Source organism: Agelaius phoeniceus, chromosome 4, assembly GCF_051311805.1.
Source record: "Agelaius phoeniceus isolate bAgePho1 chromosome 4, bAgePho1.hap1, whole genome shotgun sequence".
In the NCBI taxonomy this organism is placed as follows: Eukaryota; Metazoa; Chordata; class Aves; order Passeriformes; family Icteridae; genus Agelaius; species Agelaius phoeniceus.
Genome location: NC_135268.1, coordinates 30459775 through 30561483, shown reverse-complemented (window position 1 = coordinate 30561483; position 101709 = coordinate 30459775). Strand labels below are relative to the sequence as shown.

Below are 101709 nucleotides of genomic sequence, written 5' to 3'. Positions count from 1 at the left end.
CCCCCCCCCCCCGAACCGCTTGGGTGACACGAACCCTGTCCAAGCTGTCTTTGGCCCCCATGTGCCTTATAAATCCCTGGGTTTTCCCAGCCTCCTGGGTGTCCCATAGCCCCCTGGGGTGTCTCTACCCTCTCCTGTGCCCTCTCCCCTTTCTTGGGTGTCCCACAACTCCCACAGGTGCCCCACAACCACCACCACCCTCCCAGCCCAAGGCCCATCAATCTCCTGGATGTGCACCTAGTCCTCTCCCCAGTGTCCTGACCCTTTGGGTGTCACATTGCTTTCCTGGATAGCCCATAACTCTCACAGGGTTTCCCAACCTCCCACGTGCCTTACGACCCCCCTGGGTACCCCAAATTTCCCCATGTCTGCCCCATAAACTGTCCCATAAGACGCCCCATCTCCCACACGCCTCTGACCCCACCTGTGACCTCTCTGGGGCTGAGGCTGCTCCCCCTTGGGGCCCCCACAGGACCAAGCCCCAGCTGGAGCCACACAGAGCCCTGAGCCACCATCCCACACACACTGAACACAACACACACGCACACAATGCACATGAAACCTGCACTGGGCACACAGTGTGCAGCCACACTCACAACACAAAGCATACAACACTCACAGCCCTGCTCCTAGCACAGCACACTGCATTAGCACACACAGGACACACATACAGAAGTTGTGTCCCTGAGTCTCAATGGGATTTCACAATTTCAGTTGGTGTTCATCACCTCTTGTCCTTCATTCTCCCTGTCAGTACTTAAAAGCTCCCCCTGTCTGAGCCTTCTCTTCTCCAGGCTGAACAGTCCCTGCTCTCTCCCTGCTTCTGCTCTGATCAGACATGCTCCAGTCCCTTCATCATCATCAATTCGTTGCTGTACTCTCTCCACTATGTCCCTGGCTCTCATGTACTCAGTCCACCACTGGATCCAGGACTCCAGGTGTGTCCCAGTGGTGCTGAGCAGAGGAGCAGGATCACCTCCCTGCACATGCTGGCATCACTCTGCCTAATGCAGCCCAGTAGGCTGGGGGACCCCTTTGCTCTGGTCCTGTTGCTGTGGGAGCCCTGAGAAGTCCCATGGCACTGCTGACATCCAGGAGGTGTGCTGCTACAAAAAGTCAGCCCAAATACATCCAGAAGGTGTTGCTGTGGAGGAAAAGGAGTGCAGGAAGTGGTGGTCTTCCCAATCCTTTTCCTCTCTCCCCAAGATAGCTCTTGCTTATGTGCCTCAAGAAACTCAGGGGCTCCTTTCCTGAAATTCAGGTGAAAGGCATTTTGAGGGCCATCCATGGACTGGTGAGCTCCACCAGTGAGGGGAGCCCTTCTCTGTGCACTGGGAAGGAATTTCAAAGGTATTTAGAGTATTTCTGGACCAGCAACTTAGAGCAGACTCATTTCTCCACCTTGCTCACTCCTAGCCATGGGAGGAACTGACTGGCTCAGGAGGGAATACCCAGGGTCTCTGCAAGAACAAGGGTTTGATCTCTGCTTCTTGCTACCTTGGTTCTTCAGGATTCGGAGGAGGATTCCACCTCTCCACTTGTTCTCTGGTAGCTGAGATCATCCTGGCAGTGATAGAGAAAAATATCATCACTGAGATTTACCCCCCAAGCTTTGCACTACAGGCTCTGAAGTGCATGGGAGAGGTGGCACCCATCCTGGGGACACAGCTCTGAGCTGCAGTCCCAAAACAGCAATGCCATTTCTGGGATGCCCAGCATGCTGCAGCTACCTGAGTCTGCTGGAAAGTCTGGATGATTCCTGGCATCTCCCATTTGATGGCAGGGCAGCTCCACCACTTCAGCACATCCCATTCCATTACTGCACTGTTGGTTCACTCCTCTGCTGTGTTTTCTCTTAAGACGCAGCTGTGTTTCTTCAGCATATGTTTGTGTATGTTCTTTGTGAAGGCTAAAGGGAAAAAATAGCCACAAAGGAATCAGGATATCCAGAGGGTGTTGTGGCCTTTGCCACAAGCAGCAGTGGGCCATTTACAGGCAGTGGTCAGCAAATTTGTAATAGCAGCAAGCAGCAAAAAAACAGGGACTGACTGGTGCCTGAAAATAAAGGAAGGAATTTTGAAATATTATGTTTTAATAAATCAGTGCATTTATTTCCTAATTAGTTCCTCATTTAGGTACTTTCATGTCCTGCCTAACACAGTCAAACGTAAAGTTGTGAGGTTTGTGGTTGATTCTGTTTTGTAACACAGAAACTGATCATCTCTGCTTTGTGGGTGGGAGTTAAGCAACTTTCCTAAGGTCACAGAACAGTCTGAGAGAGGAAGTCAGTTCAGACCTCCTCAGCCCTATTTAACAGCCTCCCTTCCCATTTATGTACTTTTTTTTTTTTTTCTGAAGACGAAAAATGTGACCAAAAATGTTTCAAGAACAGCACTATATGCCTAAAACTTGTCTCTGAGTCATATCTGCTTGACTTTCATGCCCAGCCTTTGCTTTGACAGTGGTCAGCCTGCTCTGCTCACTCACTCTATTGTCAAACAATTAATTCCTTCACCAGAAACTGGCTGTTGCTTGTTTAGCACAGGGAAATGAAACAAATAATGCTGAATCACTCACTTCATTATGGCTCACAAGCTTCCACTGCCCAGCCTTTGATGATATAAGATGAGAGGCATGAGCAGTGTGTCAATATTTCCAGTGCTACTGTGGAAATTTGTTCCTGCTCCTTGAAAATCAAGGGCATTTTTTTCAGAACCATAGCAGAGAATTGCTTAAGCAGGCACTGCAAAGACCTTCAGAAGTATTTACTCAGCAAAGTCATGTATCAGCTCCATGGGTTGGGCAGAATGAGTCCTGTGAACCCAGGCTGTTGCTGCATGCCATGCATGCCAAAATTGACATGGAAAAAGCTTCTTTCCAGTGTATCTATTGCTTCCTCTTAAAATACACCCTGCACAAATACAGAAAAATACAAGACAGTTCCTGTGAGGCGCATTCACCTTTCTTGTGTGCTTGGACCACTGGGAAAGGGGCTGCCAGGCTGCCTGGGGGCAGCACAAGACTAGAAAACAGCCCTTTCCCCCTCCAGCAGTACCTCTGAGATCCTGGGTCCGTGCTGCTCCTCCAGTCGCTGCTCCTCAGCACTGTCCCTCTGGCACACACACCTCCAGCTGAGCTCCCAGTCAGACACATCCTGCAATCCTCCTTCCCCCTGACTGGGGGACAGACTTGGCACCCAGGGTGCAGGGTCATCTGCGTCCCCTGCCACACAGGGAATGATCCATCCCCTCCACCATCCTGGCAGAGGTTCCTGGGCATGGGGACAAGAATGCCTGCTAGGAAAAGGGGAGCTGCTGCTCATGGCATGGTGGGGACAGCAAAGACAAGGAGTGCATAAGCCAGCAAAGTCCTCAAACTCAGCTGTGGCACTCAGCTGAGACTTAGGTGTCACTTTCCCCACAACAGCTACACATCAGAAATCCTAATGCACTTCTCCAGTTCAAGCATTGGTGCTAAGACCTAAAACCTAGGCTGGAGAAGAAGCATGAGCTACAAAGGGAAAGTACCAGGAAAACCAGGAGCTAAGAATTTCTGTTCATATGCGACCAAGAGGCCATCCACCCAATCTAAAAAAAATATAGCTGAAAAATACTGTTGTTGACCTCTTGGCCTCTGGTCTGCTGGGAATGCTGCTGCAAGGTGCCAAGACAAACACCAGAACCAGACTCAAGTGCTCAAACTCAAGGTAAAGAGTTTTGATCAAGTTAACATCCCACACCATGCAGGCCCTGTGCCAATACTGTAACACTGCTTGTCACTAAATTGAAACTCGGCATGCAAAATGGATCCAGTCTCATGTTTTGTGGGCTGGTTGAATGTGTGGCTACCACTTGAGCCCACTGAGTACACAGCTAAAGGTTTGCAAGCCACTTGCCTTACAAATTATCTCCCCCTTGCCAGCACAACATGGATCTGTCATGGCCAGTCCCTGTCTCTTTCAGTGCTTTCCTGCAGAGCTGCCACCAACTTCTTCCCCACATTCATGCTTAGAAACTGAGTCATCTCTTCATCTTATCTCAGAAAAACATGCTGGGCTCCTTCAGACAGGTTCTCCAGCTCTTTCATCACTCTGCTGGCCCATGTGAGACCACATGCAGCAAGTCAGAGCCAGACCTTTCAGAACCAGCCAGTGTGTTGTGCCCGGGATGATCCATGGGATGGACAGTGGTTCCCAAGCCAGAAAGCTCCTGCTACCTGTACCAGAGGGAAGTGGACCCAAAAGTCAGATGCAAGAAAGCCAGTGTATAAAAAATTCCCAGCAGTCACAGTTGGAGCCATCCCACATTCTTCCAGCAGGCAGGGACGTGCACAGCCTCCTCCCTAAGGGGATCAGGGGAAATTAATTGCAAATGGGTGCCCAGCCAAGGAACTATCCCCTCCCATCAGCAGCAACCACAGCCAAACAGATTTAAAAAAAGAAAGATCCAGGTGAGAAGCCTGGAAAGGATTCACAGAAAGTACACAAAGTGTCAAGAAAACCTGGGGAATTAAAATTCCCCAGAAGACCAGGCTGTGTCTGAAGGTGAATCAAGGCTGGAGGAAGATGCTCATAAATGCCTCCCTCTTAGAGCTGGGAAGCTTAGCTAGTGACATCCTGTCTCAGTTAAGCTGATGCTGGGCTCTCTCCAAATGTCCCAAATTTACCGCTTCTCCAAGGGCTGCAGAACTGATGTCAGGAGCAGGGCACTCATCTCTGCCTCATGTTGGGGTGGAAAAGTAAAAGAAGCTTGCAACTGGTGAAAAATCTTTTTTTTTCCTCAGCAACACTGCCTCTCTCCCAAACTGAGTGCCTGCTCTATGTCTGGATGGAGGGAAAGGGGCTGAAGGGAGCCAAGCCAGTTTCTCCACCTTTCATTGTGCTGCTCCTGCCTCCATCTGTTGGAGAAACATGCTTGCAGTGCACCTAGCCCTATGCATTTCTAATTCAAACACCAGCAGCAATAAGACCCTGCCAGCCTGCAGTGGCCCAGCCTTTCACATGCCAGCTCATCTCACGATAAAGGAGTTAAATAAATGTTAGACAGAAGGGACAGGTGAATTACCAGGCAAAGGGAGGGAGCTGAAGGGATGTGGAAAGCAAAGCAACCTGGCCCTGGCTTTCCCCCCAAGGCCTTGGAGGTGAATTGGGGATTTTCCATTTCATTAGCTTTACAAGGGGTAATTCCCAGCATCATTCTCATGAACAGACCCCACCCTGAGCTCCCTCTCACCCCTTCCCATCCAACAGTGGTGCTCCACTACAGCTGCACCACTACGCAGGAAAGCCAGGCTGTATTAGTATCTAATTTAGTAACAGGCAGCTGATCCTGAACTGCCCACAGAGAAAAAAAGACCTGATACACAGAAACAAGCAGTAATTTTTGTTTTGAAAGGGAAAAGCAAAATGGATGCCAAAACTCCCAAAAGATGTGAATTTGAAAACTCCAGGCTCTCCCTTGCAAAGGAGCATTATGTGAACTACCCTTGCTCCTGAAGAGAATCAGCCACCCGCTCATCCCTGCTACCCACTCTAGAGTGTGGTGTTGTTCCCAGGCAAAAAGGCTCTGATGCTTTGGGAGAGGTGGGGATCACAGGACTGTCCCATAGGCCCAGAAATCAACTCAGTACAGTGAACTCATTAGAAACATGCACACATGCAGGCAGGAGTTTATTAGTCCACATTTACCATACCAAAAAACCAAAAATCCCCCAAAATAGGGGCAGGTTCCCAGTTCTGCCTGCTCACAAACTAACAGTGCTGGGGATACTAAACATGCCGTGTGCACTCTGACTGCAGTGCAGGCCAGGAGCTGAACATGCATTCGCAGCTGAGCTTCAAACCTCTCCCGTATGAAAGGGCTGTCTACCTTTAGCCACAAGGCAGTCAGGAGCCCTCAGCTGCCTCCGAGACACAGCCAAGGTCAGAGCAGCTGCAGCAGTTTTAATGTGTGCAAGAGGGAGGCTGGCTCAGCAGATGCTAAGTACTGGCAGCACAGCCAGTCCTCCAGTTCAACGCTCCGCTCCGTGTCCACGGCCCTCTCTGCAAACTTCATCATGAGCAGGGCACGCTTCATGTCCACCCAGTTCTGCAGCACCTGGCGCAGGGCGTCCTCGTGGCTCAGGGGCTGCTCCATGAGGTCTTTTCGGGGCCCCCAAAGCAGACACTGCAGCATCCGCTTGGCCTCGGTGATACGCACGCGCTTGATGGGATCTGCTTCCAGTAGTAGGTGGGCCAGCTGCTGGAGTCCCCGGGAGTAGATGGACAGGCTGGGCAGAGCAGGGAGGTCCTCAGGGCTGTACTCCTGCTCTCTGAGGTGCACCTTCTCCTCAAAGGGGTTGGGCTGGTGCAGCAGTTCATAGATGAGAATACCAGTCTGAAACTCATCAAACTTCTTGTACTGAGAAGCCGACACAATCTCCGGGGCCAGCCGGGCCTGGCTCTTCTTCAGCTTGGAGTCTCCAGTTCCAGTCTTCTGTTTAGCTTTCAAAAAATTGCTGATGATGAGGCGGGGCAAGTGTTTGTCATCTTTGGCTTTCACACAGCTCATGGGGGGCTTGCAGGGCACGAGCAGGAGGTTCTCCAGGCACAGGTCACGATGGATGATGCCATGCTCTTTGAGATGCTCCAAGCCGTTGCAGAGCTGGAGGAGCAGGAAGCAAACGCGGCGTTCATACAGCTCCGGCTTGGCTTGGTGCAGCATCACCGAGTCCCTCACGAAGTCGGCGGTGGTCTGGCTCGGCACCTCACGGGTGATGACCACCACGCAGTCGTGCTCGCTGGCACTGCGGGAGGGATGGAAGCCATCTCCAGACATGCTTTTCCCCACATCCGAGGCCAGCAGCATGCTGGAGGGGACGGAGGCCACAAAATGCCCACAGTCCTGCTGGATGTTGAAGTGAACTGGCACTGCAGGGCTGCAGTAGGAAGCAGCTACCTTGGACTCCTGGGTTTTACAAATCTGTGAAAAGACACCAAAAGAAAAGTCTCATCAGCCAGTGACAGAGACAGGGCAGAGACCAGAAGCTGAGAGGTGGGATGCTAAGCTGTGATTTGCAGATGCTCCAGAAGACAACAGGAGAAGCAAGATGTGCATTGAATCCTTAAGCACTTTAAATTATCTCCTAATCTGAGGATTGTTTTTGTCCTGCAACAGCCCAACCTTAGCCACCAGCTGTGTGGGTTGCATTTCTGGGCACGCTTCCTTTGCCAGGAACTGGAGGAAAGGAGGACAGTAGTCCTACCATGAATAACTTCTGAAGATTTTGTTTCACTGCCAACAGAAGCAACATATCTTTTACATCACAGATATCATTGAGATAAACTCCTCCAACCCAAGAGACATTCCTGAAGGGAGAAAAGCAAAGCTTGTGGCAGAAGACATGCTGTCTCCATCTCTGGAGATAGTTAACACTCCTGGATGAGGCCCCATTCAATGTGAGGTGACTGTGAACAATAGTGCTGTTCGTGGTGAGGGGGGGACAGAAGCCTCCAGCACTTTCTTCCCACCTAATCCTTCTCTGGTCCCAAGCCCTGGAGCCACTTTCACATCCTCCTCAACCATTCCACTTCTGTGTATCAGCAACTGCTCTCAAGCCCCTGATCAATGGCTGAGGGAAAACAGCAATAAGCTGTACTCCTCAGCACAAACAAAAAAACCCACCAAAGAGAAAATGGGAGCTTACAACAGGCCTAGAAAGAAGTCAAAGTGCAGCAAACTCTAGGGAGAAAAATGCATTTTATAATCTGGATTCTCTTTAACCTACATGACTTCTATCATCATTTTCTTCCCTATTTTAGCTTTATACTGCATTAGAGACTCAAAGCCAGGCTTATTATAAGAGTATCCATTAGCTTATGGGGCCTTCTGGCATTTCTATTGTACTTTTTTCCCCTTTATTTAGTGATGTGTTTATATGTCATCCACAGGAGTAAGCAACAGGCTGAAACTCAGCATAAAAGGTTTGAAAGCCTGGAGCGTGCCAGTGCCAGTCACAGCATGTGTGCAAAACCCGACGAGAAATCAATTTTGCCTCCCAGTTAAAGTATTCACAAGAATAGAGAGGAGCTGAAGAAAAGGGCTGCTTTTGTATTCCTCTAGCAAGGGTTTGAATCCAGGCATTTACAGATAATTCACTCAGATGAGACAGAACTGTAGAGATGGGGCATTTCAAATCCCTGTTGTCCTCTCTTTTCTAAACAAAAATACCCTGCCCTGGCTTATTTGTGGAAAGACGAGCTATGGAGAGACAGGCAGAATGCAGATGAATGCAGTGGGACCCAGGGTGACGCAGGAGGTCCCCAAATGCAGAGCAGGCCTTCCAGCCCTCTGGCTAACAAACCTGCTTGTTCCTCCTCCCAAAGGAAAGTCATGTAAGGCATAGGAAAAGGGGGGGAATTCCTGGCAAGAGAGAAGTCTCTGGAAGAATAACTACAGCCAGACGAATACAGGGAAATCTTCCCCATCCAGCCATTCTTCTTGATTTTGGCTGCACCAGAGGCATCCTCCCTGCTGAAAGCTCCAAGTAGGAGCCTGGACTGGCTTAGTCACACACCTCTAGTGGAGAAAGAAGCCAAGGCATGGAGCAGATCTTGGCTTAATTCCTCTAAAGCCATTTCCAAACTGTTTTATACATAGTCATGTCTGTCTGTGCACAGCTCAGACTCTGGCTTTTTTCTCAATAGGCTCCTTGGCTCAAGTCTGATCCTCTGCCCATTTTGAGCTCTCCAAGTCTAATATTAACTACAGGTCTATGATCTCTTTCATGTCAAAAAATCTATACCAGGAGCCAGGAGGGGCTCAGCCAATTGAATTGTTTCACAATTATTCGTTCCCTACTCTGGCTGCCAAAGGGATGGTGGCACACAGGAATCGTATCTATGCACATGGATAAACACACACACAACATCACTATGCTGGCACAGAGCATGGCCTTGTTGCAGTGGCGTTGACTTTGTTAAACTGCTCTGCAGTGTACCTAGGGCACAGAGTAAGCCCACTTCACACACAGGGACACAAGTGCAGTCCTGTCAGGAGGCTGAAATGTGCTGTCTCTGCCTTGGCAGGAATTCATGCACTGCAGCCACAGAGCTGAGTTACTGAACCCCACCTAGCACAGTAGGCAAAAGCAAAGCTGTGGGTGTGCCACAGGGAACTGCAGATTGAAAAGGAGCACAACAGTTCTTAGGCTTCAGGAAGAAAGTTGTGATAGATTTAGGTGTAACACACAAGAAAAGCTGTGGCTCTGAGTGCTGGACTAAGGGTATTGGTGCAAGATCTCATCTAATTCGATTCTGGTTACTTACAGACCCCCTGTTGGGTTGGCTGTACTTCCTTTAGGATATGAACTGGCTTTTAAGCTACCACTTAACTAGAACATCCCTTAGGGATGTATTAAAACATTCTAAAACAACCCTTAGAGTTCACAATGGTGGGAAGTATTCAGCAGAGATTTTTTTTTCCTTCTTTAATGCATCTCTGACAGTGCTTTTTTGGGAATTACTTTAGGCTTTGAAAACAACCTGAGGAATAAGCAGCAGCGAGATGTCCCCACTGTTAAGTCAGAAGGGAAATTAAAATCTCTGTATTCAAGTAGTAACATTGATGAAGAACCCAAAATCCACAGGATGTCCATGGAACTGGTTGGATAAGCTTACTTATCCAGGTTTCAAAGAGCTGAACTATTGCACCTCAAGTTTCCATTTCAAAACATGTATTCCATGGAGTTACAGGAAAATATTTCAGACCTGACCTTACACAGCGTGTCTGGGTCAGCCTCGCATTGTTTAATTGGGATCTGCAATATCTTATTGTCTGTAGTTTCAAGATCATATAAGCACTCAGTATCTGGGTCAGAGCTTCCACTTAAAAGGCAGGCAGAGGCAAAAACGCTGTCTTTTGAGCAGCCTTTCATCAGTTTGTGTCATCAGAGGCGAATGCCTCTGAGTTTACAGCAGAGTATTTGCACAAAGATGTTTCCAGAGAGAGAAAATGGTTGGGTTTCAGATCCCTTCAGCAATAAGCTAAATCTGACTGGCATTTGTTACAATGAAAACTCCTTCTCCAAATTAACCTTTGCAAGCAGTAAAGGGAAAGGGGCAATTTTGGAAGGGGTTTTGCTTGCCTAACTTCACCTGTGAGAAATACAAGCAGAGAAAATAAGTCACTGTATGAGACGCCATGTGCTGCTAGTGCACACATCTCCACCTAGAAGATGGAGATAGGCCTGTACACCTCCTGGCTGTGGACTTACCTTCACAGCATAGGTCGTAGAAGGGTCCTTGGAGCAAGTGGCACAGTAATAAATGGCGTCCCCCGAGTCACAGCAGGGCTTGTTGCACGTCAGCTTGAAGAGGGACCAGTTGTTCTCGCTGAAGTGCAGCTCGTTCTTCTGCTCCCGCATGAAGCAGTCCTCGCACTTGGCGACCAGGCGGCGCAGGGACTCAGCGTACAGCGCCCCCAGCTTGCTGTACACCCCCTCCTTGCTGTCCATGTTGCTCAGGAGGTTGTGGAGGCTGGAGGCCGAGGACACCTGGCTGGACACGCTGAGCTGTGAGGAGGAGAGGGACTGGAGGGTTCTGCTGGGCCCGCAAGCCCCTGTGCTCTTGGCAGTGCTGGAGCCCCAGTAGCTGTTTCCTTTGGAGCTCTTCTCCAGGGACTCGGAGGAGGAGAAGGCACCAGGGCAGCCCCACAGGCGGGCTGGGTGGATGAAGGGAGGCTCCTCTCGGAGGCACATATTGCTCTCAGAATGGCTGACATTCAGCCTGGGGTTGGCAGCACCAGTTGCTTTGCCCGAAGATGCCTGTCCCCCAAAAAAGCCATCGGGAGAAGACACAGTTCTGATCACTGTCTTCTTCTGGGGCAGAGGGGGTGGGCAGCTGGGAGCAGAGGAGGGACCATCCTCAGTGGAGACAGAAAGGAAAGGGACAGAGGGAAACACTTGGCTCTCAGCTGGAGGAGGCGAGTGGTTCGGCTCAGATGAGTGTCCTAGGAGATAGCAACACACAAGAAGATGCCGTGAGTGGGCCTTGCAGGCTGAGAGCACAGGTTCTTCTCCATATCCCTGCCACCCCCAGGGCCCTGGCTGGGAAGAAAAGCAGCAAGCCAAGTTACATCTGAATCCAGTCCACAGTCTTCAGCTATTCACAACTGCAAAGTTTCACTGGAGGGGTTAGGGATTTAATCCAGTTTAATAGAGCAGGTTTGCAAAGCAGGCTGCAACCAGCCATCCAGAGAAATGCGCTTCCCCACCCTTGAAACCACTCCCCTATGAACTGCATATACAGTAGTAAAAAGGTAGTAGAGGGTAAATATTTAAGCCGTGATGTCATCCATTGGGAGGTAAGAATGAAGCACTTGATACAAGGACAATTTTTTAACACAGCCTCTCTCACCTGGGAGCTGCCACCCAGTGCTTCAGCAGCAGGGCATGATAAGGAGAGAGTGACTCATGGCACACAGCTCCAGCCCTCTGGCTGTACGGGAGCACTCCAAGCACATCGAACCTTTCTCTCTGCTTCACACTGGCGAAGGGTTGCTGAGCAAGCCTGGGATTTTAGCAATTTCCATTTTGCTGAAAAAAATCTGGCCTTCCCCCCACGGCCTGTTTCCCAGCTTATTTTTTGCTCAGAGGGCAGGCTGGCCCCACTACCCCAAGCAGCTCCACATGCCAAGTGCACATGGATTGGGTTGGGATGGCTGGCTCATTTGGGGCAGCCATAGGAGCTGCTTTCCTACCTGAGCCAGAATGGAGATGCGTAATACATTTACATGCCATGAAAGAAGTGGGACATTTAAAAAAAGGACAGAAAGGTGATCTGACATTGAAATAAAGAGCAATAATTTCAGGTCATAGAGAAAGAACACATGAGGAGTAGAGGGGAAATTAAAAGAAGAGAGACAATAATTCAAGGGAATTTGTCTATGCCACTTGAATGAGAAACGGGACTCTGCTAACAACTCATATGCAAGTGTAAACCTTGAAAGGTGGGGTTTTGCTCCAAGCCAATAGCAAATAGTTTAGCAGACAGCAGGATCTATTGCTTTCTTTAAATCCATCTTCCAAAGCTGCAGAGTGGTAGCAGACAATCCTTCCTCCTCACAAAGCTGTTGCTGAGGGTTCAGCTGCCAGCAGGCACTTCCTCATAGCAGCTTTCTGCCTGCTCCAGAGGAATGCCCTGGGGCACTTTCCGTGTCAGCCCGCAGAAGGCACTTGTCTCCTCATAGCCCAAGTGACTCACCAGCAATCACGAACAAGCTCCAAGTGCAGGAGCTCAGGTCCCTGAGCTCCCAGCCTGTCCTGGCGTGTCACTTGCAGGTTTGCACCAGCTGTGCTAGAGCAGCAATCCCTGTTAGCTGCTCCACCACCTGAGACCACATGAGGTGAGGGCAGATCCCCTGGTTCTCAGCTACCAGTGGATGCTGGCACCACCTGGCCCTATCCCTCCTCACCAGACTGTGGTAGCACTGGTCAATTCCCATTTGTCTCCTCCAGTGCCAAGGCCCTCTGTGTGCACCTCCCGTAATCTATCCAATCACACAAACATCACTGAGAGATACCTCAGGAATGAGCAGCACTGATTTCAGCTTCTGCAGGTTTGTCTCCCATGCAAAGCTGTTTCAACAGCCCATTTCTGTGCTCAGAAACAGCTCTGTAGAAAACATGAATCAGCACACGTCTCTTTTGCCCTAGTGCCTGGGTGCTAAGCTATCTGACTCCTGTTGGACCCTTGCCCCAGGTGTGTGCCTGCATTGTACACCCAGTTGCCCAGCAAGTGACTGGTCTCCAGTTTCAGCTAAGAAATACCTGCCTTAACAATTGAGATTCATGTCCCAAGCTTTAGAGAAAACCCACATCATACTCTAATGGGTCCACAGGAAAGATTCTATTAAAACCCTGTCAAAAGCCACAGGCAGGGATCATTCAGCATGGCACCTCATGCCACTTCCATCCACTGGGCTTTAACAGAGGATAGAGCCAAGAGAAATTCTTCAGTGTGCAGTCCATGAGTACCTCACCAGAGGCATCTCTGCCAGGACGTGCAGCTGAATCCCTGTTTCAAGAGACAAGATTTACTTGAGAGAGTCTTAGGAAACAAACGTCAGCACTGGAATCTTTGGCAACCGGTGCACATGCCTAGCCACAAATGCCAAACTGCTCTTAAGTTTTTTTTATATGCTCCTGGGCTCTGCCCCAAGCAGAGGGTAATGAATTAACCTCTTTCACAACTCTCCTAACAGTGCTCTGCACCTTCAGCATGGAGGCCTTCTGCGTGTCAAGGGCTTAAAAGCTCCCCTCCACTTCATATTTTAACATCTGACATAGCCAATTAATTTGAGCTCACCTCACTCAGTGACTGACTGCACAGCTTCTTGCTTGCATCAGCAAGACAAGCTGCATTTGAGTGTTCATTTAAAAACTCATCTTCCCCATGATGAGTTTAAACAGTTGCTTCTGTTAGTGAAGGCAGAGAAATCCTCTTGTTCCTATCATTTTTGACAGCAAAATGCTTCTGTGCCTAGCAAGTAAAGATCCAACACATGTGAGTTTTTCTTACCCCTGTACAATTTCCTGGCAAGGTCTCACTCTCAGACTCCCAAGTTAGTGGTGGAAAAACGGAGTTTCCAGAGCTCTGGCTCTTAATTTTATTGCTGCACATTGTTGCTCTTGGAAAGACAGAACTTCCACTACATGAAGGCTGCTCTTGCTAAGGAAATACTTTCTGAGCTGCTGAACACGTTAGTGCATGTCTAAGTTACACACTGATGAAAAAAAGTGACTTCATAGTAAGTATTTTTTAATCTCAGTTAAACGAGTGCAGGCAGATTTTTCCCCTTAAGAAATAACTGGGAACACAATGAGAGGGAGAGATCATGTCTAGCACAAAACTCCTTCTGGTACTCCTCAAATCTATGTAGGACTTTCTATAGCAGGGCTTCTTGTGACAATGTGAAATGCATGAAGCACAATCAGGATTGTTTCTATATGGAGATTTTATCTAGACAAGAGGAGATCTACAGGGTGAATGATATTGGCACGTGCTGAATGAAAAAGTCTGTGATGTTGGTCTGACTCTGCCACATTCATCTAGAGTGCATTAAGAGGCAGAAGGGTAGGAGAAGTGGGAAGATGAAGAGTCACTGGGGGAGCTGGGGGCTGGACCCTCATGACCCCTGCCCCGAGGATGCTGTCCCATGGGCAGTGGGTCCCAGGTACAATGCCACCTCTCCCACAGGCAGTGGTCACTTACTGCCATCGCTGCCGGTCTGCGTGTCCGAGTCGAGGCTGTCGCTGGAGCCGGCCGTGAAGCTGACGTGGGCACTCCTGAAGGGTGGGCTGAGGCTCTCTGCAGAGCTGTTGCTGACTCTCTCCAACTCAGTGTTACTTGGGTTCATTTTCAGAGCGTGCCTAGAGAGAGTGAAAGAGAAGTCAGGAGACAGATGGCAAAAGGATATCCTGCCTGCACTTTTGCATGGAGATTCAAGCTGAGAGCAGCCTTAGTTTGGTCTCTGCCTATCCACACACTGCACCTATTCCACACCTATTCCTCCTCCAAGCAACCTGGGCGCAGTGCCGGCCAGAGCCGTGCTGGCTGCTGCCCTGGCTGTGCTGTGCTCAGCGTGGCTGAAGGCAGATGCAGAGAGAGCCCCGTTTTTTTTATTATCACACCAAACTACCTCATTCCTGTGCACTTTTCTTCTTTCTCCAGTACCTGGGGAATTGCATCCCACAGACTCTGAGCAGGTTATAGGCTTGCAGTCCCCAAGCCAAACTAGCTGTACTTGATCAGAGAGGGAAAGCCAGTGAGCCAAGAGCATTCAGCTGAAGTCTGCACCTCCTTCACCTAGAACATGTGAGGTCCTGGACCACATCCTATTTTGGCCACTGCCGCTCAGAAGTGGGGACCCACCAGTGTTTGCCTTCAACAAAGTTCTCAAGGGAAGGAAGTAGCATCACTGCTGCCATTTTACAGAAGGCAAGTTGAGGCTGGGTGTGTGAACCCCATTCCTGCATGACAGAGGCAGGAGGTAGCAGAAGAGTCCATCCTCTCCAACCATGCATCACAGTTAACAGCCAACACCTTATAAAAGAAGAACCATTTCTGCAGAAAACATAAGTTTGCCAAACTCAGAACCTACCAAACAGTTTTTAATGTAAGACCTGCAGTTTTCCATGCAGCTTCCACCTAAAAAATAAATAAACTAACCATAAACTGGGCTTATAACCTGCTAGGTCATGGTTTCAGTGACCAGTTTAGGCAAGCAGGATTTTTTGCTAAGATAAACAATTTCCCCTGCATTTTCTTCATGTTTCTGCCTTGGAAAACAACAGAAACTGTTGAAATCAGGCAGCACAGAAGAACATAAACACTCTTAGCATCAGTACAGTTCCCACTCCGTCAGCCAGAACACAAAGGTTATCAGCCCACATTTTTTAAGCAAAACTGCCAATCTGCTGATAAAATTCAACACATTGATTAAGAATGTAAAAAGGTTAGGAGCAGACTTGTACAGAAGTAAAAGGACTTCCACCAGCTATCTTGCTGGAAGGTATCCGGTGTTTCCTAATCAGATGGCTGAATGGCTGCTGAGAAAGACAAACAAAGACATGCACGACCGTTTTCTTGTGGCACCCTGGTCACATGCATGGGACCCCTCCTCATCCAAAACTCCCAAGCACAGCAGACACAGACTTTTATTTGAAGATTGAGAAATGTTTCATTCCCAATCCAGACAAAGCACTTACTCTTGTGTCCACACCACCACATGGAGAGCAGAGTGTATGAGAAGCCCGGAAGAAACTTCTGCCAGACTTCCTCATTTGCCTGAGCAGCCTTGGTCTAAAAATACTCAAGGGCTGATGAAAATAAGGCTGTAAAAACCAGTTCAGGTATGCTTCAGGAGAGACATTGATCTTCCACCAGTGATGAATTTATCACAGCAAGTCTCTTGGGGACAATTTACAAAACTTCACAATGAACCACACAGGTCACAGTTTAAAAAATGAGAGAGGGAGAAAGAGAGAAAGAGAGACAGACAGAGAGTTTAAGGGGTTTAGGTCTGTTATGGCTAATGCTGTTGAAAGCAACGAACTGCACTTAAATATTTTTTTTTTTTTTACTATAAAGATGCAGCTTTATCCTATAACTTTCTCCGATGTTTAACATTAAGTAATTTGGGTGGAAAAAACACAAGGGTGCACACCCATGCCAGTACACTGTCTGACCCAGCAAGAATCAAAGAGGCATTTGAATCCATCAGAAAAAAGATTTAGCAAAATATCTGGTCTTGATTCACATAGATGAGATGCTTTCTAACACATTCCTTCCCCCAGCCCCCCCGAAACCTTGGTGCATTTCTGTTTCTTTCCCATCACTAAACACAAACTCACGGAGCTGCCTTACCATTCCCGCACTCAGGGAGAGAGGAGACTTTGCTCGGCGCGGTCCAAGGTCCGCCGTGCCCAGCCACACCTATTCCTCCTCCAAGCAACCTGGGCGCAGCGCCGGCCAGAGCCGTGCTGGCTGCTGCCCTGGCTGTGCTGTGCTCAGCGTGGCTGAAGGCAGATGCAGAGAGAGCCCCGTTTCCTCCCCGCACCGCCGTGACTGATGCAAAGCGCAGTTCCTGAATAGGCGCACCGAAATAGAAATTGTTTGCCGCTTAAACGACATCCTGCTCTTGTTTCAGATGTTACAGCCTGGCCAGCTAATACCTCTGGAATTACCTCTGCCCCACATCTCCCTCTTTTCCTATGAGCAGCTTGTGCAGGGTGCAGCCTGCACAATCAAATACCGCCCACTCCACCGAAGAATTACTACCAAAAACTTGCTAGGGTCAAACTCTCCCATTTCAGTAAAATTCCACCCCAAGAGCTGAACAGCTCATTGCTGCAACAGCCTGTGGGAGCCTGATTTACTGCTACCCTAAACATCCCCTGCTTTGCTAGTATTCCTTCCACCTCACCTGAGCGCAAGGGCACAGGTGGCTATTTTCTGTCTTGCCCTTTTCACTAAAGGATATTGGAAATCATCAAAGGGTGTTGGAAATAAAGAGCACAACCCATCTTAAACCCAAAGAAAACACTGGGTTTGTGCCCTGCACCACTGACTTGTAAACATCTGTGGGCTACACTCCTCTTCAGAAAAATGTAACAGTAGTTAATTTACATCAATTTAAAAATGCCTGCTCAGCACCTAAAACATAACCAGCAACTTCAGGAGCAGCACCAGAGCTGTCATTGTGTGCCTGTGCATAAAGAACAGATCACCAGAGTCAGCTCTCCCAATCTAATAACCTAAACCCACAGGATTTCACAGATTTTCAGCTCTCCAACTATTCTGGTAGCTTAAAATACACTTCAATTACTCAACATCCTCTATGCAATAGCCTGGCATATTCAGGCAACCCTTCCAATTCCCTATTTCCAAGCTTTCCCATCATGAACAATTTCATCCAGCTGACTTTCCACATGATTCTCACAGTCCTGCCTAAAACAATTCAAGATTGAAAAGAGTGGTCTTGTAAAAAAAGCACACCAAAACAAAACAACAAACCCATAGTCTGGAGTTCCCTTAACACTGAAAAGGGACCTGGCTCGTTTCCCTTGTCTCAGGTTGCACCTCTGGCCAGGGTTTGCTTCATCTTTCCTGTATCTCAGTTTGACCAGTAGCCATGTGTATAAATTCACATTTCTCCACAGATTAGGGTCCCACCTAATGCTGCTGCATCACCAACTGCATGCTTTGCACTTCTCAGAGAGACAGTGGAGATGGGCCCCAAAGCATGGCTCCCCTAACTGCAGAAGACCCACATGCCTTGGGATATTGCCCCAGGAATCCCTGGACTTTGGACATACCTTCCTCTTGAATTTCCTGACTGAGATTTGACACGGAGATCTGGTTACTTCCCACAAGTGCAACGGGCAGGTTTTGAGAGCAGGAGGCCCCTCAGACAGAAAAGCTGCCAGGCTCCTGCTGGCTCCCTTCCCACAGCCATCCCACGGGCAGCCTGTTGGCAGCACGGGAGGATGTGCAAGGCACCTCTGCCCTGCACAGAGCCACTGTCACTCTGCAGTGCCATCACAGGGGTCTCCCAGCCTTGCTGTGCCAGCAGGAGGAGGACACTCCTCCTCAGCACAGATGACAGGACTGAACAGATAACAGAGAAGCTGAGCTTTATAAATCATGTGACAGAGCAACGAGGAGAGGAGAACAGAGAACACACAGAGATCACCACACAGCAAACTGCACTCCAGGAGGTGTTTGGTGATAATGTCAACAAGACACCCCCTCCCAGTATAAAATAATGGAACTAATGCACAGAAGAGAGAAAAGCCAGACTTGCATTACAGCATCAAACACAACATATGGCTAGGCATAATTATTACACAAGAGGAAGCACCATTGTACCATATGCTTGTCTATCATGAAACGTGAATAATTATATCTTCCTCCTCTTGCCACTTGCTGTTTCTTCCAGCATCTTCCCCTGGTTGCAGAGGGAAATTAAAACCCAGCATACAGGAGCTTACAACATTTGAAGCTTAGATTTGTAGTTATCCTTCTGCTATCAGCTGGCAAATGTTGAGAAACCAAAACTGAGGTAAGGAAAAGAAAGGATTTTGAAGAACTCCTAGCTTTGTTCAGAGCGATACGCTGCTCCTCCCTGTACTAGAGGGTTTTTATGTAGCCAAGATTAAGTTGAAACAAGGGTTTGGAGTCTGGAGATGCACATGAAAATTCAGATAGGATACAGAATTAAGATGGTAGGTGAGTCAAAAATTCAATCACTGCATACTCTAATGTGGTAAAGAAGGTAAAGAATCTAATTTCCATTTTCAACCTGTGCTTTAAGTGGTAAGACAGGAAACACACAGAAGAGTGAATGACTTGAATTTTAAAAGAAACAAACTCCTAAAAGATAAGCTGATAGATGACAACGTTTTAAGCCAGTGTGTTTTGTCACTGGGGTACACCCTGACACTGAGCTCCAAGGAGAAATGGGTGCCTCAGGAACAGTAAGAAAAGAGGAATATCCTGCCTCAGATACAGCTGCTGCTCCGTCACAGACTGATTCCTGGCAAGAAAATACAGCACAACCCCACCAGCCAGCACCACCTCCCCAGCAAGGAACAAACCTGGCTCTTTTCCTGGCGATCCCATTCCCAACACCTGGCTCCTCTCCTGTGATCCAATTCCCAGCATTGCAGCTTTTCTGTAACACTCCTGCGCTCTGCTCCCTCCGGCAGCAAGCAGCACCGGAACAGGCAATCCTGGCACTCCTCAGGCTCTTTCTCCCTGGCTGTGTTCAGCAGTGACAGGTGTGGGGAAGTGCTGTGCTGCACCTTTGCTACCCCATGCCAGCGCACTCAGCAAATTTCAGAAGCTTTCTTTTGCCTTTTGAAGGTGGCACTAATTGTGATGAAAGCGGCTCAAGATGCAAAACAGCATCACTGTTTTCTTTCTTTAAGAGGCACACGAAATAAATTAGCCATCAAGGTTCTGGAGGCTAGAAGAAACCACGAGGATTATTTAAGCCTGATCCTCTGCATAAGAGAGACATAAATTTCAGCAAAGATTCATTCCTTGTGCCAAGAAACCGAAGGCCATACTAGTGCATTTTACACCAAAGAGCCTTTAAATCATCACTGCACGTACATGTCCTGAGGATCCTATTTTCCCTGGTGAGCTCCTTCCCTAGTCAACTACCTTCCCAGCTTTTGGAAGAAGATCAGCCACCATCTTCCCTTTTCAGCCTTTTCCCCCTTGTAATTATACTTATTTATCATTCTGTTTCTTATCTTTCTTATTTCTTATCTGTTATTCTAGACCAAGCAAACATCAAATATCTATTATCTTTCAAACAAGCAGAAAAAGAGGATTGTACGAAGAAACAGTTGCAAGAGATCCAGAATAGCTTTATATAGGACCAAAAGCAGGCACATATTAATTATTTTCCTTTTCTTGTGACAACTTTTAAACCCCCCTGAAATTGCTCCTTCTGCCATCCTAAGAGACAACTTACTTCCAAACCAGAGCTTCCTCAGTCTCTGGAAGGAATGAACCCTTTAAAAAAATTTTCCCTTTTAATTGTTAAAGCCAAGATGAACAAAACAAGATCTACAGACTCACTTTTTCTTTCTCTGCTTTATAACTATTCAAACACACATGCAAGTTTTCCTTAAAATAAGCCATTGATTTTCATTGGGAAAGTCAAACAGGCAAACTTAATTTTTCAGCATGAAATCAAATGCCTTGCTGCAGCTTGAGATCTAGAAGGAAAAAGGACAGTTGCATGCCTTTCCTGCAGCTGAGATGAACCCTGATCTGCTAAGCCCCCAGTCCAAAGCCTGTGCCACAACCAGGTCTACACTGGCTTCACCTCCATCCTCCAAAGGAGTTTTTGCAGCTGAGCCACCAGGGAATGTCCTGGGCTGAGGTGCTCTGTGTGGGGAGTACATAAGCCTAACAGAAGAATCAGTGGCTCTTCCATCAGGGACAATGTTCATAGGCTGCCTGGCACTGGGAGAGCCTGGATGTGCCTCAGAATCATCTTTGTGATTCTGGTTCTTCAGGTATTTGGCTGCAGCCCAGGATGAACAGAGGGGATGTTCCTCTAGCACCAGGCCATGGCCTGAAGCTGCAACAACACCCAGGGTGACACAATGCCACCATGGTGATTTTAGCAGCTGTGCATGCAGCTATCCCTCCCACCACCCTGGCTCCTGCATTGACACGCTCACAGCAGCCCCTGCTTTGCTTGAGACTAAAACCAAGCACCCTCAAAGCAAAGAAACAAAGCAGGGCTTGCAAAACCTGAGTCTGATCAGATCATTCCTTACTGCTCCTCAGCTGGCTGGGCTCCCTGGGCTCCAGCTTCCATAGCTGGAGGCAGGACTAAGCTCTTTTGAGTAAGGTGCCCCAGGGCTCAGCTACAGGCATCAAGGCCCTGGGGAGACAAATACCTGTAGCACAACCTGCCCTGCAGCCACAGGGGGTAACCAACACCTACCTCAACCACCTGGCGAGTTTGCAGCTCTGCCAGAGATCCCAGTCATGGATGCCACGTGTTCCCTCACCTCAGTTTCCCTGCCTGCTTTCACACAGGCTTTCTAGCACACAGATGCTTTCATCAGGATGACTCAACAGCAATTGTTAGAACTGGCACAGCCCAATTGCATCAGGAGCATGAAATAGCCCCTCAAAGGGGCAGAAAATGCTCCACACTCCTCTAGTGTCATAACACCACACAGAGGACAAGAGCAAATATATCTGTGTGCTCATTTGCTTGTGGATCTTTTGTTTCCTCTGACTCCAGCAGGCATGTGGCATCACAGCAGGAAGCCCAGCATTAAGGAGAACTAAAGCCACTTGTTCATCTCTTCCCTTCCCTTGAGAAACCTCATTTGTTCACCTCTTGGCCAATTTAAAACACTAGTTCCCTGGGTTAGCCAATCCCACAACATGTGGAAAATTCACAGTCTCAACCTGTAAGTCAGTGATGCCTACACATAAGCTTGACCATGGACCCCAAGGCCAAGTTCTCCTCCAAACACCCATCCCTTCTTCTCTTGACTTTTAAATCAAGGAGCTGGAGTCAAATCAGTTTGAATCTGTTTGAACTGCAATGCACAGTTTCAGGTAGCAAAACTGCCACACACAATAAAGCAAATATGGGACACCTGCAAAAGGAGAAAGTCCTTCCCTGGTATATTCAGACAACATAATTAATGGAGAGAAAAACACATTTTCTTCCCCCATTTGACCTTTGTTTTATTTATTTTTTCCCTTTTTTCCCCTTTTTTTTTTTTGGTTATTTTTTTGTTTGGTGATGCACACAGCTGCAGATACTAAATGCACACTAAGTATTGTAAGCCCGAGGTTTTTTTTAATTGCTTAGTAGGGCTATTTCCTTCCCAGATGAACAGCTCTCCCTCCCTCACTCACTTTTGTTTGGGGCCTGCAGTAGCCCTGCCTGCAAACCTGACTTGCAGGAAAGCGGAGAGGAGAAGGTTGCCTGAAGCCAGGTGGCTCCCACACATAACAAGCCCACGTCGGGCAAGCTCCAATTACCTGCTTGCAGGCAAGGAGCCCTCCCTGGGAAACTGCAGCTTTGAGAGTTCACCTTGAAAGCAGAAAGTCATTAGAGCCAAACTGAAAATGTTGATTTTGGAGGTCCTTGTTATTAGCATCAAGAAAAGTTGCCCAGTCCCACCTACAAGAGAAGATTGCAACCAGGTTTTCTATGCTATTCAACATAAAAGGAACTGCCAAGATAGAATGAAGCTGACCTGGGAAACACCAGCCATCCCAAGCACAGACCTTTTTCTCACTTGAATATTGGGACTTAAGGCCATATCTTGCAGCCCTGGAGGGCTTTTACAAGTGCACGTGACATTCAGACCAAGACTTGCAAAGATCAGACAGCTTTTCAGAGTAAAAAGACAAATAGCTTTTCAGCTGTGCAGTCACTCCCCATGCTCCTGAAAGCCCACCTTTGAACAGAAAAGGAGGAAAAAAGAATGGGAAGCACCTCCCAGTCAATGAACTCCTGCAGCAACGCTCCCAATTGCAAAGGGTTAACAGACCACCATGCACACACTCACGGGGCTGTACCTAGACTGCTTTTTCGGCGGCGGTGGCGGCGGTGCAAACTCCACACCATTGCTCTTGTCTTTAGGGAAATCAAAGGAGAAAGAAGAAGATTTGATCATTCCAGTCTGGCTCTCCAGTATCGGGCAGTCATCCACAAAGTCGGCACCAGCTCTTCCACTCTCAGCTCCTCCTGTCCATGGGTGGTTTGAGACCTCCTGCTCCTCCTCCTGCTCCTCCTCCTCCTCTATTCGGCCCTGCTTGGTCCATGTTGGGTTATAGTATTTCTGCCTCCTGTCATAGGATGAGCCTGCCAGGCCTCTACTGGACTCCTCCACAGATACCCCATTCCCATGAGTGCAGGGGGAAGGGGTCACCCCAAAGGCACCTGTATCAGTACAGCTCCTTGGCAGCAGCTGAGCACCAGCTCCATCATGGCTGTTGTCATCACCAAACCTTCCCACGTGGGAGCTGACTGGGGGCACACGGCTCCCCTCACTGCCTGGCTGGCTGTTTTTGGACATCTTTGGGGGGATGGCTGGACTCTCAGTAAGTGAGGTCTTGACAGGAGCTGCCAGATGAAATCTTGTGCTGTTTTCACATCCAGATGCTTGAAAAATCTGTCCAGACTCAATAGCAGGTGATGAAGTCCCAAAATCAGGGTGGGAAGTGGGGCTGATACATGGCCACTGCACTCCTACTGCTGAGTCAGGGCTGCTGAGGAATATTGTCTTGTGATCATCCTCAGTGTGTGCTGTCATTATAGTTATCTTTGCTGCCACCTGGCCAGTGGAGTCCTGGTGCTCCTTCTCACCTCCCACAGCCCAGCCACCATCCCTCCACAACCCATCAGCTTTCTCCTTGGCAGCGCCGTGGGCCAGCTTCTCTGCTTTTACCTGGCTGCCAACAGCCTTCAGCTGTGCCTTCCTCCTCTTGGTGCTCTCAGCATAGATGGGATCACCATGGGCTGGCTCGGTGAGGCGAGGGCGCTGTGGCTCCACCAGAGCCTGCTGAGGGATGCTTGAGCCCTCAGTGACAGATGGCTCCCCAGGGAGAGGTAACTCCTCATCCTCCTGGGACAAAGCAAGGGCAGCCGCCTTGCAGCTCCCCGTAGCCTCAGGGAGGGTGGCAGGCTCAGTGTGGAGAGCCAGGTTTTTCCTGTCTGAACACAGGGCATAGGGAAGAGGATCACTCTGGTCTTTTGTGATGCAGAAGGCCACGTTCACAGCTCTGTGCTCCTCTTCCCTGAACTTGACTGCCCGGCCACTTGGCCTTGGAATCTCGGGAGCATCCCGCTGCCTCCACCCGCTGGGAGTGTGACTCTCCTTCTCACACTGTGCAGCCTTTTCCTCTGTGCAACAGGGCTCCCATGGGACAGGGTGCTCTTTGTGACAGTTTGTGATTGAACAGTACTCGCCCCCTTCGCTTTCCAAGACAGAGGAGATGTGACCACAGTCATGCCCTGAAGGGAGTGCCGCTCCTTCTCTGGCTTGGGAAGAAGTGTTTCTGCTGGAATTAGTGGTGCTTCTGTCCCCCAAGGCAGATGGATTAGGGCAGGGGACCTGATGAGGCAGGGCAAACTTGTCTTTAGCTCTGTCCTCCTGCTTGCCCACCTCACCCACAAGTACCAGGCTGTGGATGGAGACGTTTCTCTCCACTCGACTCTCCAGGCCACGCAGACCCACCATGGAGTAGCTGGGAGGACAGCAAGACAAGCAGTCGCTGGGCTGGTTGTGAAGGAAAGGTTTTCTCACACCACCATTGCCAAAATTGTCAAGGCAGATGCGCTGTGCATCTCCTGATTTCAGCAGGAGTTGCTTGCCGGAAATCACACCCCAACTGGCCTGCGTGGGTCAAAGAGACAAATTCCTTGTCAGAACATGCATATGCAAAAGGAAAGACAAATAAAATGTAAGCAAACCCACAAACTGCAAAAACAAAAGCCCAGCTCTGCAGAACAGCACTCTGGAATTCACCATCAATTTTGCTGTGCTCACCTCACCACTAATTTCCACAAAGCTTTCCAGGTAAAACTACACTTGTCGTATTTTGTGGACGATTTGTAATCCTTGCATTACCAACAATGGCAATGCACTGGAATAAGACATTCTCCTTTCTCTTCCTATGGGTTTGCTGCCAGAAACATGTCCAACCTGTCATCCTGTCTGTGAATCACTGTGCAATTAAAGATTCAGAGGGCGAAGGAATATTTGCGCCTCTCTCTGCTTATTTTCATTTCACACTGCTCCAGAGTGTGTGACTCCAGAACACAGACACAGACTATCATGGGTTATCCTGGGATAGCAGCCTAGCCATGCTCAGAAGTAGGGACTGGGGGGGCACAGATCAAACACCACCAACAATGGCAGGTCCCACTCGTGTGCCCTTCACCCCTTAGGGGAAAAGAAAGGGACAGCAGTGAGAGGCTAAGAGAGCTGGTGAGCCCTGACTGTGCTCTGGGGCATGGGGAAATAGGAGCACACCTATGCCACAGGCAGTGGGGAAGCAGCCTGTGCGTCACTCTGCTGAGGCACTGCTGGTATCAACTGGTCAGGGTGAGGAGCTGCACCCACAGGGCATTACTGCTCTGGCAAAGATTGGTAGGAAGGAGTAGGAAGGCAGGGCACTTTCTTCCTCACCCACAAAGACCACGGATCCAGTCAGCACTGACTGCAACCAGACAAGACATCTTTTCAGTAAAACTACCCACAAAAATAACCCGCATCCTCATTTTAAAACCGGAAGTTCCTAAACAAACAATGTATTTTTAAGCTCCTCTGCACATGGCTTGTGAGCAACAGCTCGTTCAGCTTCACCCAAAGATACACTGAGAAACCAATATATGCCTTAAAATCCTGAGTCAAGACCAGAAGGAAAAACAAAGGGAAGGAAGCGTTTGTAACAGATATTCCTAGCACTCTGAGGATAGGTAAGTAACGGGAAGTCATGCTTTGACTGGATTAATCATTACCTGTGACAGATCTGCATTCATATTCACATCCGCCCACGCGTCAGAAACATCCGAGTTTATCATTGTTGGCTTCACAGCAATTGTTGGCTTTGAGAAGGGGGAAGTAGTTATACCTTCGTCTTCCAACACGAGGCTCTCGGGCTTGGTCCTAGCTCCATCCGGGAGCACGCCACAAGCTCCCACGTCTGGGGGTGTTTGCAGCCGATGGGAACTCTTCGGGTTGAAGCAGTTTTTGCAGGAGCCGGGCTTCCAAACGTGTTCCACAAAGTCACTGCACGCAGACATCTTCAAATCCTCGTGGGTCAGACTGAGAGCCCACTGCATCTTCTGCACTGCCCTCCACTGTTCATTTTGCATTTGCTCCCGAGCCACTCGAAAGGATCACCTAGTCATCTGGAAAAGCACAACACTGTCTGATTAGCTTGATTATGCCCTCAGACTGGAAGATTTTTAATAGGATGGGTGATAATTACACTTACTCTGCATTCATCACAAAGGCATATTGTTTACAAGGCTTTTTTCACAGCTTAGCTAAAGCCCACACAATCACTTGAAAAGTCTCAACTTCTAAGCATAGCTCCGTAATAGAGAAGACATCAAGAGAGCAGCATTCCTATGTGATTTAATTCCCTGCTTAATCAGCATGTAAAACCAGCCTCATGCAAGGTTTAGATCAAGGGTAAAGAAAAGGGGTCTTGGAAATAGCTGTTCACAGCCCCACAAGCAGAGCCAGTCAGGAAAAATTTCTTCTCCAAAGTGGCATCCTCTGGAAAATAAAAAGGCCTGGAGACACAAGGACCAGAATCAGAGACTGTGTAACCAAGGGGACCAGCAACAACCTTCCTTCACCCAGAAGCACCACTGTGATTACTGCCGTGGTACACAAAGGCTTCTCTCCCACCCAGTGAAAGGCAATCAGCAGGGCTGGGGCTGGCACTGATTTGAGCAAGTGTCTGGCAGAATGCTCTTATCTCGTTTGCCAAGAGCCACAAATAACAGTGTCAGCTCGCTGAAACGATTCATTGTCTGCAAGGGGAGAAACGTTTTGCTCTTGGATTACTTACAGACAAGGATTCCTTCCCATCTTCCTTCCCCAGGAGGGAAATGCCCCAGGAACAAGACATTCCTGCTGCATTCCTGTGTCCCTGTCCCTGCCACCCCCCTCCCGGCCAGGTCTGATTGCACTCTAGCCAGTAGAACTAAACCTGGAACTAAGAACTTTGGAGATACTTCCAAGGAGGACTCCCGCAAAGCCCAGCGGATTGGGAAAGAAGATCAAACAGAGAATGCAGCCGGCTGCTGAGGGTGTCAGGACACACAATTTCTCCACGTGGCTACAGAGCCTTCCTCATCTAACCAAGTTTAGGTCATCATCCCCTGGCCAACTGATCCCCAGGCAAACTGAGGTCCCTTTCCTGAGGGTCTCCAAGTGAACAGGCACTTTTACACTCCAATCCTGGAGGCACATGAACGAAATTTACCAGTCTGATCCTTAAGCACTTCCTCCACATAGGCATAGTGGAACACCACCAGAGCTATGGACACTTTTGCAATTGCATGCACCCCTAAACCAGCTTGCACTGCAGTAAAGATTCTTGCCTCTGGGCACAGAGATGCCCTGTCCAGCCCCTCTAACAGCCACCCACACTACATGGCATAAAGAAAGACAACTAATAAGAGCCTGGGTGGGACAAAGTGAAGGGGAAAAGAGCCACTGACCCACAAGCATCTCCGAATTCAAGTGGCACCTATGGGAAGGGTGTCTTTGATCGGCTAAACCATTAGCACCTGCAGACTTCTGTCTGGCAGGCAAATAAATTAGGATCTGCTTCTTGAAAAAGCAGGGAAAAAAGGGAATATCACTGGGATTCAGATTGCCGTGTGTCTCTTTTTAGGGAAGACACTGTTTAAGACAGGCTTTTTCATGGACTTCATTGAGTCTGAATTAACCAAAGGGCAGCGAATCACTCTCAGGCATATTCCATCACCTTCAATGAGGTTAATGGTATTTGCAGGGAAAACAGCTTTAAAAATATATTATCCTTTGTTTCCTTTTAGATCTAGCACGCAATGTCCAGCATCACCCGAAGTTGAACAAGTGTCCTGATGAGAGCCAGCAAATTAAAAAGAAAAATCAGAGGGAGGGAAGCAGGCACCGAAGCCAGAAAAAACTCTTCACTTCTGGTTTAATATTCGGCGCTGCCAAATGCCTGTTAAAGACCAGGGTTTCCCTGTCTCCAGCCGTCATTTCTCGCTGCCCAGATCCCGGGGCGGGCCCGTGTCCGCACGCCGGCTGGGCACCAGGGATCCACCCGCACCAACCCACGCGGCGCCGCGCGGGGAAACAGCCCGGGATCGGCGAGAGATAAGGGACCGAAAGCCAGGACCTGGGTCTGTCCCCGGGCAAGCCGAAAGCCAGGACCAGGGTCTGAGGCATTCCCGAAGCCCCCGCGCGTCCCGGGGCACCGGCGAGGACCCGATGTACCGGCTACCTGTTCCCTAGGATAGAGGTTCCGGGCTGCGGCGCAAGGATGCTCCGGCGCAAAGAAAAGCCCCAAGCCCCCAGCCCAAGGAGCTCTGGCTGCCAGACGGACCCTCCGGGAGCCGGGCGCCAACCAGGACCGGGAAAAGTTTACCGGGCAGAGCCCGCCGGGGCTCCCGGGGTGGGCGGCGATGCCGGTCGGGACCGGAGCGCGCCCCGAGCCGGCTACAGACCCCCGAGCCGGCTACAGACCCCCACCCCGGCCCTCCGCTCGCATGCTCGGTGGGCAGCGGCACAGCCCCACCGCCGCGGGCAGCCCCGCCCCGGCCCCGAGTGGCGGCGCCGGGGTCCCTCCCAGCCCGGCTTTGTCCCGGGAGGCGGAGGCCCGGTGCCCGCCCCGGCAGCAGCTCCCCGCTCACCAGGCTCCCGCGGCGGCGGCCAGCTCCGCTCGGCTCCGCGCCGCGCCCGCCACGGCCGCCGCCGCCACCGGAGAGTGGCGAGCGGGGCCCCGCGTGGGCCGGGGGGCAGCGGCCGCCCCGCCCCGTCCCGCCCCGGTCCCGCCCCTCGGGCACGGCGTGGGCACGGCCCGGGCGGGAGCGGCGCCCCCCGCGCCTCCCCGCTCCGCACAAAGCGCTCTGCCCGCGCCCCGGCAGGCGTACGCGGCTCGCAGCCGCATCCCCATCCCCGCTGCACCCCCGCCCCGGCAGCGCTCCCGCAGACCGGCTCTGCCTCAGGGACATCCCGGCGGGCATCCGCCCCCGGGCCATGCAGACACCCACACACCCAGCAGCCCCGCGCCGATCCCATAGGGTCCTACCACGAACCCACCTCGCACCCCCGACACCAGCCTTGAAGACGGTAATGATCCAGCTGGAGGGCACTGGGAGCCAGAGAGTTCAGAGGGTTCACTCATCTTCACCCATCAGCTTTCCAGACAACGACATGGTGAAGTTCGTCTCGAAGGGATGCCGTGGAAGGGAGAGAAGTTTGCCGTAACTGAAATCAGGATTTGACCTCACTGTGCAAAAACTGCAGACAGCATCTCAGGAAAATATCGAACCTCTGCTGGTGTGGGAGACTGGGCTTCATTAAAAGGGAACAGGATGAGATTTTGTTCACTGTAGTGTCTGAGCTATGCTTTAGGGCAGGCTGGAAAAGGAGTCGTCTTCACTTACCCTGGTACTTGTTCTGTGGTGTGTAGTTTTGAGCATCTAAATTCTTCAAAACTAGGGAAAACCAAAACAGTTCTCCCCCTGCCCTAGTCAGGGCCTTAGTTCAGTTCCTTGCTTAAGTCACCGCTCCTTAGTGCAACAAAGCATTCCTAGTCTCATACATAATAGTGGATTAAAAAGGCAAATAGGCTTGCATAATGGAGAATCCCAGCCCCAAATAACAAAACAGAAACTGGAGATATGCACAGCACTTATAGAAAAAAAAAATCTTTCTCAGGAACCAAACATCCCAGTAAATTCTTCCCCTTCAGGGAATTTTGGCAGTAGCACAGTTTGCAAACATCCTGGCTGGCTGGTCTTTTGCAGTTGTGGCTGTCTGCTCATGTTCTCTCTCTCCTTTTTTGATCAGTTATTAAAACAGTCCAGAGACCCCAGAACTCCTCCACTTAATTTGCTGTATTGCCATGAAGACATCTGCTTAACAATCTCCCGCTTCTTCTTTCAAGCAAACCACTCAAAGTCAATTTGCTGCATCTTTTTGTGTGTGGGATCCCAGTGCCAGCACACCTAGTTGTTTGAGTAAATTATCTCTCAGAAATGCCTCACCATGACAGAAACCTCTCCTAGCACAGATCAGCTCATCTGTGGGAGGGGGAAATGAGCTGGGAAAACAAATGGCCCAAATTTCTGACATTTTCTCTATTTTAGAAAGTTTGGAGGAAAGAACCCAGCTCTAACTAGCACAGATGAGGTTGTGGCTGCATGGCTGGGTAATCCTGGAGGGTGGTAAACTTCTTCAAATTCAAGTATCTGAATTTCATACCTGAAACTTTAAAATAGGCCTCCACTCTTTTCAAAAGAGCACTATAATTTTCACAGCCAGCCTTCTTAGTGAAGAGTCTAGGACAGCTTTAAGAAGAAAAACCAGATTTAAAATTCATGCTATGTTCACACTGGAACAGCACTGAAGTGAGTGAATTCTCCTGAGATGTTTACCCCAAGTAGGAAATCTTTTCCCATGCCAGAAGCCTTGGGATTATAGGATAATTAAAGGTTCTTTTTTCTAATGAAGTCAGCCTGTTAATGCCCAGAGATTCCAGTAGAAAATTGAACAACCTCTAGTTTTTATAAAACAATTATTCCGTAAGGTCTGAGACCAAGTGTGATGGATTTTACGTGTCTGTAAGGCCACGTGGTTTCCTCAGTACAGTATTCATCATTGTCCAGTTTTGGTATTTTCTCAATGTCCAAGAGAACTGGCAGAAAAGAAGCCCTTTCAAGTGGAAAGCAGTACACAATGCCTGCTAAGACATGACTACATATCCTAGCCAGCCATATGTCTCCCAATGTATTGTTTTCCAGAACACTGTCACACAACGAGGCACATGGCTCAGAGCAGCCCTGACAGCACAAAGGGAAACTTTAGGATGACTGGAGCTTCAAGTGCCATCCCTCACTGGCAGAAGGGAGACAGGCCATCACTGAGTCTTGCTTTCAAAGAGTCATCTGTAAGAGTAACCCCTTGGGAGCAGGCAGGCAAAGAGCACAAACCCACAATGAGTGTCTCTGTGGGGAGACAAAAGAAGCAAAGCCCTCTGGAGATGGGTTCAGTATCACTCATGACCAGCAAAGTTGCCCAGTTACCAAGATTGCTGGTGCCAGTAGTGTTTTTTACTCCAAGAGACTTAAAAATACCCAGCAACTGGAAAATGGTGATACCTTTTATCAGTTATGGTCTCCGCTGTGTGGTTGAACAAATCTGAGTTTCCACTTGTGGTGCACAGATCTCTTCCTGGCCATGGTCCCTGATGTGCTGGGGTGTCTGCCCATCCCTGCCAGGACTCCAGCCTTGCCCATGGTGTCACAGCTGGTAGATCTTGTGTGTGTGGAAGAGGTGGCACTGTCTGTGCTGCCACCAGTTTGCCTGTTCATATGCAGCAAGAAAAAGGCACCTGTGATGGAGGCAGGGGCAACCAGTGCCAGCACCTACTGCCTGTGGGGTGAAAGGGCCAAGGGGCACCCTCCAGCAGGCTCTGGGGATGTTAGTGCCCGGTGCCAGTCAGAAGTTGCCTGAGTCCATGTGCACATCTCTGGAAGCTGCCTCTCCATGCACCACAGACCCTTTGCCTACTCCAGAGGTTGGTGACTGTTTCTGTGCCCTTTTTCTCCCCCAGTCCAGGAAGAGCAGATTAAAAGCACCAGCCATAAAGAATGAAGGATGTGGTCTCTTAGCCGCCCTCCATGGGAGTTACCCTCACTGCTAACATCTGGAGGCCAAAAGCATGAACTCTGTAGGACCTGTCTAGCTTATAGGGCTGGAGGGAAGGCCTAAATTGCTAACCCAACCCCGTGTGCAGGCAGCAGCTCCCCATCCCACCCTGGCTTCCGTGACAATCTGCAGATCAGAATGCCAGCCAGCGACAGGCACTGCTATTCCTTAGCTCGGGGCACTGTGTCAAAGGGGGAGCTTGGTTCTCCATACCCAAGAGCTACAGTGGCTGTTAAGAAATCATGGGATAATAGCCCTTTTGATGGATGCCCGGCTTGTGCTGTTGGGATGCAGCGGTTGTGGTGGAGCTGGGAAGGGGGAGGGAGCAGAGAGGCATATGACAGTGCTGGTAACAAGTGAGCTTTGTATGCTGTGGCCAGGGACTCCCACAGCTGCTCCAGTCCCCACTCTCTCTTGAGGTAGTTTGGGTGGGAGAAGAAGCTACAAAAGTTCAAGCAAATGAGGATGACATAGATAAGATTTTAATGACTCAGTCCCTGCTTCTCTTTAAGACATGAAACTGTAGCAGAGCACCTCCTCCTTCCATTCAAGCAAGGTCTCTAGAGGCTTCTCTGGGCTGGTGGTCTGTCTGTTGCAGTTCCTCCTGGACAGGGAATGCCCTCAAGTGGGTCTGTTCAGCTTGTTTCCTTTCCCTGTGTAGCTGGTGAATACTTGGAGCCCATGCTGGCCAGGGGCCTCATCTGCTTCTTGCCATAACTCAAAGGGTCTTGGTGATGCTGATGTAGAGTCTGGTGGTAATCTGGAGCACACTCTTGGAAAAGGGCAGGGCAGGTCATTGCCTCCAAATTATCCTGTCCCAGCAATCCTTGCAAGAAAAGGAACAAACCTGGGGGTGGGCACCATGACAGAGAGAGGACCATGGGAGCACACAGCATTTGACTCTCATTTACTCTGGTCCTACATCACCTGTCATCACTTGATGACAATGTCTTCTTTCTTATGATGCATATTCTCTGTGGATTGGGAGATAGTGATTATGGCAGTTGGCTACAGATTGCCAAGCAAAAAATCTCCCTCCTCCCCCAGCCGCCCCCCACCACCCCCCCCAAAAAAAAAAGGCAGAAAAACCCCACTCCGAAACTCCAAAACTACACACACTTTGTCACGGTAATCCCTGTCCCAATGGGAGACAAGCACAAACTCCCAGTCAGCGTGTGTGGTTGCTCTTAGTAAGCTTTGGACAGCTGGGGGATTTGGGGATGGGATTAGCTAATACAATTCAGGCTCAATTAGCAAAGGAAACATGGAGATTCCAGCTCCCATCGGGACAGATCTGGGCAGGATCCCTCCAGAGGGTTAATCACAGAGCAGCTCGTGCTTCATTCACAAATAACCAAGCTGCCTGCGTGTGCCATCCCACTTACGGCTGAGCTGCCGTTGGAGTGGGAATGCTTGCCATTGCCAAACACCCCCTTAGCCCTTGGACCCGGCTAAAACCCGCTTTCCTGCCCATGGGCTGGGAGAGGGAAGGACTAACCGCAGCGGGGAGGGAGAGCAGGCATGCACGCAGGTGCAGAGAGCTGGCAGCCAAACAAAGGGAGATCGCAGGAGCAGATAGGGGCGCTTGCAGGATACAGTCACGGCTTTCTGCGAGCAAGACCAAAGACAAGAGGAGGGGGGCAAAAGAGACGTTTCTCGTTGATGAGAAGATGCCGAGATGCACCAGCAATCGGATGCCAGCGCTGTGTTTAAAACTGGGACCCCTGGGCAGGGCTTTTGTTGTCGGAAATGCTCTTTACTTGGGCTGCTGGGAGAAGCAGCAGGCTCACTAGGCTGCTGGGGCAGTTATCAGGACAGACTTCCAAGCATCCCTAAGCACCTTGGGATGAGGCAGGGCCCACACCTCTAAACAGCTTAGTGAGCACCAGCTTGCAGACTTCCCCTGGCATGAGTCCCCTTGAAAAGCTGAACCAAATCCTCATGGATGCCTGCTGAGCATCCCCAGCCTCAGCTGGTTCCTCATTTCCAAAAGCTGCCCTCAAATCTGTCATCCTCGGGGTGTTTTAAAGACACATGGCTCCTCAAGAGCTGAGACACGGACTCCCTCACCAGACAGGCCTCTGCTTGCAGAGCTGGTGAACCGGTTCCCAGGGTGCGAGTTGCATGGGCACGCTCTCCCAGGCATGGATGGGTTTTGCACAGCCCTGCTGGAGACTGGCTGCTAAACACAGGCTTTCTGTGGAAAGCACATGGACTTGGAAAGGATGGGGGGAGGCCCCAAAGCACTTGGTGCTCTGGGAAAGGTTGCTCCTGAAGACTGGGCTGATGACTGGCAAAGGGCAAGATGTTAAATGATTTTTCAGATCAGTTTTCAGTCAATTCTTGACTCTGAAGACAGGAGTCAGGAATCAGACCAAAGAAGGGTGATGAGGGACAGGGCTTGAGCCAGGCAAAGCAACCGACCCAGGAGATGGAGTGAACCAGGCTTGCTTTCCCAGCCTTCCTTGGAGAGAGTAGCAAATGTTTCACAGACTAAGGTAATAGTCCTTGACCAGTGCCAGGCAAACACAAAAAAATGTCTAACAGCTCCCCAGGTGTCAACTTGGGAAATAAACCCATCGGCCCCTTCTCAGTTCAGTATCTGGGACTCTCACAGAAGAAGCAGCAGGCCCTGGCACCGTGGAGCAGCTTTGTGGGAGACAGCAAACACCACCTGCCCTCATGTCAGAGTACTCCAGGGTCTGACACTCCCATCACAGCCAGAAAACATAGCTAGGTCGGGAATAGCCATTGGCATGAGCAGACACACAGGCACGAGGCACTGCAGGAGCGCACACCGCTGATTTCTGCCTCTCTCCAATGAGACTGGCTTTTTTCCTTACTCCTCAGCAGTGTTTGGTGTTTGCAGGCACTGGGAAACATTTGCTCCTTGCACTCTTTCCAATGGAGCGTGGGAAAAGCTCTCACCCTAAGCAAAAAAAAAAACCATGGGAATTTGCTTTCAAGTCTATTCTTCTCACTCTCTTTCTCTCCAAGTGAAAAGCCCTGAGCTGGCTTTTTTTCTTTGCAAGGCAAGTTTTCTGGCCAAGGCAAACTGGTGTTTGTCTCTCATGCTGTCAGCAGAGTGACAGGCGTCAGTATGATGAGGGGCAGTGGCAAATCAAGCAGGACAGAGGGAGTGGCAGCAGACTGTGTGCATCTTCTTTCTGCTCCCCCGCCTCCATTTTTAGATAAGGCAGACAGCACATTTCAGTTTCAGCAGAAAGAAATAGTACATATTTTGAGGGGCTTTTTATTCCCAGGGGATATATAGAGCCCTTGGTTTGATGCTTGGCTCACTGAGACAGGCAAAGAAGAATGGAAATTTAGCTTTGAAAAAAATAAAACAGAGGCTTCCCCCTCTGCTTCCTAGATCGGGAGTGAATAGGTAGTGAGCAGAAATAGAAAAGCATCCTCCCCTGTCAGGAGCTGGACCAAGGTTTCGTCCATCCTTGATCCAGCTGCCATGTGATGGATCTGCCCTGTCAAGGCAGACCCTGTGCCAGCACCTGACCCACAGAGGCAGCAAGTGCTGTCAGCCCTGTGTGCCCACATCTCCAGAGGGCTGGCATGGAAACACACACTAGCCCAGCTGCTCACTCCTTGCAGTACCCCAGCCTCCAGAACGCTGGAAGGAGGCACTTCCCACCCCACCAGCAAATGTCTGACTCCTCTTCTGGCTTCTCCACCTGCCCAGGAGGCCTGGCTATGTGAGTCTGCAGGAGGGCAAGTGCCTTCAGGCAGCCTATTTGCAACGAGGCTGGGATGGTGCAGGGAGTCAGGGAATTTTCAGGCAAGAGGAAGAGGCAAAGACATGCACTTCCTTGCCTTGGGGACTGGAAAACACCTTCTCCAGAAAACAAGGCTGAAGGACCCAGCAGGCATCTGCAGAATTCGGGAGACCATGTCAAACCTGAAGAAAACTAAGCCTGATTGCATCCCGGGGCAGGCCATCACTGCAGGAAATATGCTCCCTGTGCCCAGGGATGCTGCTGGGAGGGGAATAAAGGCACCCTGACCTCTTGCCTCCCCACACAGCCCTCTCTCCACTATTACAGGGCAACCCTGGGGAACACCAAAAGGACATCTGTAAACCCTGATACGACCCAAGAGACCCACTCTATACCTGTGTAAAAGAGTGAGGAATACCCTTTATACCCTGAGGTTCAAGGCAGACCTCTTAGTCTTTCAAACTCTATCCTGAAAGTAACCTGATGCCCCCAGCTATTTTTCTTGTGTGAAACTCCCTCCGCAAGAGGTGCCTTAGGTGAGCAGCTGCAGAGACAGCCAGATCCCAGAGGAGGTGTTTGCTTTCTCCATCTTCCACACTCACACACCCTCTTTTTAATTGTTTGCACATCAAGAAACGACTTGCCGACTTGCCGTATTGCAGCCTCCCAAAGGGAGGCAGGCAGGCATTGAACTCGTAACCTGAAACTGCCTCTCAGGGAGACAGCCAGCACCCACCTCCCTCTGTTCCCACGTCCTCTCCCCTGCTCATCCCCGCCTGAGCAGCAGCCATGTCCTCCCCTCGCTCTGTTCAGCTCTTCAGCAGCTACACCCTTCACTGATAATGAGCACAGAGAAAGAAAGCACAGAGCTGCCATTCAGGGCCTTTCTCAGACACCAAAACATCTCTGTGCATTAATAATCCCTTTCAAAAGCCCCTTCCTTGCACACATCCCACCCTCCCCCTCTAGCCCCCGATGCTTTTCAGGAGCGACTGTGATTCATGTGAGGTGCGAAACAGCACGGTAAAATTTTAATACAGCCTGAACATGATGTGAGAGCGTTCAAATGCCTTTTAAGCAGCCTGCCTGTTTCCAGCAACTGCTTTGAAGGCAAGATTGCTTCAGCGCTGTGTGAAGAGCTTCAAAGAGAATATTTGGGACTGATTTTGACATGACTCAGAGAAGGCAGGAAGCCTTCTAACACAGTTCCCTCAAAGGATGAGCACCAGCAGAAGAACGTGCAGGCTCTCACCATCCCTCCCTGCTGGGGGTTGGCCCAGCTGGACCATGTGGGAAGGCCTGGGAGGACCAGAGCTTTGTGTACCTATAGGACACCCACCGGGTACTGTGACCATGTCCCCATCTCCACAGACTGCCCCAGGAGACATTTCCCTGACCACTGGTTTTCTTGCATGCTAATAGCCCTGGGGCCAATGGTCTGCCCCCAGCTGTGACCCCAAGGATTGGAAAGCAGGGGAGATTTCTCCATGCCCCTGGGTAAGCGTGACGATAGGAAAAGTATGAAAATAAGGCAAAACAGTTGGATGAGTCCAAACAGAGAGAGATGCTGATAATACCCAAGGACGCCTCTACAGCCAGGAAACAAAAGGAAAACAAAAACGGTGTGCCAGAAGGTGGGAATAGGAGGTGAGTGAACACGAGGCAACAGCAGAAGAGGGTAATTCCCAGAAGAGGCTTTGGAAACTTCCATGAGCCAGGAAACATTTCTCAGCTTCCCTGCTGTTCAGTGTTCCTTGGGTTCCTGGGCTTCTCCAGACCTGCAAACAGCAAAGTACTGCTGTCCTGTAAGGAAATGCTCTGGCCCTGGAGACTGTCATACTCAGCCTGGAGACACCAAGGCCAAAGCAAGAGGCTGAGCTCCCCATCTCCAGGTGTCCTGCCAGCTGGTGTCCAGCTGGCAGCTCCTGGTGATCTTGAATTGTCCCTGCCTCCACACCACAAGCAGAACATCAACCAAAACCACTTTGTCCAAGGTAGGGGGGGGGAGATCTGTGTTGGCACTGAAGAACTCCCAGAGCTCCTTGCCACACCATCCATTCCCATTTACATAACAAACGAGCCCCACTAGTACATGTCACCCAGGGTTGCATCTGTGCTGACACATCCTGAGTGTTTGTGGTTACTGAGAGAGGAGCAGCTGGAGCACTTGGCCCGGCTGCTAGGGAACAAGTGCAGAGAATATCCCACCCTAGGCTGCACCTAGCCTGGGAAATCCCCAAAGGGGACTTTTTTAGAGGAAAATCAGTGGATTTCAGAGCTAAACTTCATTTGGCAGAGATTTGTCAGACATGTCTCCTAGGACATTTTCAAAATGGAGCTCTCCAAGTCAACTGAGAAGTGACTAAGGCATGTGTATCAATCGTATCAACCTTTGACCAGAGTTTGCTCTGAGAGGGAACAGAAGCACCATCTCACCTGCAGCAGGTGAGATTAATGCAGTCATCAACCACTTAGCCTTCAGCAAGACTGGACCAACCCTAGAAACACATCAACAAAGTGCCTGGGCCGAGGATGAATCTTCTTATGCCCAGTTTGTGCTCTTATGGCTGCAGGAAGGTGCAAGACAGAGATCTGTCTGTTTTCTGGAAGTCTGCTGCTCCTAAAAGTTTGCAGTCAGTCGTACTTCACAGGAAAATGGAGACAATGGAATGCAAACTGTTTTCGGTGCAGTTTAAGCAAACAGCGAAACTCAATTAGCTCAATTAGCTAATGGACACACTGAGTGTCGGCTGACACACCCAGGAGCATGGGCACGGCTGCAAGGAAACGTCAGCGCGTCTGTGTGCTCAAAGCCACCGTCTGAACCAGGAGCGACAGGGAGAGAAAGCAGTCAGCAGCCCTGGGAGGGAGTGGCACATGGTGTGGCTCAACAAAGGGTGGTGTGACAGGAGGGGATCGCAAAATCACCCACCAGGCTTCAGCAAGGAGCTGTGGCACCACTGTGGAGAAATCCCCCACAGCCTCTCCAGGAACTCTCTAACATACCTATACACTCATGTGTGCAGGATGGGGAATCTGAGATGTGTGTGCTGCTTCAGGGCTGCAGTTCTGTGGGAGGATAAATCCCATGACTAGAGTGTGGCAGCAGAGGGATACAGGCTTTTAGGAAGGACAGAATGGGCAGATGAGGACAGGGAGCCTGGGAGGAATATGGGAACATTGTTTGAGTATCTGTGTCCAAATTCAATTCCAGTTGGACTTTAGCCTTTCTAACTCCAGATGGTGAGGTGGGTTGAAAACAGGGTGAATGGCCTAACCCAGAAGGTGTCACCTGAGGGTAGGAAGTCTTGTTGGATGCTATTCAGTGTCAAGACTGGGTCCGATCCTGTCCAATATCCTCATTGATGATACGGATAATGGGGCAGACTGTGTCCCCTGCAAGTTTACTGGTGACAGGAAACTGGGAGGAGTGGCTGCCGTTCAGAGGGACAGGCTGGGGAAATGGATTGACAGCAAATGAGCTTCAATGACTTCATGAAGTTCAACGAAGAGAAGTGGAAAGTAAATGCATCTGGAAAGAAACAATGCCAGGCATCAGTACACCCCGTGGACCACCCATTTGGATGGCAGCTTGTCAGAAAGGGCCTCAGGGACCTGGTGGACACCAAGTTGACCATGAGCCAGCAGTGCACCCTCACAGCAAAGGCTAACAGTGTCCTGGACTGCACTGGGAGGAATGCTGCCAGCAGGTGGAGGGAGGTAATCCTTGCCTCTGCTCAGCACTGGTGAGGCCACTCTGGGTGTATTGTTTCTGATCTGGGCTCCACATTACAAGAGAGACATGGCATGAAGATGATGAAGGGACTGGAACATTTTCCCTGTCAGGAAAGATTGTGAGAAATTGAGTTGTTCAGACTGGAGAAGGGGAGACTCAGTTGGGATCTTATTCATCTATGTAAATACCCAAAGGGAGGGGACAAAGAAGGTGAAACCAGGCTCCTTTCCGTGGTGCCTGGTGACAGGACTGGAGACAGTGGGCACAACTGAGGAGGTTCTGTCTGAACACCAGGAAATACTTTTTTATTGTGAGAATGACTAATCACCAGCACTGATTGCCCAGAGAAGTTGCACAGACTCCATCTAAATTCTCATACAAGATGGAGGCTGACAATCTGGAAGGCAGCTTTGTTATAAGGATGATTGAGCACTGGCACAGTTGTCCAGAGAGAGGCTGTGGAATTTCCATCCTTGAAGGTATTCCAAAGCTGACTGGACATTGCCCTGGACAGCCTACTCTAGGTGCCTGTGCTTGACAAAGGCAATTGGACTAGGTGACCTCCAGATGTCCCTCCCACCTCCACCCATTCTGTGATGGAGTGAAGCAATAACCCCTCACAGGAGGACACACTTATGCCACAGGACTAAGCCAGCTGACAGCCACAAAGGGGAGGGACAATACCCACATGAGGTGACAGAGTGAACTGGTTGAAATGTTGCCCACCTGCAAAAAAACCACTTGAGACCTGAGGTCTGTAATGCCTTACAGGCTTCCTGGCACAGAGGGTGTGATTGCTAAGGATACAGTCCAAGGGAACATAGAGGTACAAGAAGGTACAGCAGTACTGAACAGATCTTCCCCCTGAAACACAGACAGGATTCCTAAGTGGTTATGCTACAAACCAAGATGAAATCTTCCTATTTCTTGGAACAGAACCATTTGATAGTACTGTTGTGCCTCATCTAGGGCCCAGAATAACATTCCTACCCAAGAATACCCACGGTGCATAAAGCCCATAGAATTATAGAATTGTTTAGGTTGAAAAAGACCTTTAAGATCATCAAGTCCCAGGGGCTGTGTTTACTGAGATAAAATCTGAGTTCTCAAGAGTAGCATCAGACAAACCCAGCCCCCCTTGGTATTTTATCACTGGACAATGATTTATGGAGCAGTCTAGGAGCCAATCCAGCCAAGGTAGAAGAAAAAGCAGCATCAGAACTGGATCCTGTTTGGCTTTGCAGCTGTATCTGACATCAAGTTGAACATCTCTCTGAAAGGTCAGCCCTGCTAAGACAAGCCTGCTGGCACATTATTGCACTAGAGGCACCAGCCATCAAGTGGAATTCTCTGTCTGGTGTTATAGCAAAAAAACTCAGAACCAAAAGGAACCTCTACCATTGAAAAAAAAAATTCTAAAGACAAGCATCAGGGATGAGTACCAGTCTCTTCCTGAGTGGAAAGGAAATCCTTGGTCTCCCTGTGAGATGTGCAGCTGCTGACCTTGTCTTCTAGCTATGTGGGCCTGTGTCCCTCACTGAGATGGCAAAAATGTGACCGGGAGTGGCTGCATATATTGTGGGTAAAAAATTTTCAGAGCAGCTGAGAGTTGGAATTTGTGCTATGAGTAAGATGAGCTCCTACAGAATGAGTTAGCAGATGTTTTAGGTGATTCATTGTCTTCTGATAACTGCCCAGTTCCGGAGGCATTGCTGGTATGTGAAAACAAGGTAGGTCTGGGTGAATCAGAGGGCTGAGGGAAGAGTACTGGTGGTAGTTAGCAAACACATGCACAAGTTTATTCAGGGACCAAGCTGTAAACTGCCATATTTTCCAAGGTCTGCAGTGAACTTGGAAAAAAATGGGTCTTCTTTGCTGTCTGACTTGGGGTGTGCCTTGGGAGCAAGGCCATTACTCCATCCTCCAAAGGCAGGCACTAAAAGCTAGAAGAGCCACACTGAGCCATCCTTGCATGATACCTTCTGCCCACCCTCGAAAAACATGCCCAGTGAGTCCTCTGTGCCAGGTAGCACTGGTGCTGCCTGGATAATCCTGGGTGTCTCCAAAAGATGGGACTACCTTTTCTTTTGTCTCTTGCTGACCTCCAGGACACATCTCCAGATTTTTTGGCCATTATTTCTCCACCAAGCACCTAAACTACAATAATTTGTTTGCATTCACAATTGCCATATTTCACATCTTGAGTACCCACAGGCTACTTTGGAGAGGACAGATGAAGGGTCTGTAGGATGAAGAAGAACTTAGTGCCAGCTTATACCTACATTGCCACTGGCTTCCCCCTTTAAACCAAAGAGTCTGCATTTGTCACAGAACTAAAAGGAGCAGAAAACACAGAGGACACTTTTCAATGCAGCTCAGTGGCCTTGCATATGCCCCAGAGCAAACTTTGTAATTATACCTTATCCTAATTACTGCTGCAGTAGCAAAGACAATAGAGCAATGGAACAGGCACCAGCTCCCAGGGCATCCAGGCAGTCCAGGCCATGGGAAAAGTTGGAAGCATTCCCAGCCCTACTACTAAATCCCAAATTGTGGTGCTCAGGAAGCTCAGCAACAAGGTTGCAAGTTCAGACATTTCAGTAAGGCTATTCCAAATGCAATGACAGGCCTGAGGGAGGAATGCAAGGTCAGCTCTCCTGCATGTGCTGCGTTGCCATCGTACCTATGAGTAACATGGGGCTGCCTTGCAGAAAGAGAGGGCTGCGGTGTCCAAGTGCAGTGCAGATGTGCTCCTGATGTGAGAGAATAACCCAGCTTTGGTATGGATTGAATATTTTCTTTTGCAGACCCATGGCAGCACCGTCTGGAAGAGCCCTCCCCAGTTTCTGGTCCAGCGTGCCTCTAGGAGCAAGACTGTTCCCAATGCTGGAGCAATCCAGGTGGTTTTGTCTAACCAACGCTACCAAACCCCCAAAGGTGACAGGCCAGCTCTGCTCTGAGGAGCTGTCCCAGGGCTGCCTCTCCTCTTAGAGGAGATTTTTTTTTTCCTAAAATCCCAGTGCCACAGTAGTAATTACTTGCAACCAGCTTTTTATAAAAGGGGAGGGAGAGGGGGAAAACAGAGCAGAGGAAAGATCTCAGAATTAGCAAAGCTCATACATTTGCAGGTGGCCTTAGACTGAACCAGTTAGCTCTGTGTTGGCTTCCAGTGAGGAGACAGCTTATGTGATGGACATGAGAAACAACACTGGGAAAGTGCAGAGGAAGGACCAAGAGGTGGGTGAGAACGTCACTCTTATTCATTTGAGGAAAGCACATGGAAGAAACTGATGGCTCTGCTGCCTTTTGTGCATTTAGCTTCCACATAAAAGCTGAATCTAGAGGTGACTATCTCACTGAAGAGATCCATTACCCTCCACAAACCACCAAGATAAAATGATGACTGCAGTCTCTCTCTTAGGCACCTACAGCCAAACTCCTGCCCCAGCATTCAGCCTTAATGATGAAGAGAAAGGAGTTGGGAAATGAGGCAAGATTGTGAAAGAAGAGGTTCCTGAATTTTCAGCCAGTTGAAATGTGTATGAGCTACAGCAACACTCATTATCAGAGGAGGAGCTGTCTCCAGTTCCCAAGCCATGCTCTCCAAGACCTTCTGGAGTGGAAACAAGGAAATGGCACAGAATGAGCACAGCATCCTGTTTAAAAGGCTTGAAGTCAAGTTATAGATCCATAATTCAGTGTCTAGAAAATTGAGCTACACAAAGGATTAGTTCAGAGGCACCAAGGGGCTAGTATGAGGACTGAGAAGGGAATAATGCAATTTCTTAAGAACTATTTTATACCAAACCATTTAAATTTTCTCTCTCAAAGATCTGGCAGATAAAGGGTAAGCAGCAGATGTGAAAATTTTGACCTCCATAAAGGACTTTGTGTTATCCCATTCAGACTTCTTGTCAGAAAGGGAAATACCATCTAGATGAAAGATGGATGTAAAATTAGAGCAAATAAAGCACCTTTACAAGAGCTATTCCTGGCTTACAGTCAGACTAGAAAGAAATATACAAAAAGGAACCGCAGGAAAATGGTCCTGGCTTTTATACTATTCACTGCTTCCATACTGTGGGTTAGAAATCACAATACACTGTCTTAGAAATATTGTGGAAAATGTTAAAGAAAACAAAGCCAGAGCAATGCCAGAAAGTAAACCCATCAGATGACCTTAAAGACCTGGCAAAGACAGGATTTGACATGATCCAGATGAAATTCAATTCAAGTCAGGTATAAAACACTTTGAAATTGGATCAGTCCACCCCACGGAGAGAGTGGGATGTGGGATCTGCTGGTAGGAAGGCTCTGGGTTGAGGGGCCGAGGTATGACAAGGCCAAATACTGGGTCCTACATGTTGGCCACAACAGACTTTGGCCTCTTCAGGGATCTGCTTTGTAGAGGCCTGAAGGGAAGAGGGGCAGAAAGATGACTAGTATTAAAGGATGACCGCCTGCAAGCTCCAGAGCAATGCATCCCAACGAAGAGGAAGACTGGCAAAAATGCCAGTGAATGAGCAAGGAGCCCCTGGACAAACTCAAACTCAAACCCTCCTGTAGGGAGGCTACAGAGAGTGGCAGCAAGGCCAAGCAGCCTGGGAGGAATACAGATAAATTGCAGCCAGGGATCAGATTAGGAATTGCCCACCCTGACAGAATTAAACCTGACCAGGGTGTCAAGGGCAACAAGAAGAGCTTGTATAGGTGCATCAGTAATAAAAGGGAGAATGGGAGACTTGATTACCCAGGACATAAAGAAGGTTGAGGTACTCAATGATTTTTTTGCCTCAGTCTTCACTGCCAAGTGCTCCAGCCACACCAGCCAACTTGCAAAAGTCAAAGGCAGGGATTGGGAGAATGAGGAACTACTTGCTGTAGGAGAAATGGCTTGAGAACATCTCAGAAACCTGAATTTGCACAAATCTGTGGGACCTGATGAGATACATCTGTGGGTGCAAAGGGACATGGCAGAAGAAGTGGCTAAGCCTCTATCCATCATATTTGAGAAGTCATGGCAGTCTGGTGAAGCACCCACTGACTGAGAATGGGGAAGCATTTTTTAAAAATGGAAATAAGAAAGACACAGGTAACTACAAGCTCTCAGTGCCACCTTGGTGCCTGGCAAGTTCATGAAGCAGATCCTCCTGGAAACTATGCTAAGGGACATAGAAAATAATAAGGTAATTGGTCACAGTCAACATGGCTTCAGTAAGGGCAAATTATGCCTGACAAATTTGGTGGCCTTCTGTGAGAGCGTTACAGTGTTGGTGGCTAAGGGAAGAGCAACTGACATAGTCTACTCAGACTTGTGCAAAGCATTTGACACTGTCCCACAAAACATAATTGTCTCTAAACTGGAGAGATGTGGATTTGGCAGATGGACAACTCAGTGGACAAGGAATTGGCTGTGTGGTGGCACTAAAAGAGCTGTGGTCATCTGTTCAATGTCCAAGTGGAGGCCAGTGACAAGTGGTGTTAGGTGGTCTCAGCTGGGACCAGAGCTGTTCAATGCCTTTGTCAGTGACAGGGACAGGGGGATCAGGTGCATTCTCAGCAAGTTCACAGATGACAACAAGCTGTGTGGTGTGACCAACATGCTGCAGGGCAGGGATGCCATCCAGAGAGACCTGGGCAGGCTTGAGATGTTCAACAAGGCTAAGTGTAAGATCCTGCAGTTGGGTTGGAGCAATCCCAACCAAAAATACAGGCTGGGTAGAGAATAGATTGAGAGCAGCACAGAGGAGAAAAGCTTGGGGATTTTGGTAGACAAAAAGCTGAACATGATCTTCAATGTGCCCTTGCAGCTCAGAAAGCCAACTTGTCCTGGGCTGCATTTGAAGCAGCGTGGGCAGCAGGGGAAGGGAGGGGATTCTGTGCCTCTACTCCACTTTAGTGAGACCCTACCTGTCTCAGGTTGCTGTTGTTAATTGCTGCCCCGAGATGTGTGGGATGTCTCTGTTTTGGCCTGTGTGGCTGAAGAACGAGTCTGGATTCTTCACTTTTCGGTCTTGAGGTTGTTTATTAATTCTTATCTATAAAATTTTCTTTCTGCCCAGTGGAGGTCTGCTCAGCAGGGCAGCCACAGGCACTCTGACCGCCCCCGAGGCGGTGTTGTCCTTTTATACTACAAACTACGTATAACATATTTACATTTAATTCCCAATACCTATCACCTATGTTAGACAGTGTACTTCTACTCTAAACCAATCCCAAAGTGCCAACATCACTGCAGAAAATCAAGAAGAAGAAGAAGAAGAAGAAGAAGAAAGGCTAGACATGCCCAAGTTCCTCCACCTTGTCCCCATAACCTCCATACCAAAAATCCTAAAATCTACATTTTCACCCTGTGATAATTTTATTATTATACTATTCAAAGTTCTGTGACTTTCAGGTCCTCATACAAAGCTGGTAACTTGCTCCAGGGGTCATAATCAAATCCCCAGGTGTTTTGGGCTGCATGCCAGGGTCTCCGAGCCCCCTGGTGGGGTCCTTGGCAACTCTGGACATCTGCAGGGATGTACTGAGTTCCAACATACCTGGAGTGCTGCATCCTGCTCTGGGACCTCCAGCATGAGAGGGACACAGGCCTGTTGGAGCAAGTCCAGAGGAGGTCCAGAGGAGGGCTGGAGCATCTCTCCTACAAAGACAGGTTAAGAGAGCTGGGGTTGCTCAGCCTGGAGAAGAGAAAACTCTGGGGAGAGCTTACATCAGCTTCCAGTATCTAAAGGGGCCTACAGGAGAGCTGGAGAGGAATATTTTACGGGAGAATGTAGTGGTAGAACAAGGGTTAATGATTTTACACTGAAAGAGTGTAGGTTTAGATTAGATATTAGGAAGAAATTCTTTACAGGGAAGGGGTCACAGCACCAAGCCTGCCAGAGTTCAAGAAGTGTTTAGACAATGCTCTCAGGCATATGGTGTGATTCTTGAGGTTGTCTTGTGCAGGGGCAGTAGCTGAACTGGATAATCCTTGTGGTTGCCTTTCAACTCAGGATATTCTATGATTCTATACTGTGAGGGTGGTGAGTCATTGGAGCAGTTTGCCCAGAGAATTTGTGAATGCTTCATCCCTGAAAGTGTTGAAGGCTAGATTAGATGGGGTTTTGGGCAACCTGGTCTGGTGTCCTTGCCCATGGTGGGGGAGGTTGCAAGTAGATGATCTTGAAGGTTTCTCCCAACCCAAAACATTCCGTAACTCAATGAAATAACACAGGAGCAAGATGCAGCTCTCTCTCCATGCAGAATTATTAGAACGAATTCCCATATACTAGAAGTTGCACAATTTCTCAGCCTCCAGAACAGGCACAGGGCACAGCTGTCTCCTACCCAGGGCTTTCTCAAGGGGAAAGGTTTAAGCAGGTCTTTTCCACTGTGGCCTTGGCCATATGTCCAGTGGTTTGACCCACAAAGCTGACCAAACTCCCAGCAAATGCGTAAAGGCACATGTATAAGCCATCTGCACTTTGGTTTCAGGTGTTTCAGCCCAATGGGAGATCAAAGTCCTTGCAGATGAGTCACATTTACAGTGTAATGGGATGAACCTCCATCATGGAGCACTGCTTTTGCCTTGCCAGTTGCAACATGCTGTGCACCCACGAGCATTAGCTTTGCCCTTTAGCTTGCAAGATCTGTAGCCCAGGAACTGGACAAACATGCAGTTTCCACAGCCAGACACAGCTTTAACTGCTCTCTTACTCCTGTCTGAAAAGGGCTGCACCTCCAAAACCTAGCACAAGGGCTTCATGTCTAAACTACTCCCAACCACTTCAGGACTGAGTCAGACAAAAATAGATACAGCTGCAAAAATGCTTTTTGTATCATTCTCGGAACTGAAAGCAGCACTGGGCAATCTGGCAAGTCCAAGTGCAGCAGTTTAGAAAGTGAGCAAGGTTAACGGATGAGTGAATACCTGGGGGGCATCTAATAAGGCTTTCAACAGCTCATTCCCAGGATCCAGTCTGAATAGTGCTCAGACTCACAGCTGGGCTGCAGAAAGAGAGCAGGAACAGCCTCAGTGCTCACTGATGGATTTACTGTTCCCTGCAGGCGTTACTGGATGCTGACCCCAAACTGCAGCTCCCTCACACCGAATTTTGAGCAGGGGGAACAGCCAAAACTGCAATGGCCACAGGCCTGGGTATATTAAGCCACTGCTGGGTCACAGTCCTGGAGTGAGACCTGCCAGTATGGGTGCTTGCAAGCCCTTCAATGCCCAACACATCCCTCTCTCAGATAACCCCTCTGGAGTGCATCCTCAGGGCTGCTGTTACCACTATGGCCAGCCTGGAAGGGGGGCAGGTCAACGGGCAAGTGGAAAGCTGATAAATCTGCTCGTGGAAGTGCCAGCACAAAGGCTGGATAGCTGGGGCATGGAGCTGCCTGCTGGGTGCTGGGGCATGAAGCTGCCTGCTGGGAGCTCTGGGGAGCACACACAGATCTCTCTTCCACATTCAACCAGCCAGGGGGATCACAGAGCCTGTCCTGCCTGGGGCTCATCCTTGGCCTCCCAGCAGGCACAAAGACAGCAGTGTGTGTGTCCAGGGAGGAAGCTGGGAGCTGGGCTGGGAGAAGCCCATTGCAACTGCAGCTGTTAGCACAATGCAGAGCGTGTTCCAATTGCAATCACATGCTGCAGGGGCCATGGCTTGAGAGCAAGGAGAATCTTTAGTTTGCACTCCTAGAAATGGCCCCATGTGAAATGCTAGAGGAAAAAGTAGCAAAATTGAATGGTCAGAACAAAATAATTCAACCTGGACACCTGGCTAAGGAAATTTTCCTTTGGGATGGAGACTGAGGAGAGGCTTAGACAGCCAGGTCTAATGCTAAAAAGCACAGCATGGACTGTTTGAGCCATCGTGCTTTGATCCCAGCCTGCAGGGATTTAGGGTTTAAACTGAAAGGTAAACACAGATGGATAGTGGAGCTATACAAGTGTCTAGACCAGAGGAAATTGCAGCCCCCTAAGTGCAGGTCCTGCCTGCACGGGCACTGTTCTCAGCCAGTTCCCATCTCCTACATCAGGCAAGACACAGGTGACTGCCACACTCTGCAAAGTGTATTCTCCTCAGGTGAGAGAGAGGATAAATGATACACAGCCAGGGTCAGCTATTGTGCCTACTGGCTACCTGCCATCACAGAGCAACCCAGGGTGGCACAGTGCATGTCCACAGACCTGGCAGCCTTGTGGCTTGGTGTCCAGCATGGGCCAAGCCCACTTCAAGCCCAAGAAGGAATCAGGTACAGTGTAACTTGCAGGACACGCAGGCACTGTGGTGGTATGGGGGCATCTTGCCATATGTGACACAGGCAAAGCCCCAGGGTCAGTGGGATGTAAACAGGAATTACCAGCTGCAGGCTCCTGCTAAACAGCCCTGGCCCCAACTGTTCCTCACACAGCAAACAGGATGGTGAGAGATCCTGCTGCTGCTGAGGAAGGGAGTTGGAATAACCTCCTTGAAAAGGACCCTCCTGTCCCCAAGTCTCAGTGCCAACAATGGAGGGGCAGTGCTAACTTTGTTCAGGGAAGCTCTTCTCTCCAGAGCCACATTTTGAAAGCTCAGTTGGGCCTAGAAGTCTGATCAGACTACGAATCACATAGGAAGCTGTGGAGATTGTTGTGTGTGTGTGTTCTTTGGCCATTTCTGGCATCAGGCAAACCCTGCTCAGCTGGTGTGACAATGGGGTAATCCAAAAGCTTCGGGTCCTATCCACACTGACCTCACACTGTCACCTAAGAGACACCAGTACTTGTCCAGTCGGGGTGCCATCACCACTAGTGGCTGGAAGCAGACAGCTAGAGAGGCAGGGAAGAGATTGAACACAGGAATATTGCCCTGAATTCATTCCCAGCCTTCAGTGATGCAGGCTATCTGAGGCTGGAAGAAGCAACTCAACACTAAATACCTCATCATGGAATTTTAAAAAAAAAATTCTTCCTTGGAATCAAGTTCTGACTATCCTGCCCTAGAACTTTTCCAGGTCCAATTAGCTCAAGGCCTTCTGCTGCTCTTCCAATTTACAACGGGTATTAAAAAATAGTAATAAAATGCAAGCCAAGTCAACCAGGCCTGGATAAAGTTTCCATCATGTTCTTAAAGAGATGACTGTGACAGCGTAGGAAAAAACTAAGTCACAGCCTTGGAGAAGTAGGAAACACCAAGTAAGGTGGCTTTTCCCACTCAGTAGCTAGGGCAATGTGGGAAGGAAGGCAGTTTCAGCCAGACCATTTTATCTCTGAGGCCAGATGGCTTTAAATGCTTCCCCAGAGCTTGGAAAGGGCCAGGCACTTCTTTGAATTTCTTTTCATACCACCTCATTAGAAAGTAAAAGAGAAGAAATGAACAATCTATAACTTTATGGCAACGGGAAACAGCTCTGTTAATCCCATTTCCTTCCCCAGGCTTACTCAGGGCAGGTCATCCAGCATCAGGGCCACATCACCTAATCTGCTTATCATTGTCCCACAGCCAGGAGCCTGGGCATCAGCCCAAAGGGCAGAATGCATCCTCCTGGGCATTATTAATAAATTGGAAAGGCACAGGTTTTTAAACCTGCCCTGGTGCATAATTGTGATATTCCTGGGATCCAGCTTCTGCTGCAGCTGCAGATTCAAGGATTGGCCACCTCCCAGACTCAAGCCTGCATGAGCAAGGGAAAGAGGGGCACAGCACTGCTGGAGGAACAGATAAGAGAAAAAGAAAGGTGCTGCAAGAGAGGGATTCTAGGGCTGGCATTGCAAAGCCTAGGGTGGGCATTACCCTCTAGGTTTCTTAGCCTTTCTGGGTAGAATGTGGGCAAATCCAACAAAATGGAGAACTCCTCCCTTTCCATCAGGGTTGGCACACGCCTACCCACACTTCTGGGATGGGCAGATAAGTCCTGGCCAGCCATGCAGGACTCAGGGCTTGCTATCACCTGCTCACAGCTTGGCTTGGATGGTCCATGGGCAACCACTGCTACACCTGACAGCACTGCCACCAAGCTGTGATTTGTCACCTTGGTAAAAGCCTCCTGAGCAGGCAGGAGGCAAAGGGCACTGATAGGCACTCATCCATGGCACTGTGCCACCCAGCTTGCTTCCAGCCCTTTCCCTCTGCCCCCCTCTCCTCCAGGAGCACTACATTTCACAGCCAACCTCCACTTGGTGTCCAGATGGAAAGGTGTCCAGACACAGCTCACAAGGGAGTCAGGACTATAAGGTTTCAGGCTTGCAGCACCTGTTCCTGTGTGGGGATCCCATGGCAGAAGGCAGACTCAAGAAACACATCAGGCCAGCAGCATTTGGTGTGTTGGTTGGACCCACAGCTCCCAGGGCAGTAGTGAGTGCCTTGGCACAGAGTCAGTGGCTGGAGTAGGGTAAAAGTTACCAAAGTTAATTGAACAGGAAAGGAATCAGTAACCCCTGGCTTAGTTTCCCAGATGAGGAGTGCCAAGTTTTAGCAAGCTACTGGCTACATACCACAAAGCCAGGTGTTCCTGTTCTGGAGCTATGCTCATCTGGCTGCTCTGTAGATGTGGCTGGAGACATGAGCCTTTGGCTGAGTCCAACCCACCCCTGCCTTCCAGCTGGACTAAGATCCAGTGTTCAACAACTTCAAAATCCCTCCCCAAAATGATCTGGCACCCAGAGAGCTGAAGGGCTTCAGGACTTCGGGAAATAGCTGTGGGACGGAGGAGTGGGGAAGGGAGCCGGGGGCAGCTGGTCCAGCACAGCCCCACGCAGCCCTCTGGACCGAAGGCCTTCCTTCCTCCCTCCCTCCAAGGCCAGGAACCAGCAGCGCAAAGATGCCGTGGGGCACACACAGAGCCAGCCTTCCAGCTCAGCCGGCGTTGCTCATCCCAAATCCATCCACAGAGGATGCTGCCCTCTCCTGGGCTCAGTGTGACTGGCAGAAACTCAGGGAAATTTGGCGAGGCCCAGGACGAGTGCTTTTTGGGGCTCAAAATCCCACACTGGCGTTCTCAAATGTGGTGATTTCCCGTACCTGTCTCAGTGGACATCCCAGGGACTCTTCCTGCCCAGAGCCAGGCTGCTGCGGGTGCCCTCTGAGGGCAGCGTGGGACGGGAGGAGCAGGGCCCAGCCCAGCAGCTCTCCCTGAAGGACAGGGAGATGGGGAGGTTTCTTGGGCCAGTTACCAAATGTGAGATCTACCAGCATTTCATCCTAATTATTTTAATTAATTAGTTAGCTAATTTGATAGCAAAATAAGCTGGCATGCAGGTAAAGAAGGGAGCTGTAACAGGGTCCTACGCCGCCCCAGCAGCCCGGGCACGGCCCCCATCCCGCCACCTGCGAGGGGACAGCGGGGGCCGGAGATGCGGCGCTCCCGGTGGGCTCCCGCAGCCCTGGAAGGCGCTGTTCCCGCGGGCTCCGGCAGTCCTGGAAGGCGCTGTCCCCCTGGAAGGCGCTGTCCCCGCCGCAGGTGCCGGCCAGCCCGGGCCGGGCCCCGCCCGCCGGCGCCGCCTCCTGTCCGCACCTCTCCAAGCCCGGCCCGGGCTGGGACGGCTCCGCGGGCTGCCCGCCTCAGGGGCTCCGGCACGGCCTCAGGGGCTCCGGCACGGCCTCAGGGGCTCCGGCACGGCCTCAGGGGCTCCGGCACGGCCTCAGGGGCTCCGGCACGGCCTCAGGGGCTCCGGCACGGCCGCGGGACCCCCGCCCTGCCCGCACCGGTGCCACAGCTCCTGTCCTGCGTGCCCCGGAGCTCCCGCGGACCTCGGGCGAGCGGGAGCCCTCCGGAGCCCGCTTCACCCACGTCCCCAGCATGAGGACGCCGGCGGAGATGATCGTGGGGCTGGTGCTGTGCCCCTGCGGGCTCCTGCTGACACTCACGGGCACGCTGGCACCCAGCTGGAGGCAGGTGAGCCTCGTACCTGACCAGCCCATGGACGTCGTTTGGGAGCAGGGCATCTGGGACATATGCAGGGAGCGGCAGAGCACCCACGACCGCCTCTGCGGGCAGGCTGACGGGCTGGGCTACTTTGAGCAGGTGCCCGTGCGGGTGGCCCAAGGGCTGATGCCCTCCTCGCTGGTGGTCACCCTGGTGGGCTTGGTGGTGGCTGCGCTGGGTGTTCGCTGCTGGCAGCTGGAGCCCCGGCACCTGGTGGCCGGCATGGCAGGGCTGGTGCTGCTCCTCTCCGGGCTGATGAGCCTCGTGCCCAGCTCCTGGTACACCCAGGAGCTGTGGGCACTGCCTGCCCCGCCTGGCAGCACGCTGACCGTAGGCTACAGCTTGGTGCTGAGCTATCTGGGAAGCTGTCTGGAAATCCTGGGGGGGCTGGCCCTCACCCTCAGCTTCCATCACTGCTGCAAGGAGCGCAGAGCTCCCAAATTGCCCCCCACCACTGTGACAGAGGCTGAGTCGGGCTCCAGTAGAGGTTACAACAATCCCTGGGACGTGCTGGAGGATGAGAAAGATGGACAGCGCTGGGGGAGAAGCCCACCTTGTGATTCTGACTTGTAGTCCCAGCACTGGAACAGCAGTTTCGTCCCTGACATCAAGAGCAGTGCTGGCCCCTGCCCCTACCAAGCCATGCCCTTCTCCTGGGGCCCCTCTGAAGCCCCCTGGGTTCTCTCTTGCTGGAAACAAGACCAAGGACCTGTTCTGAATATTTGCAACTTCCTCAAAAGACTGCTGTGCTCCAGGATCTACAACTGTGCCAAAGCCATGCTGGATTTGGAACCAGAGGTGGCTCCAGTCCCTCTGTGCTGCTTTTACCTCATCTTCCTGTACCATGCACAACAGCTTGGGCAGAGACAGCTTTGGTGCTCCCATGTAAGCAACATACAGGTCAGAAGTGTGTAACCTTCAGAGCTGGCAGTAGGGGAGGGGAGCACCTGTCTCACATCTCTGCCCAGCTCTGGACTGTGCAAAAAGCAAAATAAATTCAAAGCAATGCGTTTGTACTGTGGGATGGTTATGGGCTTTCTGCCAGGCAGGTTGGGCTGAGAGCCAGCAGGCATGGCACACCCAGCTTCCCTGTTTTGCCTGAAGCAGGGAGGAAAGGTCTGTAGAAGGGCACAGCTAGCTTTTATAGCACTTTCCCAAAGGACTTTCCCCCCCATGGTCAAAATCATCTCTTGAAGAGGTTTCTCCTTCCTGGAGCACAGCCACTTCAGGGTGGAGTGGGGAGGGTGGGGGAAGGAAGATCACAGAAAAAAAATAGCATTTTATTTCCCCTTTCAAAATTAGCTTGGTGTGAGGTGGTAAAACTGGTCTCACTGGTTTGTAAGGGACACTCAGGAGGTCAGAACTCCACTATAAAATCCTTCTCAGCCCCCTGCATAACAAGGTAAGAGCCAAGCCAGCTTCCTGCAGAGTTATTTGGCCAGATTCTTACTCCAGGTGAGCCCAAGGCACCCTGGTCAGCAAGGTAAGCCTTGCTGCAGAGGGACAGTACTCAAGGGACATTCTCAGAGAGTGTGTTGGACTTGGAGACTTCCTGATAAACCTCCCAAACGTTTTTGTCTGCATTCTTACGTTCCCTAGGTCTTAGAAATCTACAAAGAGCAAACCAACCTCCCCTCCCCAGCCCAGACACAAACCACAACGGCACAAGAGACACTGCACAACGTTCCTTTATGAAATTACGGTGTTGATGTGAGATGGTCCTTTCCTCAGCAGGGCTGGCAGCTCCTGCAGAAATCACAGATAGGTGTATCAGGGGTCTGACCCAACCTCTCTAAGCCCACCCCACACCTTAGCACAGGGGTCCAGCCACAGGCAGAGTGGGACGGCCCTGTCAGACTCTAGGCACTATTGGTATTGCCCCTCTCCTTCAGCAGGAGGGCAGAGCTTGCTTCAGGAGTGGGCATCATGCCAGCACTGGGCCCTGGGGCACTGCAGGGTGGCAGTGGGGTCCTTAGGGCCTGCTCCAGATGCAACTTACCTCTTTCCCTTCATAAGCTTCATTGACAAATGTATCACTCTTGGGGGGAAGCTCTTCCTCCTCCTCATCCTCTTCCTCTGGATCACTTTCACGGTGGTACAGGGTCAGCACCCGAGTGGAAGCAGTGCTCGAGGTCCTGGAGAGGGAAAAATGTACACCAAGAATGGCACGGCCAACTCCTGGAGATGGGGCAGATCCCAAAGTCCTACCACAACCCCTGGTAACAGCCTGCTGGGGTGATTGCAGCTTTCCATATAACCCAGGAGTGCATCAGGACTCCACACTGTCCCTGGGCAGAGACCCTGTCTCTCTCTATTCCCAGCTGCACCGGCCCAGTGCAGCCCCAGAGCTCACCTCCTCCGCCTGTCCCGCCTCCGCATGTAGGCCAGGGCCCCCACAGCAGCAGCAGCCAGCAGCAGGAGCACAGCTACCCCCAGCACAATGGGTCCTGCCAGGGGCTGCACCTCGGCCTCCTCGCAGTAGTCGCCACGATAGCCCAGGGCGCAGTGGCACGTCACGCGGCCAGCCTCGATGGCACAGTCCCCGCGCAGGTTGCACGTCTCACTGCTGCAGGGCACAGCCCCCAGCACCTCCTCCGTGCTGGGGGGCACCACGAAGGGCTCTCCATGCTCCTGGGGGCCAGGGGCTGCAGATAGGCTGGGGCGGGGCTGCCGAGGCTGGGGTGCAGCTATGGATGAGACTGGTTCCTGTTCTACGTGGGACATTCCTGATGGTGCCACTGCAGGGACCTGCGTCCCCACCTTCACTGAGGCGCCTGGAGGGATGGGCATGGATCAGCAGAGACTCAGGTAAGACCCCTTGCCAAACTGGGCGAGCCTGGGCAGGCTGTCCCATGCCCAGGACCTTGGCACAGCCCAGCTGTGGGTGGGCACTCACAGTCAGACTCATCGGAGCCGTCGGCACAGTCGGGGTGCCCATCACAGACCTGCTCTCTGGAGATGCAGCTCTGGAGGTCGGGGCAGGCCTGCAGCAGGGCGGGGCAAGGCGGTGCCAGCGCACACGCTGCTCCGTGCACCAGGTGGTACCCAGGAGAGCAGCGGCACTGCCTCCCTGCAGGGTTGGGCAGGCAGAGCTGGGCACAGCCCCCATTGCTCTTTGCACAGCCATTGGTGCCTGCCAAAACAGCGCTGGTTAGCATGGCCACCGCAAGGCACAGCTGAACCCCGCAGATGCCCTGGGCTAGGGCAGTCCCAGACCCACCTTCCTGTGAGAACTGGCTGTAAATCCTCATGGCTACCAGCTCCTGCTCCATCGGGAACCACCAGTTCTCAGCCTGCTCCAGCCGGCTGTGCCAGATCTTGCTGGAGCCTGGGGACACATGGGGTCAGCACTGCTCCACCTCCTCCCACAAGGGTGCCTGAGCTGGGAGGTGAGGGGTCCCCTAGCTTCCCCTTGACTCCACAGAGGGGGGGCAAGCCTGTACCCCCACGTGTCCTAGTGCAGTAGGAGGAGCTGGGCAAAGCACAGCAGACAGACCTACCATTGGTTGAGGTTGTGCTCCAGAGCAGAAAGCCTTCTCCTACAGCAAAGAGTGAGAGACCATGCAGCCCTTCCCGCACCAGCCGGAAGCGGGATCCATCCAGCTCAACACTGCTGATGGTTCCTCTCTCTGCAAGGTACAGGTGGAGAGGCTTCAGTGTGGCAACAGAGAGGGCTCCGGGCTGCCCCTCAGGGCTGTGCCAGGCTGTGCTTTGCAGACTGAGTGCCTGTACCACTGCTACCGCCCCGCAGTGCGCCGGCTCAGTCCTCACTCACCGTGGTCTGCCCAGTACAGCCTGGTGCCAGCACCCCCAAAGGCAAGGCCAGTGGGAGCCCGGGCTCTCCTCCAGACCGCTCTGCGGCCAGTGCCGTCCATGGCTGCACACTCCACCACGGCGCCATGCCCATGGCTGCCAGCTGCTGTGACAAAGCACATGGTGGAAGCACGAGGACACAGTGCCAGCCAGGCAGCACCCTGCAGCCCCTCGCTGAGTAGTGCCAGGACCCACCGCCCCCTGGGAGCTGCCACGTGGATGGTGGGTGGCTGCCCCCCAATCCAGTAAAGGTTCCCACTCAGCCAGTCCAAGGCCAGGGATGTCACCGTGCCCTCCACAGCTACTGCCTTCTTCCAGGACAGCCGTCCCCAGTCCTTCAGGCGCAGCAGTCCAATGGAATTGCCTCCCACTTCTGCAAAGTACAAACTCTTGTCTTTCACTGCATAGTCAACAGCTGTCAGGCGGCTCACCTTGGCCAAAGGCAGGGCCCGGTGTGGGGGAAGCCCTTGGGATCCAGCTGATGTGGGCAGGTCCTTCAGGTAGACCTAGAGGAAGGAGGCAGCACTAGGATGTGGACCCCTCTTCCTGACAGTGGTAAGAACAGCAGCCCCCAGGGCTGGCTCCAGAGGGCGGTACCTGTGCCACAGCTGCAGGTGAGACCAGGAGGGCAAAGGCCGAATCACGGATGGGCAGGCAGGTGGTCTCGTTGGCGGCCAGCATCAGCCCAGTGGGGCAGCGGCACTGCCCCGTGTGCCTGGTGCTCAGCAGGCACAGGTGGGAGCAGCCACGCGCCTCACACGGGTTGGGGGCCGCAGGGCGCAGGGCTGGGTGCATCACCTGTGGGACAGTGGGCTCAGCCTCAGCTCCATCAGCACCTGCCAGCAGAGCTGAGCATGACTGACAGCACACTATGCTCCCAGGGCCCACACACAGCCCAGCTCAGGGCAGGATGGTGAGGCAGAGATGGTCCCAGGGGACCAGAGACCCTTGACCAGAGACTGCTGCTCAAAGATCACTGGGATGGGGGTACAGCTTCCAGTGCCTCTTCGCTCAGAGGACAGCAGTACTGTGCAGGATGGGAGATCAGCAGAGCTGGCACAGCAGGGCTTGGGTTTCCCCAAGAAGGTACCTGGAGGCCATGGGGCTGCCCATGCCGTTTGAGCAGCACAGTCCTGTTCTTGCCGCTGGCCTTGTCCACCTGCTGCACGGACCATGTCTTCCTCTCCGACCAGTAGAGCTGCCCCTCACACACAGCTGCTGCAAAGGGGCTCCGGACCCAGCGCAGCTTCAGGACCTGTCAGAGAGGCACCTGTCAGTGCCCATCCCGGTGCCCATCAGAGCCCCACCACCAGTGCCCCACCCCACCTTCACACTGCTGCCATCCAGACGTGCAGAACCAACACTGCCCAGCTTCTCATCCAGCCAGAAGATCCTCTGGGTGGGGAAGTCGAGGGCCAGTGCTGTGGGCCAGCCCAGTCCCTGGGCCAGCAGCACGTGCCGCCAACTCCCATCCATGCTGGCCTCCATCAGCCGTGAGTGGCTCCCCACCTCTGACCAGTACATCAGCCTAGTGGGAAGGCAGGAATGAGCCTATGGACCTGACACAGCATCAACCCAGCACCAAGGCAGCCCAGAAAAGCAGCCTGGAGCTTCCCATCTCATCATGGGTGCATTGAGAGCTCCATGCAGGGCAGGGGCAGGTATCTGGGCTCTTTCTTCTCTCCCCACAGCAACAAGGTGAGGCCATCCTCCCTCTTCCCCAGCCTCTCATCTGCCTCCACAGAGGAAAATGGGGCAGGGCAGGGATGGTAAGGAGGTCCTCATGTCCTCTTGTCCCAGACTTACCCTGCCAGAGGCTGGAGCACCAGGGAGTGAGGCTGGTCCAGGTCTCCATCCATCACCACAGTGTACTCTGGTATCCCTTGCCAGGCAGCCCCCAAGCGAGTAGCCAGAATCTGCCCTGCTACCCCATCTGTCCAGTACAGGTTTCTCCCAAGCCAGTCCACTGCTATACAGTCTGATCTCACACCTGAAATGCATTCAAGAGGCAGCAACTGCGTACGGTGACAACTGCACAGCCCTTTGGCATAATGCTCCCAGCCCAAATCCCTCCATCCCAGAAGCTCTGGCTCCTCCCAACCTTGCTCCCACTAGTGCTTCTCCACATAAGGGATCACAGCTTGGCACCCCTCTGCAACCTGGAGACTGCACAGTGGGGGAGGCCAGCCCTGCTAACCCCATGTTGTCACAGCCTACCTTTCACCAATGTGCCTTTCTTTCCCGAGCTGAGGTCCTGCCAGCGGATGCTCTCTGTGGCCAGGTCCATCCAGAAGACTTTCCTCTCCACCAAGTCATAGTCGAGTGAGAAGACAACACGATCCTTGTCAGTGGCCAGCACCACCTCCTCATGGCCACTCCGCAGGCCATAGGACAGCACCACGGACTGCACAGCCACCAGCAGCTTGGGCTCTGGTCCTGGGGTAACACAGAGCCACACGGACCCTGCTCAGCACTAATGGTCCCATGGTCCCAGCACATGCAGGCAAGGGACACAGCACTCACAGGCATTGGAGCTTGCTGGGACTCAGCCCATTCACAGGACTACGAGGTTTCCCATGGGCAGCAGACACAGGAGGACAAGTATCCACCAGCCCTCAGTGTATCTTAGAGGGTCAGGGCCAGCCTCAGCACTGCTTGGCCACCCCAGGACTTACCAGTGAGTTTGCAGGTGTGGCCATCGGGCTCCAGCAGGTAGCCAGGGAGACAGCCACAGCTGTAGGACCCTGGAGCATTGAGGCATGTCTGGCTGCAGGCTCCCTTGCCCCACTCCGTGCACTCATCTATGTCCATGCAGGACAGACCATCCGCAGCAAGGCGATAGCCCGGGCCACACCAGCACCGCTGGGGGGAAAGGAACCATCAGCTGCCCACCCTGGGGACATGAGGCTCCCTTCTGCAGCTGGAGCAGGGCATCATGGTATGACAAGCCCCTGCCCCAGGGCTGCTGGCACTCACAGGGCCCTGGGGTGAGGGGTAGCAGAGGTGAGTACAGGACCGCTGGCAGGGCACAGAGCAGTTCCCACCCTCGTCTGAGCCATCCGCGCAGTCCTGCCGGCTGTTGCACACCAGGGATGCATTCAGGCAGGACCCCAGCTCACAGGGGTACTCATTACTCTGGCAAGGAGCAGGGTGGCCTGCAGGGACATGGGAAGGCTGCCCTGAGCCTCATCCACTAGCTCCTTCTGCTCATTTGGGGCAGATTTAGCTGCTCCCAGAGGCTGCTTAGAGCTCACTTGCAGCCACATCCAGAGCTGCGCCAGTAGCCTGGCTTCAGGCTACATTAATCCAAAGGCCACTGGTCCCTGCAGGGAGAACAGCTACCCAGGACCTGGAGCCACCACAGCTGCTTGGAATAGGCAGCCAGCACATGGGCCCTTAATCTCAGCACAGACACATACCCATCTCCCTCCGTGCTAGGCACCCACCAGCCACCCCTGGGTGAGACAGGGAATAAAATAAAGCTGTTGCTCACAGCCAGCCTCATCACTGCCATCAGTGCAGTCAGTCTCTCCATCACAGCGCCAGACATCAGGGATGCACTCACGGCTACGGGAGCAGCTCCACTGCTGGTCCTCACACAGCTCTTCCTCCCAAGGGCAGCCCTGCAAGGCAGAGGGTGAAAAAGGCTACCTGCCCTCCCAGGCATGAGTGGGGGCAGGCTGTGTCCCCACTGCTCCACTCACCTGCTCATCTGAGCCATCCCTACAGTCAGCAGCACCATCACAGCGCCAGGCCTCTGGCACACACTCCCCACTGTGGGAACACGTCACCTCACCCTCACGGCAGAGCAGCGGCCGGGGCACAGCACAGCCCTCCTCATCCGAGCCATCCTGGCAGTCGTGGTCACCATCGCAGCGCAGGGCCAGGGCCACACACTGCCCACTCCGACAGGAAAACTCAGCCGGACCACACTCCTTCAGCACTGTGGGCAAAGGCCAGGGCTGAGCAGGGACACTGGCCCCATCCTCTCAGCAGGCAGCCCTGGGCAGTGCCTGCTTCAGGACCCACAAGAAACCTAGTGCATCCACCTGTGGGGCAGGCAGCCCCAAGAGTCCATCCCACTCAGCTGCAGGGTCTTACCACAGCCCTGCTCATCCGTGTGGTCCAGGCAGTCGGCATGGCCGTCACACAGCCAGCTCCTGGGGATGCAGCGGGTGGCAGCGTCGCAGCGCAGGGCACACTCCTGCGTGGGGGTCCAGCAGCCCGTCTCATCCGAGCCGTCGGGACACTGTGGCACCCCGTCACAGCGCTCTCCTGCCCTGACGCACACGGCTCCGCTCGCACAGTGGAAGGCCCCTGGGGAGACAAGGGGCTTTGCACTGCCTGCAGAAGGCAGCCAAGGTGCCCAGACCCTCTTCTAGCCCTCCAGTGACCTAGAAAGGCCCCGCAAGGGACAAGGCTTGGTCCCTCCTAGACAGTGCATCTCCAGGAGCCTAGGTCCCCAGCAAGGTGATTGCGGCAGTCTCAACTCAGCCACATCTAGGTCACTATGAGCAGTGAGATCAACTCTATCCTTTTCCAACAGCACCTCAAGCCCAGTGCCAAGCTCAGAAAGAACCAGTATGTCACATCACAAGCATCAGACTTTACCAGGACTTTACCAGGACCCTGTCCCAAAAACCCCACTAGGAAGCAGCAGAAGGCCTGGCACAGGGTGACCCAGACCCCTTTTGCACAGGGGACAGAAGAATGGCTCCTACCTGGGGTGTTGCAGAGCTGGGCGCACCCATCCTCATCAGAGCCATCTGCACAGTCCTTCTCCCCATCACACAGGTACTCCTGGGCCACACACCCAGTGCCATCACGGCAGGGCACATGCGTGCGAGAACAGGACAGATGGAGAATGGGGGTCAGGGTGTGTGCAGTGCTGGACTGGAGGGGTGGCGTAGGTGTCACCACCCGTGCAGAACTGTTTGAGCGTGGGGTGGTTGTGGTTGGCTGTGGGGCAGTGATCTTAGTTGTAAAAGATCGAGTGGTGCTGGTGACTGGCTGCACAGTGGTAGTCTTGGTCAGTGTGGTCCGGGCAGTTGTTGGTGCAGAGGTGGTGGACTGTCTGGTGGTGGACTGTCTGGTGGTAGTTTGTGATGTAGTAGCCTTGCTGGTTGGTGCAGGAGTAGTGCTGAGTGCAGTGGTGGTCTGGCTTGGCGGTGGTGTTGTGGTGGGGGTGGTAAGCCGAGCAGCAGCGGTGCTTGTGGTTGTCCTCACAGTGGTGGTCACAGGTGGAAGGAGTGGCACAGCAGACTCTTTGCTTGGTGGCACTGGCAGAGGATTTGGGATTTGTTGGGACCATACCCTCCCCGCACTTCAGGCACCTCCCAGAGCACCCCACATGCAGTAGCCAGGCACCCTGCCACAGCTCAGACTTGCACAGGCCACCCAGCCCCGTCAGGTACAGAAGCAGCACCAGGCACAAAGCCATGGCCACTCTTACCAGCCTGCAGCTCTGAGCCCACGAAGGCCACCACTCCCTGCACACCCGCTGCCGGCAGGGACAGCACAAGGGCCAGCGTCCTCCGGTCCCATAGCAGCAGAGCTGTCCCATTTGCTGACACCAGGTATGGCTCAAAGGCGGCCACGAGGCCATGGGACCAGCTGGGTGCTAGGGTGACTGCTTGCTGCTTGGTCAGACTCAGTGCCTGCAGGCCTGTAAGGCAGAGGCATGGTAAGACCTGTGCCTGCCCACACCACTCATGGCTCACCCTGCACCCCACAACACACAGCTATGGCAGGAACCTCATGGCTGAGGCCAGGGTCCCGAGTCTGCCCCATGAGCACCCCACTGCCCAGGCAGGGAACTGCTGCATGTGGGACATGGCTGATCACCCCTCCTACATCCACCACCTCCCCTCCCTGCTTCAGACACCAGCAGGGCTCACCCAGGGCTGAGCTCCAGAGCACGCTGAAGGCTCTGCTGTCCATGGCTGCAGGCAGGTCTCCAGGCCATGTCTCATTCCAGGCATCCCACGGAGCACCCCCTGCCAGGCCTAGCGCCTGCAGGGGCTGCCCGCGGGCCAGCCAGTACAGAGTGTCACGCTGCCAGTCCAAGAAGAGGTGCTGGATGCTGCTGCGAGCCCGGTGCAGGATGCGCGGGGCCTTGTCAGACGTCCGGATCACCCCGATGTCCCTCCGGTTACATGCGAGCCAGTACAGGTCCCCCGAGCGGATGTCCACACGGGCAGAGCAGACTTGGCAAGAGCAGGCAAGCAGTTATGAGGCTGTCCCATGACCCTGCACCTCTGCCTGGGTGCCCCTAGACCCTAAACCCAGGGTACAGCTGCCCACTGCCTCGACGTGGCCTCACTGTGCTCTGCACAGACCACTCAGACTGCTCAGACCACTATCCTCTGCACCCAGGAGATCCTCAGGCATCAGAAAGTATCAGGAAGGGGAATGTGCCCTCTATCTCTATCTGTAGAGTCTCACCTGGCATCCCAGTCACAATGGCCTCTCTCCAGCCAGGGTAGCCCACAACACGCAGGAGAGTCCCACGGTCATCTGTCCCATAGAGCACTGACCTCTGCCAGTCCACATCTTGCAAGTGAAGGGGCTCCTGCCACTCCTGCACCAGTTTGGTGTGTGCTCCAGGGCCCACATGCACCAGGGAGATGGCCTTTCCTGATGCATACACGATGGACAGCTCTGCAGAGCATAAGGGCGGTGTGTGAGCACAGCCCCAGGGATACTGGGCAGGGTCACCAGAATGAACTAAGACAGAAATGTCACAGCACTGGTGTGCGCTGGGAACCTCATCCCACCAAAGCCACAGCCCTTTATGACCCTTCTCCAACTCTCACATGGATGTATACCACTCCAGAGAGCCAGACCCTGCTCACCTGCACACTTCCCCGAGGGCAGGAGGAAGAGGCCCTCTGGACATGCACACTTGTAGCCCCGAGGATGCACAGGGGACAGGAGGCAAAGGTGACTGCACAGGCCCAGAGCACATGCAGCAGTGTCCCCTGGGAGCAAGAGGATGTTAAAAGCTCAGGTAGTCATGACCCCAGTATCTCTCCCAGTTTCCAAAAACCACAGGCTGTCCTGGGACTGGATAAGGGCTGGAGGCAGGATAGCAGTGTCATGTGAGTTAAGGGGGCTCAGGTCTACCCAAAGCCATGGGCCTTTCCTACAGTTTTATAGGTCCCCTCTGTACCAACCCCACAACCCTTCATCACAGCACCAGGCAAACATTGGGCAGGACCTGGTGAGCTCCAGAACTCAGTGAGCCTTCCCTAGAACCCAGGGATGCAGCGGGGGTTGCTGCCATGCTGCCAGCCCTGCAGCAGTGCAGCAACATGCAGGTACTCACTGGGAGGCTGCTGCAGGGCATGCAGCACAGTGAAAGCTGAGATAGAGGCACGGAGCAGCACTGCATGCTCCTGGGGAGAGGCCCAGGTGGCTGACACCAGCTCTGTGCCATCGGTCCAGAAGAACCGGCTCTCAAACACAGCCAGGCCCAGCGGCTCTGTGTGGCTCCGCAAAACAGCGTGGAAGGAGTGGCGCCCGCTGCCATCCACCCGCAGGGTCTCGATGGACTGGGGACAAGGCAAGGCATGGTAGCTATGTAGCATCCCCACACCTTGGCCCTTCTCCTCCCAGCCCAGGGATGTATGCCAGACCTAGGCACTGCTCCCTGCTCCCTCCCATGCTTTGGCCATGGACACAGAGGAACAAGGGCCACCCTCCCAACTCCCACCTCATCATCTCCCTGGGTGCGAGAGAGCCCTGCTGCCTCTCATCCCTACCTCCTTGTACTCGCTGATCCAGTACAGCCTGCCAGCCACATGGTCCAGGCTCAGCCCCACAGGCTCCTCCATGGACACAACCGTGAGCTCCCGCCGGTTTGAGCCATCCATGCCAGCTGCAGCAATGACTGTCCGGCCCCTCTGTCCACGGTTGACCCAGTACAGGGACCTGGGAGCAGGCACTCAGCACCCACTTCACAGGATAACACCAGTGCTGCCATAGCCCTGCAGCAGGCACCACCAGCATTGCAATCCCAGAAGCCTGGGCCAACCCTGGCTCATTCACTGCTCACCTTGCAGCTGGATGTACTGTCAGCTGCTCTGGTGCAATGTCCTTCCCCAGCACTGTCACGTAACCACGGCCATCACCCAGCCCTGCACAGATGGCTGGAGGATGGCTGCTGGCCCAGTACAGCTGCCCTGTGAACCAGTCCACAGAGATGCTGTTCACCTCTCCGGCATCTGTAGAAACAGAGCAGTTTTAAGGCACACCTGCTCCAGACTGTGTGACAAACTCAGGCTGCCCCTTCCTCTATACAGGAAAAGCAGTATGGGGTGGCAGGCCAGCTCTCAGCCCTGCTACAGCACCCAGCACGCTTGGTCCTGCTCACTTGCATAGAGAGGCTGTGTGCCTTTCCCCGGGTGGTGGACACGGAGCTCTGCATCCTCTGTCAGCCAGTAGTAGGTTTCTCGGAGCAGGTCATACACCAGGGCACGGGGTTCTGTCTCAGTGGAGAGCAGGGGCCTGTAGGCTTGGGTCCGTACATCCAGAAGGGCCAGGTCCTGCCCCACGGCCACCAGGATCTGTGTTGAATTGTCTGCCAGGGTGAGAGGAAAATCACTCATTGACCAGGGACATGGCTGGGGAGGGCACTCCCCTCAGGGACAGGGACATGGCTGGGGGGGGTGCAGCCTGGGCTCCCCTCCTCTCCCTACCTGTCACTTCGCAGGCGGTGCCATGCCGCAGGGTGTAGCCCGGGAGACAGGCACAGCTGAAAGTGCCCGGGGTGTTGGTGCACAGCTGGCTGCAGGGTCCATACTCCAGGGAGCACTCGTCCACATCTGCACGGATAGGTGAGATCAGCAGTCTGCCACAGAGCTGCCCCAGACAGCACTGCCACTGCTTCCCTGGGACTACAGGCAAGCTGCCTAGATACCAGAACATGGGCCTCAGCCCCAAAATGCACCAGCTGCTGCTGGGACATTATCTAGATACAATCTTTACGCGACACACAGGCAGGAGCAGGGTAGAGGCAGGTGCTTCCCCAGAAGCACGGGCTCTGTGGAGACACTGCTGTCAGTGACCAAGGCCACACGTCATGGAAGCACATGGACCCTGACCTCCCCTTACCAGCACAGCTTTGCCCATCTGCCTGCAGCACCCAGCCAGCCCCACAGGAGCACTGCACTCCCCAGTGCGTGTCAGTACACGTCTCTGCACAGCCCCCGTTGCGTACAAAGCAGCTCCGACCTGTGGGGATGCAGCAAAGGGTGACATGAGGCAGGACAGCTCTGTGGCTCCCCTCCCAGATGGGCATCAGCCAGCAGCTGTGTGTAACTTACCACATGTGCTGGGCTCATCCGTGCCATCCAGGCAGTCATCCTTGTCATCGCACATCAGCGACTCCAGGATACACTTGCCCTCATCGCACCGCACCATGCCAGGCGTACAGGGAGCTATGGCACACACAGCTCATGTCAGCAGGGCAGACCAATACCCTGGGTCCCAGCCTCATGGGAAGGACCTGCAAAGCATCAGCTGGCCCAGACAGGTCTCACCCAATGGAGGAGCATCCAGTGTTCTTGCTTACCGCAGACATCTTCATCCGAGGAATCGCCACAGTCATCGATCCCATTGCACTTCCACTCAGCCATGATGCACACCCTGTTCCTGCACTGCCACTGCCCAGGCAGGCAGGGCTGCTGGGGACACCCCTCCTCATCCCAGCCATCCTCACAGTCTTGGTGCCGATCGCACAGCTCCCAGTGCGGGATGCAGTGGTGGGTGCCGGGACACTGCACCTTCTTTGACCCGCACACTGAGGAAACAGCGCAGCGCTCGCCAGCCTGCCCTGCACCCCCAGCCACCCCCACTCAGCCCCAGCAGAGAGTACATACCACAGTCCTGCTCATCAGAGCCATCCAGGCAGTCAGCAGCACCATCACAGCGCCAGCTGCTAGAAACACACCGGCCATCGTCACACTGCCACACATGGGGGTCCCCGCCACAGGCAACATCTGCAGGGACAACACGCAGTCACTGGGACCTACTGCTACAGCAGAACAACAAGGGTCCACTTCATCCTGGCACGGCACGGGTGCTGGCAGTGCCCAAGGAGCACAGAGTTCCAGGATGTGTTCTCATGCCACAGATATTCCTAAGGATCTCTGGAGCACATATGTCCCTGCAGGATGCTACGCAGGCAGAGCCGGCAAAGACTGAGGTGCCTCTGTCCTGTCCTGCCCCACCATTCCCCAAGGCCCCGTGATGTCTGTGCAGCACAGCTCCCCAGGCTGCCCCATGCCACCGGATGGGTGCCACTCACCGCACTGCTCGTCCGTGCCGTCAGGACACTGCTGCTCGCCATCGCAGAGCCAGGGAACGGGGATGCAGCCGGAAACGCAGGCGGCCTGGCGTGAGGCTGCACACGCGGGGCTGGCAGGCGCTGCGGGCAAGAGGGAGCCGGGCCCAGGATCAGGCGGGGCGGCCGCAGCGGGCATCCACCTTCACAGCCCCCTGCAGCTCCCCGCCTGGGGGTCCCGGCATAGCCCAGTACGGGGAGGGACCAGTCCCATCCAGGGCACCTCTGGATCTCCTCTGGGGCTGGAAGGAGAACTGCACCTCTCGTCCCTGCTCAGGGAAGGCAGGGACCTCCCCCCAAGCCTTTTAGGCAGCGGTACAGGGCGTCTCGGGACGCAGGGGTCCCCATGCTGTCAGGGTGACAAGTATGCACAGGCGTCAAGGACACACCAGCGGGAGATGAGTAAAACGGGGTCATCCTCAGTGGCAGGGGACCCCCCACTGCCCATCGCGGAGGGATGAGCAAGCTTCCCTGGTGCGGCGGGCGCCCACCGCAGCCCCTGGGCATGAGGCAGGGATTTCCCCCCCACCGGCCCGCCCCCCTCGGTCCTGGCTCACGGGCGCGGCGTGTCCCGGCGCCAGCGGCGCTCCCGGCCGGCGGCAGCAGCGGCGGCAGGAGGATGCTGAGGAAGATGAGCGCCCGGCAGAGCGGCGGCGGCGGGGGGCGGCCCATGGCTGCGGCGGCGGCGGAGGTGGGGAGGGGCGGCTCCGGGGGGCCCGGCCGGCGGAGGGAGCGCGGAGCCGCGGCCGCCGCTTTTATGTCCGGGCGCGGGCGGCCATTGGGCACCGCGGGTACCGCCCGCCGAGACCCCCGCCCGCCCCGCCGCCGCGGGGGCTGCGCCGCGCTGCCCCGGGGAGCCCCGGCCGGGACACGGGGGTCGCCGGCCTCGGGCGGGGCAGCTGCGGTCCCGGGCCGGGCACTCTTGGGACCCACCGCCCGCCAAGAGCCGAGGGGCACGGGGGGACCCCTGTCCCCCGCCCCGCCTCGCCTCGTCCCGCCGGGCGGGGGTTGTTGTGAGAGCCAGCCGTGAGAACCGGGCCCGCAGCACCTGCAGCGGCCGTGGGAAGGCAGCGACAGCCTTGAACGCGGGGGCACCCCCCGAAAACAACGGGCTGCGCGCACCCCCAGCCCGCCGGCCTCGACCTTGAGCGCTGTGAAAGAGCCGCTGGAGCACAACAAGGAGAGCGAGAACAGCGGCCGGGGGAGGAAAACTGCCCGGCCAGAGGATAAGGCGCCTGCCACTGCCTGGGAAAGGAGTCCCATCCACCAGATAAAGCGGGGGGATCGCCCAAGCCGCGGAGATGGCCCCGGGACATGGGAGTTTGCGGACTTCTCGCTACACGCCCGGGGGAAATTGCCGCTGTGCTGCCCTGTTGGCTTGTCTCCCTGCCAGCTGCGGGTGGTGGCATGAGTGTCCATCCACCCTCAAGACTGGCTGTACTCCAAGCACATCCATGGCCTGTGGGTGCTGTGCACTCGTCCTTTCCAGCCTTCCCATCAAACCTCCCTGCGTGAGAGTTGAGCCTAGAAAGCTGCTGCAGTAGTTGCACACTTACTGACACCACTGTCTTTCTGTGAGACCTTCTGGCATGTACACGTTTTCTGGCTTGCTCAGAAAAGGAAAGCTCCAGGATGATCTCCTGTGTGCTGGGGAAGAGATGGAACCAGCCACAGGGCTGGCCCAGGAGGGGCTCTGACACAGCCAAGTCAGCTGGAAGCTCAGGGCAGACACCCTCAGGCAGATGGAAAGACCAGGGTGTTGCACAGCTCTGGGTCAGGAGGCCCAGTGCACTGGCACAAGGGAGATACCCGAGGCCAGTGGCATGACATTTGTCCCAAGGTGTGGTGCCCACACCAGCTGTCTCTCTGGGCAGCATCCCAGTAGCTCTGGGCAACTGACTTCCCCAGGAAACACAAGTGTGCACATCCCAGGGATCATAAGCATCCTTGTGGCAGGAACACCAGGCAAAGTGGTTCCTAGTGGTCAGGGGAGAGAGTAGAAAGGACAGAGCAGTATCCAGGCAATGCTAAGACTACCCAGAAAGCTCCCATGCCCTCCTCACACCTGTAGGACAACGCTGAGATTTGTGTTAGGACCATGGGGATCTGCCCTGTACCCCAGCTCTGCCACCCCACAGTGTACCCACACCACCAAAGCAGTAACTCCTCACACTGGATGGCTGGGAAGGGCAAGTGGCAGCAGAGGGACTGTGAAAAAGGGTCCAGAAGTTAGTGGGTACAGTAGAAATGCCCAGTGCACCTGAGCATCAGCTTGGGGAGCTGGGTCAGCAGTGAGGGAAAGGACACATGGTGTGGCCAGCCTCTTGAAATGCAGGAGATTTTTTTAGAAGCATGATTTAAAGTCCAAGTATTTTAAACACGTGTATAGATAAAAGAGCATACAGGTTATATGTATGTATAGACAATAGCCCACTGTACATAATTATATTTATATGTACCTACAGTGACTTCTTCTCTATGATGTACTGGTTATTATTTTCCTGGACTTCAGGAGAAATTTTTTTGATATTTTCTGTTTTTTCTTTACAGTTGCATTAGTAGGGAAGTTTCCTTTTCTCACTGACATTTAGATTCTCCCTTCCTTGCTTCCAAATCTAAGGGGACATTGATGATTGGAGAAGGCTGGGACCAAAATGAGAAGGAGCAAATCTGTGCTCACATGAACAGCAGGATGAAATATGCTATAAAAAAGTCCAGCACCATGTCCTAATAACACCTTTAACTATTCCAAGTACAGCAACTTTTTTTTCCCCAAACATTCAAAGGCAGTTTCACATTAAATAGTATTATTGATTTTATATTGTTAATAGAAAATTGCATGTATCTTTTCTGCTGTATGATTGATCATATCCTTGTCTGTTATTGCTGTATTCCTGTTCCTTTCCAGTCACTTTAAAGCATTCTTTTCCTAAAGATAAGGGACACCATGCTGTTAAAAAAAATAGACAACAAAAATTCTGTGGGACACTCTGCCTCATATCTGTTATCAAGCTTCTGCAATCTTGTTTCCATAAAGAAAGGACAGCTCTACTTGCCTCTGTGCTGTGTGGCCTGACTCTGCTCAAAATTAAACTGCCTGCAGTCTGTTGACTAAAATTTATGCCAGTGGGAAAACTGGATTTAATGAAATACCTGTTTCTTCCTAGGAAATCAACTTATTAAGTGCTTAAATAAAAAAAAAAAATTTGGAGAGCATTACAAACTATTTTTCAAATACTGAAGCTTTTTCCAGGTAAAAAAACCCCTTTTTCAACCCTGTGCCTCCAAGAACTACAACTCCTATTTCAGGGTCTGGCCCACAGCCACACTGATAGCAACACTTCCATGAGACTTGCAGAGTGGTGCCCTGGTCTGGTGCCCAGACTCCCTGACAAATCAGGTAATCTCAGTAACTCTGTCCCAGGACAGCCTTGCAAAGTGGGTGACAGGTGCTCTGCTAGAGGTGTAGGAAATGGCTGGAGACATTGTCTTTTATTTGCCATTTTCCTACTTTGCTCTCTTAGCAGCATTGTCTTTTTTTTTTTGCTTAAATGTCCCTCCAACATACACCCTCATGGCCAGCTCAGTGCCCAGCAACAGCAAACAGGGATGATGGCAGCACCCACCTCAGGGGCATTTAATGAGCAACAGAGTAGTCTCACAAGTGGCACCTCCAGCCTCCAAGAGCCTCAGCATAAGCAGGAGGAGCACAACACTGAGATCTGTGTGTGGGTAAGTGCTCCAACGTCCCAAAGGCCAAACAGCCTTGAAAAATTCAAGTTTACAAACTTAAGGCACCACTGGGGAGAACTGGGAAATATTAGCACCTGCTGTGATACTGCCTGGCAAGATGCTTAAGAAACAGTGTTGTTTACCACAGTATTATTTCCCTTAATTACAAAGGGTTTGAAAGGAACAACATTCAGGCAATTTGGAGGACTAATTTTATGAATACACTGAGGAAACAATTTCTTGTTCTCTGCAGTAACAAGAACTACACTGCTTTCAACACCCTAGGCAGGTTGGAAATTTGATGTGTTTGCCATCATGCTTTTTATTTAAGAACACAATCAGGTAGGAAGATCTTTTTAAGAAGCAAGTGAATTATTAGGATAAAGAAATTGAGACCGTTTTGAGCTTTCATTGATTTGGGAAAATAAATGCACAAAGTACTGTCTACTGCCCTAAAAGGTTCCAAAAGTGTTTACTTCTTTTCAAAAAACTCTAGGCTTGTGATTATATCTCCCCCACATCCTTATCACCCTACTGTTCCCCAGCCCGCTGAGAATCAACTATGAGATCTGGGGAAGATGGAGAAAGAAATCACGGCCTCCACTTCGAGATGCCACAGCTCCCGTCCGGGCTTCACCCTTCAGGATCCGCCTGTGGTGCCTCTCCACGCGGCCGCTGGGGAGCAGCAGAAGGCTGCAGGAAGGTCCTGCCTTGTTCTGCTCTCCCAGGCTCTGCGAGTATATCCATGAGTCCTGGAGGCAACGGAGAAGGAATTCAGGACCTCCCCACCTGCAGATGCCATAGCCCATGCTCAGCCTGACAGCAGCCCTGTCGCACATGCCAACTTTCAGCCTCGCAGCTTGTCACCAAACCCTTCTCAAAGCTTCCTGACACCCTTGCTGGGGAGGTGGGACAAAGTTGCTGCAAGAAGGCCAAGCCCAGGTTTAGCTGAGGACAGGATGGTGAGGAGCAAGTCTCCTTGCCTGGCTCTGGGATTCTGATCCTTCCACACCAGGAGCAGGAAGGGAAAATCACTGCCAGCCTGCACCAACAAGGCAGAAGCATGTCTCCAGGACTGCAGGCATCCAGGGCTCTGTGAGATAGCTGTGTTAGGAGGACGTGAGGGATCTGCCACCTGGTGACACACACATTCATCTCTTTGTATGCACACATACATATTTAGACAGGTGCCTATACAGATTCACACATTTTACTTGGATGTTGAAGGACTGTTTCCAGTCCTTTGATTCCCTGCTTCACTGAGGTGTCTCCTGCCAGGCAGGTCCATGAGGTCAGTGTATCCTGGACATGATATTTAGAGCAGTGTGAAGTGCTGCTGTTACCCATTGCTGCAGGGCTTGGCCAAGAGAGTGGGAAGGTGAGCAACTCATCCCTGAGCAGCTGAGTGTCCCCTGCACAGATGGGGGAGATTGAGCCTGTGACTGGAAAAAGGGCAGCATTCACTGCTGCTTATAAGGACTGAGATTCAAGTCTTCATTATGGAAGCCTTGTCAGCTATCCTGAGCAGTGGCTGACCCTTCACTGTCTCCTCTGGGCTCACCTCTGTGTCCCACCCTGCTTTCTGGCAGTGCCTCCACTCTTTAAAGCAGCCACACTGTCACACACACACTTCTTGCTCACCCCTCCAGCCAGTCCTGCTTTCAGGCAAGATGCCACCTTGGACCAATGTGTTTCTAACTTTTGTGACCAGGGTCTGGCAGTTTTTTCCTTTTTCCAAGGAAACAAACAGCTGGACACATCTTGCGCTATTTGAAAGAAAGTAAAACTCTTCAGAAATAAAAGGAAAAACAAAACAAAACAAAAAGCAGCACTTTTCATTCCTGTTCTGTTTTCCATCCTCTATTTCGCAAGTCCAAGTTCTTCCTTGTCCATATCCTGTCTCTGGTGCTGCACACATCCCTTCAACACAAGAGTGAACAGCCCAGGTAAAGATGCTTTCTCACTGTATCCCCTGGCTGACTTCATTATCCAGCAGAGTAAAAACTCAAATAATGAGAAAAGGCCTTCCTCTTCCAGAAGCAGCCAACCCAAAATTGCTCTGTCATCACACATCCCTGTTAGCATCACATCACTGTTTTTAGCTGCTTAGTAAGGAATACCAAGAAAAAGAATTGTCATTGTCATCTCTCTCTAGATGAATATAACTTCACAAGAAAACATTTGATTCATCATTGCTTGGAAAACTAGCCTAGCTTTAACACACCCCCAGAACAGTTCCTTCCCACCCACCTTTGATCAGATTATTTCACTTTTCTTAGAAGGGAGTTTGGCTTTCTGATTTCCACTTCCCTGCAGATATTTCCTCATTCTCTGTATAATGAAGGCTGCATCTGCACTTGGCCACTAACATGACGCTCAGCTGGAGCAGGCAGCAGGTACATCTTGGCTTCTTCAACCCACCCATGTGTGTTCCCTCAGGTTGCAGGTTGGGATCTAGGTGCATTGGTTCTCACTCCCAGTTGGTGTCCTGGACCAGGATGTCCCCCTTGTTTCACAACATTGCCCTGGAGCCACTGATTCCTGCTCTAGGCGTTTGCACTAAAGCCTCCCCTACTTTGATTGCTCCAGGCCTGGGGTGACAATGCAGCCCACTGTGATGTGAAGCACATGCTGAAGCCACTCTTGAAGGAAGCAACAGCAAATCTCATCTTCAGCCAGCACTTTTCAGGGTCACTTCTTTAATGACTGAGCAGTACTGAGAGCTGCAGGGAGACAAAGGAGGCTATAAAACAGGCCAATCCGCCCTCCTCTCAGGCTATCACCGATGGTCTTACTTACTGCCAGCAAGCAGTAAAGCATTATAACCCTGGGACAGCCTGTGCTCTGCATATTATCCCCTTTCTCGTTTCCTGAGAAGCTTTGAACAAAAATAAGGAAAAAAAAAAAAAAGCCACAATGAAGAAGAAATTATGCTTAAGGAAGAGAGAACTGGGAAAAGGTGCAGTTCTCTCTGAAACCTCACCCAAGTTTCAGTGATCAGCATTTCTTGAGCCAGACATGGTGTCTCCATCTAATAGCCCTTGATGGCTTTTTCTTCAAGGTATTCCTTTTTGAACTCTTGCAAACCTCAATATCCCGCAGTGGAGACTTCCTCCTCTCAGTTCTGCACTGTGGAAAGAAACCAACTCCCCCTGCTTCCTTCCTACACCCAAGAGCTTAACTGCATGAAAGACAGTTCCTCCTCGCCCTCTCACATCTGCCCTCTCAAGGCTGAATATACCTACCCTGTTCACGGTGTAGAAGCCATCCCAGACCTTTAAAAATCCTTGGTGCTCTTTGGCTCTGGGGAGACCATTATTGTGCAGAGCATCTGAGACATGGGCAAATACTGACTGCAGATAAACTGCAGCATTTCTATTCTGTCCCTTTCCTAGACATTCCAAAGTCCCATCTCAGACAGGACAGGGGTTATTCCATGCCTTGACATCCTGAGAGCTGCAGCCAGCAGCCAGGTGCCTGTGAAATAGGGCATCCCTGCTGCAGCTGGCACGTACTTGCACAGCTTCCTCTGGACGTCCTGCTGGGGCATGGTGTGGCCAACCCTCACTCTTCAGCCAGAAGCAGTGCTTCCCACCTTGCACCTGGTGGGGGGAGCCTGGGTCAGCCTGGGTCTGAGCCCAAGCCCAATGCAAATCCCAGATGCAGGATTTTGTGTGTAGGAGTACTTACATCCCTACCTGTGTGCTCCTTACCTAGCAGATGGCAGGAAGGTGGGCAGTTGGAGCAAGAAGGGCACCAGCTCAGGCAACTGCAGCTGTTAGCTACTGAAGGGTTGACATTTTGTGATGGGCTTTGGTATGTGCTGCATTTAGTCTTTATTGTTGAGTGTCTGCCTTGAGCCTGGAACCAGCAGAGAAATCCCAATGTTCAAGCAAAGGGGAGGAGCACTCCATGAAAATTTGATGGGAGTGAGAAACATAAATAGACAGGGTTTGTATTCCTCCCTGGAAAAACACTGCATAAATCCTTCTAACGAGATTCCAAAAGCCTCATGCAGGACAGGCATTTTGGTTTTATTTCCTGATTCACAGCAGCTTTGCTCTTTGCCAGATCAAACTGCACCACACAGAGCTTCACACTGACTCGGCTTTTAGCCCCATGGAAAACACTGCTGCTGCAGTACTGCCCAAAAACAGGCACCAGGGAGCTGGGGCTGCATGCAGAGCATCTTGCTTAATCTCATGAATACCAGTCCCTACAAAAATAGAAACAATTGCCATCTCATAGAGGAGCTTGCTGTATCAAGTTCCTAGTGCTCGCAGCAACCAAGTTAAATTAGTATTATCTTTGTGGTTGGTAGATTAAATTGTTTCTTTCCTGTAATGTTAAATAAATAAGGGACTTCTTTTGTGTTTTGGTGAGGTAGGAAGTTTGGATTATCTTCTTACCTTTATGACATACTGTGCCCACCTAATTTTTTGCATCGATGACATGGAAAGTGTCTTTGAAGCCAAAAAATGCAGTGTGTTTGCCATACATAGCAAGTATGTTGGCAGAGAGACTGGTTCAGCTAAGCAAGCAGCCCACATTATTTAAAACAATCCTAAAGTCTCCAGAGCTTAACATCTGGGACAACTCTGCCACTGCCATGTCAAACTCACTGGGATGAGACTGGAAAACAAGTGGAGGAGAGAGGCCTGTAGCCATGATTCTGACACTGCCTCAATTTCTCATAAGAAGTATTCAAATGGGCTTTCTGCTTTAGAGGCTAATTCCCCATCCAAGGGCAGGGTTTTAATTTCCAAGATGTAGTCTTTCTTTCATTTAACTGCCAGAATTTTAATTTAATCAACTTCTAATGAATAAATGCAAAAGATTTTGCCTACACTACTGCTCACTGTAACTTTACCTTGTCTCGGGTGGCTGTTGGTAAGATGCCCCACCAGATCTCCCTGGAAAACCTGAGGGAAGATTTTTAAATCTCCTGTAATCTGTCTTTTCCAGTGGGATGCCCAGAAGCTACCAAGGTCCTGATTTTTAAAGTGTGCAAGGCTTTTCTCAGAGACTGGCAGTCTCCCAGGAGGTGCCCAAATGCATGGGGAAGTGCTGACATCCACCCTCCAGGGCACAGCCACCTTTCTGGGAGCAGTCTGTCTCTGCATTTTTCCTTCAGAGCAATGTAGGAGTGTCAGCATTGAACATTTGGTTGTTCCTTGCAGGGACTGTGCTGCTAAATCCTGGCACATAAAGCACTTTGCTCATTTTCTCCTTTCAGGGCGGCACCATCTTCCATTCTGCCCAGCTCACTCTGCTTTAACCCCTTTTCCTACAAGCACAGGATGTTTGATACTGGCCACTCAGTCTGAGTCCCTTTCTCAAAACCTTTTAAACCCACACGTCAACAGCCAGCCACAAGCCAGAGTTTGACCCAAGCTCAGGGTCTCCAAAATATCCTGGTTCCAGGAAGATCAAGCCCAGCAGAGGCAGCAGAACTCCTGGCAGGACCTCACCCCATCTCTGCAGTGCTATCAAACAAAGACCTGGAGCATCAAGGCAATGAGTTACTGGCTCTGCTTTCCAGGGGACCACTTGCTTTTCTCTTGCCCTGAGCACCCTTGGGATGTGCTCTTGCCATAGCAAAGGAAGAGCTTTGCAGGGAACAGTAGGATTGAGACCTTCAGCACGCCTCTCCTGCAGTGAGTGGATGCTGCCAGTCCCTTTGGAAAGCCCTGGGGTTGGCTGCAGCAATATATCTACTGCAAACTAGAGCTCTGGACAGCCACAGATTGCAGCACCTAGCACAAATTCATGGCCCAGCTACATTTTTTTTCTGGGAAACAAAGATGGGTGAGCCTTAGGACTATTACTATCAGGCTCTAGCTTCATAGGGGTGTAGCTGTGCTGATCCAGCCAAATATGTTCCCTGTGGCCTTGTGGCTTTTTGGGAAGTACCAAGAGGCAGATGACACCACCAGGAGCAAACAGTACTGCCTGAGCTGGTTGGGAGGGAGATGGAGATGGCACATGGGGTGCTGTCATACAGGAGATGCTGGGTGTGATTGTCATTGCATCCCTCATGGCTGGGGTGAGAATCTGTCCTGAGCAGGCTGTGTGGTTTGGATATACCAGGATAAAGAGAGGGCAGCCCAAAATTTCAGCATGTGTGAGCTGTCCACATATCTAATGTATGCCTCACCACAGTCTACAGCTTCCTCACATGGGGAAGAGGAAGAGCTGGCACTGATCTCTTCTCTGTGGTGACCAATGGACAGAATCTGAGGGAACAGCATCTGAGGGGAGGTTTAGGTTAGATATCAGGAAAAGGTACAGGGTGGCTGGGCACTGGAATGGGCTCCCCAGGAAAGTGGTCACAGCACCAAGCCTGATGGAGTTCAGGAAGCATTTGGACAACACTCTCAGGCACAGGGTGTGATTCTGTCCTATGCAGGGCAAGGAGATAGACTGGATAATCCTTTGTCATTGCCATCCAACTCAGTATATTCTATGACTCTGTGATTCTATGCCAGGATATAAATTGCCTTTTTCATGAAGAAAAACCACATATTTAACTTTGCACCCACCATCAGGGCCCCCATCTCAAATTAAGTAATTCCCAGGCCTTTGGGCAGATGATAAAAGCAATAAAGGAGGCAGAAAGTAATTGGGAAAAGCTCAAGGGCTGTAAAACCTCCCCCCTATTAGCTGCACTTGCATAAAACCTGCCAGGCTCTTTGGTCTTTCAGAGATAACCCTGGGGTTACACACTCAGGAGCTCAGTCTGTCTGAGGCTGCCAGCACCTCCCAGCCTCAGTGAGAGCCCCAAACCCAGGCAGCCTCCAGAGCAGAGCAGAGCACAGCCCAGCCCAGCCCAGCAGGCATTCCAGAGGCCATGGTAAATAACTGTACCTTATTAAAACAGCCCCAGCCTGGCAGCAAAGAGTAAAGCAGCAGGAGTGAGACTTTGGTCTTGCAGCACTACCATGAAACCAGCTGCCAGATGTTTCCTTGAGTGTATCTGCCTGCCTCTGGAGGAAGGGATGAAGCAAGATGCTCAGTCTCAGTGCAGACACTCGGGGTTTGGTGTAATGTAGCTGCTGCTGAGCCATACCAGCCCAGCAGGGCACAAACATTTCATCCTGATGGTACCTCCTGAGAGACAATCAAGCACGTGTGAAGGCCTGGCCCCATCCCAGCAGGATGCCAGGGAAAACCTTCTTCACAGAGGGGCGTCTGACCTTAGCCACCCAAGAGGGACATGGGATCCTGGTGGCTCCTCTCTCCAGCTGCAGCTGAAGGTCTGTGCTTACTTTGTGCTCCAGGGCTGCACAGGTACAGAGCTCACCACACTCTTCAGCAGCCCTGCTCAGCATAAATCTGGTACTTGTTTCCATCTGAGGCCTAGATATAAATTTGGAAAGTGTAGAGGTTCTTCCCAATCACTCTGCCTGACTTCAAAACAGTGGCAAATAACTAATTAGTGCAGTATGGACTGGATTAAAACATTGTAATATGTGGTATTTCTGTGGGTGTTGGAATTAGTGGCATTTATTAAAAGTTTAATGCACTGCCTAACAATTCAGTACTTTAAAATAATCTGAAAATTATCATTGAATATTAGAGAATACAAGAAAATACTAAGTTCTGGAAAGAAATACGAGTCACATAGGGCCAGAGCTGCTAAAGAGCACAATCACATACTCACCATCTCTATGTAATCAGCAGCCAGCACAGACTTCCTGCTCCCCATACAATGAGGGAAGGGGATGCTCAAAAGCAGGCAGGGAAAGGCCCCACTGGGTCCTGTACCACCTACCACAGGGGAGCCTCAAGACCCTTCTGTAGATCCCCTGTTTCACTGTCTCAATCCTAACACTGGGCAAAGCAGAGGGACTTCTCCCATCAGCTCAGCACTGGGCAGAGTTAAGGTGATTTCGTCTGTAATTCCTGAATGCTTCATTTCTGGCTTTTGGCCACACTCCTTTCCTGCACTTCTGTGGAGGTAGCGAAGCTTTCTACTGCTTCATTCAGCCCTTGTTTCACTTTGCTCTTGGACACCACTACATGGGGAAGAGAGAATGGAAGCAAAGCAGGCCAGGAACAGATATATATGCTGGGATACTGTTTGCAGTTGGTTTCCCAAAAATTTGAGTTTGTGGATAGGATTGATGGCAGAGAATTTTTGGCATGTTTACATTGCATCTCCACTGGATATGAAACGGGCACTTTACTCAATTGGACTCTTTGCCAGCCTTTCAGCCTCTGCTGAGCTGGGGCTCCCACGTTCCTCTTGCATTTGCATGAAGGGAAATTTGGGTTTCTGCTGCTGTCCTCCAGGCCTGCCTAGAGGAAAAGTCTGGGTTAGATTAAACTCTGCAGTGACAGAGGGCCTGAGGAAAGGGCTGCACAGAGGCACTTGCTTAAGGTACAGCTGCTTGTGCCTGAGGTGGATCAGCAGAGACCTCCGAGGAAGTCCAGACAGCCAAGGAAAAGGAAATCTTGCAGTCCCCAGAGGGATGACAGGCAAGCCACTGTGCTGTTTGCTGGAGGCACCTTCTGGAAGGCATCTGATCACCGTGTTTGTTTGAAGCCTGGAGCTAAGACTGAACTAATCAGATGTGAGCCCTGTGCACCCCAAAGAGCACCCACCACCAGCACAGGGGACTTGGCAACAATGCCCATGGAGCACAACTTTGTTGGCTACAACTGCTCAGCATGAACACCCACTTGCTTTTTCCTCCAAGCCAAATCCAGGCTGAGACTGAAAAGCATTAAGCAACTAAAAAAAAAAAAAAAAAAGTGAGAGTTTGAATATCCTTTTTCATAAGATGAAAGGAAGAGCAAGATAAGGACAATGTTTACTTATAGGTTAAATAATAGTCTCCAATACTCACATGGCACACAGTGGCTGGCTGCCACGTTGCTTGGTGCTGGGCTTATCTAACACGCTGCTCCCGGATGCCAGCCCATGCCTGTCTCTTGCAGTCTCTAGCGTGCTCAAGAAAGGAGTTTGCCTTACCTTGTGCTAGGATATCTCAGACAACCAATTAAAAGAACTCAGGAAAGCTCAGGAGCTTCTTTTGGATGATCTTTGGTCACTGTCAGACCTGGGCACTGAAACAGAAATTGGGTCACAACCTCTGGTAAAAGCAAAACCCCATCCAGCATAGGAAAGGCAAACCATGAGGGAGCCTCCAGGCACTACTCCATGCTTTGGAGCTAAAATCTGACTTTGATCTGCCCTCGAATTTACACCTTGCTCTGATGGCAATGTCTGGACTGGCTTTGGGTCAGATGCTTCAGCACAAATTCCACATAGCTTGTGGACAGGATGACTATAAACAGCACCACAGAGACCTGTGAGACACGGAAATGTAGAAAAAACATCTTTTCTCTCTCCCTGTGATGCTCTCCAAACTAGGCCAACAGAATAGCAAATTGTGATGAGAATGCTATGGCTGGCTGTATCTCCAAAACCTCACCCAAGGAGGCAAAGACTGAGGCTGGGGAATTTGGAAGGGCAGCAGGGTGGGCTGTGCCTCATCAGAGTCCTGGAGCATCCCAGAGGGAGGCCAGGGAGGGCTGTGCACCTTCTGGGGCCCTACCATGGTGGCCAGGCTTGGAGATCTCTTAGATGACAGTGACAGCAATGTGTTTGTGTTTGACACATGGGGCATGTGCCACACAATTCAAAGGGCTGTGTGGTGTGCATGGCTGGGCAGGCAGGGCCACTCTTCATCACTCAAAGTTCCATGGAGGCCTGCTCAAGCTCTGGGAACTGCTGGGGAAAATGACCCCCCTGCTCCTGCAGCTCTGTGTAGGGCAGGCCAAGGGCAGTCTCCACAGTGCCTTTGAGACACAGCACATGTCACTTGCCCCATGTGAGTCTCCTTGGGAGTGAAATGTGACACTGAGTGTGTGGGGCAGGTGTCATCTCCTTGCATACCGAGCCACACTGCCCCAGCCCATGTATCCATATGAGGCTTTCCCCAGCTGCCCTTATTCCTATTTCAGGACCACTTGCATTCCTGGCTCTTATCAGGCTTTTTCTAGACATGTGAGCCCCTGAGCTCAAATGCCACTAGCCCACATCTGGGCCCTTCCCTGTCCAGGCACTGAGCCAGCTGCACAGAAGCTGGGGTGCCAGTGTTGACAAAAGGGCAGCTTTTGGATGATTTTTTTTTTTTCTCAGAGAATCACAGAAATCACAGACTCTTAGGCTGTTACTTCTCATGGTCCTGTGTATTATCAAGAAGAGACTCATTTCACCTGCCACAGGGCAAGCATCTTTGAGCTTTATGCCAGTGCTGATCACCAGTGCATTTGCTGCTGGTCCCAGCTCTTCCAGCACAGTTACCAGAGCTTCCTGGGTTCCCCAACTAAAGCATGGAGGTGGGGAAGCATCAGGATGGCTGTCACTACTTGTCTCCACAGGTCATTTCAAGCTATTTGGAAACCCCCAAAAAACTGCCAGTTCAGCTTATGGCCAAACTTACCAGAATGGTGCTGTTAATTTTTTGGCTCCCTAGCAGCCTTGGTACTTTTAATACCAAGTGGTGGTGTTTGTGATTGTCTGACCACCAAAATCAGAGAATATGGCTTTCATCTGCTGAGTGTAACATCTAGAGGGTATTAAAAGACACATAGATGTGGTGCTTAGGGACATGGTGTAGTGCTGGATTTGGCACTGCTGGCTTAAGGGTTGGACTTGACAATCTTAAAGATCTTTTCCAACCTCAACAATTCTGTGATTCTACACAGGAGCCCTCAGGTAGAGAGGAGTTGGGCTGTCTTGCTCTTTGCTCTGCATCTGACCCTCTCTCCCCATAGAATTTTGCCTTCTGTGAAGATTTTAGGGAGAAATTCGAATATACCTGTAACACTGAGTAAGCTTTTTTGTGAAACCTTAAGCTCGCCTATTGTCCATCTCTCCCCTCACGCTGTCTGGGAGAGAGCTATGGCAGATACTTGAAAAGTATCTGTAGTGGTTTCTCTTCTGATTACCTTCCCAGCCAGGTTGATTTGCAGATCAAGGATTTCCGGGAAAGGTGGGAGTGTCTTTGCAGGCAACAGTGGCATTTTTGAATTTGTGAATATATCTGGTCCCTTTTTGAACTCACATCAATTTTTAGTATCCACAAAGTCCTGTGACAGGGAGTGGCATATTTTATGTACACCTCCTTTACAAGTAGAAAAAACAAGAGTGGTCTCTTGATAGCAGCTGATGGGTTGACAGGATCCCTGATATGATCTTCATTCATGTAGAATTCACTTCATTCAGAGTGAGTAGTGAAACTAACCAGCCAAACTTACTTAAAACTGCAGATCACAGATGAGCATGTTGTGGGGAACAGTGGTGCCCAGCAGGAGCCTGTCTGGTCTGCAGCAGGAGCTAAGGCAGGCAGGAATCTCCAGAGGTGCAAGAGTCACACTGTGGGCAAAGGTCTGTGAGCCACTTCACTTGTGCACAGCCTGCAGAGAGGCTTAATTGCTTCATGCAGAATAAGATATCTCTGTATTAGTGAGGGATGCATGTGTTTACCTTAGACTAGGATATCTTGCCGGATATTAAATGTGACATCTTTCTGGATATTAAAAGTTACATTAAATGCCACGCTGATACATGAGTTCTCCATGTCTTGTCTGCCTCTCATCATTCTGTATTTGCTCACTGTAGTACATACTCTTAACTTTAAGCAGTGTGGGGGTTTGCCTGCTCCTGTGAGAGCATTGGTCCACTGAGAGGGGTCTGTGAACTACCACAGATGGCATCAGGGGCCTCAGCAGCCATCAATGCTTTCAGGGGGCAACAGTTTCAAATGGGGAAGTATAATCATACACTCATGGATGGATCTGTGCAGAATGGTGCTCTGGAGGCGTCTGTCCCATCCTCACTCCTTGTGTGAGGGACAGTCAACTCCGGATGTTTGGGCCAAGGCAAGATTGGTTCCCAAGGATGCAGGTGTGACCCCCTCTCTGGGCCATGTACTGCCATCCTAGTCTGGAGCAGTGGTTTCCACCTGTCTCATCAGAGTTCCCTGTATTGCAGAAGTGCCTGTTGGCTCTTGTCCTTTCACTGGACACCTCTGAGAAGGTTTGGCTCTGCATTCACTGTCTGTCTCTCACACAGAGTGGGGTACTCTTTGTTGTTTCTCCTCTGAGCTGAAGAAGCCCATCTCCCTTGGTGTCTCCTTACACGCCACATGCTCCTGTCTGGAGGCAGCCCCTGGGCTGAAGCCTGTCACCATTTCTCTCACACTGGGGACACAAACTGGGCACAGTGCTCCACATACAGCCTTGGCAGTGCCTGGCAGCAAGGAACACAGCCCTGACAATGATTTAAGAGACTCACACTTTGGAATGACATGGAGAAAGCAATTAAACCAGGAGTGCTGTGCATATTGCAACCACGATGTCTGATCATAAGACAATAACACACCCTTAAGGGAGAGTGAGCTGCAAAACAAAGGAAGTCCACTCAATAAATAGGATGTGTGCTCATGCAGATAAGAAATGCTGGGGGCCAGCAGCACTGTGGTAGGCAGTGGTCAAACCCGTGACAGACTATGCACTGCAGCATCCACACCAGATGGGGACATTGCTGCCTTTGCAATGTTGGTGTCAAATGTCCTCCCCTCCCCGAGGCAGCTGCTTCCAACCCTTTATCAAGAGATTTGTTGTAATTATATTATTCAACTTTCAATATTACAGATTGCTTTGCACTTAAGTCCTAATTTGAAATTTATGCTTTATATTTTCAATTATGAATTGTACGTTGTAATTATGTACAAGCATTTTTATTGCCATATAATAGATAAATAAGTATTTTCATATTTGGAGGTGTCAAATAGAACCTATTCCCACCCCTCCATTACCCAGACTACAAGGCAGCAATAAACCAGGAGCAGTGATGAACTTGGCCCCCAGTCGACGTGAGAGCTGAGGTTGTGAGCAGCCAGTGACTCACACATTGAGCCAGTTCCACATCAAAGCCCCTGGGTTAACCAGGGGCCGCTGGTTGCTATTTATAGCTGCTCTAGCTCACGTTTAAGCAGAGGCTTGTAAAATCTTGGAGGCAGGTTGAGTGCCAGGGTAACTGTGTCCAGCACATGGTTCCCTGGACAGGAACGGTGCAAAGCCCCAGTCGTGCTGTTGCACAGGCTGGATCAGCCCTGGCTGCCAGGGAAGCCACAAGCAGCTTGGGATAAGCTGTTAATCAAACAGTACTTGGTTATTTAATTTGATTGAGTTGACTCTGCCTACCTCTTGGAGGACCTAAGCAAACTCCTTACTGGAGCAAACCCCACCACAGGCACAACACTAGAAGCTGTGGGACCAAGGACTTTAAAGGTTGTCCCAAAGCTGTCAAACAGCTCAAAACCAGCTCATGTCAGCCACAACCTGAGGTTCATTAGGCATTGTAAAGGCTCCCAAGGAGAATCCACCCAGCAGAGGGAGGGGAACCAACCAGACCTTGTAGGAGTCAAAGTCAGAAGACTGGACTAGAGTAATTTCAAGACTAAGCAATCATAGAGAGCTGAGAAAGCTGGCAGGGTTTGAGGTGAGTCATTGCTCTGTGGGTCAGCCAGCTTAGATATACAGCCCATCTCCAGGATGTGACAGCAACTTCCTGTCTCTGGGACGTGCACTTGAGGAGATCCAAAGTGCTCTGTGAGTCTCAGATGATAAGGTTGCAGCAACCAGCCTCAGAAAACAGTGTTTGGTCTTTTCTGGGTTGTTGCCTCACTGGGAGCCTGAATATCACAGAAGACTTTGTGTTCTGAAGTAACCCTTAGATGAATGGAAATAATTAGAACAGAGTATTTGGTAGTGTCTGCAGTTTTCCAGCACTGCACTATGAGTTTTGATGGAGTGGTACTGCTCAAAATGGCCTATTGTGGCCCTTGGCTTTTGGGCAAAAACACTAGTTATCACTTTAATTCTGGAGGTGAAAAAAACCAAACCCCAAAGTGTTTAGCTGCTATGCATTGTTTCACCTCTTCTAGATTTCTTTCTCCTTCATTAGGAGTAGATAAGTCTGCAAATTCAATTCCTAGCCTATTTGTGGTGACTTTCAGAACCATTATATTTATTTCAACTTGGTGATTTTCCTGCAGCCCCCAGCTATTGCTGTTTTTTACAGTTTTGCTGGTGCCACTGGATTCAAATCACTATAAGCTGGTCTCCTATTTACAAGCCAAAGACCTTCTTTTTCACCACCTGCTGTGTCTGCACCATCATGACTTGCTTTCCAACACTTTAACTTCTGCTCAGGAATCAGTAGCATTCAGGGAAACTTGAGGGACACCACGCTGTTTGTCTTACTTTTGGGAGGAGGTTGCACTTCCTTTACTCTGGTTTTCAGCCACAGCAGGGTCCCAGTAGCTGCTGATGAAGGGAAGCTGAGTAGATCAGTAACATGAGATGAGCAAAGACTAGAGGAGGAGGAGGAGAGCTGAAAGAGACAGATAAAAATGCTCGCAGGCTCCGTGGGCTTGGGACATGAGCTATTCCCAGCCATCAGCACTGGGACACTGCTTACTGTACCATTCAATGGCCTGACTCCCTTCTACCCAGCCAGAGACAGAGGCAGCCTTCCTATGAATAGCTAGCCTGCTTTCCAGAGCCCGTTAGAGTTATTCCTGCCCTGGGTGTGCCTCTTGTCTGCAGGCATATTTCCTAAATTCTGCTTTGTCCAATCCAAGTTTAGAAGCCCTGGCTGTGGTGCAAAGTCACTGTGCATAATCCTGTGAGGTGCAGATGAGATTAGCTGGATCATGCAAGATCAGGCAGGGAGAGAGCTGTCTCTGCAGGATCCTATGTTCTCAGGAGACGAGGCAATGCCAAGGCACCTGCAGACACTGGAGGCATTTGTATGCTCCAAAACTGGGAACTCAAGTGACCTACTCAGTAGCATTTATTGTGCAACTTCAGAAGTACATGATCCCCAGATAGGGGTAATTTTTGCTAGGAGTTAGTTTCTGCAAGAAGGAAACTTCAAGATTCTGGTTAATTGAGTAAAAACATTTGAATAACTCTTGCCCACACGGGATTAAATTAAAACTGCCAAATAAAAAGGCCAGGTTACACTTGAAAAACATTTTCAAGAAATGCAAAAGGTGATAACTGGAGTAGCTTCAGCTGACCTTCCCCAGTACTGTAAGCTTTTATCACAGACATTGCCTTTGGCACGTGCTCAGGATACTGTTTGAAAGTCAGGCATCTTGTCCCTGTTGATTTTCAGATTCTCCCTATAGTGAATGCACAAAGACAGGCAGGTCCAGAAAGCAACAGATCCCATCTTTCATTGACACTAATCTTCAGATGAGACAAAATGCTTCATGGAGAGATGGACCAGCAGAGAGCCTGGATCCTCAGAGAGGCTCAGCTGAAGGGTATGAACCCCTGAAAGGAGCTTAGGATCATATTTATCATCAAGAACTACATGCACTCGTCAGTCTGGCTTTTTCTCCCCAGCCTTCATCAGCATACAAGTGGCTTTCAGGCAAAGCTCAGCCTCTTGCACAAAGATAAGCCCTCTGAGTCCCCAAGCCTGGATACATACAAGTTCCCAAGACAACTGCTCCACCAAATAAGTTTGCAAACTTTGCAGGGCACCAAAGTTAAAATATATATTGCTTCACTGTAAGTTATGCATCTAGGGCAGGTTCAAGTTCAGCCAGTTGGATACCTGTATGGTATAAAAAAGGCAAGCTGTCAATGCAGCTGGGCTGATTCCTGAGAGGAGCTGAGCATCTCTCTGGATTTGCAATCATACCAGTGTATCCACTGAAACAGCCCAAATTCCTTTTCATACTCTTGCCACTCCAGCCCAGCCCTTGCTGTGTATCTTCTGCAGGAGCACATGGGGAATTTGGAGGATTTGAGGTTTAGTCCAAGCTGTGGCTGTGTCTTTATGCTCCTTTCTTTCTTCCTTCCTGTTTACTGCTTTTTTTTTTTTTTTTTTTTTTTTTTTTTTTTTTTTTTTTTACACATAGTATCTGCACAACCAGGTACTCCTGGGTTCAAACAAACAGCAGAAGGGATGGAAAACCACCATGTTTCTCTGCAACAGCTGAAGCATAACAAAGAAAAGTTTCTGGGAGGTCAAACCACACATTTTCACAGTGCATGCTCATAGAGGAAGGGAGGCTCTCAAGAAAAAAAAGTAAGGATGTTGCTGCACTGCTTTATGCAATCTTGGGACAGACAATCAACCTCCTTTCTTTGCTCTGAATTTTCCAGAACCACGCTGACGAAAATGAATTCTGTAGACTGCAGGGAGGAAAGGTCCTTGAGCAGCTTTCTGAAAAGAACATTATATATGTTGAAAAAGCAGGAGGTACTGTTCTCTTCCTGCAGGGACTCACCCCCTCTTGGGTCTCAGTCTCTGGAGAAAAGATTTTTTTAACTTAGTACCCATCCCCACCTTAGCACTGATACAACATTTTCAACAAGCACATTTTATGTCAGGCCAAGGACTCCTCTCTTTGTTGTTCCTGTCTGCCTGTCTGGTTTCTGTACTGTCATCTGTCTCCTTGTGCTGTCCTTTGAGCTCTTCCTTTGCTGAAAGCCCATTCCCCTTTTCTCTCTAAGTAGCAGCATTTGTTGTGGCTAATTTGCCTTCATTCATTCCCCTATAATTTTCCTTTATTTGCAACAATTTTAACGGTCTCTTTTTTTGGGCATTTTTGATATTAAGAATCACAGTTTTGTAATACCCAGTCTTTCTCCATCACACACAGTGGTACCAGGCCAGGCTCTGTATCTGGCCCCAAACCATCTTTGCTGTGCATGTTGGCCTGGAAGGGCAAGTGCCATGGTCTTCAGTGGGCAGAGTACATATTCCTCAGAGTGTTTGACCATGGGTGCACACGAGATCCAAAGGGAGTCATGCCAAGATAAATACCCCACCTCAGGCCTGCAGCCAGAATATTTAAGCAACTCCTCATTTCTGGACAGGAGAAGTGGGCCTGCTGCCCTGGAGCACAGCTCCCCAAAGCACAGTCAAGAGCCTTAGCCAAGACTGGGACTTCCTTTGATACTGGGGCACATTGAATGCTTTTTGCTTAATTGCCTGGGACAGACACAGGAGTTTGAGACCTATGGGGAAAAAAAAAAAAAAAAGGGGGAAATCCCATCACCCAACAGGACTTCTCAAGTCTGTCCTTTGGTAAAGCTGTGTTTTCTATGACACTAGAGAAGGTGGACTGGGGCCTGGGAGCACAAGGAGCTCCCAAGCAACACATCAGGCTTCAGCACACACTTACAGATGATGGTGAGAGTTACCAAGTTGACTGCAGTTACCAAGTTGATGGTGAGGGAATCCATGTTTCCTACAGCTTTCTGTCATGTTAGCCATAGCCGGCCATGGGTCTGTCTGCACTGGCTGGCCAGCAAGCACACACATTGATCAGTGGCTGCTGGCCAGCTGGCCTCTGCAGCCAAGCCCTGCTCTGCTTTTGGTCAGCAAGGATGCTCACTGTGTCTCTCCCCATCAGCTATTGAGTCTCATGAAACCTAAAAGGGGTGGGAGGGGACTGCTGATTTGGGAGACAGCATGAGATATGGGAAGGGGTGCCCCATGGCAGCAGCCCCTGCACAGCTCCCTATTACATCAGCCACTCCACTGGTTTACAGCCCTTGCCCTTGAGCCTTGGCCCTGCAGCCTGATGTAGTGTGGACACATTGCACAACACTCTTGGCAATGAGTGGCAAAGCCCCTTTCCTGCTGGGGCTGCCCACTGGCTGGCTGCTGGGAAATTGAGCTGTTGCAGATTCCCAACATGGAGGAGAAGATGCTCCATCCACCCATGTTTCCAGCAGGGCACTAAGGAGGTGGCAGGACCAGGAAGGGTCCCTGAGGACCTATTCAAGCCAGCTGGTAGAGTAGCTCTTAAGGGAGCATGGCAAGGGAAGGAAGGCCCCTCTGGAGGGTTGGAGAAGCTCAGCCTCCGCTCAGGCAGCAAACCAGCAGGGCTGCATCCAAGAGGTGCAGGAGCCACCATGTCCTGTACCAGGATGTGCTGGGGTAAATACCCATTGAATGAGGAAGAAAAGCCAAGTGAGACATGATGGGAGAGTGGGACCCGCCTTCTAGAGCTGTCTGTCATGGATGGGACTAGTTCTTACAACACTCCCCCAAAGAAAAGAAACGTGCAGCCAATTCCTCATGCCAGGGAACAAGCTCGTCTCATCCCCCTGCAAAGCAGGAGGGGTATGGGGAAAGCTGTGGGGAAACCACAAAGATCACTGCCCAAGGCCATAGCACTGAGCTAAATATAGCCACTATCTTTGCTTCCCAGAGATAAGATTCTGTGTCCACAGTCTGCCACAATGCCCTGCCCAGACGTCCACCTACCTTTGCTTCAGGGGCAAACACAGCCACAGTTGTGCAACACCCTGCCCAATCATGGCAAACAGGGGCAGAAATGCACATTCTGTGCCTGGCACTGTGGGCTGGCTGGGCAAAGCCCGCACAGCCCAGAGCTATCCTGCATCTTCCTCATCACCTCAATGGTGCCCAGCTGCCAGCAATGTGCAGGAGAAACTTGTGCTGGACCAGAGTGACAAGTGTCAGTCAGGCTGGGGCTTCCACCAGTTTTGGGGCTCATTCCATTAAGTCCAGCACTTCCAGCCAAACCTCACTGCACTCAGTGATGCTGAACTAGGGTGTAGTGGCTCTGCCTGGAGAAGGGGAGGCAGCACTGCAGGGGGTTCATAGGCCATGTTCACCTTATCCCATGTCTATCTCCTGGGGAAATCTGAACATGGGTCCCTTAATCTCTGCTGTAAACCCTGTCATTAAGTAACACATGCTAAAATCCCATCATACCCTCAGCACATGAAATATTACTGTAAATGTGCAGAACTCCTGCAATGGGTACATCTTTCAGCTCTCTCTCCCCAGCTTTAAATCCTACCATTGGTTTTATCAAAAAAGAATTTATGAAACAAAAAAGCGTAGCTTTTTTTTCCCCAACAAAACCCTTTTGCCTTGCAGAGTAATAAGTTTTTAAATGGCAAATTACAGCAGGAAGTCTCCAGCTTTAACAATAGCTGTTTGTGTTTCCACAAGTTAATGGAAAACAAATGTTGACACTTCAGTCCTTCTTTTTGCTCTGTAAGGAGAGAGCATTGCTTGCAGCTGTGCAGTTAGAGGCCAGATGTGGCACAAAAAGTATCCTCACTGCTACCATGGGGAGAAGGCAAATGCACCATCCCTACCTTCCAGCAGGCTTTACAGCCTCTGCTGCTTCCCAGTGGGGGTGGCATTTGTCCACAGAGCCACTCCCCTCACAGGGAGGCCAGATCCATGCACGCTTTCCAAATTATTGAGGACACTGGGCTCTGTGCTGACATGGACTTGGGAGCATCCCAAAGGAGCAGAAATAGGAACTGGAGGCGGGAGGACAATTGGGAAGACCCCTTGGCCCAGCTGGCCCTGCAAACCTGTCTATACCAGAGCATTGACTCACCTGGCAGATGCTTCCAGCTCTGCACATGGGCTGAATAGGGATTCCCATGGGGCTGATCTCTTTGCCAGCCAGGCCCTGTTGGTGTTTTTTCCTCATGGACGGAAGCCACCTCTACAAAAAGAAAAAAGCTTTTTTTTTTTTCCACTGTACATTGTAAATATTGTCTGGAAAGCAGATTTTTGAGTATCCTCTGGAGACTTCTACCCAGAGCCAGCACAGCTCTGGTGCTGTGGCCGCAAGACAGGAGAGTGTGAGAGTCACCCTCCTGCCCAGCTGGCCCTGAGCACCCAAACACCCTGGGCCAGCTCAGACAGGAAGACTGGTGCCCCAAAAAGGCTTTCCTGTCTCAAGAGCACATTCCCGAGGGTTTAGCTGCTTACTTGTGGCACCTGGAAAGCCTACTCTGCCCTTCTCAGTTTTGGCCCCTCCGTTCAGGAAGGACACTGAGGTGCTGGAGTGGGTCCAGAGAAGGGCAACACGACAGTTGATGGGTCTGGAACATAAATTCTTAGAGGAGCACCTGAGGGAGCTGGGAGTGTTTAGTCCGGAGAAAAGAAGGCTCAGGAGAGATCTTAATCACTGTCTACAAGTACCTGAAAGGAGCCTCTTCTCCCAACTAACCCGTGACAGGACAAGAGCACATCGTCTTAAGCTGCAGCAGGAGAGCTTTAGGTTGGACATTAGAAGGAATTTCTTCACAGAAAAAGGGTGGTTAGACATTGGAATGGGCTGCCCCGGGAGTTAGTGGAGTCACCGTTCCCGAGGTGTTTATGGAAAGACTGGACCTAGTATTTAGTGCTGTGGTTTAGTCGACATTGTGGTGTTTGGTCATAGGTTGGACTTAATGATCTCAGAGATCTTTTCCAGCCAAATTGATTCTGTGATTCTGGGCACGCAGGGACAGCAACCTGGCGCAGGAACCGACGGATGGTGAGGGACTGGGGGCAGTCGACGCCGGACACAGAGCTTGTCACTTTACCACAAGGAGCTTGCCGTGCCGCGGGGGTGTGGCGGGGCTGCTCGGCGAGCTCCCCCCACCCGGCAGCCCCGGGAGCTCCCCGGCCACGCGGGCCGCCCTCCCCGCGCGGCCCCTCAGGGCCCGCCACGGCCCCGCCCACCGGGCCGGGCCCGCCCCCTCGCGTGCCGGTGCCCGCGCTCGGAGCGCGCTGATTGGCTGCCGCCCAGTGGGACGGGGCCGGGCGCCCTTAAGAGGCCGGTGCGGGGCCGGGCGCGATGTGAGGCGGTGCTGCCGGAGCGGCTTCATGCACTGCGCCAGGTACGGGCGCGCCGCCGCCGCTGCTGCTTCCCTCCTCTGCCCCTCCTCATCCCCTCTGCCTTCCCCGCCTGCTTGGCTTCTCAGCCTCCTCGTGTGTGCGGGAGCGGCTCTGGCGCTCCCCGCTGCGGCGGTGCCGTTCTTGGGGCAGTATCCTGCGGCTTGGCTCCTGCAGCCCCCCGGCTGAGGCGGGAGCGGAGCCCCGGGGCTGCCCCTCCGCGGGGCTCCGCTGCTGCTGCTGCCGCCTCTCCCGGCTCTGGGCGGCGCGGCTTGGCTGCTGTCGCGGAGGGGGCGGGCTGTAGCGAGGGGGCGCCGCCGGGCAGGCGCCTGTGGGAAGCGGGCTGTGCCCGGGGGACGGCCCGGCCCCCCTGGATCGCGGAGGAGGAGGGGGGTGCGGAGCCACCGAGCGCTGCTTCGGCCCCGCCACGGCTGCGGACTTTGGCTCTGCAAGTGCTGCTGCAGGTGTGCAAGGGCTCACCTGTCCCCAGGTAGCAGGTGGGAGGCAACCGGAGGGGCTCGATAAGGGAGGTGTAAGTAATTCCTTGGTTCTGCCTTAATTCTCCTTCATAGACGACAGATATCCTTCTCTGGAGGGGGTAAAGCTACAAGAAGAAGTCCGGGACAGACTCAAGTTTGCTCTCCTTTTGATGGGCTATGGGAAGGAGTTGGCCCCTGTCCCTGTATAGGGCTCCCTGCCTTGCACTTTCTGCTTCCTGGAGCTTTATTTCCTGAATGAGCTCTCAAAACTATATTTCTGCTCCCACCTCCAAAGCATATGGAGTTCAAGACAACCTTCCTCAGCCCCAGAGGGGAAACCTGCCTCTGGCTGAGAGCTGGGCATCAGTAGAGTCTCCAGTGCAGAAAAAGTTGTCTGGGATATCAAATGAACTGGCAGTTCATAAAAGCATGGGGCTCAGCATAGTTGGTTATAAAAAACTCTTGCTATAGTTTTTAGCTTGGAAAAAAGCTCCAAGTTATGCAGCTGGGCATTTGATGCCTCTTCATTCTTAAACTGTGAATAACCAAGGCTTCCTGAGAAACCTGGCTTCTCAGAAGTTACAGGAATTCAGCTGAATAAATTTCCCTGGGAAAAGATGCAATGCAGATGAAACTGACCCAAGTAGGAGAAGAAGCATTGGGAGCTGCATTAATTTCAAGGAGGAAATGACCTATATAAAGTGTGTATGAACAAAAACTTGGCAAAACCAGGTAGAGATGAGCAGAGTAGTGTTAGCAGACAGGTGGATCTGAGGTGTCTGTTTTGTGCAGCTGAAAGGAGGCACTGCAGAAGGAGTTGGCTGGTGGGTGTGTTGGGATGCAAGCCTTGGCACATGTGCTCTGAATAAACAGATACCCTTGCTGAGTGGATGCTGTGAAAGCCTGCTCAGAGCTGCTGTGTTGGTGTTACAGGGTGGGGAGTTAAAGCACTGAATTGGGAGAGTGTGGCTCTTCTTTTTCTTGGCACGGGAGCAGCAATCAAGTACTAGAGCTGGCTGTGCATGGCTTTGGCAGCCAGAACACTGCTGCATCACAAGGCCAGTGGTCACTGCTACTGTTGCTGCCTCATCCCTCTCGGTGTGGTGGGAGCAGCTTTTGAGCCTGGCCTACTGCCAAGCAGGAATTTTATTAAAGGAATACACTGTGTTTAAAGTCAGCTACAATACAGTTGACTTAAGGGGGATGTGTGTGATAAATCCACCCAGCAGTTTACCCAGAGCCAGGCCAAAGAGAGTCTGCCAAAAGCGTCTATCGGAACATCAGTGTAAGGCCAGGAGCGATGGGTGCAGTGTTCTGGGAGCTGCCTGGCTGCAGAGGAATCTCCAGGGTACATCTGGCAAAGTGCCCTTCTATGGGTGTGTGGAGAGAGCGAGATGGTGCTGCCTCCCTGGCGGAAGGGGCTGGGTGCTGGAGGGGAGGCTGTAGTGGAGAGGCACATGGCCTGTGCCTTCTGGGAGAAGGAATTGCTTCCAAAGCTTCAGTGAACCTCGAGTAGGTGAGTTGTGTTTGGCAGAGCCCTGTGGCTGTATGGATGTTTTCCAGGGGTTTAGCACAATCCCCCTGGAGGCTTGAGGTGCAGTCTCTGTGCTGGAGGTAAAACTGGCTGATGTGCCTTCTGAGCAGATATTATTTTAAAATGGATAGAGGGAAGAAAGCTCCAGAGCAGTGTTGGCTGAGCCTGTGCCCTGCTGCTGCTGTGTCAGACTGTTGCTATGTTTGCAACACTACTTGGAGGCACTTTGGATGGAGCAGTTCTGGGGGACAGTGATGAGCAGAGTGTGTAGCTCAACTGAATGAGGGCTTTTTGGCTGACATCTGGGGTTTTATGAGAGGTGAAGTCAGTTGTGTATGGCAGCTTGTGACAAACTGAGTTCCTACTCCTACAAAAGCTTGTGAAACCCTGGGGAGAATCTCTCCTGAAGGGAGGAAAGCACAGCAGGAGTAGTGCTGAAATTTGATAATCTGGGGATTTTGTGAGCATTGGCAGGATTGAGCCATGGGCTTTGCTTTGGGTTGCAAATGCTCTGGAGCCTGCTGTTGCTAGCCTAGTAGGACAGTGCTTGTGTGTGTGCCTTCAAAGGGTGACTCTGTCCCTGTAGCAGTTGGAAGAACTGTTCAAGGGCACAACAGGCTCTGGTCCTGCCACTTCTGTAGTGTTTTTGTCAGTGTCTGTAAATCAAACCATGCAGGTACCTGCCTTTAATTAAGAAGCAAGCTTATTTGGGATGGCTTGGGAGGGAAGTGATATATCAGCTGTCTGACAAAATTTGTATTAAAGTGCTATTCTGGCATCAACTGACCCTTCTTCTCATCTTCCAGAGTGTTAGACTATTTCCCTCACAAGCAAGCAATGGCTGTGGACGTGGCCATGCAGCTGTACCTGTGCTCCTCACCCTTGCGCAGAGAGAAGTGCGCCTGCAATATTGCTCCAAAGGCCAGCAAGCCGCTGCGGCCCTGTATCCAGCTGAGCAGCAAGGCTGCCCTGAAGGGCCCAGGAGAGGCAGCAAACTCCTTCCCACACAGCAAGGCGAAGAAGAGGGTGTCCTTTGCAGATAGCAGAGGCTTTGCTCTGACCATGGTGAAGGTGTTCTCGGAGTTTGAGGATCCGCTAGATATTCCTTTCAACATCACAGAGCTGATAGACAACATCGTGGGCCTGACAACCGTGGAGAAGGACAGCTTCGTCCTGGATTTTGTTCAACCCTCCGTAGACTACCTGGACTTCAGAAACCGCCTCCAGACAGACTGTGTCTGTCTGGAAAACTGCATGCTAAAGGAGAAATCTATTGTGGGAACGGTGAAGGTGAAGAACCTCGCTTTTGAAAAGACGGTGAAGATCCGGATGACGTTTGACACGTGGAAAAGCTTTGTAGATCACCCGTGCCAGTACGTCAGGGATACGTACGGAGGGTCGGACCAGGACACGTTTTCCTTTGACATCAGCTTGCCTGAGGGGATTCAATCACATGAAAGAGTTGAGTTTGCCATTTCCTTTGAGTGCGATGGGAAGGTGTACTGGGACAACAACAGGGGCACAAATTACAGGGTCATACGGTCAGAACTGAAGTCTGCCCAGGAAGCTGTCCGTCCCCCTCAGGCTCCTGACTTTGGCAGTGCATTTGACCGGTTTGGGAGCCCTCGGTGCTCCTATGGCCTCTTTCCTGAGTGGCCCAGTTATTCAGGCTATGAGAAGCTCGGGCCCTACTACTGACCCGAGGACAAAGGCCAGGCTGACTAACTGTTGCTGGTGTGTCTGCAGGCCTTGAGGCTGGTCTGAACACAGGTGTATGAATAGGTGGAAGAAGTATGGCTCTGTGTAGCTTAGCACAAGCCTCCCAGCAAAACCAGATGTGCAGTCTCTGCTGGCAGGGGGCTTATAGTCAGAGAAGCAAATCTGGCTCTCCAGATGATCAGAGGACCAAGGACCGCTCATGTCTCTTCAGCGCTTCTTCTTCCTCTTCAGTAAAGATGCCAGTGTCCAGGGAAACACTACAGTGCTCATATTGCCTGTTCAAGCTGTGTTGTGGTGGCTGCTTTGTACTGCCTGCCTAGTATTAAAAGGCTCTTTCAAAATATTTCCTAGTATTATATTGTTAGTGGGCTCTACTACAGCTGCAGGGTTCTCCTTGCAAAGCCAGCCTGTGCCTGTCAGGAAATAGTGTGGTTGGATTGCTGGGAATGGAGTCCTCTCTTTGCACATATCCTTGTAGTGAGGCCCTTCCTATGGGAGGCAGAAAGCATGTTTTGGAAGTGAAAATTCAATGTGATGGCAGGAAGTGTGGCCCTACAGCCTGCCCTATTAGGAGATGTGCCTGTGGCAGAGGATCTGATATGCTTAGTCACTGGTTGTTATATCAGATGATCTTGAAAATCTCTCATACCACTGGTGTTACCAAAAATAGAGATTAGCTGTGGCTGTGTGGTGCTTGTAACACAGCTGTGGGTTGACATCCTTGACTGCCTTCTTCAAAACCTTCTTTTGGTTTAATCACAAGTGACCAATGATGCTTTTTCTCCTTGATGGACATCTGAAGTTGGCTGTGCTGGACCCTGAAAATGCGTTTCATCCTCCTGTGAACTGTAAACCAGAGTTTTGTCCAGCTGGGGGTCAGGGTCCTGTGCAGGAGACTCTGCTCAGGTACTACAGAAGCCAAACAACCAGACCCCATGGCTGTCTCTGCTGTGTCCTGTACAGGAAGGTGACTGTTGTGTACCTACTGTGTCATGGAAGTGCCTTGGTTGAGAAAGGGGTGGGTGGTATGTGCAATCCCAGCAACGCTTTGGGATGAACGGGCTTTGGAATTGATGTTGCTTTTAAGATCTGGTAATGGTTTGTTACTCTGTGCCATGGACTGCTTGGCAGACAAAGGCACAGCACTGCTCATGTGTCAGGGTGCTGTGGCTGTCCTGGATGAACGTGCTGGGCTTCCCTCTCTGCTGAAGCAGTATCTGACAGTTTGACCTGCAAATGCCCAGACTTTGCATCTCTGGCCATAAAAAGTGGCTCACCCCAGCTATGCAAAGAACTAGCCACGAGGAGAGTGAGATGTATGGTTATCCTGACAGCACCCCTGCATGTGAGACAAATCACAGAGGAGAGCCATCCCTGTGATTAAAGAGGTGGCTTGGCTTCAGGCTGTGTGCTGGACTGGTGAGATCAGCAGTGCCAAGCAGCTTCACAGAGCTTCTTGGGTGCTAACCTAGCAGAATAACTTAATTCTTCAGCTCAGAGAGAGAGTGCTGAACAGTCTGTAGAAATAGAGGTCAAAAGAATGCTGCTTTTTCTAGTGCATAAGCTTTACATAATTTTGGGTGCCTATAGTAGCCTGTGGATGTGCTGGAGAGAATCAACAGGCTAGACTACTTAACTTTGTTAACATAGCTTTTAATTCTGGAAACTACTGTACAAATACTTAGAAGCTGTTTTACTCTAACCTAGAAGGGATACTGGGATCACTGTTGGATATCAAAAGGGACAGGAGCTTGCAGGAAGAATAGCTGGCCTTCAACTGCTGCTTTTTTCAAAATACAGAATCAGTATGTGTCCTCAGTGTGCCTGATCACTTAGCTGAGGTGGTGAATCTCCTTGCTAGCCCAGAACTCATCAGGTTTGATTCCTCTGTTCAAACAGCTTCCCAAGTCAGCCCTTAGAGCCTGCATCTGATCTCTGGAGGGGACTGTTGCCTAGTTTGGCTTGGTTTTAAACTTGAGGCAAGTTTGTGTGACACTGATACTTTTTATTTATTTAGTGTATGGTGTTGATGTTGTAAGACACTGACTGTAGAAAAGTTGTGTTCTCCTGGCACCTTCTTGTGCCCATGGAGAGCTGTTTGTGAGCCAGAACAAGGCATGTGGGTCTGGGGTGCTGTGGATGGTGGTGTCTCCTCATGGGCTTGTTTTCAGGCTGTGCCTTGGGTGTGCTTAGGGAGGAACATGGAAGATAAGCTAGAAGAGTAGCGCCATAAGTAAAAGCTAGGTTGGGAACTGACTATTTGATCAATAGCAGTTTAAGAATACTACTTGTGGCCTTTCCCCTTTTCCCTTTTTCCATTGCCAATGTGAACATAGAAGTGAGGGGGTTGCTCTCCTTGCTCTATGCCTGGAAGTGCCTTGTAGGATGTTTTGCATGTTTGTTTTTAAAAGATATTTTTGTACACAACATTCAAGTGGAAAATGCACTTTATAATTGCCATGTAATGACTCTTTTAAAAATATGGCTGTTTTTATCTGATTGTTAAAATAAAGGTGGAACAAAATGTTGGCTGTGTACCTTATTTAAGCACCCATGGGGCTGGGGAGGCAGTTTGGACACGGGTCCAGCTTCCTGCAAGTGGCCATTGGCAGGGAGGAGCACACATCCACCCTGAATTCTGCTGCCCAAAACGGGAAAGAGCTGCCTATTCCTGCTGCCTTCCTGCCAACACAAACGCTTCCCTTGCCTCTGCAGCCCTGGGATGGGAGGAGCCCCGAGCCTTTTCTCTGCTCCCAGGTTTCCCCACTAATCACCGTGTTCCCGAAGTGCTCTTCACTCTTCCCCTGCTTGCAGTGCCAGGGACAGCCTTTTTGGGTTTCTCTGCTTTTGTTTTGAGTCCATCTCCCTCTTCTCCCCTTCCCCCACCTCGGCTTGATCTGGGAGCAGGGCTTTACTCTGTGTACTGGGCTGTGATGGATGCTGGGAGAGATGTTGCAGAAGCGGGGGCAGGCTCTTTTCTAATACCAGGATCAAGCGAAAGTTAGACCCTTCCTTATGTCCCAAGTCATTATCCCTGTTGTCACTACAATAAGAAGCACGAGGAGGAAACATGCCCCTTTGCAGAAAGGGAACAGCTGGTGTAAATGCCAGCCAGGGCCAGCTTTGGCATTTGACCTGGCTTTCACCACAAAGATTGAGCCTCGGTGGTGCTCTGAAGGGGTTGTATTTCAATCAGCTCCTGAGCTGGATGGGATTTGCTGCTTACAGATAAGGTAAGATGGAAAGCTGCGAGGGAAGGGGAGGGAGTTGTGTTTGTCTTGGTGTGTGCTGGTTTGAGCGGCTCTAGGCTGTGCTTCCCATCTTACTGCAGAGCCTTGCAGAGAGTGAGCTTGGCCTTTGCTCTATACAGTGATAAAACTGAGCACCTCCTGACTGTGGCTTTCCTCAAGTCCCTTGCTGTCATAAAATTACTTTTTTAGCCACTGTGGTTCTTTTAGTCAAGCATACAACACAGGGCTCTTTTAAAAGGTAATTGGATTGTTTTTCTGGTAGCATAAAAGAAAAAAAAATTAAAAGGTACTTGTGTCCCTGCCTCAGGTGCTTGGGGTGGCTTGGACAGGGCTGTTTTCACATCTGAATGCTGGCCCAAGCTCACGAATGAGAAAACTGCAGCCAGACATTTCCTGTAACAGCTTTGTGGCTGAAAACCCCATCTGAGGACAGCTTCAGTTTAGGATATAAGGGAAGTCCAAGCCATCTAGGGGAGCTGAGGTGATGGTGCAACATTAGAAGGGTCAAGAGAGCTCAGCTCTGGGGTTTCTCCCTAATGCCCAGGTGTGTTATATGCTAGATAATACAGATATTGCAATTGCTGCATTTATAAAGCCTTTGGTGGCAGGTGTGATTGTGTACTTGCTGGTTAATATACAAGGATTTCTTAGAATGCTCATGCCATTGCACCCCCTCCCCCAACCACTTTTCTCTGTGTGTCCTGAAGGATTTTGATGCCACCTCTGGGTAGAGATAACTAAGCTGTGGTATCATGTTGATCTTGGATGTGTTTGGAGGTTCAGGTTTCCAAAGTTTGTGTTCTGGGGACAGTTTGGTTAGGGAGAAGAGGGCAAATATTCCCCTGCTCCACATCCACCTCCCATTAGCCTGGAGATGCTGTTGTACAGGGGGGCAGCTCTGCTGGGCCACTGCTGTCACAGCAGCCTCTAGAGCACACTGGATTGCAGGTACTGGCTACAGTGACAAAGGCAGGATGTGGGCTCCCTGCACGTGCATCCTGGCAGAGCAGAGTCCCTAATGTTGTGTAAATGTCAGTTTATGAGCACCCTACCTTCTTGCTTCAGATATTTGCCAGGGGCACCCATGCGGGTATGCTCTGGGGAAAACTGCCCAGAATGAGATAATATGCAGAGGGACATGTCTCTTCCAGATCATGGGAGTGTAAATGTGTCCATGTAGTACTTTGCTGCTGGACCAAACTTTTCCTTGGTTTTAAATGTAGCTCTTTAGAGGCACTTGCAGTGGAGAGTGATGTGTGGAAGATGTGTCTGCCTTGCAACTGGTGGGCTGCATAAGAGGGGAGAAAACTAGAGCAGGTCATTTCCCAACAGCAGTCAGCTGTTCTTCAGCTTTCTCTCCACAAAGCAGCAGCAAATGAGCCTCTCTAAGAGACTGGGTCTTTGGGGGAAAGTCTCTTGACCACAAGGCAAGGGATAAACGGGATAAACATGTTTCAGCATGGCCCATGGACTTCCCTGCTGCTTTGTAGTATCTCCCTTGCTTGGGCACTGCCCTTTTCCTTCTTACACACCATGATGCTGTTTCCAGTGTAGCCATCACCAGACTGAAGCATCAGCTTGATTTCACAATATCTTCCACAAGCTCGTGTGTGGTCACAGGGGGCAGGAAGGGCACTTGTGTGTAGTGGGAGGAAGCTGTGCTGAGGACACAGCTCTCAGCAGCACCAAGAGCACCCTGTACCCCTGGGAACAGCACAGAGCTTTGCCAAAAAGCCAGAAGCATGGGGCTGGATTGTGATGCTCCCAAACTCCCCTGGTGTTTCCACAGACTTGTTCCTATTGGGCAGTTCAGCTGGCTCTAAATTATTACAATAAACCATATATATGTCCTTGGGGTTTTTTTGGTGGAACTAAGCTCCAAACCAGCTGCTCTGGCCCAGCAAGATTCTGCTGCTCTGCAGCCAGAGAAGCTGCCCAGCCTGTCTTTATCCTCCCCCTTGGAGGGGTGCCCTGCCAAATAGTTAGCTGTTTCTAAAGACTGGTTATTGACATTTACACAAGGCTTAAAGAAAGAAAAAGGGTGTCTTTGTGGAAAAATAACTGCAGTTGGCCTGTTCCTTTGGCACAGATATGTCAGACCAGTCACCAGTTTAAGTACTTTGGCTCCTGGAACGGGATTTGGGCAAGCCCTTCCAGCTGATGCATTAGTCACGGATCTCTTCTCCCCTCTGATGCTGCTATGCAGTCTCAGGAGGAGGGAAGGCTCCACTCCATAACTCAGGAGAAAAATATTTAAAAGGCATAAGAAGAGGGTGAAACATGCATAAATACTTTTATAGCTTCCACTGTTTCTGGTGTGGGAATCTTGTTGAGACCATGGTGATGCCTTCTACCTAGTGAATCCTTGAGAAGCTCAAGTGGGAGGAGGTCTCTGAGATGTCTGCTCCAAGCAAAACCACTCTCACAGCTAACTGTGGTCACTCAAGGCCTCATCCATGTGGATGAACTCAATGATGGAGATGCCACCACATCTCTGTGCCCTGTCCCAGGGCTGCACTGCCCTCCTAGGGGAAAAGACTTCTCCTAGGTCCTCAGGAATCAAAGGACTCTGCACAATCTTGTAGTCTTGACAAAACACCTGGTTTCTTCCAGCTCCTGGCCAGATTCAGGACATATAGATGTGGGGGTACAAGATAAGCAGCCACAGGACAAAAATATTTCAGGGCTGGCAAGTCCTCATATGTGTAGTTTGGAGCAAGGGAGCAGCTGCTATGTGCATACAGCAAGGTACTTGCCATCCTCCAAGGCATCCTGCAGTAAAAGGTAGAGCCATATTCCCTGCATAGTTGCTGGAAAACCCCTCTGTCAAGAGTCAAAGGCCTAAACTGACCTACAACCCATCTTCCAATCTAAGCAAAACAGAGCCCAGTTTCCCTCCCAACACTCAATATTTAGCAACTGGGAACTCATGATCTCCTACACCTGCTTCCCATCATTATGGCTCCTGCCAGAACAGAACTGGAGCATTATAGGCAGGAGTGTAACTCCTCAGTGTTTGTGTGGTGACACTCCAGTGCTATGGAGACAGCCACTTTCATAGGGAGAAATACAATCGCTCTCTCCAGCCCACTGAGGGATTTATGACATTCCCCTTTCACATGATGTTCCCTTGGACACCTGGCAGGTGTTGCTTCTCCTGCATTTCCCTACTTGCTGTGAGTTATTGGTATCTGAGTGGCCATCAGAAATGCAGTGTTTCTTTATCCATCAGTTTGGCAGAATGGGTCCTTGATGGTGTTGCAGGCCAGGCTTCAGGGTAGCTATAGGTGATGTGGCACCTTCTGCCCCTCGTGCCACAGCACACTTGGTCACTGGGCTAGGAGACATTGGAACAGGTCTCCCTCTTGGGCTGAGGACTGTCACAGTCCAGCTTTATTTTCTCCAAGAAGCTGTCTCTGAGCAGATCAAGTCACAAAAGGAGGCAAGCTAAACCCAAATAAATCTACCAAACCCTGTGCTTCTCGGCAGTGGCTTCGGGGGGAGAAGAATTTCACTTCAGAGGCCACAACAATTATCTCTTGAATGCTTTATAGCCATGCAAGCAATCATAGCAGACACACACTAACTTTTAAGCTGGTGGTCAACAAGATCTCTTAGACAACCAGTGAATCTACACACAAATCTTTCAATGCTTCTAAATGCCCTGCAATAGCAGCCCAGTGCTGATAAACTGAGCCATAAAGCCAGCAGGGATGCACTCCTGGGGGTTCATAGCAGCATGACTGAGCACTTTAGTAATTTTTCCTTTTTTTTTTACAGGATAGCAATGCTGCAGCAAGGCAAGTTACAACAAACACTCAGAAATAATGCCTGGTCTGGTAGACATGCACAGGTGAATGATCCAGGCTGCAGGCCTCTCCTGGAGTGGAGAAGATGGTCTCACAATGTAGGGCCAGGGACAAGCCCTTCATGCTGGGTTACACAACCTGGCATCACAAACACTCACTGCTCTTGCTTTCTGTGGGCTGGAAGGGCTAAATCTATCAAAGCTGTAGCTGGATACAGCTTGGGAAAATCCTGCATCACATTTGAATGTCTGGGATGAAAAGGTGTCAGCATGCTTGTGCATCATGCCAAGCTGAGCCAGCAGAGGCTCTCAGGTTTCTTCTGTCTGTGTACAATTAAGGTCACGCTCAGCATTAAAGCACTGCTTGGATCCCCAGACTTTGCAGCTGCACGGCCACACTGGAGAAGGCACAGCTTCTTTGAACACCTCTAAGCCACCTGTCACCTTGAGCCATGCTTTCCAAGGAGCTGGGAATTGG

General features: G+C 51.2%; 4 protein-coding genes across 6 annotated transcripts; 2 read left to right on the top strand and 2 right to left on the bottom strand.

The window, feature by feature from the left end:
* Window positions 1-5635: 5635 nt before the first annotated feature.
* Window positions 5636-29001, bottom strand: PRAG1 (PEAK1 related, kinase-activating pseudokinase 1). 3 transcript variants are annotated; one of them, XM_077177201.1, is made up of 6 exons: window positions 28870-29001; window positions 25560-25952; window positions 22613-24432; window positions 14249-14406; window positions 10252-10985; window positions 5636-6959 (listed from the first exon to the last, which is right to left on the bottom strand). In XM_077177201.1, exons 2-6 carry the CDS (start codon window positions 25914-25916, stop codon window positions 5922-5924), a joined length of 4107 nt encoding a protein of 1368 aa, XP_077033316.1. In that variant the 5' UTR covers window positions 25917-25952; window positions 28870-29001; the 3' UTR covers window positions 5636-5921. The 3 variants fall into 3 exon arrangements, with proteins under 3 accessions (XP_077033316.1, XP_077033315.1, XP_077033317.1); XM_077177200.1 differs by lacking the exon at window positions 28870-29001 and adding an exon at window positions 28461-28590; XM_077177202.1 differs by lacking the exon at window positions 28870-29001 and adding an exon at window positions 26039-27218.
* A 22716-nt stretch (window positions 29002-51717) lies between these two features.
* CLDN23 (claudin 23) lies at window positions 51718-52416 on the top strand. The gene has a single exon (XM_054633877.2). The coding sequence runs from the start codon at window positions 51718-51720 to the stop codon at window positions 52414-52416; it is 699 nt and encodes a 232-aa protein (XP_054489852.2).
* A 1101-nt stretch (window positions 52417-53517) lies between these two features.
* Window positions 53518-73283, bottom strand: LOC129121052 (uncharacterized). The gene is made up of 36 exons (XM_077176617.1): window positions 73249-73283; window positions 72979-73036; window positions 70371-70485; window positions 66559-67152; window positions 65966-66085; window positions 65538-65657; window positions 65231-65458; window positions 64983-65096; window positions 64771-64890; window positions 64356-64481; window positions 64031-64237; window positions 63713-63881; window positions 63420-63588; window positions 62984-63209; window positions 62511-62636; window positions 62101-62316; window positions 61554-61862; window positions 61109-61321; window positions 60378-60935; window positions 59758-59973; window positions 59361-59599; window positions 59150-59279; window positions 58633-58811; window positions 58332-58518; window positions 57874-58092; window positions 57463-57646; window positions 56983-57184; window positions 56747-56911; window positions 56254-56454; window positions 55619-56162; window positions 55344-55472; window positions 55064-55171; window positions 54740-54976; window positions 54197-54617; window positions 53843-53978; window positions 53518-53589 (listed from the first exon to the last, which is right to left on the bottom strand). The coding sequence occupies exons 1-36, from the start codon at window positions 73281-73283 to the stop codon at window positions 53533-53535; spliced, it is 7377 nt and encodes a 2458-aa protein (XP_077032732.1). The 3' UTR covers window positions 53518-53532.
* Window positions 73284-90399: 17116 nt separating this feature from the next.
* On the top strand, window positions 90400-96682 carry PPP1R3B (protein phosphatase 1 regulatory subunit 3B). Its single transcript, XM_054632812.2, has 2 exons — window positions 90400-90445; window positions 93260-96682. Exons 1-2 carry the CDS (start codon window positions 90432-90434, stop codon window positions 94149-94151), a joined length of 906 nt encoding a protein of 301 aa, XP_054488787.1. The 5' UTR covers window positions 90400-90431; the 3' UTR covers window positions 94152-96682.
* Window positions 96683-101709: the final 5027 nt, after the last annotated feature.

Bases quoted from the DNA above. Each gene is read 5' to 3' on its own strand.
- PRAG1 (XM_077177201.1), bottom strand. From the start codon at position 25,916: ATGCAAAATGAACAGTGGAGGGCAGTGCAGAAGATGCAGTGGGCTCTC. The intron at 14,407-22,612 runs GTACAGCCCCGT...CACTCTCTCTAG, and splicing joins CCGCCGAAAAAGCAGTCTAG to GCACGCTCTGAAAATGAACC. The intron at 10,986-14,248 runs GTAAGTGACCAC...GCTATCTCCTAG, and splicing joins GCAGACCGGCAGCGATGGCA to GACACTCATCTGAGCCGAAC.
- CLDN23 (XM_054633877.2), top strand. From the start codon at position 51,718: ATGAGGACGCCGGCGGAGATGATCGTGGGGCTGGTGCTGTGCCCCTGC.
- LOC129121052 (XM_077176617.1), bottom strand. From the start codon at position 73,283: ATGCCCCAGCAGGACGTCCAGAGGAAGCTGTGCAA. The intron at 64,238-64,355 runs GTAGGGAGAGGA...TCACCCTGGCAG, and splicing joins CACCGCCTGCGAAGTGACAG to ACAATTCAACACAGATCCTG. The intron at 61,863-62,100 runs GTGAGACTCTAC...GCTCTTGCCAAG, and splicing joins CATTGTGACTGGGATGCCAG to TCTGCTCTGCCCGTGTGGAC.